Source organism: Ciconia boyciana, chromosome 4 (genome assembly GCF_034638445.1).
Source record: "Ciconia boyciana chromosome 4, ASM3463844v1, whole genome shotgun sequence".
In the NCBI taxonomy this organism is placed as follows: domain Eukaryota; kingdom Metazoa; phylum Chordata; class Aves; order Ciconiiformes; family Ciconiidae; genus Ciconia; species Ciconia boyciana.
In genome coordinates this window covers 59,381,052-59,525,230 of record NC_132937.1, presented here as the reverse complement: position 1 = coordinate 59,525,230, position 144,179 = coordinate 59,381,052, and the positions used below count along the sequence as shown (strand labels likewise).

Sequence of the window (144,179 nt, the reverse complement as noted above, 5' to 3'; positions counted from 1 at the left end):
ATAATTAATAGTATTAATCTATTCAGTTTCCCTCTCATCATGCCCTGTACTTTAGAGTTCTATTTAATGTTCTGAAATCCATAGCAATAGCGAAGTGTTTGAGCAGGAAAAAAAAAAATTGGGAGTTTAAACTGAAATGATGCCAGTATACAAGAAGGTTGTACAAAATACTAACAAATCATTGTAATTTCTTTATCCAGAGTACTGACACTGCAAACATCTTGCAGTACAAAATGTTCATTTTTAAAAGCAATGAGAATTATTTATTGGGACTTACTTCCAAACTCTTATTAGTCATAATAAACTGACCACAGAAACTGACTGTCTAAAAGAATGCAACTGTTTACATAATAATCTCTCACAATACTTGAAAAATAAGACCACAGTCTAATAAGTCCTACAACCACTTAGATTTCTCAGTTCCTTTATCTATATAGAATCATAGAATGCTTTGGATTGGAAGGTCATTTTTACAGGTCATCTAGTCCAACCCCCCTGCAAGAGCAGGGACATCTCTAACTAGATCAGGTTGCTCAGAGCCCCATCCAACCTGACCTTGAATGTTTCCAGGGACGGGGCATCTACCACCTCTCTGGGTAACGTGTTCCAGTGTTTCACCACACTCACTGTAAAAAATGTCTTTCTTAAATCCAATCTAAATCTGCCCTCCCTTAGTTTAAAACCATTACTCTTTGTCCTGTCACAACAGGCCTTGCTAAAAAGTCTGTCCCCCTCTTTCCTATAGGCCCCCTTTAAGTACTGGAAGGCTGCTATAAGGTCTCCCTGGAGCCTTCTCTTCTCCAGGCTGAACAACCCCAACTCTCTCAGCCTGTCCTCATAGGAGAGGTGCTCCAGCCCTCGGATCATTTTTGTGATCCTCCTCTGGACCTGCTCCAGCAAGTCCATGTCCTTCTTGTGCTGAGGGCTCCAGAGCTGGATGCAGTACTGCAGGTGGGGTCTCACCAGAGCAGGGTAGAGAGGCAGAATCACCTCCCTTGACCTGCTGGCCACGCTTCTTTTGATGCAGCCCAGGATACAGTTGGCCTTTTGGGCTGTGAGCACACATTGTTGGCTCATGTCCAGCTTTTCATCCATCAGTACCCCCAAGTACTTTTCTGCAGGGCTGTTCTCGATCACATCATCCCCCAGCCTGTATTGAAACAGAGGACTGCCCCAACCCAGGTGTAGGACCCTGCACTTGGCCTTGTTGAACCTCATGAGGTTCACACGGGCCCACTTCTTGAGCTTGTCCAGGTCCCTCTGGACGACATCCCATCCTTCTGGCGTGTCAACTGCACCACTCAGCTTGGTGTCGTCTGCAGACTTGCTGAGGGTGCATTTGATCTCGCTGTCAATGTCATTGATTAAAATATTGAACAGGACTGGTCCCAGTATGGACCCCTGAGGGACACCACTTGTCATTGATCTCCATCTGGACATTGAGCCGTTGACCGCTACTCTCTGGATGTGACCATCCAACCAATTCCTTACCCACTTCCAACCAACCTTATCCTTATCCACAAGTCTACCCATCAAATCCATATCTCTCCAATTTAGAGAGAAGAATGTTGTGGGGGACCATGTCAAAGGCTTTACAGAAGTCCAGATAGATGACATCCATTGCTTTTCCCTTGTCCACTGATGCGGTAACTCCCTCATTGAAAGCCACGAGGCTGGTCAGGCAGGACTTGCCCTTGGTGAAGCCATGCTGGCTGTCTCGAATCACCTCCCTGTCCCCCATGTGCTCTAGCATAGCTTCTAGGAGGATCTGTTCCATGATCTTCCCAGGCACAGAGGTGAGGCTGACAGGTTGGTAGTTCCCAGGGTCCTCCTTTCTACCCTTCTTAAAGATGGACACAATGTTTCCCTTCTTCCAGTCACCAGGGGCTTCACCTGACTGCCATAACTTTTCAAATATCACGGAGAGTGGCTTGGCAACTACGTCAGCCAATTCCCTCAGGACTCTGGGATGTATCTCGTCAGGTCTGATAGACTTATATATGTTATAGACTATATGTGTTATAGGAAAAGTTGCTGCTCATTCATTATTAATTAATATTCACCAGCTTTGATATTATATTTCTAAGGTAACAATTTGGCTTACATCAGTTTTGAGACATTTAATTTTTCCTTTTACATGAGTTGGAACATCTACCTTTTAGTTCCTCTATGATGACATTTTTTTGGTCTCCTGAGGACATGAAATAGAATTTTTATTCATATACTTCCTCTTTTGAAAGAATATACCTGTCTTCATGTTTCTTATCTGTGAACACTCTGTAAACTGTTCCTAATAAACTAGGCTCAGTTTCACATGTAACAATAGTCCATTGTGTTGTTCTTGACCTTGCCTACTGAAGTGTCCCTTAAAAGCGCAAATGAAATTTAACTAGTCAATGAACAAGGTGCTGTTCTGTCCTCCATAGCCTTTTTTAAGATTTTAATTCAGCACTTATTTCAGGACTCCTTTGACTGGTACATTCACACATTCTACTTGTTTAGTTGTCCATTTGTATTTGAGCAATAAAGAAAAGTTCTCTTATGGATTGTACCACTCATAGTCAAGTGGTCCTCTAACTCTCTGGAGGTCAGTAGGAATCCTTGCCTCTTACCAGTGTTTAGATGACCATTCTTTTTGGGGGGAAGGGGGAAAACCAAACCTAGCCAAAAAACCCCAAACCACTATGTAGGAAATTATGTGACAATTTCTAAGCTATGAAAAAATAAAACAATGGTCTGGATATTTTAGAATTAGACTCCTCCAAAGTAATGATATAGAGTGAAGTTCTTAGAAAGACTGAAATATATCCAGACATATCCATAGTTACTTTCTTATCCAAAAGTGTTTGAAAGTACCGTAAATGTTGCAATGTTCTCTTTTACCACCTATTTCATTTAACAAAATAAAAAGTATCCAATTGTGTTACTAGGCCTTCCAGTAGCTTGGTATTACGATTTCCTTCATAGGTGCAAAGATGAGATTCAGGGATATTATGCAATTGTAAAGATAGGGAACAGATCTATATTTCATTGGCAAGAAAGAGCTTGACATATAACCTCACCCTTAAATTCATCAGATTCCACCATACAACCAAAACCACTTGTGTACCATTACTCCAGCTGGGAAGCCTGTTCCAGAATCTAATTTCTCTGGTGAACAACTCGAATGAAGTAACCAGGGAGGGACATTTGGTTGACATGTTTGCTCAGCAGTATCTTATGCACTAAGGTCAATATTTTTAAACAAAACTTAGGCAAAAATTCCTTTAAATTTAATATGGGCACATTTTCACATAAAAGGACCACCTAACAAAACTCCTAATTCTTGCAATTGTTTATTTTATACCCAGACTCCACTTAAGTAATGGGAATAGGCTTTCACAATGTTTCTGAAACTGTCACATTTTTAATCATTTATACTTCAGCATCCAAAAGACTTGACTAGATTGAGATATAAATGTCCTAGACATCGTCCAAAGATATGTTAAATGAGAGTCCCTGCCAAAAAGAACTTAGCCTTGCACATCACAGTTATAAGAGAGCCTGCAACATTGAATATTCTGAGCTTTGTACAACCTTCAGCTAAAGATATCTGATTCTGTGTGGACTGTAGACCCAAGAGATTGGAGATGTCTGCCTTTGTCAAGATGGCAGGAATTAATTTATTCTGATAAATGCAAAATGTTAGCTTTTTAAGTCTTCAAGGTTATACCACTATCAGGGCATTTGCCTTTGATCCAATATAAATGAAGATATCTGCTCTGAGGAGTAGCATAATTTAATTATTTATTCATTCCATACTCTCCCCCTTTCCCACCAAAGGGCTGTTAACAAAATATGGGATTTTTAAAAAACTTTACATTAAATATAATGAGTCTTTTTGAAGGAGGACTTGCTTACTTTGAATAAAGTAAAATGTCATTGATGGTTCTTCTAAAAGCATGCAGCCTATGAGGGAGAGGCCATCACTGTGAGAAGGTTTGCACTGGCTGTCTACACCAATAGCAGCTGATAGACTACCCTGAATGACAGGAGATGCCTGATATCTTGCAGTGTCAGGACATAATGGGCAACATTTCAAAAAGGTATCTATACCAGACTAAGTTGTCTGTAGCTGTTGGCACAGCAGGAGGTCACGAAAGGTGGACCAGTTCCAGCTCTATGATTATGAGAAACAAATCTCCTCCACATTTCTGCACCTCCTTTCACATTCTGCTCTGCTGACAGACACCACTAAATTGTGCTGTTGGGAATGAAGACTTTCGTATTTACTAAACCATGAGTGCTTAAGAGTGAAGTTTTGCCTTTCCTCATGCAATATTCCCTATTACACAAATGAGGGTCAGAATCCAGGACCAAGGCCTTCAAATAAAAATTTTCTTATGCAGGAATTTGTCTAATAGGCACTTGTAGCCTGATTATTACCTCTTTCTGCCAAACTGATGAAAGGTTTTGACCTACTGGTTTTTCACCCCCTTCAAAACAAAAACGCTCCCACAGAAACAAAGGCACATTATCAGAATATGGAAGATTTGTATTGCTTGTTTTTACCATACCAGGTGTTTTTTTGAGTGGAAAGAAATACAAATTATTTGCAATCACAGTACACAAAAAAAAAAAAGTCTTAAAGAGAATAACAAACTTGCTCACAGCATGCAAAACAAACATGAAAATCACTGGGTTTATGGCTTATTACAAGCTTCTCAGATGTTTCACATACAAGAGCAGCTAAGATGACCTATGATTTCATGCTGACATCATACAGATATAACAGTTTTCCATGAATGGGAGAGCAGATAAAACTCAACACTAGCAGATCTGACATTCAACATGCAAGGTGTTGGAAAGTAAATCCATTTCTCCACAAATCAAAGAAAACGTTTGCACCAATTTTTGGGTCATGAAGCTTCTGAGTTACGCCCAGTCTGATTCAAAGTCCATTACTTCTTTCATGTCAACCCTACTTATGGTTTTGATTCATCACTGCTGTCACAGAGAATATGTCATTCACACATCTGTACTTTTCAGTCAGCTATTTAAAATAGCATGCAAAATGAGTTTTGAAAATGGAGGTTATATGCCAGTTCTAGCAGTAGTCCAAGGCCAGGTCACTTATTTTAACAAAATAAACAAACAAACAAAACAAAACAACAAACCTACCAACCTTGTGGTAGTAGATTTGGGAAAGGGCGTTTCCAGTAGATAAGTGAAAGTGAAATAGACTGAATGGCACTGGGGAATATAAGGCAGGTTGCTTTCCAGCCTCTCCTTGCCTTCAAGCTCTCCTGCCCTGTGAAGCAGGAACAGTCTTTCTTATTCCACCATCCCCTGGAAATCTCCCCAGTGATCCTACCACAAAATTCCTGGGGAGAAGTTTGCCTGCAGTGGCACAAGTTTTAGCTAGTGGTCTAGAGGGGCCCAAAAGATGAGAGTACCTCTCTGCCACCCCAGTTTTTCAACAGGAGGTTCTTCTCTCCACTGCTTATTTGCTGCCTGATGGATGATGCCTCACTCTCTGTGTGAGCTGCCTGTGGCATGGCAACTTTGTTGGGTTTGTTCTAGAAATGAGGCTGGTGAAACGAGTTGAAAATATAGGGACCAGGGCTGATCCACATCCATCAGCATTTCTCAGCTCTTTCTACACATGCAACTTAAAGACCCTCAGCTGTCCTATGGACTACACAACAAATAGTCAGCAGATGAGTCACCTTCTCACACATGCTTGGTGCAGACATAAATGATATTTTCATTATGAAGAAAAACTTAGTATCTGAGCTGAGCCAAACCAAGTCATAAAAGCTACTTAAGCAGTAATTTCAGCAAGCCAGACCCAAAAGTTCTATTCATGGTGAGACAATAAATTAAACTAAATACAATAATGACAGTCCTTTTCATTGATTAATTGCACTATTGTTTTGCTGCCTATGCAGAAATAGATTTTCAGCTCTGATTCATGTGTTTGACTATCTGGAGCGTGTAGAACGACCATCTACCCCCCAAAATCAGTGAAGAGTTTAACTTGCCTGCTTTTCAGAGACACATATGTCAACATATTGCAACCATATTTTCCAACTTAGTTTGATTCTTCAGTGTTATAACATGGATCTCACACTTCACCTGCTGCATTGGATGATTTTCTCATTTAGAAGTTTTTACTTTTATTTGCCTATTAAAACTGAAGACCTCGCGACACAAAAGATGTCTAAAATATAACTGATCAATTACATCTTGGACAATCCACAAAAATAAAGTAATATTTTCCTAATTTGGAAAGGCTATAATCCTGCTAAGATTCTGCCACAGATTTTTAACTCAGTTTTTGCCTGTAATGAAACAGAAGTAAAAAACCTGTAATTTTCAAAGCTCACATACATATTTTTATCATTAACAAAATGCAGGTTGTTCACATTAGTTTGTCAGACAGATATTTTCAGAGAACTTCTAAGATATTTTGAGAAGCTTAATTATCTAACAGATCAGTGGGGAAAGAAGGAAAAGAAACTGTTCATAGTTCATAGCTATGTTTTATTCCTTTTCGATTACAGTTACTGAGGAGCATAAGCCCAACCAGAAAACTATTTTGAACAGAAGAGTGAACAATGACTCACAGACCATAACTTGAGCTCTGCGACAGCTTCGATGTCACCTTGACCTAAAAAACTGACATAATTTTTACAAGTCGTTCCCCTTTGTTGTTACAGAATCTTGAATCTTCTCTTTGGACTACAATTCATGTTTCATGCCATTGTGCTGTATTTAAGTGCTTGGTTTAGAGAATGAGTTACTCACATAGTTAAAATAACAACTTTTTTCAAGTTTTTCTGGAACTTGTTTTTCTACTGAAGACAAACAATGAGTTCAGACTCCTATCGATTTAAAAAAAAATAGGTTTTTGTGACAATTAATATACCTTTTCTCTGTACAAAACACAAGTTTAGAAATAACTGTAACACATCTTGAAAGGGCAACAATGAATATTCTGTATTCAGTGATTAAAGTTGAACCCACGGCACAGATTGCCACTTATAAGGTTCATTTTTTAATTTTTTTAATTCAGTAATTTGCAGTTCATTCCCATTACTTACAGATCTGCTAGGCATTTGAAAATGAGGTATATTGGGAATGAACAAATTCATTGGTTGTTTGTAAGAATTTAAGCTGACTCCCCCTGTCTACAAGAGGACACCTGACTCCAGAGAAGATCAGTTCCCTCAGCGCAGCATGAGGTCTTTTTGCTTAATTATGGCCTTATTTGTATAAATAGACAATTTAGGGATTTTAATAAAAGAAAATATAGTTAAAATAAAAAAGTCACTAAGGATCAGACTTACTCTCAAATCTATATAAGGCACTAGCACTGAAATAAAATTGTGCACAAGGGGATTTTTTTACAAAAAGAACAGTAGTTCTTTCTACTCAGCTAAAACAGTTAAAATACATGCACCTGTGACAATAACAAATCTTACGTAACGCTGCTTTACAGTTTACAAAATAATGAAGAAACACAAATATAACAAATAATTCTCCTGAAATACAGAAAACATGAGTAGATTATTTCTCTAATATTTAGTCAGTCTTGACACATAAAAGTAAGGGAAAATGTTTCCATTTATACTAATAATAGCAAAAAGGAATTTTTAAATATTGTAACATTTTCTTCTCCTTAACTGTCTGCTCTGTTTTTATTTCATTTCTGAAAACTGGTATATCTTTAGCTTTCGTTCTATTTTTGCACCGTATTCTTACAATGCATTGTTGAGACAAATATATAAGACTAACATTACCAGAATATCTGAAACAATGTATTTTCTGCAGCTCACCTCCTACTTATTAAGAATTAGAAAGTGCAATATTTTCGTTTGTCTTAATGGTTCTTTTTCCATGAAGCTGGATCCTCAATACTGTAGTTTAAATGATAGATACAATTCTGTATCTCTTTCCCCAGTTATTGTACCTCATTTAGTGATTTCACTGAGGACTTAATATTTCCTGAGAGAGGAAGAGAACTCTGAATTTCATCTATTGGATTGCAAATCACTTATCTTACCAAAACTACCTGTATAGATTAATCCACATAACAAGGTTATACACCTGTCAGTCCTTTCTTCAAAGCTCTACAGTTTTGGATAGAAATGGTAATATTCTGCCATAACATTTACCAACAGGTCAAAGAATTCATCAAGTTCAAAAATTGCTTAGTCCATAGAACCAGATTCTGCTATGACAGGTAAGCTAAAACCACTGGTCCTTCAGATCCCAAGCTGTGAAGAACCACTCCCATCATGTAGGCAACCAACACTGTTGTCTTCGACTGATTCAGAAAATTCAAATTCCAAGGGTGCAAAGGTAAAGACAGTGCTCCAGGATACAGTGAGAAAGATTACTGTAGTGATAGCCATATTATGTTTCAGTACAAGGGCTTCCAACACAGTTCAGAAAAGCAGGAATTCCTGTTGTATTTAATAATAATGAAACAAGAATTGCAGTGAGGAGTGGAGTTTATTTACACTGCACATCAATGCAGTGGGATTTTTACACACTCCAGAATGGGGTCTTATTTTAAATCACATAATGATGTTTATTCACCAAACTGCTGAATTTATTTGGGATTATATAAAACTCCATATTCTAATTTTATTATGGTCTTAGACCCAAAGACATAGGTTAGGTGTCATCCTGCATGACTTGTATCTCTCATTTTTCAACACATATTTCAAAGAAGCGATAAATAAAATGGCAAGAGTGACAAATACCTTAACTACATTGGTATTAAAATGCCGTGCTGCAATACAGGATTTACAATCTGTGGCAATTAGTGTTTGACCAAAAAGATTAACAATAGGGATTTTTTCCAATGTATATTGGATGGAACTTAATATTAATATTGATTTTGAATAAGCATGGCAATGCAGTAACCGTAAAAATACTGCGAGGAAACTTATTAGACAGTGATTCAATGAAGTGACTACCTGTTTGCAAACATTTGTCTTCTAAGTATTTTTTTGAGAAGTTTATAAATTGGTCATAAGAAGTGTATTTCAAATGGAACTCAGAGTGCCAGAGTTTAGTCTAATAAATTGTAATGATACATCTGATAATGTATCACTTTCATTATTGTTAATGTTTTCCTTTATGTAAAGATGCAGTGTAAAAATAATCTTTATATGTAGACATACATCACACACAGACACACTGATGTTTCAAGATTGTTTTTGCACTTTTCATTAATGAATATTTACCTCCTAAAGAGAAACAGCACTTTTTGTAATATCTATTAATAAAAAGGAAATTATTTTTGTAGTATTGCTGTCAGGAAAGCTGGACTCTGTGTTTGTTTTTCTGGAAATATAGTTTTTATTTTATTTTGTGAGAAGCAATTATATGTCTATGTATTTTTTGAAATTTAACAGATGAATACAAGGCTTTCCTGTGTAGCACTAGCATTTACAGCAGAACTACACAAGCCAATGTTTTTCTTGATGTTTGGATTTTTTTACAGTCTGGCAGAGATTACCTGAAAGCTTACAAATAAAATAACTTTCTCATAAACATGTAGGAAGGTTAATGGAAGGCTAGGGGGCAAATAAAAGTAGTTTATATACACCTGGATTAAAATTAAGATTAATATTTTGATCTGGTGTGAAACAATAACCCAATTTTTTTTAAAAAGGAACTTTTTGCTAGAAAAAGAGGAAATCCAACCTTGTTGAAGCCATATGGAAAGTGGACAATGTTCTGTCTGTTCGAGAGGCTTTGGGGGATGTATGAACAGCAGTGGGATAAGCACCCAGCAGGGAAAAGCTGCAGAACATACTGCTCCAGGCACACAGCTGCATCGTCCACTGGTGGGCATTAGCTATGCTGTTGACTATGCATCTTTGAGGCCAGCTGCTATGGAGGCACCTGGCCTCTTTCTTGCCCACTTCCCTGCAGCCCTGATGGAGACCAGTGTCTTTGCACAACAGCGCCGTGGCTGCCCTCTCCCCTTCTGCACAATCCCACGTGCTGGTCAGATAGAGCTGGAGAGACAACAGTCAGCACGAGGGAATGTATGCCACATCCTGTTTACAGTCATATACTGCAAGTCTGTCCTGATTCTACAACCCATATAGCAATGGCGCTCCCACCCCTACCACCTACCCTCCCTCGACTGCACAAGACTGGAAAGGGGCCTGGGTCATATATCCCTATCAAGTCTGATGCCCACCACTTTTAGGACAGCCTCTAAGGATTTGTCTATAACAAGAATTTCTGTACAAATATTGTCATATTGGTGAACTACATATTCACATGGCTGATAAAGCATTGATAGCCTGATATAAAATGGTATACACTCATGTAATTTATTTCTGTTTAAAATTAGGATTATCAATTCCAAAACAAATTACTCTTTACCTTGCAGCAGTTTACCTACTGTGTACAAAGCAGTACAAACAGTCATGATGTTTATAATTACGATTTATCTTCTGCTTCAGGATCACCTTTATTTTATACCTAATTTACCTATAAAGCCAGCTTTTACTGGATGCAAGTTAGAATGATAAGACTGAAAATATGGCAGCTAACATTGCAAGCTCTCCAAAATTTTGCTGAGATGGAAACCAAATTCTCACAATCAAAAAGTCACAGTATGAGAAAAGGCCCTGTCTTTCCTGAAACAGAGCATTTGGGAAAAGGACAAATGTTTCATAAAGGGAACCAAAATGAATGAGGCTTTGTGAGCTACAGAAAAGGGAAACATGCATTAAAAAGGATTATTCATTAAATAAACATACTCATGGGTGTGTATCATGAACCAGATTCAATAAACACTAGAGCACATGTTTAAATTAATGCACTGACTGCAAAGTGTCTTAGGTGCATGCTGAAGTGCTATGCTGAACAGAGATTTCACAAGTGAAGTTGTTTGTCTGGTTCACTGACTCACAACCTGTTATATTTCCTGCAAAGAACAAGAATATCTTACTAATGTTTTACAGTCAGATACTTTTCTCATTGTTGTCATTCCTTTTTAACAGTGGAAATGAAAGATTATAAAGAAAACATCCTTGACATAGATAAAATATTTGGCCCATGCGTCCTTTAGAAGCATCCTGTCATGCTGCTTGGGAAAAAACTAAACGAGGACAGTAACAGTAGCACTATACAGCTCTGCAACGATTAACAAGGCTAAAAGGATTAACATTTAGTATTTATTTTATGAGGGACACAATGGTATTCTGGAAGACCACATAGAGAAATCACTTCCAAAAAACCCTGGATTTTTTGATGAATGAAGGTTTCCGTTAGCACTATTTGTAATTTCAGAGCATATGGCTGCTGGCAACCATTGAAAAATGACATCGTATTTGACCCCAGAAACAAGAGTGATAAATATAAGAGGATTAGAAACCATTTTCCATAGTGCTTTAATGCTACTTCCTAGCTTGTCAGAAATGATTGCCTTAGAAGCAAAGTAGTAAATATTTAAAAGTCTTCGTTGTTGGCAGATTTAGCTTGTTAACTGTGAAGGCAACATTAGCATAAAGATCTTCTAAATAGTACCATTATCACTCTCTGGCTCTTCATATGACCAGGCCAGAGCCAAGCTGAGCTCATCACCACCCACCACTGGGAAAGGGCTTGCTATATGTTTTGGAAATAATTTCTTTTCCGTGGCCATGGCTTACCCTCCCAGCTTCTTTTTTCTCTAAGCTACCATTCCCATCCCTGTGTGTCCAAAGCCTCACAGCTGTGATGCAGTTTATACTTGATGCCAACCAAACACGGACCCCCTTTCCTTTGAGGGCCGTACCTCGATTGCTCTGGGAGGCATGACTCCACCACGGAGCCATGCTTCACACACACCGGCTTGCCCATGAAAAGGGCTTCAGCTCCATGGATGACGAGCATTAAGGAAGAGCTGAATATCTCCATCATCTGTCTCAAAGCATTTTGAGGGGGTGGGCATTGGGTTTTATGCACTGTCCAGAATCCCTGGCCTTTTTTCTACCTTCTATGAGCTGTAGAGAGCAAACAGCAGCAGCGTTAGGAGACAGCAGTTGCCTGTCATAGTTCAATTTAGTAGTTTACAGCATTAATGTCATCCCATGAACTGTTATGCTGAACTGTCAGGTGCATAGAAACACCAAGATCATGAATAAAAAAACAGTATACTTACTTAATATATTTGTATAAAATATATAAAGTATATATAAACCTCTCATTTATTTTCCTTTTCATAAGGTGTTAGAATTAAAACCAGAGATATTTTAGAAATTTAGCAGCAGGGTATTTACGTTAAGACACATTTTCTCCTGGGGAAAGGAAGTGAAAGGTTAAGATACTACTTCTTTCTTGTGTAACCCTACTCTGTTTCTTTATTTCTTTATTTTATTTATTCCACATAGCTGATCAAGCAAGCTAGTGTCTGGAATACCACAGTGTCGAGGACGTAAAACTTCAAGCATGTAACATTTTGTGCTGCAGTCCTATATGCAGGAGAAGCGCTGTAGAATCAAACGTCCAGGCTTATTTACTGTACTTGGCTACTGTACTTTTCATTAGCTATATGCCTGATTGAAACCAGGGTATCTGTTACACACTTCAAGTGTGGAGTCCTGGAAACACTGACTTTTACAAGAAGTGCTTACTCATTTGGAGTTTAAAGAGAGCCTTATAACATTGGCACCACTCACATGAAAGTAACAGCAGGATGAAGCCTCCTATCGGGATCTGGAATCGCATGGGGTGGACTTGCTACGAACTAAAAACATCTGCCCTGTGTCTGTCCCTGTTTAAGGATAACTTGCATAAGTAAGGCTGCATAAGGTTGAACAGTTATTAATCCAAGACAACAAAGTATGTACCCGCACTCTCCAGGGGAAGCAGAGGGCTGATGGCTAAGCTTTGTATTCCTACCAAGTCAGTTCAAAATAAAGAAACTCACTAGCACTGAACGAAAGGAGCTTCCAAAAAGATTAATTTCAAATAGGAAACATACTGCTCAAAATTCAATTTCAGGTGAAAGCGATTCGAAATAATTAATTTTCTCACATTTCATGTTTGAAACTGATAAGGTATTGCAGTTTTCCACAGAATTATTTTAAATAATTGATTATTGTTTACCAGTGCCAACTTACCCTTTGATGTTTGTAATATTATTTCTCTTTTAGAAAGCATTTATAGCTGCATAGTAGGATTGTTTTATCATCAGTAAACTGACATATCATAGATTATTGCTTATACAGAGCTCCCGTCCTGATTTAACCAGATCAACAGGAAATATCACATTAAATTTAATAACACCAAGATGAACATTTTCAGCTTCTTTCAACTTTCTGGCCAGAAAGCATTACAGGATCCCCATAACCACATGCACACAGCCCTAAGAAAGTCAAACACTGCATCTGACTCATACAATTAACAATATGTCCTCCTACCTGTTAAGGGGAAGCGAAATCTCACACTGATGGAACCACCATTGCTATGCTATTAATTATACCTGTATCAAAAGAACTGGAGGCTCAGATGTCAAGATGTTATGTGATCAATTGCTCTGTGTTTTCACATTTTCTACCAAAGGAGTACAGACTAGAAACTGCTTTGATAATCAGGAGTTTTTTGTTTTGTTTTCTTTTGATTTGATTTTTTAAGTCAGCATACCTAAATACCATTTGCTGGATAAAAACTCATCTCACATTTAAGAGAAATAAAAATTTCTATTCAATTTGTACATGGGCCAAGAGTATCCTAAAAACAACAACAAAAAAAGAAACAAACAAAAAAAAGCCCAAACCCAAACTCCACAATGCAGAAACCAGAAAAGAAATAAAAAGAAGTCAGTATCAATTACTCAACATTTATCACAAGGTATTTTGGGGTCTAGCTTATTAATTTCTTTAATCTTTGAGACCTTCAGTGCACTATTTTTATCTAAAACATTCCTCAAGTCTTAAATTATTTTTTTCCTTTTTGGAACTTTAAGGGAATTTGTGGAAATGACAAAAATGACAAACAATAATTCTGCTTGGATTAGGCTGTCTTTTCTTAGAAGAGAGATTATTAAGTTACAGGGAGGCCCCAAGACCCACCCATGCTGAAGGGGACATTACTATGCTCAGCTTCCCCTGGCTGACCCTCACCTCTTCCTGCTGAAAGTTACTATCCTTTCAAATTTTCCAGCTGAGCTTCCTAACATGTAATTTCCAAAATGAATCAAATTAGCTCCTTTTGAGCTACACTTTCTACTGTTTTAGTTAACCTGATGCATTTGGACCCAAGCATTTTACAGAACATTCGTATAAACAGCTTTTCTAGCAATATGGGAGGTGCAAATCTCCAGATGGAGGGGAAAGAAAGACGCAAGGTTGAGTACAGGCACGGGGACAACGACGTCTCTCCCTATTAGAGCTGCTCATAGAAGCCTCACATTTGTCTTCCTCTGTCTTTCACTCTTATCCTGCTCTATGTACAGCCTCTCGGAAAAATAAAATTTCTTTTTTTTTATTTGGAATAACCAATTCTGTAGATAACAAACACAGTAAAACATTAAAGAAAACAACAAATATTTCATTTCAAGGGCCTGAAATAATATTTGAGGTGAAAATAAATTTCATTAATACCTGTCAGGTTAGTTTCTAATCTGAAAAATATATACGTATGTGATCCTTTAGATGACTGAAAATGATCCATTGGTATTGATATAACACTTTGAACTGGAGCAGATCCATCTTCAGGTCTATGTGCGATGTATACACTCTAGGTCACACACTTCAGTACATGTTTGCGTCTCCATAATTGCCATTGTGACATGGAGGAACTGAAGACTAGAGTAGATGGGAATCAACCAGATGAAGAGGAATAGCTAAAGGATCTGAAATTTGCATATGCTACATTGTGTAAAGGTTTGGAAACTTCACAAAGAACAACAGATGATGCAAAATATAGTACATGTTTGAAGGAATTAAAATAAAAAGTTATCCCCTCACAGCTAAGAAAAGTAGTGTGCATATATGTCTGTACATAAGTGGTAACTGTAAGAAAGCCAAAAATTGTAAACGGGAATAAGCTAAGAACAAGATCAACTGTCAAAAAAATCTAAACAAAGAATGCATTGACATCAGTGAGAAAGATCCGACGCAGCTGCCTGATCTAAACTAAAAACTAAACTGAAAACGTGCAACAGCAATGCCTTGTCAACACTAAAACAGAATATGGAGCAAAATGCACTGAGATAATTAGAGATTTTCAACACCTCTTGCGTAAAGATGATTTTTAGTTGGCAATACCAAAAAGGCTGTGGTGATAGCCAACCAGGCCTATGTATAGATCACCATCTGGAATGCTAAGGCTGGTGGAAAACTTGAGAGCAGATGACTACGCTCAGATCTTACATAGCAACTTTATAAGAGAGAAGCAAGAATGTTACGGACCTTGTCTATTATAAGCTCAAAAAACATCAGCAATCTTCAAACCAGTTCCTGCAAAGAGCTTCAGCTGGAGAATGAGATGAAGGGTCTGGCTCAAGACAGAATGAATGAATGAAAGAAACCAAGAGCAACCTATCTATTCCCCACACCTCCTAGAAATCTATCATTTAGTTTAATTTCCCATTTCAAAGGCTAATGATACAAATAAGAATGCAAATGGAGATCCACATGAAGAGCAGATACTAAATCTGAGTGTAACTACAGCAAGGTCTGTTTATGGGTTGAGGTCTCCTGCATGCTGCATTCAGCTTTCCTGACTTTTCAGAACATAATCATGCAACCTTACACTGCTCTTAAGTACCTTTTGTGTATGAATTACATTTTTAAATGGTAAAATAGAAAGCTAGTAAGACTGAAAATGTAATATTACTGTCTTGAAAGAGGGATTGGCAGTTTCAGTCATGAAAATAAAATTCTAGCATTTCTGACATTTTTATTTTGATTGACTGACAAATAACTTCTTATGGCTTTAAAGCAGAAAATTGTATGTATGTTTTTGAGATATAAAATACTCTGGCTAAGTGTTCAAAAATAACAAATATGTAACTCTGCCAAAATCTCATGTGTCCAAGTATAAGGCATACTGTAAACAAACAAACAAAAAACCCCCATTCAAATGTAAGAAAAAAATGAAGATTTCATAAATGCAACAAACAAAACTAAGAATAGTTCACTCGTCTAATGACAGACCAACCATTAGAAAAGAAAGCGTGACAGACTTTTCTATTGCTGTACTATTTGAGGATCTCTTTACAAAGAGCTGCATTGTGTTTATCTTGTCTACAAGAGAGCTCTGGACCCATAAAACACCATGGCTGTGCCAATAGAAGATGCAACCACTCCCCGCTTCTCAGTACTACATGCTGCCAGATGACATTGCTGCTCCTGGATGACCATCTCATCTGAGCCTAAATTACCCAAATTAGCTACAAAAAACAGGGTCAATATTAGGTCTTTCTGTCATTTGGCTGAAACAGGTTAGAGAATACTCACCCAAACAGCTATTGCAAGAAATTTCAGGGAAAAGTCACAACTGCTAGGGAGCCGGTGGTGACGGTTGATAGCATGAACCAATTCACCTGGCAGAGATGCATTACAAAGTGGGTGTATTTCTACAGAAAGAAAATACTTGTCTTGGAAAGCTGACAATGCAAGTGGACCACGCAGAAAAAGGGGAATAGAAAAGGGTTAGTATTTTTCAAGAAGTTAAGTAGCAGTGGGATTATTATCTCTGTTCCATGAAACATATGTCTTGCAATCACTGGGACATAAATCTGTGCTCAAGACATAAATCTGTGCTCAAGCCTTTTGCCAAAATGGTACCTGAGCAATCTGCTTGAGGTCATTCCTGGCACCAGTAAGAGCAAATGCGGTGTCCTGTGTCTGAGACCAGTGTCTTACTAGAAACACAGACTTCTTCTCGCCAAAGAAGTAGCTGAGCATGGTGCAAAATGTCTTAGTTTGACTATCTATACTCAAGCTCTTGTTAGCTACTAAAAAGGCAGTGCTGGGCTTTATCATTCTTTAGAAATGTTGGCATCCTTTAGACATGCTTTAGACTGATCTTCACTTGGAGAAAACTACAGGCCTCTCTATTTTGGGAAAAGCAGTGGAGTAGTTACTGCAGGACATCTCCCTCCCTCCCTCGGCATTCATTTCTGGAATGGCATGTTTATTTATCTTACTTTATTCTGGAAATACTACAATTTTCACAAAGTAGGGATACAGTGTCCACAGGGGGAGCTATTTTGCAAAAGCTACTCCAGTAGTATGCAGTATTTTGAGGGTATGTTAGGTGAGCATAGACTGAATAAGAAAAAGAAAATCCAGACTGTTCAAAGAATATGCCCATCTGAATCTATACTAAGAATTACAAAGTTCATTTATTTATCTAAATATTTAAAAGCCTTTTCTCAAGATCCAACCCACACCCTTTTCTTTCAGAAATACTACATTATCTGTGGGAACTAGACAGTTAGCCAATTCAGTGTTAGCCAATTCTTGGTCTGGCAGGCAAAAGTAACATCTGCTTCATGCCTGTATTTTTCATTCTTGTTTTAACAGTCATGAACACTTTCTCAAACTGAAAAAGAACAGGGCTGCAAATCAGTTAAATTAAGATTTCTGAACTCTGAAAACTGCACTTAGAGTTATTCACCAAATCAGAAGAAAATTTATTTAATTCCCAGAATGTCACATTCTGTACAAGTACTAGACAAGATTTCAGCAGCTTTGCTCATCCATTTGCTTTGGAGTTTTGCAATCCCAAGAACACCAGTGATGGTAAGCATTCAAGACCATACAGTTTAATCACCCCAGCCACCTATATTACATAAGCACTCCAAAGAGCTGTTGAAAACCACAAAGTCTTCATACTAAGAAGGTTAACAATAGTGAGTTGATCACTGATGTCTTGGGAGTAGAGGACCTTCAGGAATCTAATCAAATTCTGAATACATCTTCTCTTAATATTCACAATGTAGTATATTATAAATTGAGATATATTTCCCATTATAAGGGAGTAAAGTAAAATCTCTTTTCAGCTTCAGGAGATTTTTATTTATCTTGTTCTTTCACCCTGAGAAAGGAATTACATAAATATTTACATAGGGTATACAAGCACTGCAATACACTAACAAGGAGCAAATATAATTGCCAGGCAAATAGAATGTTATATAAAAGGACAAGTTCTGTAGAACATATAAAACCTTCCTTCACAGTAAGTACAGATTTTCCCTGGACAGAAAAGGATCAAAATACATGCTTGCATGATTTCCTGAAGCTGAGCCTTAGATAACTCTTATTAAAAAAAAAGAGTACAAACCCTCTTCTATTACAACAGATATAACACCAAAAATACATTTTTTTCCAATATAAAGAAATTTCCTCTCTCTTTTATCCAAGATAACACAAAAGTCCTGATACTTAAAAATTCTCATTAAGATTGGACTTTTGTTTAAGAACTGTAATCACTTCAGGCTCACCTGAACTTCAAGTGCCACCACATTACAGGACTTAGGTATCGAAGACACAATTCTTTGAAATGTTTCACTCGCTCTTTCATTTTGCAACAGATGGAGCAGAAAGATTGAACCAGAGAACCAGGCAAAAGTCCTAGGAAATCTAAAAATGTTCCACACAGTTGAAACACACATACACACACACACTCCCTTTCAGTCAACAATACTATAATGACTTGGTCTCATACAAATTATAGCAATGAAAGCAAGGGTGATTTAAAAAGGAAGAGTAATAACATTTGCTGAATAAAACTGATATAAATTAGATCTCAGCCAGTCTAGAAATGTATCCTGTAATCAACCCTTTTAAGCAACTGGAGGGTTCAGGTTGTAGCTAGTTTGGAAGCCCCAGTTTGAATGAGAGTGACAAACAGAAATCCCTCCCAGACCCATCTCCTTCTTCACACAGCTCCAGCTTACTTGCAGTAGGAAAGACTAACCTAAGTTTCAAGTTTTGAATCAGAGTTCTTCTGAACTAATATTTATGAACTTCACCTACCATCAGCATTCCTTCCTCTATCTAATTAATGTAACCAGCTTGATTATCAGGTTTTCTGAAGCATTAAAAAACAGTAATCTAGGAGCCAAGAGTAATCTGCATTTATTGTACTGCTAAATGAGAAGGCCCTGGAAGCTTCCAAAGATTCAAAGGGAGAAATGGGATGGAAAGACTAAAAAAAAAAAAGTAGTTTCATAAACATGGTGTAAGATTTGCATGGTATACAGATCTCACAAGACAACAAAATTACACCATTGCATACATGAACTGGATGAACAAGGACTAGGTGGTAGAGATTAATCATATCAGCAAGCTCATATCTTAAAAAACCTTTGATAACTTTTGCCAATAGCCAAAAGCAAAAAACAGCCATCAGAAAGGCTGAAAAACATGTATTACCTAATCAGTTAAAACTGACATCTAAAAAAAAAAAAATCAAAATCTTTTAGGCAATCACAGCAGACTGCTGACATGCCTGGCATGAGATGCCCCCAAAGCACACTCATCCTTCTATGGTGTGAGAAGTCCACGCTATCTAATCTATTCCTTTGAGATAGGAGTCAGAAGGAATATCACTGCCATCACGAATTGCACATGGATGCATTTATCTACATACAGCCTATATCTGTAATGCATCCTGCTTGACAGCTCTGTTAAACATTTAAAGACACACACTAACTTTTAATGAAAACATGATTTCAGACTACACAACTGGCCTTATGCAGTTCAGCTTTCCAAAGAAAGCAAAGTCAGTGTTCGTCAGCTTTATGCAAATTTCTAATAATTCTCTTCTAAACTGCAAGAAAAGTTCAACAATGCAACAGACCAATACAGCATACAGCACTGAAAAAAAAACCCAACCAAAACCAAACCAAAACCCAACCATATTCAGTAAAGGAATCTATTACCCTGAATAAAGTCAACACCTAAGGCATACTGGAAGCCTCTCCAGCCTAGGTTGTTTCAGTCCTTTAAGGTCCAAAAGTTTCGAAACGTTCAAGTGAAGCCATTCACCCTTTCACTTTTATCCTGGTATTGGAAAAGGAGTGAGGGAGAGAGTCTCAAAGCACAATTTAGTAAGGTACTCTAGCTGCCAAAGTTTCCATTGTAAGCTGATGGGACTGAGGTGGCTAGGTGCCTTTGAAAGTATCCCCTCTAATTGCTTTCTTTTAATTAAATCTTATAGTGAGTAATACTTCTTATGTCTTATAAGTGATTAATACTTGTTATAAAACTAGTAAGAATCTAAGCTCAGGTAAAGGACTGTTTTCTTTATTTCACTTCCAGAGTATATTGTAAATATTTTTACACAATGTGAACAGCATAAAATAGTGCATGACCTACAGTAAGTCTGAAGAATCTCATTATTTCATACTAGCAAAAATAAAGTTTTTACACTTTGAAATTTTGTTAATGTAAACCATGCAAATAAAATAAAATGAAATAAAATGAAATGAAATGAAATGAAATAAAATAAAATAAAATAAAATAAAATAAAGCAAAATAAAGCAAAATAAAGCAAAATACTAAAAGGATTCAGTGACTGTATGTAATTGTTTTTCCACAAACCAAGATATATTTCCAGGGGCAAGTGTTAGTCTTTCTTGTGGTAACAGACTTTCTTTTGTGAATCCTTCTCCTGAGCTACCAAAAACATTTGCCCCTTGGCAGGCAGCCAGCACTGATTTTAAGCCCATAGCAGGAGTTATTCTCTAACGTGGTTGCTTTCACTGAGAGGACCTTTCTCAGCGTTGTACTCGTGGTTTCTGCAACAGTCAGCACAATCTTGGAAACATGCTTTAGCTCTAAATTAGGGATGAGATGCTGTAATACATTGCTCTAAATTTTGCACACCTGTCAGCAGTAGCTTTTGAAGCTTTGAAAGTGCTGCAAGATGATTCTCCTTCTCTGTTGCCTTTCTGCAATTCAAGGTCTTCTTGAAAGTGGCAGCAAATGCCATCAGGGCCATGTACCCACTCACCCATGCCATCTTCCTGGTGGAACACCTCTTCTTGTTCTCACCTTGCATTTCCCCTAACAGTCTCTTCCAGCCAGCAATATTGGCTGAAAATCAAAACGCCAAGTGATTTTCACACCCACAGTGGATTAGTAAGGAATAGACTTCAGAATATTTTTATTTTTTTTTAATGCAGAAAAAAGTGTGAGGTGGTAGTAGGTTGACCTGGGGAAAAGAGATTCTTTCCCTGGTGATTAAGAGCAATTTGAGATAGAAAATACCTTTTACATTTGTTTATTTCTCTTCCAATGGGCAGATTACTGCTGCAACACATGACCCAGTGCTTGGTAGCATCTGGTGAGAGTCTTATATGCTCATAACTCTTGTGATTTTGAGAAGATAAGTTAACAGGATTTCAGTGTGACTTCTAAAGCACGTCTCCATATTTTGGGAAGATTGCTCAGCATTTCTTCACGACCACTCAAGCTCATCTAATCACGAATCCCTAGCAATTACTAGGTCCCTGTTGTCTCAATACAAGAAAAGGACAATAAATTTTCTGAAATACACTTTTGTTAATAAGCATAGTTACAGCCAAATTCAATTCTCTTAAGCTCCAGCCACTTGTACTGCAAGTGTGGTTTTGCATGGCTTAGCTCTTGATCTTCTGCTGTTTCTGTGAATTACTTTATTTGACCTAAAAGCATTTCAGGTTAAGTTTCTTGGTGAGTGCACGCAACAAAACACCGTATCATAATCAATAAGTAGATGTTTGAATGCTGAGAAAAACCTCAAACTACCTCTTTAAGACCTTTGGCAGGAATTCTCAGGGAACAAGATCAGATGAGTGGCATTTATGTGTTCTCCTGCTGAAGAGAAGAACACGTCTGCAAAATCTGTTAGAGAAGAGCTATTCACTTTCCTCTTTTTCTTCCTGTGCTTCCATCACCACAAAAAAACTCCATTAAAATAGCCTATTAAAAAATGACTGTTTACAATACTGCAGGGGGAATTCACCAAACGAGGCCTTCATCCACTTAAGCTTGTCTGCAGTATTTATTTTTTAAAATTAATGTTTAAGAAAGGAAGGCAGCTTCAAAACCACATTCATCTGACAGTTTTCTTTGGACATTAGAAAGAGAAGAGCAGATAAACAGAATAATCCTATTCCAGTCTTGTTTGGCTTAAACAAAGCACTCCTTCTTTAACTGTGAGTGTCCTTTTGTATTCTGTGTTTCAAGTATTTCATGGCAAGTAGTTATACAGATCAAACTATCTTGAAGATTGTTGGTCACCTTACAACTGGTCCAGTTATAATAAAAATTATTTTTAACATCATGAGTCTATCTTGCTGTTGATTGCAATTAAACATTCACCTATTTTCTGGAGAGTGCAGACCTAGCTTTTTGTATGTAGGTATTATCTCCATGTTTGTGTCTTTGCATTTCCAGATACATAGTCACATAACATAGAGATTATAATTTTGAGCACTCCTTTCAGCAACATATTGTTTATAAAAGAGAAAAGGGGTTTTATCATCATCTTTCCCACCTGCACTGTACTTCACATTTGACTTGTTTCTAAAGAAAATAAACCAAAGCTCAGAGCCAGTTTTCTACCATTTTTTGTTTTGTGAAGATGAAAACAGCTTGGGTTGTGGGGTTGGGGGGTTTTTTGACAGCTTATATTAGAATTCAAAGAAGGCACTTTTCAAAATCATTTTCATACCCAAGGTATTAGTTGCAGAGCTATATGAGCAAAACTGTTTAAAAGTGCAACTACAAAGCCTACCTGTATACGCTAATCTTGGCTGTAGACCTGAGGCTTTCTCCCTAAGCAAAAATACATGGAAGTAAAAGGTAATTTGCCCAAGCGAGACTAGATAAAAATCAAAGGACTGTCCCTTTAAGAAAAATATATCATCCTTTGTCACTCTGAATGGTTGCATTACAGCTCTGTTACTTTTGTGCTTCAGTTGAGCAAGTTACAGATATTAAACAGAATGGCACATCACAATAGGACATGAAATGAATTATAGCATAATGAGTGAACACATCTACTGTATTATTATACATAGTCACCTTTTATGTATTATGTAAAAGAACCCAACCTGAGAGATCTAGCTCATTTTTCATTTCAAAAGGATTTTGTAGAGAACACTTATAGTGTCAATTACTTCAGTACCAAATAGCAGATTTTTTGAAAGCTGTAAGGTGTAGGAGGGCCAAGCAGAGGTAAGTACATCACCAGTCACTTGGACAGCACTGATCTTCACACACAGCAATGAAAAGAAGCAACAACAAATTTCAACCCCGTTTTGCTATCCAGCTGCATAACTGCTCTGCTTGGGATAAATGACAATGCAATGTCAGGACTCTGACAGGCTATGCAGAGGTCTTACCAGTGTCTTGGGAGGATCTTCACAGTTGTACCCACCATCCTGTTTTACAGGTAGCTGCCTGCACTGATGAGGGGCTTTTATTCAGTAAAACTGATGTCCTGTGGAAAATAAGGCAAAGCAAAGTGGAACAAAACATTCCTTTCCAGGAGCAAATACCATTCCCAGCAGTAGCTTGCAAAAATAAGGTTGCCTGCAGCAAAGAGGGAGGCAGGTTAACACTGATTGCATCTTTAAAAAGAGACGACAATATTTTTGGGATTTTGTTACTTCTCAGAACAAAGCAGCATGAGATTCTTCGACTATCGGACACATGTTCAAGCTAATGCCTAGGCCACCCATAGACCATCCTGCACAAGCTCAAACCTACGTCCATCAAAATTTACAGGTGCTTATACAGAAAATAATATTTTACCTTAGCTTCTTGAATTATAATGGCTCACATGACCTTGTGATGTTTCTGTTATTAAAAAAAAGAATTCAGCTGTAAATAAGCCATCAAAAAACCATAACAAACAATGGAAACTGTACGTTATACATGGTGTCTCCAAATGAAAATGATAGCTTTTTTTTGTTCAAGATAAAATATTTGGTTTATACATGTCGTTCATTTGCAGCTTATCTGCATGCAACCAAAAGGACTATTGGATAGGTGAAACACTTAAATAGGCTAACCACTTTTATACAGCTGATAGTGGTTTAACAACTGCAAGAAATATAGTTCTCTTTAGAGGAATAACTTTATAATCTTTTATCTACTGAAAACCAAATACATTTTAAGGAAATTATAAATATTCCTTTTATTTTACCATGATAAAGAGATTTACTGCAAACATTAACGTACCTACTCACCACACATAATTTATAACAGAGGAAGAGTGAAATGCTTTTATGTAAACAATCATAGATTTCCCTATGGTTACTAAAAGGCTGTTTAAAACTCTTTAGTAGCAGAGGACCTTGAAAAACACTGTTTCTAGCAAATCTCAGTGTTTCTTTTAACTTTTGCACAATATTTACCCCTCTGACACCATTTTTGTCTCAAATCCTTAAATAAACAATATCTGTAATAAAAGCAAATATATTTTTACCAGTTTCACATAAAGCAGGCCTTAGAATAGAAATGCAAACAAAATACTGGTATAAATTAATGGAAGAATTTTCCAACTCCTAGAACTCATCAAGCACCTTCAACCATCTCCATTCACGGTAAATGCCACATTTACCCTGACAGAACAGAAAATATACAGGACTCCAAATATCATACAACAACCAGACTTCCGTAACTACCACTACGTGTTATTACAACTGATGAGCAAGGATGCACTCGAAATAAAAAAAAAAAGACGCAGTTGACACTTGCTCTATGCCCTCTATTCATATAACAATGTCTAGAGAAGGCTTTCAACTACAATGCAGTCTTTTGTCAAAGTTCACCCATCCAGAATCTGGGTTCAGAAAAGGAGAAAGGATACTCCAGTTGTGATAATCTATTTATTAGAAGGATGTTTAGAGACTCAGAATAAGCTTAATATTTTAAGTTTCTGGTCTGCCTGGGAAACTACTACAAGCTTCCCTGTTACATTAAGTCCTCCTAAGAGACTAGTACCTCCAAGAGTAACATCATAGTGCACAGCAAATACCAGACATTATGATATCCTTCAGGGAGGTACCTCACTTTATACATGATTCTGCACAATGAGACACAACATGCAACCATTCCGGGTTCTGGAATATCTACAGATGTGTCAGGTTTTCACACTAGCCTGTCTTTTGATCTTAAAGTTCCTGAAGCAGATATGTTAAAAATATGTTTCTGTCCTTTATGTAATCTTTCACAGAAATAATGTTATGTAGTTTATAAATGAATCCCTAAGTAAAAGATAATAGTTACACTTCCCACTTTTAATCCATAGATATCAAAGTGTCTCATAAAGAAGCATATTTATCAAATCTATTTTGATAAGGGATAAAAGCTGAGTTAAAGTAGCTTCATAGAAAAATTTCCATAGGTTTCAATGAAGGAATTATTGGAATATTTGATTAGGAGCTGCTGTGGAATAATTGATCTGTTATGGCCATTACAGAAAAAAGAAACATGATTTACATCAGAGTCTAATATCCCATACTCCAACTGAAGTCACAGTTGTAGGCATATGTAATGTAACAGAAAGCAACATCAAACATGCTTTTAAGATCTTCTAGCTTGGCCAGAATAGGATTGTAGGAGTTGATATTATGTCTCCTAACCCCCAAGACAGCAAAAAAGAGTCCCAGACCCATCATAACCAATTGATGTGAAAGTTTATTATAACAATCAACTGTAAAACAGATTAAAAATTGGTACCTGGTTCAGAGGGACCTTTAGGCCCATGGTTCACTCTAGATCTCTAGAACCAGCAACCAGGACACAACTTTATTTGTGTTCTGGTAAAGCACAAAGGTCTCAGGGAGGCCCAGGAACTGTACACACAGAAGAGGCGGCAATCCTCACATCCAAAGAGGCTGCAACCTAGGAAACAAAATAGGAAATAGACACAGACACACAGATATGTATCTGATGGCTAGGGTCAATAGCCTGCAATGTTGGCAATAGCCAGTGCACAAGCTTTTGCTCTGAGTTCAGCAGAGCAGGGGACTGAACATGAGCTGCCCACCTCACCTAGCGTCATGCCCAGGGTGCCCTCTTGCGGGAAGGGAGCTGGTCATTTCAGCAGAAACTGATCTCTGAGTCATGAGAAAGCTTCCAGATGAAAATTTGTCTAAAATATAAATTTCAATTTAAAAAGTGAATAACTATCAATTATCTGAGGTTTACCATGAAGGAAAAACATAACTTTTTTTTGTGAGGTACTTTTAGTTTCTTTGGATGCTTTTTTTTTTTTTTTTTTTTTTTAAACTGGCTGTAATTTAGAATCAGAGAATCATAGAATATACCAAGTTGGAGGGGACCCACTAGGATCATCAAGTCCAACTCTTGACTCCACACTGGGCAACCTAAAAGTTAAACCATGTAACTAAGATTGTTGTCCAAAAACTTCTTGAACACCCACAGGTTTGCATCCATGACCATTTCCCTGGGGAGCTTGTTCCAGTGCTTGACCACCCTCTCAGTGGAAAACCTTTCCCTAATATCCAATCTGAACTTCCCCTGATGCAGCTTTAAGCCATTCCCTCGCAATCCTATCATTGGATCAGTACCTCCCACTCCACTCCCACTCATCGGGAAGTTCTAGACAGCAACGAGGTCAACCCTCAGTTTCCTCTTCTCCAAGGTGAACCAACCTAGTATCCTCAGCCATTCCTCCTAAGTCATGCCCTCTAGTCCTTTTGCCATCTTTGTTGCCCTCCTTTGGACACAAAACCTTTCCTTTATTAAGGAAAGGTTGCAAAATGAAGCAAAAGACCAATAATAGAGGGACAAACATTCATCAAGTTGGGCTAGTAAATAGGACTATGCAGCATACACAGTGTGACTTAGTAGCTTGAACAGTTAATCTGTAACACAAACTCATTTTTTTCCCTAAAGAATATGTTGCCACAAACCAACATTGGACTAGGGTCATATAGAAATGTGGCATAAAAGGCAGAAAAATGAAATATTTTCCTTCACCTCCAACCCCATAGCTTTTGAACAAATTCAAGGAATTTTGAACAACTTAAAGGAATTAGGTGTTTTACACTCTGTTGTTCAATTATGCCAGTCCTTACAAAAAGAAAATAACGAAAAGATTTCTACATTTTGTTGAGCTGCAAGTACAGCAAACCCTGAAATTGCCAAGCTGCTGAGAGGCTTTGGTTAGACACAATAGAGAGCTGTCCCGAGAAACTGAAGGGCCTATGTCAAACTTCTTTTTTTTTTTAACAGAAAAATATTATCAATAAGTTATATAAAAGACAAAATTCCTTTCTTGAAAGACTCACTGAGACTATAGCTCAGAGAAAGAGCATACCTCAGATGAGGTGGTGATGGCCGAGAGAAAAGCCCTTGTAAGGACTCAAAATGCTCCCATTTTACAACTAGTCCAAGCCACAACTGTTTTAGATGCTTTAGGGCAAAGGCAGACTTCCTTGCCTCTCATGCCATTACCACAGGAATGGGAATGCCCCTACAGCTGGAAGTCATAGAGCTGCAGGTGAGACACAGTGGGAGGAGATCACCAGATCATGTGAGGGTTAAAGCCATACAGTATGCCCATGAAGTCAGAGTCCCTCTGTACCCAGACAGCTAGGACCACCAGGCAGAAAAGAGGGATGGTATGTTCCTTAAGTCTCAAATACTTCAGTGCCACCAAGGTGGGTCAATATTTCAGGAAGAGATAACAAGAGAAACCTAAATGCTCCACGAACTTTCCATGTCTTGCCTTCTCAAGAAGTCTTACTGTCACAGTGTGAACAACTGGGTTGGGAAACAGATGATAATCACGAGAGATTATCAAAACCTGCTCACATGAGCAAATACATCATGGAACACACCCCTACTAACAAGAAGTAGCTATCCTGTATTTTCAAAAGAATATGGAGTTACTTATCCCTTAGCATGTACGCTTCCTCTGCTAAGTAGCTGCCACCCACCAGTCCAGCAATGGCTGGAATTCAGCAACAAATAAAGTTTTCCCTGGACTGTGCCTGGGGTTTGTCAAGTGCACTGGACGAAGGTGCTATATAAATGTCACTAGTTATTTTTGGTGATCCCCTAAGGGAAAGCTGCTATAAAGGATGTCAGGAATAAGTGTTACCACATAGCTAGCAGTAGTCACACTATCCTTTCAGGTCCCCAGAAGAGTATTCAGCAGTTTCCTCTCATAATGCAATTGCAACAGAGTGATGAAAAGTTACACAGGAGCAATAAGCAGAGGTGCCTGTGCTCTATTATGTACATTCAAGGTACAGGAAAACAGAGGGTTGTTCTTGTCTTTTGATTAATTGTTTTGTTTTGTTTTGTTATGTTTTTTAATATGGTAAGTACAGTCAGCCTCATGACTATTTTCTGCATAAGAAAATTCAGCCATCCATTTGTTTCATTTCTTCTGGGTGTTCCCCTACTGACCTGCTGCATTCCAGTTGGGTACGATTCCAGGTACCTAACTTCAATTACATCAGACTTTTTTTTTTCATACCTAGAACTGGTGTGAGGCCACACAAAACTCAGTTCACAATTTTCTTGTGTTGTAATCATTGCACATTGGTACATTAAACAAGGTCTTTGAAAAGCTAGCGGGATGGCCGACAGATTTCTCTGGTGGACTGATGTTCAGTTTCAGAAAATACTAAATTTGAAAAGCAAAAAAAAAAAAAAACCAAACAAAAAAAGGGAAAAGAAGTTAGTTGATATGAAACACCACTAACGGTGATCCATCAAGCCTGTACATGCATGTTACATTCTTCTAGCTGCAGACTTGCCCAGCCCAAAGCATACAAATACTTGTGGCAGGATCAGAAATTTTCCTTTTGCTAGGCGTTAAGAAAATAAATGCGTGGTCTAGAAGACAAGGCTGGTAACATTTAGTCTGGTGTGAAAAGGCTGCCTGTGTTTCCCATGGAACAATTTGGCTTTTAATACCATTTTCTCCTACTCTTCCTGAGATGGTAAGTGATGGGATCCTCAGCAATCCTTCTCCTCAAGCCACATCTCTCACAGCAGTGCACCATAGCAGCCAGTACAACTGACTACACTGAGCTGTAATCATCTTGCCTCCCTCCTGTGCAGCCAAAATCATCTTCCCCCTCCTCCCTTGCTGTTATTCTGAGCAGTCTACAGCTATCAGTCTGCGTAGCTGCAGCCTGGGATACTCCACAGAACCCAAGGGCTATGGACACAACCATCAACAGACGTGGAGGAGAAGCATCTGCCATATCTCCAAGCCCCTCAAAATCCAAACACTTTGACTTATAAAAGAAACCAGATCACCTGTCTGGGCTGATGGAGTACAAACCCAGCAAGTCTAAGTAGGCTGGAACACACTGCATTAGAGCTTGAATAATGTGCGGTTTTCTTTTTAACTATTGTTTTTAGATAAGCAATGTCATAATAAGTAGACCTAGGGAGAAGTACTCATTTTTCAGCTCCAGAGAAACACTTCAAATGAGTGTTTTCTGTTTGACAGCCCTTCTCTCCCACTCTCTTCACCTGCCTTCCTCCTCTCCCTCCCTCACACCAAACTTACTTTCAAAATAAACATTCCTTCGTTCCATTACCATTATACATCCTTTATATATGCAGGTCAAGCACGCAGGAAGGACTGGAAGAGACCTATGGGCTATGGACACCAATGCCCTGCTATTACACGCACCTCTTCATAAATGTATTGTGCTCCATCTTAAAAGCAGTCTACTTTTTTCTTGGTGGTCTCTGGATTGGAAACCTGCTCCAAGGGCCTCCCTGCTCTAAAGGGAGCCTCTTTAATTCCAGGCTACACTGTTTTCCTCACTTGTTTTTCATGCTAGCATTATCTTTCAGTTGTAATACCTTCTCACCCTTGGTGAATAGACACTTGAACCATTTTTAGATGACATTTGTATCTGCTCTCAGTCTGCCACTTTGCTAGATTAAAAGGACGTAGGCTTTTCTTACTTGGCACGTTCTCCATCCCCTTGATTTTCCAGTCTGCCCGGTAGGCCCTTCTCCCTATCAGTCCCATTTTCAATTAAGTTTTTTGAACACGGGTGACCAGGTTTGTACTCACTATTCCAGGTGAGGTCTTGCCAGTGCCTTGTATAATGGCAGCAATACTTCCCTATCTCTGCTGCAAATGCCTCTCCTGACACATCCTAGATCACATTTGTCTTTTTCATGGCTGTCTCCCACTGGCATGCTGAGCCCAGCTAGGACTCCCAGCTCTTTCTCCTCCTCCGTCATTTCCAGCTGATGAGCACCTGTGAAACTTGGAAAGCAGAACCTTGAAAGCAGAAAGGTCAGCTAGACAGAGGACTGCTCCTGCTGCATCTCTTTATTTAAGACCGCTCAGAGGAAGAAAGAGGCATAAATGAGTCTGTAACAGCTGTCACAGCAGTTGTTACAGCCAGCCAAATCCTGTGAACGCTTTCCATTCCCATTCGCTGAGCAACACCCAAGATCAAGACCAAGCCACAAGCAACAGCATCTCTTGAGCGCTGAACACCAGCTTCAGGAATATTCTCAGTGGGGGAGGAAGGAGTGAGAAAACAGGAGCAAAGTCGCACACAACCCCAGAAAATCCTAAAATTGGTATGACGTAGAGAAGCTGTTCTGATTGTTTCTTAAAAGCCTGAATGAAATAAGCTAATTTGCAATGGAGGTGGGAATTTTTTTAATCAGGGAAAGACATGTGCATAGGTAAATGGGAGGATGACATTAACGCTGCTTTGGAAAAAATATTTTCATTGAAATATTAACATCACTGTCCACACTTAGGAGATCATACCGTAAAATGAGTAGATTTTTTTGTATAATATTGATTCATGTGTTGGAGAGGAGAAAGCCTGGTAACTATCCTCATTCTTTCAACGTCACTATTTTTTGTGAGATGGCTAGCCGTGCCATCATTAATATCAACAGAGGTTTCATGTTTGTTTATTCTAAAATGAATGTAAATTGGACTTCATACCTAATACCTTAAAGCTATGCTGAAACACAAGGAAGTCTATTATCTTTATACCATGTATTTTAGGATTTTTTTTTCTCTACACTCCAGCAGAAGACTGACAGTTTATAACGCAGTGGTGCAACTGCCTCATTTGCACGTTTACAGAGCTTGACAAGGGGTTGAAATGCTTGATTCCACAGAGGTCCTCCTTGTTTTTTCCCCAATAAAACATGTCTCCCTATATTTCAATACAGCTGTGACAAATTTTTCTAAGTAATGGATATCTACCCTTTAGATAATGCCTTTAATGCAGAAGAATGTAAAAACACTTTACACAGGGCTCATGCAAATCATTTCACTACACACCAGGCAGCACAGAGTGGAGCCTGGAATCAGAAGTGGAGCAGCCCGTTCCCCATGGTACCTCCTGCCCATGGCCCTGGGACCCGACGCATCCCTATGCACCATTTCTTGCATCAAATGCATCCTAAATTACAGTAAAAAAATCAAGACAGAACTGTTGAAACCCTTCAAGTTTCCCTGAGCCATACTGGACAGACATCCAAATGCATTCAAATATACTGCCAAAAATCCATATTGCTTTTGCTCAGGAAATGAGGGAACACCTTCGACCACCAAGTCACGCTGACTTTTTTTTTGCGTCAATAGCACTTTTAACAGCAGCCATATCACCTATCCCCATTTATAGCATTACTGTGGATTGTGCCACAGCACATTTTCTATAAAATTCTTCAGGAATAATGACAAAATAAACTCAAGACAATTACTCCTCCAAGCACTAGCGCTGGGGTATTTTTTAAAGAACAGATTTGATTGAAAGGTAAAGATTAGCTTTAAATTTCTCCACCCCTTCTTTTATTTGAATATGAAAAGAAGGTGTAATACAGATGCTTACCTTGATATGACATTAAAAGACAGTTTGGGTCAATATAATTACTGTAGAACAGCAGAATTTTTAAAAAAATCCTTAAATATTTGTACTTACTGATTTTACCCTTCAGATGCATTTTAGCATTCTGGGGTAATCAGTGAAGTCCAAACCACAGATGCAGAAACAACTACTAGACAGTCCCTCCCTTAATGTGCATATTATACATACAATATCATAGGTTACTCCCCCCCAAAACAAGAAAAAATGTCTTTGTGCAACAACATTTTAGAATGTAACCATGTGAGTCCAGTGACCCCCAGAAGAGCTTCTTCGCACTTGACGGTAGGTTTATGGACATGTTGTAAATGTCAGACTACACCATTTTTAATAATAAAAAAAGACACTATAATACTTTTTCCTTGTAACCAGGACACAAAATCATTTGGTAAGAGTAAGAACATTTATTGGTTTTGACATAAAAATTTCTTGCTGTGAGGTGGAAACGCTGTACTCCAAATACCAGGAGAAACATGAAATCTCAAGGGTTATGTTCAGTAACTCTTGGTTCAAAAGCAGATGCGGCAGGTACATTATTTAAGAACTTGTCAGAGATTATCTTCTACAGCACACTACTCCAGGATTCATCCCCTGCTATGACTGGGAAGGGGATTCTCATGTAAATAAATGGCAGAACTGGCTGGCTGCACATCAAGCCCATACCACCCAACCCTCTTCAATACCACTGTGGTCACTACAAAATGTTAATATCAGAAAAGATCTCCAGTACTGAATGCAACTACTCCTCCCACATACCCCACATAAGAGCAGTTCTTTAGCTGAGCTCTTCAGAGTGCATTTGCTCTGAAAAATTCAAAGTGATATTTTTCTCAGTAGCCTTACTTGATGTTCTAAAGTGTATTTTGTATTGTTATATTCAGTGCTAATTTGGTGCTACAAAGATGTAGTATATTCAATGCAAACGAGAAACAGTTGCAGCCCAAGCTACTGCTTTGAATTTCCTTACTCCTGCACATACAAAAACTTGAGCATATTTTATTTACAATTTTTTTTTGCCTTTCATTCTTTCAGAGCATAAATCCTTGAGTAGAAGCTAGTCACATCAGGATTTCAGTAGGGATGATCACAAATAAACATGCTAGGAGAAAAACAGAAAAGGCTCAAAGGACCAAACTGTTAAAAACAAAACAAAAAAACCCCCAATCCAAATGGGCTGATTGGGTCCTCTATGCCTATAGCAGTGAGCTAGATTTTCAGCTGTGTGAGCCATGGGAGCATTGTTGCCTTCAGCACAGATGAGTTCACTTGTGCAAAGGATCTGATCTGTGCTTCTGTAGAAGATACTCCAGACATATGTAGACCTGCATAGCTACCTTTCTGTTTCTTTCATACACCCAGCAACATTTCAGGAAGAAGGAACTTCCTATGTGTTTTGGGTGCCAGAGTAAAAACAAAAACAAAATCCCATTTGAACTATACCAGTACGGACTTAAAAATTCCTCATACAGGAAAATCTCAGCCGGTAAAATGTATCTTTTTTTTTTTTTTTCTAAGTAACTGGGTAGCTTAAAAAGGAACAGGAGAGAAAAATCACTTTCGCTAAGAACAAGCAGTAGAAATATAATTTAAAATCACATATTTTTAGAAAATACTATTTTGATGGAAAGTGTTCCCCTTAAGCATGTCTATACTGGCCAGTGAGAAAGGATACAAAGATTAGAAAGAAATGGCTTTCCTAATGTATCACTGCACTAAACAACATTTGAGAGGGGAAGAACAGAGAAAGCAATGGTTGTACCTTGAATATGGAGTATGCTGGCCACATGTTTGTGGCACAAAAAAACCATCTGTAACAAAACATTTTGCACAAAATCGTGCTCTGCAGTGGCGAGAAAGTAAAGAATGAAAAGGAAGGTGACCCTATATATGCTTAACTGAAAAACAGAAAGTAGCTCTGTACCGTCTCTCACTTGCACTGAACCCTGAAGGGGAAAAAAATTAGGATGATTACACATTTAACTGCAGTAATCCTGGATTAAAGCATTTAATTCCTAGACTGTTTACAAGCCATCAATACAAACATTAATAAGCAGATATATGGCAGGCTGCTTTAAAAGTATATTACTTCGCTGTCAAAACTAGCTCTGGTACAAATTCAGGAGTATGCAATGTTTTATTCTTTTTAAAGGAAAGCTTTATATTAGGGGTTTTAAGTAATCTCTTATGCCTGAACTACTACATAAAAATATAACATCCTCTCCAAACATTAAGTAGGCGGTTTCTCTTTTGTTAGCAAATGGAGTACACCCTAGCCTTTTAAATTTTTGAATGCCTTTGAAAATAAAAGGTGTCTCCAATATAATATTTATAACAGGTAAATTATATCTCTTCAGACAAGAGTAACAATTAACAGAAAGCATCTGTACCATGTTTACCTTTATGAAGCATTATTGTACTAAGTAACACAGAACCTCAATACAAGTGAAAACTTACATTATTCTGGGGGACATCTGGAAAACTCTTCACCATTAACTCTAAGGAAACTGATAGCTCTGGGGGAAACTTGCCTCTACGCTCTCCTCCATCAACAAGTATTACCCAGTCACTCACAGTACAGGTAAATGACCTCATCAGCTTAAGCCTTCCTTTAACATTTCAAAAAAACCCAAAAAATTTCTCAGCCTGGGTTCACGTAACTGCAGTCACCACAGGCTGGTATGTCACAGCAAGACAGGCCTACATGCCAGGGAATTTCCAGTATGCACAAAGTCGCTTTTCAGAAATGGGTTACGGGAGACACATTTAATTTCACTTCCCCCTTGGATTTTTTCCATTTCCATTTCTCCTGTTACAAATAGCACAACTCCTCGTCCCCGTCCCCCCCCCCAACAGTGTATAAATTAATTTTCCCTAGTTCACTTTAACCTCTGTCTTAACTCAATGGAAGCTGGGTTAACTTCTTGATCTAAACCCAACTGTAGTCAAGAGAAGTCTTTCCATGGGCATGGACAGGTTTTAGCTCTGGATGGGGAAACCCAGGTGAGACACTGCACTGCAACACCACTCCCCACGTCCTGCTGAGTTCCGCATACTTCAGCAGGCGCAGGAGCAGGAATTGTCCCCAGTTTCACTCCCTCCAAAGTATGGGATAATGTAAAGCTTTGTATTGCACGGGAAACTACACAAATGGGAGGTGGCAAACTCATAGGTGATACAGTCAAAGTCTTGTGGCTGATTCCTCCAAGAGTTCAAAATCACTGCAGTCAGGTAACTTGGGAAACTATAAATTCATTGATTTTGCTAGGTCAGAGAAATTTTGTGAAACTCTACATTATCTCTCAGCTACAAAAACACAAAGTATCTGTAGTGGCATGCTCTGCGACTGAATGCCTGTTGTCCTTACAGACAGCATTCTGCACACATAACTGAGACTATCACACGCAAAAATAATGAGGGAGGGGGGAAAAAAAAAGAAAAATGCATCTTAGAAGTTACTTATGTTTAATGCTTAAAAGTCTGAATGCACAAACAATAATCTACCATTATAGAAGTACTGGTGGTCAATACAATGCATTAGAACTATGTACAATGACACAGTTTAGTATCAAAATCTTTCTACAATGTAGAGTATTACGAAACTGTTAATGACATCAAACACTAAGCACTTAAGACACCATTTTTTTGCTACCACATTTGGAACTTCAATGAACAGTCCATTTTAACTTGCAGCATCAATCCATTTCTAGTATGAAATTAAGTAATTTTCTACTTATACAATAAGATTTATCTACACGGGTCTTTTGATTTTGATCCATAGCAGCAAAGGCACTGTACATCAGCAGATCCACAGACTTAAAGATTTTTTTTAAAGCATTCAAAAAAAAAGTCACAGATCATAGGTTAACAGCAACAACAACAACATAAAAAGATAACACGTTGTCTCTGGCACAATGGCTCAGTCTGCGTCTGTTTTAGGGACATCCAATCAAGACTTGGATTGAACTGCTGGCGAACAAAGCAAGTCCTTATCCCAATGAGAATCCATTCCTTTTTGTATGTCGGAATGAGTACTCTTGTAAATCCTACCTCGGAGGTCATTGCTTTTGTAGTTTGTATATTGGTAGGCATCCATTCTTATTTCAGTGCAGTTTCCAAAGAACATATCAAATATTTTTCATAATCTCTTGTAATTGAAAAATTGCCCAAAGACACATATCCCCATTTTCAAGGAAACATTGCAAAAGTTTCCAGAAGTAACAAAGGTGATTCTTTGAGGCAACTTATTGTACTCTCTACAATATAACAAAGAGAGGTGTTTACATTAAAAAACCTAGCTTGACACCAAAATGCTTTATGTTTATCAACAGAAAAGCATTGAGAACAAATCTGTACACAAGATGCTATATTAACATTGCAAATATATAAATTAGCACATTCTTACTTAAAGTGAATTTAATTTAGATGTGAACTGAATTTGCCATTCATCACAGGCATGTAGATTACTGGCTACAGTTTGCAATTTCCTAAGTTTCCAAGACTGTCTAAAATAGTTAAGATACAGCATCTTCCCACCAAATAATTATACTGTAATAACACTTAGAGGTCTCATCCAAGAACAGGACTAAAAAATATAACAAAGTTTATTTTTTTTAAATAGAAACTACAAGTCTATTTAGTGTAACTTTAACTATCTCCTGAACATCCTTCTCCAAGATCCCCAATTCATCCACCTGCAAAAACACAAAGTATACAATGCACCTTTCAAACTAAAGCCGGGCCAGACAGCTTTATTTAGTCAGTTCATTGTTAGAAAGCCTTCTTTAAACAAAATAAATACATTACAGCTATAATACATAATTAAAGAGTCAAGTTCACTGTTAAGTATGCTTATTCCATCTTCTTCCAAGTAGATATCTGACAATTTGGTATCACAAGTTCTTAATGAGCATTCACAAATCAATAGCAAGTTAAGAAGGTAAAAATAAATTCCACAACTGTGATGAGCATTTAAGTTCTCAGTTTAGAAAGAAAAAAAAAAGGAATATACAGCAAAGTGCTAGGAGAAGGAGTTCTGTCTGCATTCAGATTTGTCTCTAATAAATAACTTCATAGACTGTAGCTTTCTTGTCCCCAGAGCCAGTGACAATGTATTTGTCATCCACAGAGATATCACAGCTAAGCACAGATGAGGATTCTTTGGACTACGAGAAAGATAAAAAAAAGAAGAAAATTACGTCTTTCCAATCCTTCAATCCAGAAGGGCTTGAAGATTAATTGGAAGAGTTTATAGAGAGGGAATACACTGAAAGCTCATTTAAATATCAGTACCGCAGTGGCAGCTTTTGTTACAAGACTGTTTCTCCAAACTTGTTCCACCTAAAGCTCTATGGCAACAAAAAACAGCAGCGGAAAGGGAAGTGAATGTTATGGACCTAGAGATAATCCATCAATCAAACAAAAAGAAGCAGTCCTTTCTATACACTTTACAAGCAATGAGCATCTATTAATATTTTATATGTTAGCTTTTGCATAAAAATGAATGAAAAGACATCTTCTTTCCTCCCTTTTTTGTTGTGAATCAGAAATCTGTATGGAGAAGCACTACAAAGCCCTACCCACCCACAGGTATGAAACAAAGAGACTCCACAGAAGTAACTGTATCTCCTCTCACTATTTCCCCAACACAGAAGACAAAAGCCTTGCACAAAGGAATTTACATTATCAGGGAAGATGCAAATATGAAAAGATACTGTGGTGGAATAGGGTGCTCAACAGTGTACAGCAGGTGAATGGGAGACAGGATACACCAGGATGCAGTAGCTCTGTCTCTCCCAGCTTGTTTGTCTTTTCTGAGATCATGTGGACATATTGTCACATTTTACTTGCTGTTTCAGTGCATGTTTTCTTTACGTAACGTATGTCCACATTCTTTTCTGCCTGTCACTGCAAGAGCTAAACATTTCCCAATCATGCTATGTTTTTGCCACGAAACCTCTGCTGCACTACACAGGAAGTTTATTTCTCTACCCCTCATTAAGAAACCTGAACTGGGGTTTTAACATCACTGTCAAGGGAGATGTGTTCCTGTTAGGACGATTCGGGCTTTCTGTGGGAGGTGGTTCTGGAGCTGAATAGCCTCCACTAAGAAAACTCAGACCTCAGCTTCCTCATGTCAAGGCAAGCTGCGCTGTCCCCAGAGGCGGAGACACGGCAGGTAACAGTACAGGTGACACCTGACCATTTAAACCGGAACACCAGTTAACTTAATTAAAAAAATTCCCAGCCTAGAGGTATCTGTAGGTGAAAGAAGAGAAGGACATGCCAAAAATCCCACTTTTCTTTACTGGTACTGAAGTGCATTAAAATTGGGCACAGAGGGATTAAAGACTATAGAAAGGTTACAACTTCCCATTACACTACATCAGGCTCCTCCACAAGGATACAGTCTTCAGCTCAGGCGTCTGCCTGTCCAACCCACTGACTTTACGCATCTCACTCAAGAAAAACACACGTGTTGAATATGACTTTCACTGTTTTAGCTACATTTTGGACCTTCAGTGAATTCTCACGTAATGACATGACTTGGGTACTGCATTACAGCAATACACACAAGAAGGTGAGAAAGAGGGGCATTAAAAACAATTTTAGATTAAAGGGCTACTTTATTGTAAGAGCTAAATTACCCAAATGTTAGAAAGGACAAAAGTGTATCTCTCTTCAATTACAGACAAAGTCTTAAAGGAATACAGTAAATAGCCAAGAATTTCCATTTAAAAACTCCTTAAGCTAATGACAGACCCTGAGATGTGCAGCTCTACTGCACTGTAATGTATGTGGAAAATAGCTTTTAGGAGATTATTACCTGGAATATGCTGGCTCCATAAGGTGTTCTCCAGGCATTAAGAAGATTATCTTTTCCAGTGCTTACAAACCATTTGCCTGCAACAGATTGTTTAAATGTTATTGTTGCATTTTGTTTCCAAGGAATGCACCCCAAGAAGCAGATTCATCATAAAAACAATGCATTCACACATTAATGGAAAACATATCCAAAGAAGAGTCACATTTTCACCTGGCTGCACTATGATGTTCGATCACAACATATGCAGTTCACACAAAAAAGCAGTCAATTTCTTAAATAATTTTAATACTCAAATTTAACATCTAATTTTCAACTATACCCCTCCTTTAATTTAAAGGTAATCTTGAACAAATTTCTCAGGAGGGAAAACACTGGCATAGAAAGATTTGCTTACCACAGTGAGCAAATTTGAGTGACAACACACAGCTCTCATGAAGATGCAGCTGATACTTGTCTGGCTTAGTAACGTGCAGCACCTCGACATTACTGTTCTCCATTCCTACTGCCAACCACTCACCAGTTGGGCAATAACCCAGTGAGAAGATCTGGAATTAGCACAGCGCATGCTTCAATCAGTAAAGGAATGAGCTTGAGATACTCAAAACTGACTCTTGCTACACTGTTAACACTATAAAAAGAAACACATTTTGGTCTACTACAGTTTTAAAAATATGATAATCCAATTACTATAGTAATCAAGATAAATTAGTGCATGTAAACAAAGCTCAATTAAAACTGCAATAGTAAAGCACTGAATCAAGCTATAAAAGTTAATGTCCTAGCTTATCTGACAGCATTTAAAAATATTTTCTTATGATATTTTTGAACGAGAATATACAGAAACATAAACAGATTGCACACAGGAACACCTTAATCTGGCAACTCTTTTATAAAAAGGATTCTCCACTACTCTCATGGGAGAAATACTAATCTGTCAAACAGTCATAATCCAGAAAGATGTTTAGCTGCCACATAAAAAAAAAAAAACAGTGTGACACTAAGTGAAAAATTCTTCAGAGTTGTCTTTGAGCCTGCTTTTTTTGCTTAACCCCCCCCCCCCCCCAAACCAAAACTGCTTGTTTTAGAAAACCATGACAGATTTCTCTTAACATGCCAAAGCTTCTGAGATTGAACCTGTGATGTGAAGTCATGTTGCTGTAGCTGTCTCCCTTCTCTGAGATCCCAGGATCTGACTGTATTGTCCAAGCCTCCCGTCCATAGTTTGGTGCCATCATTAGAAATGTCAATACAGCTCGCCCCATCTGTGTGGCCCTGAAATTGCCTGAAAATATTGAAAGAAGATACGCACATTCTCACACTGGAAAGAGTCGGTTCTGAGCGTGTATACAAAATACCTCAATTTTCTTTTAGTCCCTGAGATGCAGCCATTGAAGACTACAGTAACATAGATTCCAATAGCAATCTGAGATAACTCTGGGACGATCACGTGAGTTTTGTGATGAACTGATGAAGCAATCATCCAAGCACTAATTTGATTTCAAAAAGCACACTTTACGAGTCAGATACTCTAAGGATCTTTGCTGCTGACTGTGTGACACCCACTATTCAACCTAAAATACCCCACTCCCCCCAAAGGAATGTAGCATGATTGTCAAAATTCACTTAGTTTAAGAAGAATCTGCAAGTCACCAACAAAGCTGGAAAAAAAAAAAGCAGTCTAAATGGGAACATCAGGGAGTAAAAGCCTGCCTTTACATGCAATACTGATATATTACATATAACAACATACCCACAGTGCAGTGCACAGAGAAGCTCTGTACGACTGGCTCCTGCCTCAGCATACGTTAGTGTTGAGCAGCAACCCATACTCCTAAGATGCTCAGTTTGCAACACAGTAATTTACATGCATCTTTACCCAAGACATACTTGCTGGAGCACTCATTAAAGAGATTGGAGTGTGAGCAGTGTATTGCATAGAAACAAAGAAAACCATCTGCTCAAAGAACCTACAGCAGTGTCAACACCAGCTCATCTTAGAAAATTATAGTTATGGGCTGCTCAACAGTCCTGGAATTATGAAACTCTCAAAACCTATAAACAATTTATAGACCTTTGTCAAGGTATTACCATGACTATTACCTAGCAATGAAATACTGGAAGCAGCTATGCAGATACCACAGAGAAAATAGCATATGTACGCAAAAGGACACGTAAGGCTGTGTCTAATTAATTCTTCACAACCTGATGATCCAGTTCTGTCAACCTACCTTACTAAAGTTTGGTTATGCAGATCCCACACTGCAATGTTCCCATCGCTACAGCAAGAGAAGCAGACCTTGGAATCGGGGCTGATAGCTAGGGCATAGCAAGCCGGAGCAGAAGATGTCAGCTCTGCTTTGATGCGAGGAGTTGGAGCTGCCAGGTCCCAAATGGATAACGTGCTGGCTTCCCCACCAACAATCAGGGTGCGGCCATCGGGGAGCAATCTGCAGGAACGGATGTAGTTATCTCTGTTCTGTGGAGACAGAAGCCATCACGAGATTACTCATGAGGAAAGGAAAACAGCATTAACATGAGAGCAGAAATCCATAAAAGTATTGTATTCCCTCCTGGTTTTAACGAGCCATTTATACTTATGACAATGATAAAGTATATTAATGCCAGAAAATTACATGACATTAGGGAAGTACTTAAACTTGATCTACAAAATTCAGTAGTGAGAGATATTTAATCTTAATTAGCATCAAAATGCAAAGACCTGAACCCAGCCCAAAACAATTCAAGATAGCTGTATTTGACAGCTTGTGTAGAAAGTTACATTTTCATACTGTTTATTTCAGCACATTAACCTCTCGGCATGGGGGAGTACCAAATTCCCTGCATGCTCCCCCCGCCTCTGTTCCAGTGAGACTTGCTGCCACCTTCTAGGAGATGTCAGAGGAAAATATTTGGGCAATTTTCTTCATTTGTGTAGCAACTTGTGTAGCAATTCATTATGTGTACATGTGCTGCACAGTTCTCATTTTACTGCCTCTGTAACGAGAAGCAACATCTTACCAAGAACTGGTAAATGACACGAGAAAAGCTGCTAACAATGGTTCATCTTGTTAGCACATTCCAATAATTTGTGAATAACACTCAGGGATATTTTTAATTGTCATATTAAGACAGGGCAATGCATTCACACACATACACAGACACAAAATATGTGACACAATCTTTAAATATTCTCAGAGAATACAGCTGCAAGACAGCAATTTTTAGCATTATAGGATATCAAGCTTTAAGATTGCCAACAAATGTCAAAGTTTATAAACAATATTTGCTGTGCTGTCTTTGATCTTTCCCCCTACCAAAACAATTTTAGGATATTAAAGATATTTTGATTCATTGGGGGGAAAAAACCACAAGTACGTCAAGGAACATACTTCAAACTCAGTTCTAAAAGAAACAACAAAATTACAAATGAAATATCAAGCTTCAATACCAATGACAGCACTCAAATAGCCACTGGTTTTTGCACCTTAACAGTATCATTTCAATCTTAACACAACCTGCTATCTTCTTCCACTGTTGTATGCTGCTGTTCACCTACCAGACAGTCCAGCTGGGAGACAGGGCTCTTGTTGCCAGGGTGGCTGATGTCCCAGACTTTGACGCACCCCTTCCCACCCGTGTACACATGTCTCGTGGGGTTGCTGATGGTAACTGCACACACAACTTCCCCGTGGTTCAGAGTGTTGATCTGACGGGCATGGCGAGGGATTCCTGGACCGATGAGGGCATCAGGAGGGAAAGGAACCGGCTGCATCTGACCATCTGCACTTACATGAAATGAGTATGCTCTGAGGGCAAAAAAAAGGATAGGGGGTGATTTAAGAAGTTTTTCTTCAAGTCTACTTAAGAAAACAGAATTAAAGGTGTGTTTCCACTGTGGGCATTCAGATTGTGCACTCGGCTCCTTTTGCAATCTTCTTAATCATGTGAAGAAGAAATTATTTATAGCATGGCCCTCAAAGCATAAACTTAGGTACTCTTCTTTTAACATGGAAAGTCAAGCACCACCTACCAATCAAATGAGCTTTTACAACTCATGCAATGATGATTTCTGGCATGAGTGAAGATACACGACGCTACTCTTAAACTTGGGGCACGGGGAGACCACCGCATGCAGAGAAGGGAAGGAAGGTCGGGTCAGGGCCCCTCGGAAGACAGAAAGAGTTGGCTGGCTGCTGCAGAGCATGGTGGGTAGCTAAGTGCCAGGGGACATTTGCTTGCTCCCTTACTGACTGTAATGTGCAAACTTCAGCTAGACTGCTGCCAAGCTGCCCCAAACGCACTGGGGGTCCCATGCCCCTCAAGCGAAACTGCCCAGGCACTATACCTAAGGGTGCAGTGAAACCTCCACTGTCAAGTCCTCAAGGCACAGTTGCTGACATCTGACATGACAGACCAGCAAAAATGCACTGGAATTTTTTCCCTTCTTTTGGGCTTGCTGTCTTTTTTCTTTTTTTTTTCCCTTTCTTTTTTTTTTTCTTTTTTTTTTTTTGTGTGGACCTGGCACAACAACTACAAATCCCAATTTCTCTTGCCAGAATCAGGGCTCTCACTGAGAAAAAATGTGTTGTGTGACTGCCAGTTATGCCACCTGTGAATAACCTATCAACAGCTTCCTCTCAAAATATTTTCCAGGGAGAACAGTTAGGTCGTGAAATTGTCTTGTTCTGAGATGCTACCTGACACATCACATCTATTACAAGAGCACAAACTTTATAAGAGGGGTCACCTACACATACGAGGCATTTAATTTCCTTAGACCTAAAAAATCATCATAGTGCTGATGAAAAATCCATTGTCACAATGGTGGGATGAGAAGAGCTCACAAAAAAAATCATTTTGTGAGAACACTTAGGGAGATCACTTCCTTAATTGTTGCTTCAAAGTCACCAAAGAAGGCAGTCTTCAGAATTCAACTACTGAATTTGTTATTTAAGATTCACAGTGCATTAACACTAGAACAATAATTTTCAGCGGGACAAAATGCAACTGCATATTCACCTTTCTGCCCTATTCCCAGAGCTTGACACATTCTTCTCATCCTGTGCTCTGTTTCTTGTTCTGGCAGGTCTGAGTGACAGATCACATCATTCTCCATTTTTTGACATTAAACACATTCAGGAAAGGATAGGACAGATTTCTGTGGTTGTCAGAAGCAGCAAACTGCCTATATGAGTAGAATTAGGGTTCGATTATCACCACAGGAATCTGAAATATCTGCCTCATTATGTGCCTAATTCCTGTTTGCCGCAGGAAGGTACTGAAAAAAGCAGCTGATGGTCACCTGAAATCTCTAACAAAACAAGCGGAACTTCATTACCGTCTTTTCTGATTTCTGTATGCAGTCACTCTCTGAAGAGCCATGTTCAGCACTGAATGTGTGATACTTCTGTCAGCCAAAGTGATTTTTAGCATGCTTATAAAGTACACAGGGAACATATTTAACAATTACAGAAATAAAGCTTAGATCTGGAGTGATCTGTGACTCCATTATTCTCACTCTATTCATTACTCCATACCAGCACGTGTGATTAAACTGTTGCTTTGTTGCTTGGTCTGGTTTTGTGGTGGTTGAGTGTTATTTTTTCCCCCACTCTGAGAACTAACACCGCATGTTGCTTATTTGAAGTACTCTAAATATCTTACAAATATCTGACACTATAAACACCTGGCGAGCACTTTTTTCTTCTTTTCACATTAGCTATCTTTTCTATTTATATATTGTACAATCCTCAGCATTTTGATATATTTCCAAAGTGAAAAGAGAGTTATTAGGGGCCAGATCCCTGATGTGCCACATGCTGCCCGCTCCATTTCAACAGACACTCAACAGTGCAGAGAATTTTTACAACTTTTGCTCTAAGGGAAAGGAAGAGTAAATGAGAAAGCAACAATCCTGAACCATAGCTGTGAAAAGTACTGCACTTAAGATGAAGAAAAATCAATGCAATCATGCTAAAACAACCACAGATTTCAAAGTTTTCAGGTGCTACAGCAGACAAATGACAGTTACATTTAAATGTTTAAAACAGTCATTAATATGTCAACAACATTCAAAAACCTTGGAGATGCACCAGAATTCAACCGGTTTGATTTCAGTTTGTCTCATGTTTTATTCCCCCCATCTCTAACACGAGTGAGATGTGAGCAGGGAGGTCGCTGCACCCCTGGTATTGCCATTTCTCAGACCACAGCAAGCAAAGCCTGGTAGAGCCGGTCACCCTTCCTTCCAGGCAACCGACTCCACCAAGGATGAACTTGAACCCAGTGAACATTTGAACATTACGTCAAGACATTTCTAAGTATCTGCTGCATGTGTACGATGAAGATCTGTGCCCTGCAGAATTTTTAATGCAGGCAGCTGATCCGGAAGCTGCTGCACACCAATTTCCAAACTCGCCTTACGCAGCCACCTACCAGGGCAGCACAACTAGCAGAAAAGTCAACTTAAGGTGGTAACTAGTGTGTGACGTCTGAGAGAGCTGGACATGGTTTATGATTTGTGTGACACATTATGTACAAGAGCAGTTACAGGCACTAGGACTGATTACTTGTCACCATGATATGTTATTAATCCTGCATGTCCACAAGCTCACTGGCACGTAGGTGTACGCATTTACTAACATGCATGCAAGTGTGTGACTACCCCCCAACCACTCCTCCACAAACATGTTTATATGTAAGAGAGTGAGAGAAAGAATGGCACAGACATCCCCTCCCCTTCAAACTCTCCAGTATTAGCTGGTCACAGTTTCCCACAAGTGTTAAGCAAGAAGTGGGACCTGAGGACCCTTACATAAAATCTGGATCAATATGGTTTGCATCACTGTTTTATTTTTTCCCTTCTCTTACTCAAGAGGGATGTGAGAAGAGAGTTCTTCCTATCTGTGTAATTCTTTTTCTGAGGCTCACAACAAGCGAAGCCTGGTAGAGCATGTCACCTTCTATGGTCAGTTTCATCAAGGAAGAATTTGAACATTGTGATACAATAATTCTTTCCAGTATTTTCAATCAAACAAAACATTTTGGTGTTCCTTTCTCTGCACACTGCTGTTCATAGCAGCTGATAAGTTTGCAAATAATTGCAAGACTTTTGTGAAAAAAGAAATCACTTTTTTAAACTGAGCAGCAGCGTACAGTGGAGATGGAAAGCTGAGATCCCATTCTAGTTTGCATTTCCATATAAACCAACCAGTCAGATTCAGCATGTAACACCTCGAAGTTCAGCTCCTTTTTCCATTTATTTCTGTCTCCTTTACTCTATACCACCCAGTCCTTGTTGGCTGCTATTAGTCTTCAAAACAAATTTCCAAATGCACCTTTAAGATGAAACAGTGTTTCTCCTGCCCTTGCCAAATAGCTATACTTATTCCTATTCGCACAATAGTTTTCAGTAGCTAAGGGGAATTCCAACCAGCAAAGGAACACAACTTCAACAGATGATTGACTTTTAAAGTTGAATGTTTGATACTCACGGTTTTCCTCCTGGGATGCCTGTGAGATTGGGAGGGATGCCTGGGACTCGCATGTGATGATGTGGATCAAAACCAACCTATAGTTTTCCCCAGTCAAAACAAAAAGGTGTATTAAAGACGGAGTTAGGCAAAGGAAGACTGTTTAATTCATGTTCTCCATAGCACACTCCCCAAATTACAAAGAGACTGAACTAGATTTAACCCCGCAGGTCTTACATTTAATATAAACTGCTTTCAACACCACATGCACTAGCGGCAAACACTTACCACTGGAGATCTCCCATAAGCTGCTGCTGCTGCTGCTGCTGCAGCTGCTGCACTCATTTGAGGGGAAATATTGTGTAGACCGGCGTAGGCAGCTCCAGGGCTGGTCAGCTCCCCGTTCATACCAGCATGTGGCACGATCCCAAATGGAGTAGGATAAGGACACGGCACTGCCATAGGTGTCCTTAAACCTGAAGCTATTGAGGGGAAAAAAAGAAAGAAGTCACACAGCCAGCCCAGACCCATCAGATGAAATGTGAGTTTGGCAAACAGTAAAATAAATAAATAAATAATAAAATATATATATCTACACACACACACACATGCTCTATTAAAGTGCTGAAGAACCAGCTCAGCATCCAGTTTAAGCAGCTGTAATATACTGCCCTGTCACTGCAGACTTAAAGGGAGCCTGGTTAGCGACAAATGGCCACCTTTTCACACCATCAAAATATATGGACACTAACCTAGCGGATCCACACCTGGGGGTTTGCCAGGCACTGGCCTCAGTCCCGGAGTGGAGTTGCTGCCTGGAGTTGGGGCATCAGTCCGTGGAGTTGGGGTATTTGATTTAGACACAGGAGTGGTAGATTTCTCATTCTAAACACCGAAAAGGAAAACGGAAGACAGTTTGTTAGTTATTTTACTTTTTTAGCTAGCGGTTGGAAAGAGAGCCAATGACAACCAGACTGTGCATGATTAGTGAGATTTAGCTTTTAGGTTTGGGTTTCAACAGTCCCTGACAATGAAGAGAAGCTGCAGAGACACTGAAAAAGACGGAATGGCTTTGGAAATTAACTACAGCCTTCACAGCTTTCCTTGTCGGGGGCATCCTTATGATTCAGAATGAGGTCCATGACTGAAATCATCGCTGTCTGACAATTACATTGGTGGCATATGTGAAATCTGTCAGTGGTCTCACTCTCCTCATGGTGGACCTGCTCCCATTACAATTATGAGTTTCTGTGAAAGGCAACTGCTGGCTGGACAAGAAGAGCAGAAAAAAAACCTACAACTGACCAACAACTCATGCCCAAATGTGGTGCTGGAAACACAGGACAGAGACAGTGATGGGTATAAAGTCAGGCACTGTGCAATGCTGCTCTTGTGACAAGCTTGTTCATCAGACAAATCACTGACTCCTGGGCCTGAACCTGTCATTCCATCACCCTTCCAGAGAACTACATTCACTTTAAGCTTTCTTTTATTTATTTTATTTCTTTAAATAATCACGTACCTGACCTGTGAAGAACTGAGAGGGGAGTTACTGTGCAGCTCAGGAAGGTGATTAACTGTGGTCACAAACAGGAAAGGAAAGAACACCCCCGACTTGCAGGCAGCTCTTGGTTTTTTTTGCATTGTGATTTGCAATGCAAGTCAAGGAAGGCTCTTGTAAATGACAGATTACTTTTTAGATAGAAAATAAAAATTATTGTTGTTGTATATGGCCTGGTAATTCAAACAAAGCTAACAACCAAATCACATCCAAGCAGGGAACTGAATTTGCTATAAACCACAGTACAGGAAAACAGCTCAAGAAACCCCTGTGTACTCTTATTTATTCTCAGAATGACAGTTTTTCATATGGGGGAGGAGAAAAACGTCTCTCAGCACAACACATCTATCATCTACCCACAGCACCAGTGAAAATAACCTCTTCCTATCCCAAAAAAAGGCTGTGGATGTTCTCATTATTTTATTAAATTCCCTTGAAGAGATAAATTAAACACATTTTAAATTGATGCTTCATAGTGCTTTACTGATAGCTGTGGAAATCCAAATTGTGTCCAGACAGAAATCTGGTAAGCATGTGCTTCAGCATATGATCATGGGTCAGGAGCATTTTGAAGCACTTACAAGGCTAAGTTCTTTGGATTTGGAGGAAGGAGTACTGCTGGAGGATGCAATAGATGCCGGACTAATTGGCGCATCTTTCTTCAGTAGTCGAGTCTTGTCCAAGCCATTCTCCCGTGGAGAGTGTGCTGGGCTCCCCCGGGGAGAGGAAGGATCCTAAACATCAGTAACGTGGGTTAGTATAAAAACTTTATACTAGCCAGTAGTGCTTGTCTTGAGCAATTCTCACTTTGGAATCAAGTTCTGTCATAAAAAGTGACATCTTCCTTCAGTCCTTAATTGATTTAGCTGATAAAATTGTAAAATCGAGATGGATTAAAGACAACTTTTTTTTTTTTAAAGTAAGTCTTAAAATTTGATGACATTAACCATGAAAAATAATGTTAAAAATCTATGGATATTGAAATAGGCAAGTAAATCTCATTCGTCAGGTGACAGACTGAAAAAGTCTGAGGCACTTGGCAGACCTGACAAAGTTCACAAATGAAGTCATAGCCAGAGTGAAAGAAAATACAGACACCATTACAAGATACATCCTATCTGCTGTGCTGTGCTGGCTTCAAATATCTCAAGCAGACTTTTGGTTCATACAAGAAACAAAAAGGTCCTTTGTAGAAATAAACATTACAGATCTGGACTTGAGCTGACAATCCTGAACATAAGCTGACAACGTGCGCTCGCAGTCCAGAAGGCCAATCGCATACCAAAAGAAGCGTGGCCAGCAGGTCGAGGGAGGTGATTCTGCCCCTCTACTCTGCTCTGGTGAGACCCCACCTGCAGTACTGCATCCAGCTCTGGAGCCCTCAGCACAGGAAAGACATGGACCTGTTGGGGCAGGTCCACAGGAGGGCCACAAAAATGATCAGAGGGTTGGAGCACCTCTCCTGTGAAGAAAGGCTGAGAGAGTTGGGGTTATTCAGCCTGCAGAAGAGAAGGCTCCAGGGAAACCTTACTGTGGCCTTACAAAGGGGGCTTATAAGAAAGATGGGGACAGACTTTTTAGTAGGGCCTGTTGTGATCGGACAAGGGGTAATGGTTTTAAAGTAAAAGAGGGTAGATTTAGATTAGATATAAGGAAGAAAGTTTTTACGATGAGGGTGGTGAGACACCAGAACAGGTTGCCCAGAGAGGTGGTAGATGCCCTGTGCCTGGAAACATTCAAGGTCAAGTTGGACGGGGCTCTGAGCAACCTGATCTAGTTGAAGATGTCCCTGCTCATTGCAGGGGGGTTGGACTAGATGACCTTTATAGGTCCCTTCCAACCAAAACTGTTCTATGATTCTACGATTCTATCTGATTTGCATTCTAAAGAAAGACAACCTGACTGGATTCCCTCAGGCATTTCAAGCTCCTTTATGAAGGCAAAGGCTGTAATCTTATTCATATACCCAATACGCACAGAAACCACTGAACACACCCCCACCACCACCACTGTAAGGTACAAAAACCACCATTGTGTATACCTCATTGGAAACATCAACTACCAAGTTGTCATCACTCTTTTCACCATCGCTGTCCTACAATGACAAATCACAATGTGTTAAAAACATTTATTTAATATCCCAACGTCTCTTAAGCACTAAGAAAAAATAAACCAATGAAATGCAAGGCTGCTCACAACTATGCAACATAGCATTTACTTTTACCAAGCTTTATGTGATAATAAAATTGTAATATTTAGGTCACCTATAGGGCTTCTCCTTAACAGGCTGCCACAGCTACAGCATTCTTCCCTGTTTTCACACTGGTGAACAAGGACGCAGGATGAAAACTCTCAACCAAAGTTGCACTGCACTGAGAAACTGAGCCAAGCTAAAGTCCAGATCTACCAAGTCCCAGCCTAACTCATGCTCAGTCCTCTTGTCACACACTTTCCAGGTGCTCTGTATTTATAGTTAAAAACACTATCAATCCTACACACTGAAACCTTCCACCTAGCATAGATTTTAAAGGCAGGCAGTAAGAATCTGTTAAAATTTTGACCCTCAATTTTAAAATTAGTTATGCATCAGAAATCAGGTGAAGTTACAGAGGAACACTTAAGTTCGACAACATAGACAATTTACTCACGTAACGAGCTGCTATTTCCTTCTCTTCTGTTTTCTGTTTTTTACTATCTGAAGAATAATCTGTTGAATTTCTGTGCTTTTCTGCTGTTCTGAAACTGGCTGAGGGAGATACAGAAGAGCTCTGCAGTCAGAAAAGAGATGGAGAAAACATCACCAGATGCTCATTCAAAACAGTAGTTCATTTGTCACTATCCCTCAATACAACTTAACCTGATAATATGATTTGGAGTTGTTCTCACAGATAGCACTTTGGTTTTAATCAGTGATAGCTACCCAGCAAGTGTCTTGTATTAAAAGTGTACAATGCATTGCAAGAGACAGATAAAGGTGATCAGCAGATGGATCATAGTTGCTGTCTGCAGTGTCAATGGAATGAATGTAGAGCTACTTTAGACCATTTTATGAATACTGTGCATTGGCCTGGTTTTGGCTTGTTTCCTCTACAATATGTAGGGTTAAATCAATACTCCCAGAAGAGGGGGGGGGAGGGGTGTGTGTGTATGTTTGCCTGTGTAAATCAAGAAGAACAAATTGGCTCAAGGTAAGTTACACGTCAGCAAACATTTGAATGAAGATTTCTAGCAAAGAAAGAAGCACGCTTCTGAACAGTCTTGCAGCAGTAAAGAACAGGGGAAAACACCTAAACTCATTTTCTCTTGGTGCCTTTTACAATTACAAGCCGTGCCTGCAGTAGATGGAAACACAATGCAGTGGCTCAGGGAGTCTCTTGCCATTCTGCAGTCCTTGCTTAGTAATGATCCTTAAAGAGCACACATATGGGACAGGAGAGAAAGGAAGATAATGTGTACTTTATGTGCTGTCATCCAACAATTCTGCTCTAGTCCTTTAAACAAGGCAAGCGACATTTATCAACTCCTACCATATTTCCAGAGCTTGGTGGAGCCTGTGTCTTGGTATACAAAAAAGGAAGTAATGAAAGATGCAAAGTTCCCTCTAGGATTGCTTTTAGCAGCAGCAGCAGCTTTTGGCCTTCGTTCAAGAAAGCATTTAAGCATGCGCTAAACTTTATCTCTCACTGAAGTCAACCGTTGAACGTACATAAGTAAGGATGTGTTCAGGCATTTTGCAGAATTGGAGCTGACAGGAATGAAGATGAAAGTAATTGTCAGTTGAAACCCTGCTGACTGTTTCCATCTCTCTGTCCTCCTTATATAAGGGGGTGGGAGGAACAACAACCAAGGAAGTCCTTACAGCTGGATTTTAGATCCTCCCATTCATGCAGAAACACTGGTTTTGGATTAATGGGAACTTCCTCCACGCACTATGGACAGCCGTAGTTCTGCATAAAACTGTACAACACAGCAATTTGATTTTGGGGTTTTCAGTGCACACCCCCCTAGGTTTATTTTATAGCTACTACCAGGAACGCAAACCAAGAAATTAGCATTTTCATTGTGCAACTTCTGTTCCATCACTATTAATGAATTTATTCTTTTCCTTAACTTATTACACCACAAACTTCTTGTAAGGATTAAGAACCCTTAACCATAGAGGTTAAGCTGTGGTTGTTGCCCACGTCACATGAGAGAACATTTCTCCCTGCTGGGACACTCAGGTCCTCCTTTCCACTTCTCTAAAATTTTGAATTCTTGTCAACAGCAGCTCAGATTAATGAGTGGTGGAATTTGCAAAAATCTTCCATCTTTTTGATTGGTAATTGTTAATTACCCTCTAAGCACACTGAGTGGAAATAAAAATTTTAGAACAAAGCTAGAGCTGAACACAGCCTGTGCCTTTCCCATTTGCCTGCCTGCCTGCATCTCTCTCTCTCCCTGACAGTATAAAATAGGTAGAAAAGGATTTCCTATCCTGAGCAAATACATCTTAAAATACATTCACTGATCTAGCTTTAAAGCAGATCATTAATCAATTATTATAGTAAATGACACAAATTAAAAATGTTATTTTTTGCTCTGAAGAGACAACACATGTTAAGACATTTGGAGACAGTAGTGGCAGTAGGCACAGAAGCTCTTAAAATAAAGGCCAAGTAGAAATGCAACATTAAATGAACTGACGGCTTGCTTACTGCAACGGTACAGCATAGTCTTTTGCAAAAGATTTTAATAGTATGCTCCTATTACATTTATATTCATTTACAATTTGGGAGGCAGTAGCTTGTAATGTGAATTCAATTCATTATTCCTCAACTTCACCCTACAGAAAGCAATTTGCTTTAAAACGAAGAAAAATAATCACCAGTAAACTACAAATTAGAGTGGTGTCTAAAGAATTAAACTACTGCACTTATTTAAATAGAAATATTTATTTTCATAAATTTGAAACCATATAGTTTCATTTTTCACAATCTAGTTAGCTATGTGCTATAGATACCATTTTAATCTTTGATTTCACTGCTTAATAAAGTTATAAATTAAAGCTCCCTACTAGAATGATAAAGTAGCTAATTATCACTAGCCCATAAAGGATGAGCACCACATTGGGCATTGGGGCAATGCACACTGTTTAATGGTTTCATTGCTTCAAAGATGGATCAGACCTGATACCAATATGAAAAGATCTTGTTGTGGTATCTCACCTGACATTAGCAGAAAACCAGAGACAACTCACCTATTGCCAGCAGGCAGAATCTCATTTCCTAAACTGAAATTTGGCCCGTGTACTAGGACTAACATTATTTTGCCTCAAGAATCAATTACTACAGTACAAATCTAAACATTCTCACTTTTAATTGTCTTACCCCTGTCCTTTCATGGAGCCACTCAATCAATATCCCTGCAGTACTAGCTTCTTTTCCCTTCAACATGCAATGCACCTGCAACATAAAGATCTCTGACTCATGGGATCTCTAGTACTGGTACCGACAGATCTAAATTTATCTCTTATGCTAAGTAATAAAGATATGTCATGTAGTCAATGAGCTATGGTCTAGATCTTCCTATGGACCTAATGCCTACCATTTTCAGTGTGCAAGGGACAACATTATTACCCGTACTGAGTTCCCACTATTGCTTGCAATAGCTTTTCAGCCTGTAAGGATCTGATAGAACCTGTAAGGATCTATCTTCAGCAAGAGATACTGGGATGTATGTGAGATACTGAAAGAGTTAATGTCTCAAGCATTGTGGTAAAGCAAGTCACAGTTTGCGTTGCGACGGCAGGGGTCGGCTAGCACGGGACATGGAGAGCATGTCGGAGGATGCGCCGTTCCGTGTTCTGATGGACCTTACACGACGACTTACCGTATATGGTCAGAGGTCACACAGGGTTTATCTGAGGAAGGGGCTTACGACTACCCGAGAGACTCCTCGCGACCGCCCCCCACACTGGTGCCTGTGCAGAAGATTGAGAACCTTCTAGAACAAGAACCATACAAGCCCTCAAGGGGCGTAACCAGCAGCAGGGGCTAGAGTATAGAAGGCACACCCTCAAGGAGTCAGATGCGCGCCCATCACCGGAGGATAGCCATGTCAGTCATCGTCATCGCAGGATCCAAGGGTGGGGATATCTCTCTTTCTCTCTTTCCTCTTCCTCCCTTTCCTTCTTATAAATGTTCCAATAAGATCCCACCATTGCCAACCCCCTTATGCTTTCCAAGTTTTTCAAGTTGACGCGTTCCACAGTCAAGTTGTTTAAATAAAGCACCTAATTGATCGTTTGGTGTCGTTTCACCTTAATTTAGTCCGTGGGAATTCGCCAATCTGAGTCACTCCCAAGTGGGGTGGAGAGGGACATGGCAGGCAAATGCTGACTCTGCCATGTGGCTACTCTCATCGTCCCCATAACCCTTAGACATAAACTGTTGACCGAGTCTGAGACTAAGACTGGATGCAGCCGCACCTAGACTCCTCTCTGAGAAGGAGTTTAGAAGGCAAGGGAGTCCTTTCTAAACCTCGTGACTCAACAGGAGGGCCACCTCTTTTCCCTTAGACACACGCCAGACTCATGTCCTTAATGTGACACATTTGGTGTCACGATTTGACTTCCCCCACACCACCCCCAGTGGAACGTGACAACGTGACAATATCCTCATGGTTTCCATGGACATCAGATTCCTACACATCATCCTGTACCCACCCATGCTTTGGTTCCTCAGTGTGCAAGTCTACATACTCCAAGAGAGGTCCTTACATTTGCAGACCATGGAAGAAGACCTCCATTGGAGCACACTGTTTAGGTGTCAGACTCTGCCCTGTTCCTTGATTAAAACATTGGTGCTCTCCTAACAGCTGCCTTTAAGAAGCTGGAATAGGATAGCTACTTAGAGAAATTAAGTGATTCAGCACTATGACTTGGCAGGCTGTAACTTAATGGGCCGGAGTCTTCATTTTAGTAACTATTAAAATTTATAGAGAAATAAAGTCTTTTCACACTGCTGTTTTCTTCAGTAAAACGCGTTAATCTACTAAAGAGTAGCATTTTCCTACTAACGAACACTGAGTTTGCTCACATATAATAATTAGATCAGACGTAGGGAAAAAATACTATTTCGTGAAAGTAGGCTATATTTAGCTTCTGTTTTAGCAAATCGTACCGGTTTTTCATATTCTGCTTAGGTAGAACATTTTTATTCATGTTAAATACACCACAAAATGCTGACAAAAAACAACTGAACATATACATTTATAGAAAGGCTGAGCACGTTGCCTTGTTCACATAATTTGCTTAAGAAGTGAAGTGTGTTTCCAGGGCTGGACACACAGCATCTTTTGCACTAGGCTGTAAAGCATGGCATGCTCTGCTTCAGCTGCTGTTTTGGGCAGTGCTAAGTGAAAAGATCTCCCACCACAAGGACCACTCTCTTTTCTCCCCAACATTGGCAGGGCACTGCTCCTGGTGGAATACCGGTGCCACAAAGGTGAAAATTAAACAAACATCAAGAGGGCCATATAAGCCTCTTACGCAGCCATAAAATTCTCACCAGGAACAGGGCAAACATCAGCGTGCTTGCTATCTATTTGGGATAATTAATACTTCAAATTGGTCGGAAAAGAAAAAAACACATTTCACCATTTTACCTCCAGCTTCCACTGGAAGTTACTTGCATTAACACAGATGACTCACACTGTAACATGGCAGAAAAGAAATCAGTATGTTCAGATTGCGCAGCCATCCAACTGCTCTCGAATCCTGCAAGCCCCAACTCCCATATGCTAGCTTCTGCAGATGAAGACCTGGCCTGAGCAGACTAAATGATAATTAAATGAAATCAGTGTTAAAAGAAATGACTAGAGATGACAGGATGAAAAGCCCTCCCACATGATAAAGCTGGTGACTCTTTAAAGCATTCACGAACATGACCATTCCCCAGCGTACCCTTACTACTATGCCAAAATGATGTATTTGGAGTATAATAATTAAAACAATAATTCCCAACAAAGTGGGAATTACAAGATAATTGACCATCCTGAAGTATTAAGCAAACTGCAGTAAAAGCCAAGGATGCTCAACGCTAAGGTCAATTACGGTATAATTACCTGAATGACATTATTGCTGTTATAAAGTCTGTTGAAAGTATAAAAGAAACTATAAAATTGGATACAATATGCATCACAGGGAAATGACGAGGCAGTTATGCTGCTTGGTTGGCTGGTGCCAATGTTATAGATGGATGTACCAGCGCCGGAGCTTGGACTCAAGCTTGGGCTTGGAGCACTTAGCTCTCTAAGATAAAACTGTATGCTTGAATCAGAAACAGGGAAAAAAACCAACCAAACAAAAAAAGAGTGCTGCGACTTTGCGACTTCTGACATACCAGGGATGAGATGGAGACTGCTCTGGTGAGTAACAAGAGGTGGGAGAGGTCCCACCAGAGAGGTAACAGGACAGGGCATAAGAAACACCTGGGTGAGAGGAAGGGGCAGGCCAGCGCAGCCCACCGAGACCATGAGCCCAGGGAGAAAAACTGTAACCAAGAGCTCCCACACAGCAAACCTTCTGCATGGCTCTAACTATAAGGCAACACTCATCTGTCTAAAATAATGCATCCACTTACATACACCTGTAGGCACAGGTATATTACTTTTATTAAACTGAGGGAGATGGCTGTGAAACTCTGTGGTCTGCTCTATAGACACCATATGGAATGCCTGCATATGTTGTGCTCCTGAGGTCACCCACAGCTACACTGCTACTATGGCTTTTTGTTGTATTATTATTACTATTACACATTACTAGTATTGCTATTACTACATCTCAGCATCCACTCCTGCCTCATGGATTTTGTGTTCTTTGATTCAATTTTCCAACATCTCCCATGTGCTGTCCTTACTTAGGCAAGCAGGTTTTCCTTACCATGCCTTTCCCTGTAGGTATATGCAGTGGGTCATGATCAGGCTGGCACAGTCAGGCAGTACAGCCTGGAGCGCATCTCTTCCAAAATGGCTCACCAAAGGAGGGGAGGCTGGTAGCCAAGTATTGTTCCCACACATACCACCAGTCATGGAAAACTTTTTAAATATTTTCACCTCCCCCTTTTCCAACTTGTTTCTCTACTTACCTGAACTGAAACGCAACTTCCACTCAACCATACCATGACCAATTTTTTTTTTTTTTTGGTCTCATTCACTGCCTTTTCCCTGTAGCTGCATTTTCAGATACCAGACAAAGTCTTGGTAATTGTTAGTGAAAAATGCTACTAACTAGCTAGGAAAGATACAGAACAAAGCTGGTTTTAATATCACATGACCCTGTCTGTGCTAACTGGATTGAGTTTAGTAATCAAGCGTGAGATAATTATTTTTAATACAAACTATGATTAAAATGCAAACTTTGAAGTTTTATATAGCATTTTTACCCACTAATTAACTTCACTAATTGCAAAATTAATGAAGTTAATTAGTGCGTAAGAGTGTCATAAAAAACATCAAAGTCTAGATGTGCAGTGCTGCTGCAAGAGCAATGAGACAGCCGTAAAGAAGTCCAGAATAAAGAGAATGTGTAGGCTCAGCAGTTAGCCTTCGAAACACAAGTGTTCTCAAAAGTTTTATGTGAATAGAAGTATAGATGTGCACATACATTATGTATATGTGCATGTAATTTCTTTACAAATATCCATGTAACTGTTTACACTGGTGATCTGCTTGCCCTGGTGGTACCACTGCGATATTTAATCTAAGCTAATTAAAAGCATCAAATTCTAGATGTTATAAAATGGGTGATAAAATGAACAATAAACCACTACAGTTGTACACATTAATTCCAGTCATGTACTTCAACATACACTTATCAATTTGCTGGAAAAGCTAAGCGGGCCACACAGCAGAAGTTGGAGATACCTAGCAATTTTCACGTCTAATCCTATCAGCATGTGCTGTTGTTTCTCTGGCCCCTCCTGGTGTACAGGTGCATGGTGGTGGCAAGAAAAGTAGGTGTTTAAAGCAACGGTGAGGGCTGCTGGCTAGCCTTTCACAGATGGATTTTTGCAATAAATCCTTTAAAATACAGCTTCTCCAGTAATCACTGGCTGAGGGACGTAACACACATAAGGCCTAATCACTACTGACACTGTGAGGGTCAAAGGATGGAGAGAAGAACCGATGCAGCTTAAGTACAAGCAGTGAAGCAGTAGAGGAGTACAGCTGTGAGGCAAAAAGGAAAGACAGGTTTAGGTTAAAGTATATCTTAGCACAGGCACATGAAGGTAGTGAAATCAAGGAGTGCAGCAAGAATAACAAGCACCCTTTGGTAAGCAAGACAGTTTGAACAAAGGACCTGGTTTCAGCAGGGAACAAAAGAAAAAGAAACAGATGGGCAGGAAAAGGAGTTAAACATTTCTGATAGGTTTACAGAAGCTTCAAAGTTCACAGATTACATTTACCATCAAGTCTGCTCTTGTCCACATCTGCCAACTCGTAAATATTGAATTTAATTGATAGTAACACAACCCAGGCATTGTCAAACATCCTCCCCTTTAATCCACAGAGCAATTCACCTGATCTGTTCTCCATTCACCACCCTGCGCTTCAATCTCCTCCTCTTTGAACAGACCCCAAACTAAGACCACATGCTTCAGCACACAGCAGAGCAGGTAATTTGGAGGGAGTGAAAAGATTTGCAAGAAGGTGTTAAGGCACAAATTGCAACTGGCGTAGGCAATACAGCGGGTGAGCCTCGGGGCATATGCAAGCTGCAAAGGAATTCTGTCCCTAACGATTCCAGAAAAGATAAGTGCCCCTAGATAACAACAGCATAAGTGTGGAAACGCTACCTGACAGAGAAAATCGTGCTGCTGGCATTTTAGAAAATAAATGCCAAAATCTGGGACAAACCCACATGTTGGTCATCACAGCATACAAGCCCCTAAATGTTACTTTAGCCAAAATCAGACACACTGAAACAGAGGGGTCAAAGGCCACCGAGTTACAGCGATTCAGAAGGACTGAGTGTAAACATAATCCTCTTCGCGAATCTGAGGAACAGAGCAGAGCCAAGGAAACACAGAACCACAGCCCTCCTCTCCTCAAATATTTATTTGGGGTTCAAATTACTGATCTTTCATGCTATTTCCTTCAGCAGAGACCTGAAACAACTTGAGCAGCTCTAGCAAAACAGAAACAGAGAGGAGAGCATTGGGAGTTAACTAGGGAGAAAGAGTGAGGGAGAGCACGCAATCACAGGATAAGAGAAAAAGCTCAACCAGCTGGAGCATTCAATGCAGCAATTTAATTGTGGGCTCACCACCATGAAAAGGAGAGAGCAGGCTAACCACCAGCCTGCATTACGGGCTTTGATTCAGCGGCATGCCACGACACAAGGAAAAGCAGCAGCGCCCCGTGAGCGTTCTTCAAAGGGCGATGATGGACACACACAGAAAATTCCCAACATATCTCCAGAATATTAACACTAATTACGTTTTCATAGCGACCGAATTTAAACAGAACACACAGAAGGTAATTCGGTTAGTTTTTAGAATAGTAAGAAAACACTAAAGAGGGAATGTTTTATGATAGCCATTAAAGGCCTGTGTCAGTATGCTTTACACTCTGCTAAAAAAATATCTGCAAGAATCACAAAATCCCTCTGAAGAATAACCGGCTTTTGCTTAGAGCCCTCTTTTCAGACTGAGCACCACAGTAAAACTGTTATCCTTTCACTTTGCACAGTGATTGAAATGGACTGTACGGCACTGAGCCAAGCTGAACGCAAACACTTTCCTGCAGCGGCTCAAGCCACAGGGGTTATAAAAATCTCATCAATACCAGCAACAGAGGTTAGGAGGTAAAAAATACACACACCTATGCCCCCCAGATTTTCCATGTTAAAGCAGTAATGATCAGGCTTTAAGCGCTGCCTTGTCTGGGGATAGTTAGGTGGATTCAGTTTTCATGTGACAGGTCCCAACAACTTTGTCCTGGGATTTACATGCCCTATCTAATTCTTCATTTTGACCAGAAGCATATAACCTAGCACTAATTAGTCTTTTTTTGTTGCTTTAAAACCACAGAGATCATGTCTGAAGACAGTCCCACAAGACACTCCATTTAGCTGCTTTCAATCAGGTACTGTGCCCCAGTGCCCCACATTTTTAGTTTTGGTTACATCTAATGTAGGCTATATTCATAGCAAAGGCATCAGTTTTGCTTTTTCACATTTCTGTTCCCTTCCAATCTATCCATATGTATCAACCCTTCAGGGAAAAACACTTTCATTTTCTTTCCTTCTGCCTGTTTGTCTCTAAAGGATTTTATAGTTGTTTTGCTGCAGAGATGACCTAGGAGATGATAAGAAAACAAAGCAAATTATTGTTTGAACTGAATACTTCAGATAGAGCTGATGATCTCTTTCCACACTTACTGACTTGTTCCCTCTCTTCCCCCCATTTTTAATCCTATTTGTTCCTGGCTTGATCAGTAGGAAAGTGATGGGAAAAGAGGTAGCCTTCAAGAGGCTACCATGATTACAAAACGCACCCTAAAATTCAACAGAAACATTCACTTCACATCCTGATGTTCACATGTTTTTCTCAAGTATTAACTAAGAGACTAGCAATTCACTCATCTCTTCCCCTTTCAGATCTTGTGTGGCTTCTGAAGACCCAATATACTTTATGCTTTTCTAGTACCTTACATGATTTAGGAAGCCAGAGCCACTGCTAAGCGCCCAGTCAAAACAGAATTCATTATCCAGACAGTCTCTTAATTGGGCAGGTGGATAACACATGGCCAGGTGCTATTAAATATTTGCAAATTCCAGTTCATGCCTGATTCTGAAGCAAAACATTCTCTCAGCCGTCTATAAAAATATCTTCAAGAAAGAAATCTTTGAGCACCACTGTTTGCGTCTGCCCAAATAACATCCAAGGCCATTATATCTGCTTCACTTCATCTTCACTCACTTACTTGTGTTCCCAAGACCCTTGTTCAGGAAATTATCCTATTTCCTATTCAGGAAAGCACTCAAGCAGATGCCAGATTTGAGGCACACACTTTGATCTCAGGGAAGTCACAAGGCAGATAAAGAAATCAGAGGAATGTACATATGTGCTGAACTTCAGATGCCTACTGCATGCTACTCTGAATCTGGACCTCAGCCTGCTTCAAAAATAATTGTCCCCAGTCTCATTCTTCAAATCAAGAACTCTGGTAAGTGGAATGGATGGAAGAGTGGTGGGAACACAGATTCTGCAGTCAGCCTTAAAGCCGTTACATCAGAGTGTAATAGCACATTATATGTATGACACCTACTTTGAAGCCTGAAAAAACAAAACACACAGTCCCTTCTGCCAGACTTTTAGATGCACTACAATCCTGAACATCCTAGAGCTTTGCCAAGAGAAGCAGCAGTAGCTTTTATTTTTCTGTGCCTTTCATAATTTATATTAGACAGGTCATGCTGTTAATTTTTTAAATGTTAAAAGCACAATCAAATACTAACTTCAGGCTAGCTGGAAATGTTTTGATGTCAGCAATGAGCAGCCAATACATTTTTAATTCAGGCTACAGGAGAGGAAAAGGAAAAATCTCCCTGTTGTACTCCCCCTACACTCTGCCAAGTAGTTAAGTGTGATAACTGGCATACACACACATGACCTTCTGTTCTATTCAAATGAGTTATCTTAGATAATTTGTGAAAACTGTTCTCTCTCATTTAAGTACTTCATAATACGATCCATCTTTCCCTTTGCTTTTGTTAAGGGAAGACTACAGTAATCCCCCTAAAACAGCATTCTGGCAAACGCTCCTAAATTATGTAATTCACTAGGTTCAACTCTACTGTTACAATAATTTTCAAGGAAGACGGGTATAATACATTATCATTATAGCTATACAATCCTGAGTTGAATTTTCCTTGGCTGAGTTCCTAACACTTTAATGCTGAAATTGATCTGTTTTAAAAACATCATGTGAAAGGTTTTTTCAATACCATACATGCTCAAGCTCTTTATTTTAAATGGTTCAGAAATGAGCTGGTAAAAACAGGAGACAAAAAAAAAAAAAAAAAGTCTTACGTTGTCTAATCTAGCATTAAGTACATTTTAAAGAACAACAGGCATGTTTCCAAACAAACTATTGCAGTGTACAAATTACACAGCAGGGATGGAGATAACAATACCTATGGTGTCGGTTTAGATCTGAGAAGAACTTGACATTCCATCAAGGTTGTCTAGGAAACCATTTTTAAAATTTATTTATAAAACAAAATGAAAGATGCTTATTTCCATTTGGGATGCCTCTAGAGAAGCTGGCAAGTAACAAGTTTATTAAAATGACAAGTTCAAGGTACTTTTCTTTTCGACTGTAAATAACCTCCCTGTGAGCCAATTAAGAGTGTGGAGATCAAAGGCCCAAGCAGCACTATAAAACCAGGAGTTACAGAGTTAAGGAAAAGTCTCCCCAAGCTTCCTCAATATGGAAAATTTCCTCTAGCAACCATTCACTTTGGTAGCACAACAGCAAAGACAAGCATTTTTGGACTTGCTTTGGAGTACGTTAAAAACCAACACCCATATTTTAATGGACACCTAACCAAGCAGCTTGATTTTATGCACAGTCAGGAATTATTTTACTTGTAAAAACTGATCCAGATGAGACTGAAGCAGCTAAACAGTGAGAAGGCAAAAAAGGAGCTGGGAAGGATGCACAGGATAACTTGTAAAATTGACTTCTCAGTTGGGAAAGGTTATTACATCCCAGATTGCAGCAGTTGGTCAGTGCATTTCTTCTCCTTAGTACCTGCAAGACCATGACTTTCAAGGCAGAAGTCAGAATAGATAGCAACATATTTCCTAATGCAAGGCTTGACTACTATGATGATCTCTGCACACACCATCTTCAAATTTGACATCAACATAGGGCACACTTGTCCTGATGAGTGAGTGGGGACAGCCAGCACTGCCAGCAAGTTTCTAGCTATAGTTTAAGAGGCTGAGTTTTAAGTCACACCGCTGTTTACTAACCAACATCTGGGCTGTTTGAGCAACAGCAGACTCTGTTTCCTTGCAATGCCACCTTGCTTGCTCTCAGTAATGAGCTAAATCTTGTCCTAAAACAGATAAAATCTTGAATTTTAAAGTGGGTCTTCATTACAGCTGCATACTATGATGGGGACAGATTCTGAACCTGCCCGGTCCATCCCTCTCCATTTCACTGTCCTTCCCTGCCCCTTATATTACAGGGTGGGGAGGTGAAGGAAAAGCTTTCAGCATTTGTTATGACTGTTGAGACCATCAGACTACTCATTGTGAGTAGACTTTAGTTCTGACAGTAAACGTAAATTTCCATTTAAAGACACCTAGAGCACCAGATGGAGCCCTTACAGTGAGAAAGTGTAACAAGCTCTTTCACAGCAGGCACAATTGTATCCGGAGCTCTAGCCCGCAGATGGAAATCCTTCTTCCCTGCCTACACGCTCTCCCCACAGGGCGCTTTCACTACTGACAAAAATCACATTGCCATATCCACCTCTGGGGCTGCTCCCTCTGCAGCAGCACCAGAAGAAGCCTGGGAGAGTCCTCCAGCTGTGCAGCAGCCCGCACTGGGCCCCTTGCTAGCTGGCAGCGGAACACTGTGCCAACCATCCTGATCTGTGGCTGAACCATCTTGCTCCACGTATGGAAAGCGGCAGAGCCCTGCTAGCGTGGCCCCAGGCCAGAGGTAACACGCTGGGGAACAGCTCAGGCACAGTGCTGGGCTGTCAGAATCACACTGCTGGTGGGTGGTGTGCTACCAAGACAGGCTAGCATTCGCTCCGGGGTCTCCGTGGCATGCTTCGTGGCATGCTGTATACATGCTGCCTGACGGCTGGTTACATGCTGCGTGACGGCTGGTTAGCCCGGGGGGGACATGGCACGCATGCTCCCCTGCTGTGACCCTCCCAACAGTGCAGTGGGCTCCCGCCAATTCTGCTACATCCACAACCCCGTGAGGTATTGAAGGATCCATACCACACACAAGAGCAATGTAATTGAACCCCAAGGAAAGACAAAAATTCAACCAAAGCTCTTCTGAAAAAATATATAGAGATTAGGTAGTCAACTGAAATAGGAAATAGCCCAAAAGGATTGAGCTAGCAAACTAGCCCACACAAGCTACCACCAGAAAGGAACATGCATGCACTTGCCGTGAATGGGACTCAAATCTACTGAGAGGTTTTAAAAGGAAGAATTAGGTAAAAATGTATCACAAGATAACGCTGATGCTTGAGCAAAAAACTAAAACTGGGAAGGATGGAAAACTCTGTATTTGAGAAATCTAGGTTCAGTATTCTGCTCTTTTGTCTGATCATGTGAAGTCAATTAAGCCTCTTCATGCCTCAGTTCATTATCTATAAAATAGGGATAATTTCAGAAGCCTAACGAGCGTTTCTTTCCCTTACAGGGTTGTTGTGAGGATTAATGTATTGAAGATTTGGAGGTACTCCAGTATCACAGGGATGGATCCATTAAAAATCCTAGACTGAAATGGAAAAATAAGGGGGGCCGGAGGGGGGGAATCAGTCTTCCTTGTATCAGCAAAAACACAACTAGACAACTAGAGCAATCTAACTACTATAACAGAGGGCCTATACTAAACTCCAGAAATTAATATGTCTACAAATAATAACTTTAGCCTATTCTTAGCTTGCATAAATCTGTACCACACAGACATAGGAAATGTAAGAGGAAACACTTCTGCATCATATGTAAAACTGTCATCAGCTAAACTCACGAGAACCTAAAGCTATTACATCTGAGATGTAACTAACGTAATACTCTGAACAAAATTTCAGGAAGAAAATGCTGCTGGTGGTGGTTGTTGTTGTTTTTTAAATTACCCATGGGTAACAGAATTAACCAGGAAATGTACTATCTGCAAGCTTGTCTTTGAAATTATTTTTCTCAAATTAACCTTACGTATTTGAAATGTGAACAGAGCCAAACCTGCTGCTGCCTAATAAACTCAAACCTGTACTTCAGAATGCGTAAGGCCTTCTCAAAGACAGACAGATGTCAGATAAACCTCCCTGATTTCAAAAATGCAGAGCCAGTCTTGCCATCATCATTCCTTTTACTATAACCCACCAAGTACACAATCTTTTATTGCTTTGTGCTATGCAGTGTTTGCACTTACAGTGCTCCATAAATAAGAAAAACAAACAGGGTGTGTGCTTATCTGATTAAAAGCCAATGTAAATTATATGCAAAATAGGTGCAGCCCACTGGCTTATGGCAAGTTGCCAGTAAAGACCTTCTGTGCTGCAGGTTGTGCACCACTGATTTAGGGCATCATCTCTCTATCATACTTCTACTTCTGTTTCATCATTTTACAGTTTCCTATGCTACATTATTGAATACACTTTCCTGTCTCCATTCTTATTCCTACCTGGTCAGTTTAGCACTCCATTTTCTTACTATCTGACACCAGACTATGCAAAACAATCTTGCACCATGATGCACAATCACTTTGAGGTTTGGGTCAGTCCAATCCAATCTCAGCCTATGTAGTATGCCACTTCTCTCTCTCTTTCTTGCTCCTGTAATCATTCAAAACTATTGTTGCTCCAATGCAAATTCTTTCCAGAACCATCTTCCTGCTTCCAGGTCTCAGCTTCCTGAAACTCATGCCTTCTCCTGCTAAAGCACAGCTTGGGGCCCTTCTTACAGGTCTGCAAGCAAAGCAGATTAGCCTAAAGAGCTAAGTCTGTGTGACCGAGTACAGGGGAAAGTGCATTTCACATGAAATCATAAAACTATCCAAGCTTGATTAAAAAGCATCCAGGCAATGCCACAGAACATTCATGAGTTATTTTTTTCTGAATTCTAGCACAATTTAGATGATCCAAAACTGGATTTCCCAAATGTTGTGCAGACATGATTATGGAATATATTTTTTTGATTGGGCTTTAAGTCCCTACCTTTCAGAGATTTCTTATTTTGCCTTCATTCAGGGTTGAAATTTGCTATGAGAATTTCTTTAGCCCCCTGTAGAATTGTTCAGGGTATTCCCCAAAGAGAGAGACAAAAAGAACTGGGGATTCATCATGCACAAGCTGATATTTACAGTAACACCACTCCCAGTACATGTTTGCTGGAAATAGCTTGATATTTCTTCACTTTCTTTTAATATTTGTAGGATTAATAACAAATTCAGGCCCTGATCCCACAGTATTTAACATCTGGGCAAAACGCTTCTTGCTGACGTCCACAGGGCTGTGGTTTGGCACAACAAACACGCTGCATGTTACAAGAAACCTTAGCAATAGCAGCAGTAAAAGGCAATTTCTTCCTTATCTCTTTTTGTGCTTCCCTTCTTTTCTTATTGTGAAGAGACTTGGAACAATATGGTGACCATAACAAAGAGGAATAAAGAAAACACTCACGGATGATTGCTCAAAGTGGGTCCATAAACATCACGATTACCTTGCTACTATGGCCTTTGGTTTTAGGACAACTTGAAGCTGCATGAAGGCAGGCAACAAAAAACACCTGCATATGACAACTTTGGTGCTCCAAAACGCTGTGAGCACCTCAGATACCACCAGGCGCACACACTACAGCAGAGGCAAGGAATACCTTCGCATGCCTTCAGACAGAAATACAAAATGGTGTTTTCTCCTTTCATCGCAGCAGTGTCTTCACCCCTGTGAACTCTATTTGCCACTTTTCAGTTGACCTGCACAACACTCTGAGGTTGATTGCTACAAGAAAACTATGGCCGGAATAACAAATGTGAAGCATCTCTCCTGCCAAGTGGTAAGACCTTGCAGATCATACACTAACTTCCTCCATGATCAGCTAAGGTAACCATATTTCACAGCACATTAAATCCATTAAGGGTCCCAAGCAAACAATGCTCAGACACAAAACTCAAGAGCCAGAGATGGCTAGAACAAACCTGCAGCTCCTCCAGGGCCAAAACTGCCCTTTCAGCAAAGATATCCTAATGCAACTCTGCCTCTATTCTCTGCCATCCCTCAAGACAGACTTGAGAAGAAAGGACAGCTGGCAAAAAAGAAGCAGTGACAAAACTGTGAGTCAGACAGAGGTAAAAAGGTTAGTCTCCGGGAGCCAGAAACCACAAGGATAGACATCTTAGACACATATTTTTAAATGCTTCCTTTCTGTCTCCTTCTTCTCTTCCTGAAAGACTAAACACAAAATGAAATCATCTTACAGAAGGACAGCCGCTTCCCCCCTGTGCCCAATCATTCCAGTCACACTATGTTGTCCAGTAACCCGCATTGATAATTCCTCATGAATAAAATGCCAACATTATCATCCACAGCTATGTTGTTGACATGCTTTTGCTATTTCACTAAAAATACCATTAATTTTCTGGCTTCACAACAGCTGAGCTACTCCCCATTTGAATATACAAAAGAGTATTTTGTTTAAAGCAAATTAAAAGCGTTCCAGTAAATGACTTCAATTTTGCTGGCTATACTACTTAGTGTATACTGTTCTATTTAATCCTCTTTTTCTCAACTCTACCCCTTCTACCTCCCCCTCCTTTCCTTTCTTTCTTTTTTTTTCTCCCCTTCCCTTTTTGTACTTAATCCTTTCATGCCAGGAACTGGATTTGCCCAGCAAGACATCCACAGTCAGAAACAGCTTCAAAAACATGGTGCCAAAGAGTTAAGGCAATGGTGAAATTGCCTCTGCTCTGTTTTTATTCACCTGTGTTTGCCAAAACATATTTAGCAGTAAGGAAAGGAAGGGAAAGAGGAGGGGGAAGCACACAAATGCTGAACACACCTTCCATTTCCCATCCAGATAAGTGTCGACATTCCCCATTTAAGTCGGAATGAAAACCACCATTACTGCCAAGCCCTCCTGGCATCTCACCACTTTATTTGTTCCCATTTGTATCTAATGCTTTTGTCAACAGTTCAACAAAAGTCAAAGCAAACAACCCACTATAAACACTGGGGGTAACAGCAACAAGCATGAATCCTTCACAATTATCCAGCCCAGCTGCTCAGTGCCTGTCCAGGCTGCTTTCATTTACAACAGTGTCAACAAAAGGCTGAAACCCAATAACTAGGTGGGTCAATACTACCACTGTAAACCCTCCGGAGAAGGAAATGCTGTTCTCCTGCTTTACTGCTTCAGCAAACATGCAGAATAATTCAGTTAGATAGACAAGTGCTTGCCTAATCATTTGTTGTGTGAATTATTCAAGGCTTCCCCCGTAAACTACTAAACGATGGCTCTTCAAATATTTCCGAGGAACCACCAGATGTCCGACAGGAGAAAAGGAAACATTAGGCAAATTCTGACATAACAGAGGACCATGGTAACCTATGATCTTGGAAAGCGTTAATGTTCAGAGGATTAACGCCTTCCTATACCTTGCTTCTGGTGTCACTGTATAGAGAGCAAACAGCGTTTAACATAAAAGCACTGGGCACGCATCGGTCTACTAGCTGCCTGATCTTTATACAGCATAATCAAGGCTGCTGCCTCCGATTTTTCTTCCTCTTTTTTTCATGTGAGTTGTAAAAGAGTTCTCTCCAGAGAATATGTAAAATGTGGATAAAAATAAGCACAGTAGTTAGTCAGGTGGATGCAGAGAGGAAACATGCATTTATTCCCACATCCTTCTCCCCCTCCGCCCCCCCCCCATCCTCATTTGATCTCTTCCTAATCACCCACCTTAGCGTTTCTTTCTCTGCAGCCACAAGTCGAATGTTCATGTGCTTCTCTCCAGAGGTTTCACGAAGGTTCATGTTTACACTTTCAAAGAGCAGCGCAAACTAGTCATACAGCATAGAACCAAGTGCTAAGCATTACATCTTTTACTTCAATTGCCTCTTTAGTGTGGGGAACAGCCACCTCCAGACGTCTGCTTCCTTGTTTTTGTTGGCTTTCGTCACAATCATGTCATTACATTAACATATTCTTTTTAAACTTTAAGTAAACTTTAAGAAAATGGGCAAATTAGATAAGTGGTGCTTGTTTTGATTTAATCTCACTATTGGCAAGAACAACCCTGGATATGAACAAACGTTTTTCCTAAGACCACTTTACATATATATCACAGTGTAGTGTTGGACGGCTACCTATCTTGAGCCACAATATCAAATACACTTATAAATATTTTATTTTTGACATCTACAGTAGCAGTTGTGCATGCAGAATGACTAGTATTCCAGAGAGAATCCCTGGTAGTTTTAAGACTTCGCAAAATAGTAAGAGAAATTCTGACTGTATGTCAAATTAAAGCACATATTTTTCTTTTTATAGTTAGAATCTATAATATATTTTGTTTGTAAAACAAGCAGTTTTACAGTGCTTGCACTGAAGCAATCTCTGGAGTTGTGTGTTGTCAACATAAAGAGCCTTCTTCAATCAAATGAAGTTTTCTTCTTCTTTCTGTCCAAAACAATTACAAAACACTCATCTACTAAGTAGCCATAGCTCCGTCACTTTGTGACCACCGCAGCTGCTAGTATTCATTCCAGCCCTACTCCACTTGGTGGGAAACTTCAGTTAAATTTACTACTATAAATCAAGTTATTGCTATTTGCAACGCTAAGTTTTTTTATCAGTATTAGCAGGACCGGTGCCTTCACTGTTACAGTCATTAGCAGTATTCGCAAAATGGTTTAGGATCCATGGAAATCAAAGGCACAACAGAGAGGTACTATAGCACAGAAAACATTTGGTATCAGAAGGGCTGCAACTTGCACAGGTTAACTGGGAAAAACCTGCACAGTCTGATACGAGATACTCTAAAAAGAGCAAGGAAGAGAGACAATACCACACAAAAATGTCTCCTCTTCCTCATCCCCTGGAGCAGGAAGAAGGTTCCAAAAATGGCATCTCCAGTCTTTGCCATGGCTGGAGGCAATGCAGTTACCAGAAAACCTTCATGAAGCACGCAAGAGTCCTACAGAAGGTCTGCTAAATACTTAATTGCTTTCAAATACCCCACGGTGTGATATAAAGCTTTTAGGCTACCTAGGTGGTGAGCATACAGTGCTTTTTATAAAGGCACTAAACTGACCCTGGACAGGCTGCCTTTATGCTGAAAGCAGGGTGCCTTTGCTACTCTAAACCAATTATGCATCCTGACAGGGCACTTGGAAAGATACTGTACTTCAAGGGAATGGCAGAAAAAGGGTTTCTCTCACCCCACAAGGTTGACTGTAATTGATTTTAAAGGGATTATTTTAAAATTATTCAGACATTGAATTCCCCTCATATTTTGCAGTATGGGACAGCAAAGCTCATTACAAAATAATATTTGCAGGTCATGGCAAGAAACTCTTTTCTCAAAGCAGGGGAGGAAAAGCAAAACATTCCCTTCCTCGAGGGCTAAAATAAATTGCAGTTTGGTATTTTTAAAACAAATAGAGGTGAGACAGAAATACAGCATCAACAGGTATGGTTTCAGCAAACATATCAGGGAGAGACAAGAAATATAAACACACAGCTATAATTACTGCAAGCCATATACAATGATTTCCTAATGCCTGGTGCTATAACATCACAAGGCAAAGCTTCGTGTTATTGAGGTCAGCATTGGCTTTTCAACTCAATGCAAGCAATGATTTCTATATAGTCTGGCCACTTTGTTATTAAAACAAGATGAGCAAAGGACTCAGAAATACGTTGCTGCAGCTGCCAAGTTTTGTGTTGTGTGTGGTCGGTGCCAAACGCTTACCACACGCCCCTGCAGACAACCCTTCTTATGGGGTTAGCTGCAACTGGGGGACACCTCTCCTGGCCCTTCTTCCACACACCTGCACCGCACCTCCACAGCACACACCAGTCTGACAAACCAGGACACCACCAGCAAAATCAGTGTTATTACTTATTTTGACCTGGCAAGATTAATATAGCAAAGAAAATACTGTATGTCCTCTTTCAAAAAATATAGTGGCTTGGAATATGCCAGCTTCAGTGCACGGATTAGCTACGATAGACTGCTCACCCTGTGAACGAAAAAAGGAACAAACTGTGTCGAAATTTTCCCTTCTCCCTCCCCTCCGCCCCACTTATTCATAAGTAGGCATTAAGGGAACTCCCACAGCTGCATTCACCGCCTCTGGAGAGGCAGAAAAGCAGAGGTACAGCTGTGCCTGCTAATATTCGTATGCAAACAAGTAGCGTCCGACTGGCTGCAATACCTCACTTAAAAGCACCTCGGTACTCTTTGATAAGCTCGCAGCTCAAAAAGAAGTGATACAGAGCAATCTGCCATCCTCTTAATGCAATTAGCAGATTAAAGGGGCATTTCACTTCCAATACTTCATTAAAACACTGACTGCATCCAGCATTAGCTGACGATACGACATACACAGTGTTCCCCCTACAGTCCTCCCGGAGACTCGGTGGAGAGTGGCGGGGCAAGCCCTGCGCTCGCAGCCAGCGGCCGGCACAGTGCCCGGAGCTGGACACGAACCCTGCACCCAGGTGTGCCCCAGCGGGGCGAGGGGAAGAAAACCCGCGCACCTGCAAGGGCACTGGCGGGACGCGCTGACACGCTCGGTAATTGCTCTGGGAGGCAGTGGAAACTGCCTCACCCCAGGTTTTCCATCTCTCAAGGGCAGGCGCGGACGGGCCTCTTGCCGGGTCAGCTCTCACTCTGCTGATTTTTGTTACGCGTCTCCATTTTGCAGTTTGCATGAGACCAGCTACCCCTCGGCTTCTGTTGCCGCTACAATCCAGTGAGAGCGAAGCACGGGAGTGCTGAAGTCCAGTAAGCTGCGGTGCGGACACCAGCACTTATTTCAATTTTCCCCTCAGATTACTTTTTTCACGGCAGACCGACATGCCCGCTAACACCTGGACTTAGGAGAAAATTTTTTCATCCGTTCCCTCGTGAAGCCAAAAGCAAGCTAGCAGCATCCCAGCGAGAGTGCCGTCAGGCCGCGTCCCTCCAGCACAGGCAGCGCTGCCGGGAGGGCCCCGGCCTCGCCCCCTCTGCCAGGCGCTGGGGGCATCCCCTGGAGACCTTCCAGCTCAGCCCCCACCACTGCCAGTCAGCGCGGCTCCGCCGGTGCCAAGGAAAGAACAAACTAAAAAAGATTAATTCGCAGATGTTCATGCATTTCACACACAGGGTGCCCTGTGGTCCGTTGCCAGGGCAACGGGAGACCACCGGCGCGCGCTTTATTGGCTTTATGAAGTGCGTCTCGGGGGCTATAGTCCGAGAAATGCTGCATGATAATCGTCAGGCTTTTCAGAAGCCTTGTTTTGTGTTTATCCACATTTAACCCTCTGAGTGTTATTAAGAGCATCACTATGCATGTCTGGCACACTGAGGGAAGCAGAGACGGGGAGGGGGGACACGCACACGGTCTCCGCTTCCAGCCTAGAAACCTGGAAAACGCATCCTTGGCGCCTGCTGCCGCCTGCCCGGCGTTGAAGTTTTCGCCCACAGGCCGCAGGCAAGCCGGTGCCCGGGCTGTGGTAGTGCTGGGCTCAGCACAGTGGGGTCTGGGGACAAAACTGACACCAGCAAGGGCAAAGGCAGCTCAAATGTCGCATTAGACTAACCGGACTACTGATTAGACAGGACTGATGGCAGGCACAACATGTTTCCTCAGTAACTTTGAAAGAAGAGAAAAAAAAAAAAAAAAGGCCCACCAACTTCCTAGACACATTACGAGAAAAACCACACTCTCATTTTGAATCTCAACATGTGACACCATCAAGCCAGACACGCCGAAACCTTTACCACAGCCGCTCCAAAGCTGCAGCCCCTGTGCAAAAGGACAACGAAAATCCCGTGTCCAGACGATGCTGGGTGTCGCAGTGCCAAGGGCTCCACCATCATCTATAAATTCACACAAACGAGCCGGAGCAATAAGCCGCCCAGGACTCGGCTGCTCCGCCTCCCTCATCGCCCGCTCCCCATCCTCTCCTCGCGCCAGGCCAGCGTGGCTGTCCTCTCACCGGCTGAGGCAGGGCTGGGGATGGCAGGACGGGGGTTAAAATCACCCATGCCACAACGCCCGCAGCAGCAGCAGCAGCAGCCGCCGCTGCCGCCATCAAGCGCTAATCCAGCAGGAGAGGAGAGGAAGAAAGCGAGGGTGGCAGAGGGGATCAATAGAAGAAACCGCTTACATTCAGGCTCGCAGGAGAAAGAGCACGCAGAGACAATCATTTCCTGGGAAAAGCTAAAGCCTAACGAGAATTTACTCTGCCTCCTTTATTCAGACAACCAACCCTTTTGTGGCAGGGGCTTCCTGAGTGACAGGAACCCAGGGCCCCTTAATAGGATTTCCATATTATTTCCAACACCTGCCTATAAGTTATTTGTTTACATTGAAGGAGGCGAGATTCTCAAATCAGACATCTGCTTCTAGTTCAGGCATATCTTAGGAAACCATCTAGAAAGAAGCTTTGTTGCTATGGAGACATTTTTATTTTCTTCCCTTAGTTGGCTGAAAAACATTAGCATTTCCAATTTTTTGTTCTTCAAAAGGCCAAATGTCGCTCAAGAAAACACAGAACTTTTCAAATTGCTATGCAGAATAGGCTAATCGAGCTTTAGATATTTAATTAATTATTCGACTCAATTAGAGCTGTACCAGAGTGAGGCGGGAGACACGGTGTAACTTTCCTGCAAATTCCCCTCAATGGCCCATTCCTGCTGGCTGGCCTAATTGCTTCTTCCCTCAAAGCACAGCTAAAACTTTGTAATTCATAATGCACTCAACAATCTTGCATAATAATTTGGGAATCAGTCAGACTACTCATTTCCTTCAACAACTTCTAAAATCAGCCTAAGAGACTGACAACGCTTTGACTAGGAATATGCTTCTTTCCCAGTGCCAGGGAAGAGACAGGAAAAGCAATGCAAATATCAATACAAATCTTAACCTACTACTAGCATTCAGTGACTTTAGCCAGAGGAGAGAATCTTCCAACGCATGTCATCCATGTCACTGATTCCAGAAGGTAATCTGTCCTTCCCTCCCTTTAGCACATAATCAGCATGCCCAAGGAATCCATTGATTTGCATAAAAACAAGGGATGTTTCAAGTTATTTTGGATCTAGCGGTTTTAAAGACAACTCAAAATCAAAACTCTAACTGCCTAATACAACAACAACAAAAAAAGAAGTATCACTGCACCAACATAAATCTATAAGGCAAAAAGCAGCCATCTAGTTTGTGTCTCGCTTTGACAAAAATTTATAAGTATTGTTTATCTTCTCCCGTTACATTGACTAACACCTATTTAACCCGACCTGCAAACATGTTCTTCATTCCAGACACGATCACCATGAGTAAAGACTGGTGTAAGCTATGAATGCCAGCATCCAAAGTATGATTTTAATTGCACAGTTACAATGAGGAGAACTTCAAAAGAGATAATAAACAAATTCATTCCCTCCCTTTACTAGTTTTCTCCCAGCTATTACATTGTCAAAGCCTTTGCGCTTTGACAAAGGAGAAGACCTTTCCACCCACCTCCTCACCCCAGCAAACTTCCTCTTCCTACTCTACAACGTGAAGTCATAATCCTGTGTTATCAACATCACAGTCTGTTGCCATGGAAATAATTAGACATGACTGCTCAGGTTAGAAATTACGGCCCCTGTAAGTGTTTGCCTCCTGGGTGAAGAGAGCATCTGGAGAGAGAACATTTGAGTTATCCTAAATCACCAAGTGGCAAAATAAAGTTTGATAGTGAGAAGCACTGCAGGATTTTGTCCAAACGTGGGCACACTGCCGAGTAAGAGTCACCCTGTGGCAACTGGCAAAAGGGTACAACATAAGAGGCCAGTGTACGGTTTAATGCACAGAAGAGGGAAAAAAAAGCTATTGGGTAAAGGAGGTGAAGCCATCAAAAATGGCAGAAGCAGCTTACTCTTTGATATCAGAGTACGTGCTGGTACTTTCATACGAATACTCTACACTAAATTAAAATTCCCAGACGACCTCATTAAAAAGGCAAATGATGTGACACTGAATGAAAGAAAGAAATGTAAAACTCAGGCGGGGGGTGCCGGGGACAAGAAAAAAACGCACCAGGGAGATATATACCTGAGGTTCAGTTTCGTGTTCTAAAAATCTGTTAAAAACCACAGGGCTTGAATGACACGCTACAAGTCTAGCCATGAAAAGGTTATTAAGAAAAAAAAGCAGTGCCAAAAAATCAGCTCCATAAGATAGACCGAGACAACAAACAGGACCCTGCTAATTAATATTTGTTCTGCTTCAGCAGACAGTTACTGGACGAGACTGCAACAAACAAGCATGTCTCACCCAATCACATCATTAATCCATTCACGTTCACCACCTGAGGACCAGCTATGCCCCACAGATATTTATTCATCTGTTCCACAAACAAACAATTACAACACATTTTCTGGAATTAGGGCACCTGTTACATTCGGCACAGCTTACATGCCCAGAGGCAGATATCAATTAATACTGAAAAAATTACTGTATCGCAAGGCAACAGAAGTTACTCATTGTATTTTGATAATGCTACCCCCAAAACACCCACGAAGATCAAAAACATAACTCTTGCGGAGCAAAGTTTAGTTCAAATATGCTCAGCTTAAAACTACCACTTCATCATTACAGAAATACAAAATACAGAAAGCAAAACACACGCAACACCTCGTTTCCAAACGGAGAAAGGCAGGAGCAGGATCCATGACATGACTGCGAAATGTTTGGATTTTAACAAGCCTGTGAAGTGCTTTTCAGCTCAATGGTATTAAAGTGGCAAAACAACAAAATGATCGGGAAATAAATTCTGTAAATTTCTTTAGGTGTGTAACATATAACTACCTTTCTTCGATTTGTTAAATACATACTGAATGCAAAGACATTTGGCTGGACACTCATGCCACTAGAGGAAGTCTCATTTAAAAGAAGTCTGACAATTAAGACAAAGTCCACAGCAGTACATCAAAGCAGTTTATGTGGTGTTCCTCTACCAGCAGAAGAACAAAATCCACGCAATGTAATTACATTCGGTAATACCCAAAAGTCTTATAATATATGTTGCGCATTTTGATTTTAAACTACGTTCCTTCCAGAAGCATTACACTCATACAACTATTTTTAAGTATCAAATTACAGCTGCAGGAGAAAGCAGCTTACTCTTACATACTAGATGAACAGAGGTCTAAAAAGGTAGTAGTGGCTAACAGCTCGAGAAGCTAAATTGAGGAGCACTGGAGCACCTGCCACCACAAATGTAAATGGAACGTGGGAATCGCACCCATCCACTAACCCTGTATCTGCCACATGGAATTATTAGCCTTCACATAGATTAAGGCAAAAGTAATCTTACTGCTAAACCCACTTGAATTTGCCCTGACAGACTTCTAGTTCACTAGCATGTTGGACAGAAATTCACCCCAAACCTGCATTTGATGCATTATTTCAGATCCTTTCATTTAAAACTCTTTTTTTCCAGAGGAATCTCAAACAGGCTATTTTATTCTTGCCACAAGACTACAGCTTTTAATTACTGGCACTTGTTGCTGCGGAAGCGGTAGCCTCTGGCATCAAAATGAACAGTCTCCACCACATTGGCAAGTCTTAGTATGGGCATGGTCTCTGCCCCAAATAATTTACAATTCAAATAAAAAAAAAAGAAACGCAATGTACCACATGAGTATAAAGAACCGCAGATCAGGATTAGCAATGGATGCGGTAAAAAGTTACACGAGTTGAAACCTGGGCACGAGGCAGCGATTCAGAAGACTCAGATTCTGGAATAACCTGCTCAGGGACACCCTGGCTACCTCTGGCAGGCCCATACCCCAGCCAGCATCTGGGGGCTCCTTCACTCCAGCTGCTGCAGTGAGATCCACAGGAAGAGACTGCTAGCACTGGACTACTTTCTGCCAGGTGGTGCTTCTGCCCACAAAATGATTCCTTAGCTTCTTCACAGGGGATGTTTTACAGAAGGGACTTTGTTAGGGACCAGAGAAACTTTTGCCATATTTGTCCCAGAGAGGGTAGGTGAGGACCAGGGCTGGGAAGAACAACATGCCTCCCCCATCAGCAGTTCTCGCAGGAGGTGGAAAAATCCTTGCGGGGTGCAATTAGCAACCAAGAATCCACTGCAGAATGATCCTTTTTTTTTTTTTTATAGAAGTTTTACTGCTTTGAAAAGGAGACACACCGAGTCCTCTGTGAAAAGCTGCTCAGTTAACTACAGAGCTGTTTGTTTGTCTTTCTGTCTAAACACATTATATTCCCTGAGAGCCCTTAAGCCACAGCTGCACTTTGAGCACAGCCCTGGCGCTTGCCACCCTTCCCCTCCCTTTGTCCGCTCCGCAGCCTCGCCACTGCACAAAGACCGCTCCCGTGACCCAGTTTACCGTGTCTAGAGTTTTCCCACACTTCGAACTTTGCAAAGGATTCGGACGACTGAATCCAACACGAAATCAAAGACCTCCCAAAGACGCCCTTCTCCACGGAGCTTGCTGTGCCAATGCTGATCTATTATTTAGGAATAGCTCCTGGACAGTCTCGTGTTATCTGGAAGGTGAACTGCTCGCTCCAGGGAGGGGCTGGGAAGGATGCGAGCCCGGTCTGGCTCACCAGGCAGAAAATGTCGTGTTTAGAAGAGTGATGCAAACTGCCTTTTCCTTGGACTGAACGAGGAGGAGGGTCAGGACCAGCATAGCTAGAGACAGAAAGTTTCACAAAGACAACTATCCAGCAAATCCAAAGCGTTGGAAGCGGTGGCAAAAAACAGGACACTTCAGCCAAAATCCTTTCTTTGTAGAAATGAGTAGGGTACCTTTGTTATCTGAATCGTACACTAAGGCGTAAATTTACACTTTATGAGCTATTCCAAAATCTGCCCTGATTAATAATCTGTATCAGCAAGAAAACACTTTAAAGTGTCTCTCACAATTAAACCCAGGCACAACCTTGTATAAATCAAAATTTTGCTACCATATCAAAACGTTACACTGGGGCTGTATAACATCGCCCATATCCTCATTACATGCTACACTAATTACTACCAGCAGATTCAGAATTTTCTGCACATTAGAGGCTTTTAGAGGAGCCATAAAAAATTTCAGGCACCATTAATTTAAATTTGTATTGAAATTTCCTTTTGACAGATGGCCAAAAATTACTTACTATTTAGAGTACCAGAGCTGCCTGTTTGCACATTAGAAGAGGAAAGGGAAAAATTAAAAGCAAGAAGGAAATTTATGCCACGTTCATTACCTGTTAAATGTTAAGGAGCATTATCCTGCATGAATAAATTATTTCATACAAGCACACAGACTCCAGCTGCTGGCAACTGGCACGTTCTGGCTGACAAAAACCATCTCAAGTCACACAGCAGACAATCATAAAAAGCCTCTCTTAACCAGGAGCCACTTAGGGGAGGACAGATCGATCGAACAAGCGACTAACTGCTACTCTGGGCATCACTGAAAACATTTAAGGAAATTAGCAAACTATTTCACCTTGCAAAGCTGGCAGCAAGCCCCACAATGCTGACACACAAGCCAGCTCACAACCTGAACACTGTGCAAGACAAACATCTACTTATCATTTCAAAGTAAATTGGCACAAAGTAGCAACGCCCTCCTCTCCCTCTTGAAGCTGTATGAATAACAGTGTCTTTGAATCGTTCCCAGACAAAATCAGCCTTTTTGGTATAAACACTCCCTGTAACACCCATGCCAGCATAAACAACCCAACATCCCACAGACATTACAGAAACACGACTAGCGTATTTTGTTTAAAAACAGGCGGTTAGCATATACTAGCAGTTCTCCTCATTCACTTTCTTGAGTGAAACACTCCTGGTTCCAACTGTACAGGTATGCAAACTCACTAAAGAAACCAGGTGGGTTTGTATTCCCACATTTAGATATCTGCCCTACTTGTTTGTTTGGGTGCAGGAAAAAAGAAAATGGACTACAACTATCTGTTCACAGCAAGCAGGCGGTGTTCTAGGGAAATCATCATTAATCTGCGCCCAGCCTCGATGCATAAAGCAATAATCCCAGCCTCTAGCCATCGTGACAAGGAAGCTGAAGTGAAATCCGACACGCTGTTGTCCTATGTCGGCAGATAGACAGCTTCAGTGCCTTGGCTGCTCACAGTAAAATCTGACAGTTCCTGTCAGCTCCTGGTTGTTATGCAGGGCCATGTGGGTAACAGCAAAACTGACAACCATCGGCTCAGTTGCACTCGGCTGGGACGTGGCATAGATGCCAGTGGCAGAATGGGCGCACTGGGGAAGGCTGTGGGACACGTCCCCACCTGGAGCTGCCAGAGAAGCAAAGGCAGAGCCCCTCACAGGGCAGCCCCGGCCAGACAGCTGTCTGCTGGGGGCAAAGCCTGTGCCTGGCACCTTGCTTCCCCCGACGCCATCTAGGGCACACCAGTCACATCTGCCTGGCAAGCTCCTGCTAATCTTGCCTAGTGCACCCCAAGATTCGTGCCGTGAACACCTCTTCTCCCATTTGGCCAACCCCAAGAATAAATTACATCTTCCTTAAAAAAGCACCACTAAAAACTTGACAAATGGGTTGCAAGTGCTCAATAAGGTTGGCATAGGTCTTGCCCTTTGTAAGGGAAGCGTATCTTTCTTTCCACACTCACCATCACCTATAAAAAGGCTTAATCTTATGCTCCTGAAAATTGTGCAGGCCACTCAGGCTCTGCTCTGTAACTACATCCAGCCACCCGGAGCTGGGTAGGTAACTGCGTAGCTGGCAACAACCGGGTCTGCTGAGAGTTGGTAAACCGCCAGCAGCAAGCAGCGAGGACAGCAGACTGATCCAGGAGAGGGCAGGGCCACGATGCACCTCCCCACTTGCAGCTTTAAAACCTCTGGAGCCTCTGAGAGACTCTGGTGGGTATCCAGTATGGACAAGCATCCAGGCACATACACTCAATCATAGTCGTATGCATCACTGAATGCTCAGAATTACACGAGCCGCAAGGTGTGTATTACACCTACTTATAAATGCTACCATGCACATGATGGTGCACACACGTATGCTGCGGAGTCATTCAGAGCCTGAAAATTAACTTCTCGAAAAGGAAGGCAGGATCCTCACTGTGAGTACCGCCTTTGTCGGGGTAGGGAATGGCAGCTCACTCCTCTCCAACTGCTTCAGCAAGGACAGCGGGCAGCACCCCAACTCTCCCGTGCAAGCAACGGAGCTCTCCTTCCTAACTGCATTATTAGGACATATCAGAATTCCAGTTTACAGCCTCCAAATGACTTAAAACTACTGCCTAATTCTTTCTGTCTCATAAGCTTGGGCAGAGACCCCAGGCAGCCCTTTCCTTTTATCCAGAAACAGCCTCAATGCTGTTCCATGAAACCCACTGGACGGCACGTCGCCTGCAATCCTAGCTGCCCTGCCACCAGCCACTTTCTAAGTGTGATACACAGTCTATGCAGGGCTCTGCTAATCAACACGAGCGTCACAACTTGGTTTCGTTTTGTGACTTTTTCCGCCACTTTGGGCTATACTTTGGTTTCAGAAAAACGCAGAAAAGCTCTTTTGAGCCACCCTTTACACCTACGAAATGGAGTCCTACCTTGATGGAGTCTCTGTCTGCAGAGCAGCCCCCGGGTGCAAGGAGGGGAGGAGGCAGTGGCAGGGGATGAGGAGGTGGGGGGAGAGAGAAAGAGAAAAGTACTAGTTAGTTTACATAAAATTATACATTTATCATACTTGGAAGAAAGAATCCTGATGTCTGTTAAATAATAAATTGCACAAATGTTAACTTTTCCGTATAGTTAATTATTAATACTGTACAGCCAGATGTGTAAAACCGGATTTCTAGCATTTGAACACAATTTCTGGCTACTGCTAAGTAATAAACACTGAAGCAATTAAGCAATTAGCTAGGAATTCTTGTGAAAATTTTTTTTTTTTTTTTTTTTTTAAGAGGAGAGCTTGAAAAACGAAGAAAAAAGAAAAGAGAAACAAATGAAGCCACACACTCATCTGGCACCACCTACCTCTTTGGTGATCGCTATCATGGTGCTTCTTCTCGTCTTTAATTGGGAGGTGGGACTGCCCCCCCAGCGCACTGGACAGTGCCAGGAGACCAGCACTGCTGCCAATGGGTGGGATGGCTGGAGGCTGCAAGCCCGAGGGGTGCGGAGTGAGCGGCACGGGAAGACCATGTCCATGTGACAAATGCTGGGCCTGGAGTTGTTGCTGCTGTGAAAAACGAAACACAGATATTGAATTTGTTCAAGGAGCCAGGGGTTGACCGATTGATCCTGTACATCAAACGTGATTGATCAGATCAACCAATGCATCTGATCGATCCAGAGATCAACTCTCACAAACATCCTGGCATTTCAAAAACGTCCATATGTTTGGATACAACACAATCTGTAAACTTTAGGCTGAATTAAAAGAACAACAAAAAAAATAAAAAAAGGAATAAAGGAAAGGAATTTTACAGTTTTGGTGAAATTTTTATTTCTCTGACAGAGGTATTACATTTTACTCTTTCTAGCAGAAACACACCACGTACACATCTAATCAAAATATATGTAACTATAAAAGCAGTTATATAATGCAAAAAAAAAAGGGCTGAAAATTGAGAAAATTAGTGTTAAACAGTTCTCCCAGTGCTGCTGCACAGCATGCAGTGAGAGCTAATTTGAAAGAGAAAACCTGAATTAACAATCCAGAAAAGGAAACTGGTTGCAGCCACCGTTTTAAGCCCTTTAAGTGTCCTCAGCGGTACTTGAGCAAATTACTAAGGAAAATCTAATGTAGCAAGGCTTGGGTCCTCCTGTAGGCTTGCTCAATAATGCTGAAATAATTGGGCACTCTGTGCACGTTTAGTGATGCTCGAATGAAAAGCTAGAGGCCTGCCCTTGTACTCTTCTCTATCTGCTGACTCTGTGTTGTGACAGGTTTATTTGAGTGGGACTGTGATGCATGCACCAGTAACTGCGCTGACAAGAGTTTAAAGTCATTTTTACCAGTACACTGGCAACACATAGAGAAAGCCCTTGAGAGGTTCGAATTGGAGTGCTTGACCTCAACCAGGGCTGCATCAAGCTCTGTGCTATACTAACCATTGTGGGGTGGATAGTTTGTTTGTTGCTACTGAATGGGAAGGCAGGGGGGAAAAAAAACAACAACCAAACCAAACAGGTGAAAAAGTTATGTTGAATATATCCCAAGAGAGATCTGTTCAGCTCTAAGGCTTGCTCACTAACCGTCCAACTAACTTCTGTTCACACAGTAACTAGATTAGCTCTGAAATTTTCTTTTCGTTTTCAAGGATTCACTGCTCAGGACTTAGGTAAATAAAACCAGAAGTCTCTAGGATTGCTCTCTCCCCCCTGCACGTCTGTACAAAGGACTTTGAAGAAGAAGAAATAAAAACTTAACTTGCTTTCCATAAAAACATTCCATTTTAAATTCCTAATTGCAAAGATTCAAGTCCTACTTTTATTTGTTTTTCAATTGAATCTAAATTCACTTCCCATCTCTAAACCCAGCTCTTTAATCAATGAAGAGACGGTATGCTGTTCACTTGATTTTTCCCTCCCCTCCCCAGGATGAATCTTTACATAAGGGTGAGCTGAAAGTAAAAGACTGCGAGTCACATTCAGCGCGCTACGTAACTCATGCGGCACACTGCACGCACACCTCCCTCAACACCCCCCTGTGAAAGTACAGATCCTTCTCTTATTCTTGGAATTACAACCCAGGCGGTGGAATCAGACTGGCACATGTCACCCGACCCAGATCAGTGCCACGGAAAGGAGGGGAACTATCCAAAAGGAAAGTGAGGGGAAAAAAAAAATTAAAAAATACAAAAAAAGTGTGGGGGGGTGGAGCACAAAAAAAAGAAAACCATAAAGAAGATTCTTCCAGGTGGAAGAGGGAAGGCTCAATCCTTTCCCTGCTTCCCATGTCATTGCAGCAGGTGCTCCGTCTTGTGGAAAGTATCAAACACATTTGGCTTGCTTGATGCTCTTATGGAAGGATGCTTCATTTCTCCGAATTTTAAATTAACTACAACAAAATGAAGCAAGAGCCAACAGCGTATTGTTTAGCTTCAGGGTTTGAATGGGGCTGCTTACAGCAGGGGAACAATCTGGCATGCCGGATTTGGTGAGGGAGGAGGAGAGCGAGAGAAAGAAAAGGAATGGACAAAATAATCTGTGTTCTGGAGTCTCATTTTAAACAAGGAATTTCACGTTCCTGTTCAAGAATGTGCTATAAACCAGTGCAAGAAGGTATCTGCCTGAATCTGCCAGTGGCTTGAAGCAAAGGCTTTGAGAAGAGCCTGACAATATTAACAGTGACAGAGTTTTCCCCTGTTAACTATTTCACTGTTGACCAAAGTGTAACAGGTAAGGGAACTTCATTGCACAGTACTTCATTGCACAATCCATAACAGATCTGGCTACTGACCTACTCAATTTGCATTATATGAACTCCTCTGTGGATACAGGATGGTTTCCGAAGAGCTTGAAGAAAACTGCACTAAATCCCCTTTTTTACTGCTCTTTGTTGGGAACTTCTCTACATAGCTCAGCAAGACAGCAGCACAGACTGCACCTTGGATGTACCAAATGGCGTTAATGCCTCCCAGACATAGTATGGGCGTTAAGAGTAGTATGGGTAATGACACCTCAGTGCCTAGTGGCTTGAGATCACCCAGAACAGGACGGCTGGCCCAGTCCCTCTTGGCCAAGAACCGACACGTTTTCACTGGAAATTGAATTGCAGAGAGCTCTGAAAATAACTGAAGAGAGCAGGAAAAAAAACCCAAACCCACCGCCTTCCTGCTGTGGAGAGCTTTTCTGAAGAGACCAAGCTCTACCATGGAAAACAACAGGAACATGAAATCTGGAAAGAACATGGCCCCCTCAGTCACAAAAGTGTCATTCACTGATACAGCAGAAATTTGGTGCAATTTAGTCACATTGTAATGGCACAAAGAAATCACTTTGGTATGAAAACCAGACTGTTAAGTAAATCTAAGCTAACACCCAAAACTCCAGTATAGCCCCGCATGCCCGTGCCACACAGTCACAGATACAGATAACATTGTGCTTGTCGGTAGACTGGGGTGGGACTAAAAGCTCAACAACGGGAGGAGGATTGTGGATTAGGATTGCATTGGTACAGGAAAGGACTATGAGCTCCTCCAACACGATAAGCAACACTGTATGGCAAAAGCGAGGCACTGGTCAAAAACAGAAATTACAAGAATTCAGGTGAAACACTGGGCAGGCTTTTGATCTCAGAATATAAAAGAGAAAAAGGACAAGAAGTATATGATCGCATAATTAAGCGCTGTTTGCTAATAGGCATACTCAAGAAAGTAAAGCCAAAGTGACAGCGCATCTCTAACTGCCATTTCCAGACCTTTGAAATCTATTACGACATTCCAATGCCCACAACATTCACAGCTTGGTTTTGCCTTTCCGCTGCCCATGGGTGTCACTGGTGAGCATCATCAGCTTCCCAGGTGGCCTGTACACAGCTGCTGGGTTACAGGGAAAGTTATAAAAACATGGACAATTCCTTAACCCACTGGGCATCAGGCTAGTGCTACAAAGTGGTAAAAAAAGGTGGTCTCCTCTAGTCATCAAAATGCCAAAGATATGAAGGAGTAAGACAACTGACAGATATTCTCCCCACACAGACATATTCCACTATGGAAGAAAGTTTACATTCGTTTCAGCCTATACCATGAATTTAGATCATAAAACCTGACACAATTTAAAAACTGGCAAGGAAAGCCTGAAAATGAGCCAGCTGAGCAACCACATAATTTTTTTGATGTTGCTGTAATGCTTTCTCTTCCCACTCCTCCATCATCTCTTTAATTTGTTATCCTTAGTCATGTTATTTATGAACTCTTAGCATGTGGTTAACTTTAGACAATCCCATCACAGTTGACTACAGTATGCATAAAGTCAAGCATACATTTCAGCATCAATGCATAATAGGTGAAAACTTGCAAAGGCAGTACACCAGGCTTTATTATGCTGTAAATTTTCCAGAACTATTTAAAAATAAAAACAGCAACAGTTAGCTACCAAGAAATATGCCCTACAGAATTGCAAAATAGATTGCAATGTTTTTAAGAAACATCCAACACACAAAAATATAAGAGCAAGGGTAAACCTGGCAGAAAGAAGCCAAAAAAAGAAGACTGCATTCTTTTTGGTAATAAGTTTAGGAAGATGATCATTTAAATCAGCTCAGTAGTAAAAACTAAAGTAAAACTTTCAAGACATATTAACACATGTCAAATAAAGATAACATCTGGTTGCTACTAATCTGTTGGTTTGGCTTTTTTTTTAATTTTCTGTATATTCTTCCAGGCAGTCTACAGTACGGAGTAAAATAACTCCAAAGCCACAGCTAAACAAATGGGTAAAAAGGCTTTGCAAAAGGTTCTTAGCTGAGTATCACTAATTTTTACAACTGCAATTCTAAATATTGATGCTTAGCTTAATTCTTTTCCCAACACATCTTAAGAGATCAAATTTAAAGTAAAATGTGATAATAAACCCACTAACAAATTAGCTTCTAATGCTCTCTTGTTATAGTCAGCACATTCAAAGCCTGTTTTCCTGGAAAAGTTTCAAGTTTTTACTGGATACTTTCCAAGAAGCTCTGTGTCACAGTAATCTACCACTTTTCCTCTCACAGACCCTGAAAGCTCACAGCCATTATCCAAACCACCTGAACATACTCCTCTAACCGGAAGACATTTCTAACATTAACAAACTAATGTCCCAAAAAGATATTTCATATCTATACATGAGTGCACTACCCATACCTGCAATACTACTGGGAGGAGACCTCAAAAAATCTGGATAAAATAGCTTCACTGTTTGTCTGAAATGCGTTAGATGAAGTGATTGATTGCTCAGAGTGAATCATTAGTAAGTTAGCATACAGGTAAAACAGTAACCAAGATGAAGAGGAAATAAAGTCATAAAAACAATGGGTCGAGAGTACACAAGATCCATGTCAATGGTTTAAAGACCAGTAAGAAAAGGAAGTCCTTTTGCACACACAGTTATGAGCATGCTTAGATATGAATTTTTATCTATCATGCCTGTTCGCACTCCTGACATGATGTGCACTGTTTGTACTTCCTTTGTACAGTTCTCTCTCTGCTGGCAAACCATTACAAAAAAGGTTTTTCTGATGTTAAGATACAACATGGCAAAACAGCCTACAAAGAGTCATTCAGCAGTTCCTCCAGTGGAATGGTCCTGGAGCTATAAGCATGTATACTATATGATTGGTTTGCCATAAAGAGACTGTGGTACAGATGTAGGGTAGAGCAACCTACTACCCTTACTCTTTTAAGGGAGAGTGATCGTTTTGCAAATGAATATGCCCAGTGTGAAAGAAAGGTATCAGAGATTGGTGGGAACTCTAAACACTCACATGCAGCTGATCCACCGGAAAAACACAGATGTTGTTTCTGTTCACAGAGGAATGAAAGCATAGGTTAGACAAAACCCAGGAAAAAGAATGAAAAGCAATGGAAAAGGAGAGAGAATAAGGAGGATACAAATAATAATAAAAACCTAAAAAAAAAAAAAGGCAAATGCCAAGCTTCTTACTCTCTGAGAATCAGAATTTTCTGCCTTTGAGGATGCTGATTCTACAGGAGGAAAGCAAGCTCCACTGAGAAAACTATGGGGGGAAGGAAAAAAAATCAATAGCTGTCATTAATCAGAAGGGGAGCATTTAGAACTCCTACATAAATAACAAAGAAACTATCAGAATCATGTATCTACAAATTCCCTCAAAGATTTTCTAGGTGATCTAGGAACAAAAAGTCAACTCCCAAATCATATTGTGGGATGAAAGGCAATATATGCAGAGCACATATCCGTTCTTAATCATATATATAGGAACATCTGTCAGGATACATGTTTCACCATTTGTCCTCCCTTCCCACCTTACAACTATTTTTCACTCAGTGAAAACAGCATAGACAGAGCACAAAAGTACAAAAAAATTAATACAAACCACTACCAAATAAAAGATTTGTGGTAAAAAAGGCCAGCATTTTACTAAGGAAAAACCTAGTCGCCTGCAAAAGGCCAAGTGCACCTTCCCCCAGAATCCTGGAGTTCAGCAGTTCCTTCTTCTGCTTGCAGGACTCCTCTCCATCTCAATTTCACACTGAGGGCGGAGGGAGGAAGAATTAGGCTCTTTAGAATCACTTTCTATTATCATTTAATAAAGGGCAGAAATTCTTGCATAAATCATGCCACTTAAGCTCTCTCCTCCTTCCTTCTCCCCCATCAATTGCTAGCTAAGGAAAAGAAAATCCACACCTCCTGCAAGAGAAGGCAGAAAGCACCAAATACAGGCAAGCTCAAGGTCTTCCTATATGGAGTACCACTGGCATGAGACGTGCCACACATACCAAACCTCCACTTCAAAACCTTTTCACAAAGACCAATGCAGAGAAAAGAGTAATGGTGGCAGCAACTGGGTGTCTTCTGTTACAGATGAACAGATGGCAAAAATCAGCTCTGGACAGGCAGGTGCACACTGGTTGAAGTGTGCACCTTATTTACCCAAGTGCTCCATTCATGTCCTAGCCATGGACACTGAGAGAAGATTTTCCCTCCTCTAGACTGACAGGAGGAAAACTGTGTCCCCGTTATGACCTTGTGAATATTGGTCCTTTTCTTTAGAACTAGCAAATGAGAGCAATGCCTATGGTTTTCCCAGCAGAGTCCTAAATAACCTTCTTCTAGTGTCCTCACATGAAAAAGTTTCTGAAACCCTGGGCTTCATAAACATGACTGAAAAGTGAAAAAAATACCATCTGAGATGTACAATGAATCAAACAATAAAAGCTAGAAGAAAAGTTAAGTAATGCCACTGGTCACAGAGAGACCTGAGTTGCTAAATCTATAAGCAATTCTATCACCAGACCTTTTAATGTGGCAACTATAATTCACTTCTAAGCTTCCTCACAAGGTATAGTCTGAGAGCCATGTAGTCTTAGCATAAAAGAGATGCATCTTATGCATCTCACACATGCATTTGTTTAATGCATCTTTTAAAGTCAATCCTTAGCAAGTCAAATTTCTGGATAGCAATTACTGAGAAGCACAGGCTCCATAACTCTGTAAGTGCTAACACTATGTTTCATCTTGCTTACAACACACAAGCACACAGTGCTGGATTTCAGCAAATTGTCTTTGCTTGGGATAAAAACCTGGGTTGCTTGGATTGATCCGTTCTTTCAACACATTCTGCATCTTTAAAGACAGCAATTTCTGGTGCAGCTCTGGTCCTGTGCAGAGCACCGTAATGCCTGCTCTCCTCAGTGGTGAGCAGCCTCTTCCCACAGGTCAACCTTAGGTGTTAGAACACGTGGATACCATTATCACTCTCCAAGCAGATTTCATTGAGAGATGTAGTGTTCCGTCTTCTCTTTAATGTAGTGCCCATTAGTCAAATAACTGAAATTTAAAGTGATTTCTTTTGCTTCAGTGCAGTTTCACAGTTACAGCACCTTTGATAAAGGAAGGTCTTGTCAAGGATCACATCACCTGGATTTAAGTCGCAGCTCTGAGACTGTGGAAGGATCACTTGTTCTCTTTGCCTCAGCCCCTTCCAAAGGGAGAACAAGGAAAGCAGTACTCCCTTGTTTCAGAAACATTACTGGAGTAAGTTTATCAATGCTTGTGATGCATTCATATACTAAGGAAGTGTCTGTGAGAAGTTCACCAAACCATAAGCAAGGAACTGTCTCACTAACAAAAGCCAAACATTCTGAAATATCAGACAACTTAAAGATTTAAGACCTCTTAAGTTCCTTCTTCATGGATGAACTTAACATCTGAAAATACTTTCCTTACGCAGTCCTTTAGTGTCCATCCCACTTAAGCACTAAAGCCCTCACTTTAGCCTACGTGTCAGACTGAAAACACCAAAAGAGCTACCCACATACCTGAAAAAAAAATGCTTAACTGACCCACTGTATGGAGTCCTGGTCCTCATTCATAGCTGCAGGCAACAGCCTACAAAGTGTGGCTCTGAGGAAGTCTATGACAAATACACAACCCTGCTTAGGGGTGATATCAGAACTCTGTGGTATGAAACCATGACACAATAATAACTGTCTTTAGGCTACACTGTACCGTCAGTATACATAAAGGAGGCTGAGGGGAGACCGTATCGCTCTCTACAGCTACCGGAAAGGAGGTTGTAGAGAGGTGGGGGTCGGTCTCTTCTCCCAGGTAACAAGTGACAGGACAAGAGGAAATGGCCTCAAGTTGCTCCAGGGGAGGTTTAGATTGGATGTGAGGAAAAATTTCTTCACTGAAAGGGTTGTCAAGCATTGGAACAGGCTGCCCAGGGAAGTGGTTGAGTCACCATCCCTGGAGGTATTTAAAAGCCGTGTAGATGTGGTGCTTAGGGACATGGTTTAGTGGTGGACTTGGCAGTGCTAGGTTAATGGTTGGACTTGATGATCTTAAAGGTCTTTTCCAACCTAAACGATTCTATGATTCTATATTTAAATGGGCTGCATCTCCACTGACTACATAAACATGGTTGATTTTGCAATGAAGCATTTTTGGGAAACCCCTGCCTTCACAATACTTCAAAACCAAACAGATCCTTTACATACTTTTTCTTCTTTTCCAAAGCACCGGTATAAGACCGTCACTGAAGGTAATATACAGCACATAATGGATCAAGAGTCTGATGGAGTATGGCAAATCTGTATTTGGCTGGAGACAGCTTCCATACACTGGAGGACAGACCACCCTTGGCAACAGTGTTTTCTCCCTTCTACTGTGTGTGAATTGAGAGCATACAAAAATAAGTCATAAATAAAATACTGCATACGTTCATGCTGTAGAACATGAAGAAAATTCTCCATAGGACTCCTCATATCTGCACTGATTAATCTTAATTCAAAAAAAAGATATGGTGGTCACATAGCTTTGATGCCAGGATTTGGAAAACCTTGAGAAACATGGAGGCAGAAATCAGCTCTCCTGCCTGACCAGATACAGTATGTGAGCCGTAACACTCATGTCATATGCACTTGCTTAAGCATAACGAGCAGGGCCTCTGGCATCAGCATATTGTCAGTGAGATGTAATAAGTGGTCTGCACTTCACACTGCAACGTTACTGACTGCTCCTATAGGGACAGACCAATATAAATTCAGCAGCTACCACAGCTACTGAAAGTAAGAGAAAAATAGGAAAACAGTGGCAGCCCATTCCAAGTTTAGCAACAGCATTTAAAAACCATCCTTGGAGCAATTTTTCAGTAAATATGGAACCTGGAATTATTTACATTCTAATTAATTCCCTCAAAAATCCCTAAAAAGGTTGCGTGCCTCATTTTCAGCTTCTTTAAATCAGGATAATGCTGCATATGGAAGAGATTTATTTAAACTAGGCCTCACCTGCAAGGCTGTCTCCGAAGCTGGCACCTGGGAATAAGGGGAGAAGAAGAAAAACCCCTACAAAACACCTCTTTCCCCCAAAAACACATGGTGTCTTTGACCTAGCCAGACTTCAGATGAATAATTCAAAACAAAAAGTGCTCATCCAAAAGCCTTCTGTATCTACAATTTCTTCTACAATTCAATTGCAGGCACTAGGCAGTGTCAAAAATGTGCAGGACCACATCATCACACATCCTCAATATACAAACAGCACACAAGAGTAATTAAACGGGGGGGGGGGGGAATGAATTTCAACATTTCTTTAGTGTACACAAATAAACACAACTCAAAGCACGTACCCATTATGTCAACCTCCTCTGCCACCTTCCCACTGTAACAACCTGTGCACAACATACAGCAGGTGGCCAACTTGTTCTACAGCATTTAAGCTTCAACAACTGCTTAATATGCCTTTGAACAAGCAATACAGAAGGGCCAGAGAGACAAGTGACTGTTGCCCTCATGCTACAACACACTGGCTTGTTCTACTGCCCTTCCCCATCCTCCCTGAAGCTCCCGCTTCTGAATGCATGCGCTTGGCACGAACAACTTTGCCATACAGACGGGAATTAAAACATTCCCCCTCAGCAGCATCGGTTCAATCAAAAACCCCTTGCTCTTCTTCACTGTGCAAGCACACACGAGAGGCAGAAACAACCTGCCCTCCGCGAGGAGTGGGAGATGCCTCTGTACATTAAGCACCAACACAAAAAAGCACCTTGGCATTTGGCGGCAGGAGCCCTGGACCACTGGCACCATGGCAACGATAGCATGCACTGATGCCAAGTTTTTATTACAGCTTGTGTGCACTTATATGCACCGCTTTCAAAGGTTTCCGCGCCTGCAATGGCATACTGTTATTTTTTAAACAGGCGTTGTTCTCCACAGCTGTAAAATGGACTACTCGCTTGAAAGCAACCAAAAATTACACACCTTTCGAGATGGGTCAAACAAGCGCTTCAGTCTCAAACACAGGGTAGAAGTTGTGACAAGCAGTGTATTAAAGAAGGAACTTTATAGCTTGATGATTATATGTGACAATACAGAAGGAGTCCTTTCTTCCAGTAACTGCCATTTGCTTATTTTTAAAGAAGATAATAAAAGTGACATAATAAAATAAAATGCTTAAAAATTAAACCAAAGCCATTTTTTTTCCACTCAGATGTATAGAATGGTAAAGGAAAAATAATTTAAATCATTTCCTTAGTAATACAAGTAATATTTAAATAGATTTAATAGTGCTGCTCCAAACCAATGAATTATGAGTTTAAAACCTATTAAAATGTAATGTTTTTTTCCTGAGCTGAGGGGAGAGAGATTTAAATCCACTGAATTTTAATATTTCAGCTTGAGCTGCAGGAGGTAGAGAAAGTCCAAATGAACTATTCCATCAGCACCATTCAAGCATGAACATTTTAATCAGTTTTACTTCCTTGGAGTTCTCCAACACAGTTTACGCTGTCATTCTGAAAGCACTTAACACAGAGGGTGTAAAAAACCACCAAGGCTTGTTATTGCCTTCACAATTGATGGCAAATAATTTTGCAGACTTCCTATCATTAAAATGTCACTGCTAAAAATTGAGGTTCAGCATTTCTTGTGCTAAACTGCAATTTCTTTGAACACCATCACATACCTGTTCTTAAGTTTTAGGTAAATGTATCTCTCTCCGTGTGATAAACAGGCACACGAGCAGTAGCCTCCATTTCTGCCTTACTACCCAACTGCAGTTGAAGACTGACTATTTTAAACAGGGGCGGGGGTGGAAAGACTCTGATAAAATTCCTATAAAGTTACAAGTTAATTCCCTGGTTCCCTTATTAAAACGTAACCACATTCACACAGCATGTTCCGATTATATAGTAGAATGGATTAAAACAAACAAACAAACAGACAAAAAAAACCCCCCAACCCCCCCCCACATTTTAGGAGAGTTAGACGACTCAATTTAATAATACAGGAAATGAAAACATCATTCCTAATTAGATCATATTACTGATTTAAGGCTACAATTTGTGTGTTGTTCCAACAGTGTGATCTTGCAGATTCTAATTTAAAAACACGGCAGCTGTGACACATGACAAGATCAACTGGATACATCACACTGTTCATCCCAATATACCCAACCTGGAAAGGAGCTCTGGATGTGCACTACAAATTGCTCTGAGCAAGAATGCTGTACCATACCATCCATGGCAAACACCAGATGCAGAGTCTGGATGCCTGAAGATTTATAGTCCTCCTGCAGCATGCTTATGACACCTAGTTTTGGTTTAGTTTTTCTCCCTGCATCTCTCCAGAAGAAGACAGACGGTATTTAACTTGTTTCAGCCCATCAACAGTTTTAAACTGAACATGACCTGTGAAAGAAGTCATTATAACTGTGTTTCATTCCATTAAACACAACTAGTTTATTGTCAGGAGAACAAGCAGTCTCTCCAGGTTCCAGGCTCACTTCAGTATTTTGCATTTAAACTGCATGGATCAGTGACTTGGTTCATTTACCAATGAAGATAGAATAATATTGCAAAGTTAAAAGGTGCTTCATCAGATTCCATTAAATCAGAGCACATTCATACAAAAATATATACATGTGAAACACAGAGAGAGACATGATTTGTGCACATTCGATTCTTTTCTTGTGCCATCCTCCATTCTGGTGAAATCCATTTTAAACTCTAACCCAGGGTTCCTCCGTTCGAACCAAAAAGGTTTAGCATGAGTGAGGTGAACTGAATAGGGCCCCCCACAGCACAGAGAAACTTAAGCTACAGTTGTATTTCAGAGAGTCAAATACTGCTTCTGTCTTCATCTGATACACAGCTCAATGGGTAACTAAAAGAAGTATTTTTAAAAACTGTAAAGAGCAAATGAACTTCGGAAGCTTTTAAAATATCACAGGGTTAAAAGAACACAAAATCTGTCAGACTTATCAAATGGCAAAATAATATAAGACAACATAGTTAGAGAAACAGAAAAGCCATGATTTCTAATTACATTCTTTGTTTTATTTTTATTGGTATTCACTTTACAAAGTATGACAAGCCTTTTTTAGTCCCATGCTACATTTTCAGACTCTAAGTGCAGACATAACATTACCGTGGGTATTCATGCAACTAGAACTTAAGCTTTTTTGATAACCTGCTATCCTATTTATTCCATTTTTTAAACGAATCTCTTAAAGATTGGATTAGTTTACTTCTCTTTAAACCTGATGAACACAACATTTTCAGTCCGTATTGCTCCTGCTTCTCTAAAACTAAAGAGAGGGACACACAGCATTTCCTAAGTCAACATAAAATAAGAGAGTGAAAAAAGGCAGTACAGCAAGGTAAAAATTAGTCTTATGAGGGAGGTGAGAGCTGTCCCATTTTAATGCACAAAACAAAAATTCAGATATTATGAAAATTTGAGGCAACAGAATTTCAACTGACTTGAAGATATAAATTCAGACAGCAACAAACAAAACAGAAGATTTACTTCCATCTGGTGGGGGAAGACCAACAAAAGTTACTGCCAGGCTCCCAGACAAGTGTCTAGTCTGTTTATATTTATTCTGTGTGGTTTAGTGGTTCGTGAAAGCAGGATAAACTTAAATAATGAGTGCAATAGCCAGTATCTACAACATCACATGTTCTACATCAATCAACGTATTCTTTACTAGAAAGCAAATCGCTTTTTGCAGTCTCCCTAATTCATACAAAGGTGAATGGCAAAAATGTACACAAATAGACCGTGAAGTATTCATACGCATGCGTGTGCACATACACACACACAAAACAGTACGTGCACATATACACACTCGCTAAGTATGCACACGCAGCACTGACATATAAAAACTTCTTTAACAAAGAAGCCAACCTTTAGCTACTTACTTTATGCAAAGAATGTTAATATAAGGCAATATTTTTGGTTAGGTAATGGTTAGGTAATGAAAACTAATTGGGAAATTATTCATCTCCCACTCTCCCTACTGGAGCGTAAAAGACATACAACAAATGTTATTCATGATTCTACATGACTCGCTCCGATTCACCTCCTTCTTTCTAACGGGCACTTCACAGGAAATAAAGGTTACTCTTTTCCATTTATATCTTCTAATTGACTACCAGTGTTTTCTTGTGGTCAGAGGGATACGAAATAGAGTTAGAAACAGCTTATTAAAAACAAGCTACAATCAGACTGCTGCTCTACACTACCGTCAGCAATGATCAGAGAGTCCTGATTTCCTTGTTAAAAGACAGAGGCATAATTGAAGCAATATCTTCACTTCAGATTGATTATTCGGCGACCCTTATCCACATCTTCACTCAGCAATTTGAATTTTAATGAAAGTAAATGGAATAATTAGCATTTCAAAGTGTGTTTGATACACTGAATAAAAAAAAGGAAAAGACTTTTATGTATAATCTATACACAAAAGAAAAAGCATTTGGGAGGGCGCAGAAGATGGGAAGTACAGTTGTAGTGTCTTCATTAGAATAACTTAAACAACTGCTTGCACCAACTGCATAATTATACATGTGAATAATGTGCTATTAAGCTATGACTTCTCACCTTTATTTTACGTAGTGTGAACAGCCACGGCTTTCATTGTTATGCCTTTCCTCTTCAGTTGTAAAATGTAAACACTGTGGCTGCCCACACCCATAAAACCTCACAGGACTGCTATACCAGGCTAATATCACTGGCAGTAAAGCTTTTACAAGAGGGGCTCCACACACCCGTATTTTTAGATGACTGGGAGCAGGGTGCCTACGAGCGCACTGGTGACAAGTTGTTTTGCTGTTAATTTTGGTTGTGGTGTTTTATGTTTTTTTGGTTTTTTGGTTTTTTTTTTTAAGAAAAGTAACAGCTATTTTTAATGTAAAAATAAAAAGTGTGGTGAATATTCAGAGTCTTCGTCCATCACCCAGAAAAAGATGTGGGCAGCAAGGATGGGAAAAGCCCTCCTAAAGCGCAGTGCAATATATGAAAGCTACCGGTTACGGTGGCTGCAGAAGCAGACTGGCAGGTGGTCTGCAAAGGAAGCAATGTTACTTAAAAAGGACAACAAAAAAACCCATATACCGACCCAGCTTCGGGCAATGGATACAACACAGACGTTAATTACCCTGTTAGTCTTCTTGGCACAGTGCAAGCAAAAGTTTTCAGGTGGTAACCAGCTTTTATGAAGATCAAGCTACTGAACTTCACCACTGCCCACAACTTTTGCCCACCTGATGGAAATGAGTTCATAGAAGAGAGAAAGAAAAAGAAAAGCTATTTACAAACACTATTAGAGCTAAAACGGAAAGACCACATACCCCAATGATTGCGTTCAGTTCTGCCATGGTCACTTGCTTGGCACGCTCCACAGCCTGCACCACTTGTTGCTGGTGCTATAAATGAAGATCAGAAACAGAATAAAATTATGTTTTCTAAATTATTAAGCACAGATTCTTCCTTTTATCTTTTTTATTTGCTTTTCAAACACATGCAAGGCTTGAAATAACTGTTCTCTACAGACAGTAACATTCTGTGTTGATCTGCAAGAGTATCGGGTAAGGGGAGGATTTTATTTATGCCATTACTTGCCAGGAATTACACTGTTGCTCCCCAAAAGAGCCATTTTACAACCTGGTTAAATGGGGAACTGTCTTCCTTTTGCTCATCAGCACAGCGTGCTCTTGAATTTACATGCCAACTTAAAATTCAAGCCACTTTCCTTACAGCCACAGAAACTTTTTGATTTAAAAAAAACCCAAAACAACAGCATACTGAAAAAGAAAGGTATTTATTTTCAGCAAGCACATGGCACCAACATCACTGAAGGATATACAGATTCTCCTTCCTGGTACATTTCAAAGCAGCTCAACCGTAAGAAAGAAATTTAAAAAGCCATTCACAATTCTGTCAAACACGTGAAAGAGAACTAATTATTTCAATCCCCAACATGTAAATTTTAATAGCTTTAAGAAGTCCATCAAAAACACATGGTCTAATTAACAACACAGTTTACAAGCTTCAGTGGTTATGTTATCTCAGTTTGAGTGATACTGTATTCCTGCAGTAAATTCAAAATTGCTGTATGCTGAAAACTGATTGATATTTATTTGAAAACATCAACTACAAATAAAATAAGGTCCTCCTCTTGCAACCACATCTGTGCCTGTTCGGAACTCTACCAGGAGCAAATTAATCTGCACAGGCAGCCTTGCAGGATCAGGATTACACACAACAAATTGGTGCAAGAGGGGGTCAGGAAGAACTGCAAGTAGGTTGTGTGATCTGCACTGGGAGTGAGTCATCTTTGATTTACGGCCACAGGTTGAATGCGGAGAGGAGCGAGCTCTTGCCTATCTTGCGAGGTGCTGAAAGCGTAATGATGAAACATCAGGTCTGTATCAAAACCAACATCTAGATGTTCTTTGGTGCAAAGTTTAAGGGCTGAGAGGGTCTCTTTAAAGACTCTCATTTTCCCCCCATGGCTGTGTATATGGGCAGAGCGGAGCCAAGGTACAAGCCCATGCAGCAACACCTCTCATTCGTCCTTACCAGGGGCAGAAAGTTGCATAAAATAAGGTGGGGACCCAAATCCCCGAGACTTTCTCCAACACAAAAGTAGGTGAAGAGCATCAGAAAGACTCCCCAGGCAGCACCCTGAGCCCCGCTGGAGGAGGGGGCCATCAGGAAGGGCTCTGCTACCTCAGGGGCTTGGCAGTCTCAGATTTGCTGGTTCTCGGTGCAACGCACAAACAAAAGTGGCATTTTCACTTATAAACTCTCTCCCATAAAAGCCCTCAGGGTGAGGAGAAGCAAGCCTAAAAATCCACCTGTAACTGTAAGAAATGCTGACCTCAACTACGAAAAATGGATAAATGCAAATAATGAAGGAGGTAATTTAGAAACAACCCTGGAAGGAAAAAAATGGTTTTAAGGTTTGTTTGTTTTTAAGCAAAGAAAAATTAAATGAAGGAAATGCCAGGAGAGCAAATAACATACTGCTGCAAACAGAATCACAGCAGTCCCATTTAGAGTTTTGTAAAGCTACAGTGCTAATGTAAACCAAATCTGTCACTTGTAAGTATACAATTTAAAGAACAAAAAGCAGGCTGAACATGAGCAAATGTGTTATTGGCATTCAGGAAAAAAAGAAAATGCAGTGACATATCACCATCACAGATAACCAGTAAAAATGAATTTACAACACTCAAACCCTCAAGTTCCTGACGATGTGTTACCATCTCCAGGTCATCACATGTTAAGGACAGGTACAGCTTTCATCGATTATGTAGCTGAAAGCCCAGTGACACATGGCTCTATATGACAACGGGGTGATCATAAAAATTACACCATCATTTTCTGGTGGAGGTCAGTCACACCAAAATGGGTCACAGCATTTTTGATCAAGTCATCAAAAAAAAAAAAAAAATCAAAAGTGGGTTTTAAAAATCTTTAAAATTATAAAAAAAAAAAACAAACACATTTACCAAGAGGTTTACAGTCACCTTTTCTTTCCTACCATTTCCTAGGCAATGCTTTTTGCACTGAGGTAAAGAAAGGGACCCAACCCTTGATTTGCATATATGAGTGTTCAATTCCAACATGCATGCACTTAAATCCTGTTCCTAGGGCCACGGGCAGAAGAGAAAACTTTTGAGGGACCTACAGAAAGCTGGCCTGAAAACATCAAAGTTATTGTAGAAATTACTGCAATTTTCATCCAGGTTTTGGAAAAGTAAGTCAAGTCCCCAAGAGTTTGAATGGTTTCCTTTCCTTTACAGCAAACACATGAAGAACGGCCCTGAGGAGTATTTGGGAAAAACATTATTTCATTCCAGGTGAGGGGAAGAGAAGGCGGAGGGGTAGAGTACCAAACTCTCACTTTAAGATTTCTGCTGGAAAGCACTGTAAGACAGAAATTCCCCAAGCAGCCACACAAGGCATATTTCATTGATTCTAATAGGTTTGGGATCAAGCCTTCATAGAGAGGAGAAAACCCATGGGCCTTGTAACACTGAACCTAAATTAGGTATGGTAGAGACAATTAAAACTCTCCTATTGCTAGCTGCTTTAACATTGATTTCATCTTCAGTGGCATAGTATGCAAAAAAACCAAAATAGATGGTCTGTAATTAGCCTCTCCATCACTTCCACCTCATCACAGCAACCGAGCAGACTCCTGCTCAGCTGCCCAAAACCCCGTGGGGGGCCTGCCCCAAGTGACCCCGGGGCTACGTCGAGTCACAGGCACAAACCGCACACCTCAGTGGATGAAGACAGAGGAAAGCAGAGTCACCCCGTGGCATGGCAGAGCACTGCGCGGGGCTGGAAGAGCCCACCGGCTGCCCCCAGCGTTCTGAACCCGGGCAGGCGGGGGGCTCCGCATTACCAACCACGGCTCCCGTAACAGCTGGAGATCTCTACATGCAGAGAAGGAGCTTCACCAGGCTCCGGGGACCCACTGCAACCCAAAACCACGGTGACGGGCAGGGAACTGAGGGGCTCCCAGAGCTGGACAGCAGCTGGCTGGCCCAGCCCATACAGGTACCCAGGGATGGATGGCTCCCGTGCTTTCCACGTGCTTGAAGACCTTTCCCGGACAGCGTGCCAGTAGCAAGCAGCATTATGTTAAAACCAAGCAGTACACATTAGCCTGCCCATCAAGTGATCACATAGCGATTTACAGCCAAGTAAAAACAGCAACAACAAAAAAAGGGTTACTTTTTCCCCAACCGAATACAGACACAGGGTTGCAGCTTTCATACACATTTAATGCTAGCCTTCCTGTGTGCACACAAGCAAATGACAGACCCGTTTTCTTCAGTTATAGGAAAACAGTATTTTGCATCGCATTTAACGGGCCAGAGCAATGAACTCAATACCCTGTCCCGCCTGTCACGCAGACTAGTATCATTTCCCCTTTTTAACTTCTTCACCCGTTTTTGCTTTCTGTAATGAGCGGTGTGTCTGCACTTGTCTTGTGTTGGAAAATCACCTCCTTTCAGTCTCACGGTGGGTAGCAACAACAGACACCACAAGAAGGATGTAGGCTTTTTCACCATCACATTGTCTCACCACACTGTCTTGTCACCTAGCCCTGGCTCCTGCACAGGCATTGCAGCATGATGGAAAATACCTGGGCTTTTTATACCATGTCAGAGCTCCCTGCAGCTCCCAATGACAGGGGAGCCGTGCTGACAGCAACCAAGCGGCCAAAATTCCCCCCGGCGCGCACACACAGACGCTGGTGTTAAAAACACCAAATTCCAGCCTGCCTCCAGCACCACCACCAACATCCAAAGCAAAACTCACTAAACAATTAACTTTGCAGAAGCAAGCGGGCTCTGCTACGTTTTATTAACATTATTTCGTTGTTGTATTATCTGTTTAGAGGGAGTACAGACCAGGTCTTGCTTAAGAACTGCAGCAGTGCCATTCTGAAAAGCGCGATCTAGAGACAGCATAATGAGACGATGCCGCACCAACAACACTAGTGAGAACCGGAGAACAAACACAAATTTACCATGGAGTACACGGACACACTTAGAAAACTAAAAGGGACCAGCAGGGTCACTGCATCCAGGCACCGTAACTCAGACAAGATACAATAACCACTTCATAAAAACGTAAGAACATTATTAGCTATATATGTATAAATTGCTAATAAGATGCCTTCCTTGGTAGAAGGTTTACAGATATCTGACAGATTCCTTGTACTTACTGTTTCAGCTCTAGTCTGGGGCAAATCTAAGATGGAGGAAAACAATTTTGTCTTCTCAGCCTCTCACACCTCAGACCAACAACTACTTCCTTTTGAACAGCATATAAGGACTCCTGCTCTGCTTCTACATAATGGATCTCACACTCTTCATCCAAATTTACTGAACTTTAGAAGCACCTCTAGGGAATGTATGTACAGAGAAAAGCAAGCACATTATGGTCTGTATCTATCTTCTAAAAGGAAAACCATCAACTAATATTAAAGTGTTTGAAAGGAAAAGACTGCATGCGGCATTTCTTTCTTGTATGTTTGTCTGCATGTATGCATGCCAGTGCTTGGCATTTTACCGTACTTCTAAGTATATTTGACCACCTTATTGTGCACAGGGAACTGAAGATCCCTATTAAAGAGCAATCCTTCTAGTTTGTTATTAGCTAGTTCACTGGCAGTTGGAACGGAAAGGGCACCTTCCAAAAAAGTTTATTACAGCCTCCTCCAGCCTACATAATGCTTCCATGGAAGCTGACAGGGGACAATACCATGAACATTTGTCTGGCTTCTCAAGCAGCTTTTGCAGGTTTTGCTGAGCTCTAGGTTGCCACAACTACATCATTAGCTGTAAATCAGCCAGCTTGCGGGTGTCTCATGAATATAAACACAGTTAATATTTACTCAAAAGAAGGTAACAGTGATACATGAGTATCTCCAGCCACACTGAATAAATACCACTATCCAGCATACGAGGTCATTCAGCACTCAGTAGCCCACAGAGTCCCACAATGACAGCCACAGGCTGCAGCCAGCCACACACACCACCTTGACCACACAGGAACCAGCCCGAACTTGAAAGCCACAGGGTTGTGCAAGTGTCTCACTGTGCTGCAGCTGGTAAATTCAGTTGAGAAGAAGCGTAAATTAGCAGAAGCATGATCTACAGCTTTAGATCCAAAATGAATTGCATCTTAGTGGCTAGATCATTCAATGAAGTGAACATCAAACTATCTATACCAGCTGCAGCAGATCAAAGCTGAGTTAACTGAGCACGCTAACAACCTCCAACTATTTACCTACAACCCTGCAGGCAGCCCCTTCACCTTATGCAATAGGAACTACTTTGAGCACACTGGTATCTCACAATATCACAAGGAGGTGGAAAATCACTGTTGCAACACAGGAAGCCTGCAACCGCAGCAGAAACTGAACACGCGTGATCTCTGAGGTCCATCTCATGCCTCGACCACAAAGTCACTCTTTCCTATCAAAATGGGAAGCTCATATTTCTTGGTGCTGTTTTTTAGCCTGCCTAAGTTGGAGTCAATGTAAAAACAAGGTACGACTTGACTGTATGTTTAGGCAGGTTAGGAACTTTATTTTCAATATATGCTTAGATGATGCACAGCACAGTAAAACTGACTGAAGCCTGGAGAACTTCCTGAATACTTTATTGGATTGCCCCCTGAAACAAAGCATGCACTAGTACACAGTACGGTGATGTATTATTATTGCATCCTTTTCACGAGATCTCTAGTGATTTTGGCCACGATTTCTTACTTCTAAGTGAGTTATCACAAGCCATTGATTCCTTACAAAGTTAACAAGCAATAAGACAAGTTAACCTGGTGCTATTATGAGGCAATAATGTTGCCATCAGTGCATGTAACCACTGTATTTTGTTCATTTTTCCCTCAGGCACAATACAAAGGAGACTGATCACATTTTTCAGCCACTATTCCACAATTAGACTGTATGCAAAATGCATAAACAGCAAAAGCATGCCGCAATTCAATTCTCTATTCATCTAGATGATGAAATAAAGAGGCTTCCATTAAGACACTCACTTTTTAAAGATACAAATTAGATAGAAACCAAGACTAGCAGAATACTCAAATCTAGAAATAAGTTCTCTTTTGCCTTATCAGCATATGCCAATATAAACTGATTTAAATAAGTGTTTCTACTAACAGAGGTGAAAAAATTACCAAGATTTTCCTAACCCCAATATGAAAATTATCACAATCAGTGGCACTGTAAGGACAGGTGAAAAGGCTTTTTATCCTTCCCCTTTCAATCCCCCTCTGCTGTCTAGTCCCCCTCCCCTCTTGCTGGGTGAACTAAAAAGCACACTTGGCTCCATGCAAGACGAATGTGTACACCGGCTTTTTGGAAGTGCTCCCTTTTGTCTTTGTCAATGCATGTAAAAACGCTGAAATTGTGAACTTTTTTTGACCTCTCCTTCTCCTCTGTAGCCCAAGGAGCTTTGACACTGTGCAACACGCACAGAGGAGGAGCTGTAAGACTTGGTAAATGAGACGTGCAAACAGGTGAAGGAAACTTTATGGGCCACGGATTTAAAAAGCAGAGGCTCGCTAGCACAGAAGCCATACAAGAGCCTGTTTTCAGATCTAAAACTGCTTAACTCAAAGCTCTGATCTAAAGCCTAACAAAGTAAACAGCAGTCATTAAGCACACTGACACTGGTACGCTTAAGCCCTCACTGGGTAGTACTGTACCCATGACAGAAGTGGGACAACATCATTTTCTAAATGTACAATCTGGATCATCTCAGTTGTCTACTTACATAGTTCTTACAACTAGCATATTAATGACAAACTACTGCAATGGCTAAGTCCAGAATTACTTCAAAATTGCTCTCCATGCCTAGCTTGATGGCTAGGCGGTTGTTAAACAGTGATCAGGGCCCTTCGCTCACAGCTCCCAAGTTACTGCATGTGAGCACCACATGGCAGATCCTCCTCGATGGAAGAGAAGAAGGAAGTACAATGTGCAGCCTTCACACTGCCTCCTCCCTCTAAGGCAAGGACTTAAAATGTACCAATACCAACTTTCAGAAGAATGACTCCAGGGCGATTTAGCTCCAGGGACAGGACAGCAGGAGGCATATGGAGCAGAGAAAAAGGAGAGAGCCCATGCTCACCTGAGTGGGACGCCACTAACATCAAAGCTCAAAAACCTACAGCCTTTTTTTTTTTTTGCCTTTTTTTTTTTCTCAATTCCACATGAGCATATAGAGGGGGTGGAGGCTAGGATTTCCAAAATCAAAGGCCAAAATCTATCAGTCACTGTGAATCGAACACATCTTTCTTCAAATGCATTCTAAGCCCATGCAATCCCTTTGCTTGTCTAATTGGCAAGAAACACCTGCTCCAGAAAGTACATGGGCTGGGTTTGTGGAGCAGAGCAAGCAGAGCACTGTGACTTACTTGTGTATGGTAATAAAGTTTTGTTTAGCATTTCAGCTGAAAATAGCAGTACCAGTACCAGCAGTAGTATACTGGTACAAAGTTTCTAAACGTGGTATCACATACTCTACAGATGTCTCTGTCATGGAAACGCTAATCCCATGTCTTTGCCAAGATCACAGCTTTGCCTGCCAAGTACTCACCCCTGCCTTTGTTTCAAAATCGTGTCATTTTAGTGCTCACTTTAGCATGAGTAAGAATCAGCTTTACACCTCTTTTCTATACGTTGTGCTATTCCTGCACAGCAAATAAAACCCCGTAACTAGATGTACAGAGATAGTGTAGCAGTCAAAGTACAAAATCAACAGCTACTCATTTTAGATCCATGCAGGACTGGAATTCTGGTTGCTCAGCGATGTAACTAGATCACTACACATCATTTAGTTTCCACAAATCCGACTTTATAAGCAGAGAGTACAGCGGCACTCATGAACATTGTCAGGTTCTAGTTTTGAGAGTGTTATTCTAATTTGAAACACACACAGATGCACACACATGTGCACACACGCAGCACATTAGCTGAATGCTAACATTGAGCACACAGCCTCTCCTTTGCAGCAGGATGAGCAGCTCTCTTGAAGAGCAATGGCACCTTACGGAACAACTGAAAAGGTGGGAGAAAGAGTTGCAGTGTGTTCTCAGGCATGACGTTTTATGGATGCAATGCACAGAAATACACCTTCCAGCTTTGACTTCTCAGCTACCCATTCTACTGAAATGAAACCATGCATTAAATAGATGCATGCCAACCTACGCCAGCAGACCCCAGCCTCCAGCCCCTTTCCTCCAGCAGGGTGGGCAGGGGAAGCTGTTATACACCCGAGAAATGCTGTTCATGAACCACACTTTCATTTTACTTCACACATGCCTGTGGCTCCAAGGCTCCCTCGCTAGCTCCCACCAACTCCCCCAAATCCCAGTGCCCCTCAGAGTATCTACAATGCACTCAAGATAATACCAGCAAATCATAATTTGGAGAAAATTAGTGCTTAGAGAAATTAGCTCACAGCGAGTTTCAATCTTCTGTCTATATTCCCCAAATACACAGAAAACATAAAAGGATTTAAGGTAATAAGTAATCTGGGATGCAGAGAGTAAAAAGGCAGAAAAAAGCTGCATTTGTATTCCTACTGTGTTGAACATCACTAGTTGGTATACCAAAATAGAAGTCTCTGCCGAACTTTAATGCCTGCTGCCAAGAATGTAGCACAAATCATGCCCTTCTAGCATTTTTGCAAGCTATCCTCTGATTTCAGACCGACAAAGTCATAATTGTGAGAAAAACTGCATTGTACATGAGAGCAAAATATTTAAACAACTAAAATTTTGCTTAGCCCATTACAACACGTTCCATTTCATAAATATATTTAAATGATATTATAATGGACTTGGAGAAGATAATGAAGTTACAGTGATAACAGCACTGTGGAAAGTCATCTACAAGCACCAAGAGATTCATAAAGAAACAGTCTCAACACAAAGTCCCACTTTTGTTATAGGCACGATGAGGCAATCGTTTAGATCAGCACCAGTACAAACGACTACTTACCTCTTGGGACAGGAAGGGAATGACTTGTGCACATATAGCGTTCAGCCTCTTGACAATTTCTGCCTGCAAGTGACAAGAAGAAAGAAGTTCAATTATATAAATCCTCAGATGCGATGGTCACCCATGAACACAGAAGACACATTCATCTCTAGTCATCCTCTGGCCAGGACAGATTATCAAAATAACAAAAGTATTTGGACACCTGTACAATACCTAAGAAGCTAATCATTTCTGGCTAAAAAGCTTTCCTCAAAAAACACAGATTAGAATTGACACAAAGAAAAGTTAATTATGATTATGCAATCAAAGGCATTTAAAGAAAAAAATCTTCAGGAGATGTAACAAAAAAGATAAACAAAACACTGTGTATCAAATGAAACTCTCTCCTAAGAGGCAAAAAGAAGGATCATTTCAAATTACAACAATGTCACTGTAAGCAAAGGGAACAAATAAACCAATTGCTCCTACACTAACACTGCATATTATAAGCACATTAGCAACACAATATACAACTTCACTGATAATCATTCTACGACGTATTTTAGAAAGGGATACTGCAGTCTTGTATCATATTTATGCTGTTATCAAACCCGAGGTTAATACTAGTTACTTTCATGTTGCAATTATGATCAGAAATGAATAATATACAATGTTTTATTTCCATACTGGAGACCAATTCTTATTCTGTTATTTAATCTGCAAATCTCAAGAGAGACAGAGGACATTTGGAGAGATAACACAAGAATTACAGCTCCACAAGCAGAATATTTAAAGCCACATATACTTTCTTACAATAAATCATAACTTTCTTATAATAAATTGCAACCAGGGTCAGTTCCTCATACGGCAGGGCAGAATGCTCTTCCTCTTGCAAAGTCACTAACCGTATGACGAAGACATACAAACTTGTGCAATTTAGGCTTCCTTCTTTTAACAGCAACCCTTCCAGCTTTTTTGCTATGCTGTCTTTTAAATTGCAAACGCTTAGAAAAGAACCTATAGAACAGAAAGGCTCAGAACTAGCAGTAAAAAAAGTCAGAACCACATAAACAATACGGGTTCAAGGAATATCACAGTTACACAGCTATGTAACCAGAAGACATGGCACGCTAGAGGTAAGGGTACACGTGAAACTAACTCTGCCCCCTTGTGCACACTGCGATGTGCTCGAGTTAACACGCGCGACTTTGCAATGCAATTTCTTCATTTCTCTGAAATCCGTCTAGGCTCCTGCAGGTTATTTATACAGCAATTTCTATCTTACACTGTCCCAGTATCTTCCTGCTCATCTTCACTGTTTATGCAAGTCCTCATCTTGTTATTAAAGTTATGCATTTTAATACACTTTTTACATTCATCTACTACACCTTTTCTGTTTATTCAGTAGCACAGGTACCTTAAAAGACACTTGAGAATATGTTCTGTTCACCACAAAGCTAAATTACCTGCTAATTTCAAAGGTCTGTATGTGCCTATAATATCAGATATCCCACAATGTAAAACTTCAATACCCCTTTAAATAGGCAGCGTTCACTACACTAGTTGACACAGAGATTTACAAACTGCTTGTTACACAGAGCAGTGCTGGGAGCGACAAGATGTGTACATCTAAGCTTCAGTCAGAGAGGCTGTACGGTCCAATACAGCACTACTTGAGAAACAACATTTGATTAAGGAATTGTAGACCATAATATAACACACAGCTCCAAAGTACCTGTGCTGTAGTGGTTCAAGCACCATTAATTTAGTAATTTCCAAATTTTGGGTCCCAGCCACACTGCTGGTTTTTTTTAAAGGAATCTCCTGAGTGCTTTAAAATCAAAGAGAAAAACACACATCCTGCTCTTCAAGGCTTTTCCGTATGAAGAAAACTCCAAAGCACCACCATCCTGACTTGAGCTGAAGCCCCTCTGACCTGCCATTTAACACACACATGTGCCTTAGTAAAAAAAGGCATGTGATGCTTTCCTCTCTGCAAAACAACAACTCCTACCCGTCTTCAAAATGCCTGTCGCAACCTTACCCACCTCCTGCGCAGAACCTTTGCCTTGGCTGTGCTCGGCAGACCGCCCACTCTTCCACCACAGCTAGGTTAGCTGGATGCCTCTACTGCACTGCTTAGGAACCGAGAATAAAACTGGCTCAAAGTGCTATGCAAGAGCTCAGCGTGTAATTTTAAAAGGCTTGTAGATTCATAGATTTTAAGGCCAGAAGGGACTGTTACAATTGTCTTATCTGACCTCCTGAGTAACACAGGCTGTAAAACTTCACCGACTTCTCCATCAAACACGTAAATTCTAGTTCAGCCAGAATATAGCTTAGTCAACAAAAATAATTTTATTCAACTCACTTTGAGGCATTTCTTCTAAATTAAGGTACTCAACCCCAGCTATTTCAAGCTATTTCAGCTATGATGTTTTTCTTTTGATCATTTCCCTCCCTGCCCCCCAACAGAAGAATTATGTCTCTCTTCTACCGCTCTTCTGGCCAAAAAGGGATTGAAACATATTTGCTCAGTATTTATACAAAAATTCACCTCTGGCAGATTCTGACCCTGGGAAAAGTTAAGCTAAAAAGTGTCTTCCAAAAAGCTGTAACTGAAAACAGGTGACTGAATATGAATGGCTACACAACCATAATAAACCTCTTGATATCAATCCCACTGGAGTGCAGAACAGTGAGCCTTTTCATGCTGTATGCAGGGAAGTGGGCTAATGGAGACAGCACCCAGCTCAACCTACGGAGAAGAGAAAGAGCTCGCCAAGAGCTTCAAGAGATGCCCAGACATTCCCCAGCAGCATTTCTCAGCTAGGCAAAGGGCCTGGCAAGGCCAGTCACAACAAAGCCGGGAAGCCCTTGCTATGCTGAAGCAGGTGTTTACACTATTTCCTTATTAAAACGGTCTTCACTTCCCCTAACAATGAGTGTCCCCAGTTGCACGGTTGTGCATACAGCTATGTTTTATCACCTTCAACCCTGGGCGGCAAGGAAACAGCCCAACCGAGCAGCAGCGGACCATAGAGGCATGGCACGATGGAGACATGGACTGCCTACCTTTGGAGACCACTGGCAGCAAGAAGGCATGAAGGAAAACACTGTGTACCGTGCACAAATGACAGGAAGGACATTACACGTTCTGTACCAAAAAAAAATCTTAAACCAGACATTTTCATGTAGTAAATACAAATTACGCTTTGCCTTGACTCTGCAACTGTTTCTGCAATTAGCTGTATGGGATAATACCACAGCAATAAGCTTGATTGTTTACTACAAAACATGCAAGAGAAGGAGTTAGCCGCTTGAAGCTAGCTAGAGTGGGTTTCTTGCCATGCCGCCCTAAAACTTGAAGGTGTAGGTACTGATGACATAGATTCGCACCTCGGTAGACCTATTCCTACTGCCATTGGAGGCAGCCTGGAAACTCGTTCTTCTTTGCCTAAGGTACAAAGTCAGACACAAAATAAAACATGAGTCCACTTCACATTTCTACGCTCATACAGATTTTTAAAATGCGACATTTAAAAACCAGTTTAGGATCTTCTCTTTTGTCTTAGACGTCAGGCCAATGGGTTTTCATGATCAACCTAACTGGCAGGAGAGGGAAAAAGTATGATTTCATAAAATCAGGCAGCCAATTCCTGACATGGAAAGCCAAAGTTGCCCCGGAAACATGGCTGCTTCCGCAGTCATCTAATTTTGCCTCTTTTGTCCCATGGGACCAGGCTTTAGAGAGGCATCATTTATTTACAGGCCCTTCCACTGGGCTTCAGTTATCGGACAGTAATACTGTGGACACACACACTTCTAATGGCCTATGTTTTGAAACCAAGTCTAATCTGATGGCGCAGCGCCCACACTCCTTTTCCAGCATAGCCATTAAAGGATGTAGGTTATTGCTGTTGTCACCATTGATATTTGTCATTGTAATGTAATTAGGGCCCTAAAATGATGCATTACAGCCCTTGGCACAGCTTCTATTAAAATCTTTTCTTCTGCTCACTGAACTGCGACCTGCTTTCTGATGAATAACAGACAGATAGCTTTAGGGTGAGGAGCAGATTCATCAAAGAAGTATTTTTCAGCTCTGGAAATAAAATAAATAAATAAATAACAGAGGGCAACCTAAGAAGAAAAGCATGGGGGGGGGGGGTGCGGGGGGGGAGGGGAAAAGCACACATCGCATTTGAATTTCATCTGACCACTTGAAATTCTGATTGCATCTGATGAATCTTTCTTAGGACAATATATTCCCAGCCTGTGAATCACATGGTTAATCAGTGCTCTAATCTGCTATCCATCAGCCTATGCCAGCACTGTAACTTCCAATCAAATTTATAGGTTATGTGGGTCACGCATCCCTGAACAACTACATTCACGGATATCCCATTTAAACCGGCACAGACTCTGAAATGCTGTTGTTAGAGTTACTGAATGTTATAATACTATTCAAAGCTTTATGAAAGCTCCTGATAAACAGCTGCTAAATTATTGCCTATGGATACAGCGGGATGCTCTGAAATAGCATTAATGGCCCAATAAAAGGGCGATTGTTCATGCCAAAATATAAAAAGGATAGCCTTCGCTGCCATAGTTTGTCAAATATGTTAACAAACACCGACACTTCTATTACTCCTTTCCCTAAACACAAAAGATGTTTGGTTTTGCGTAAAAACACACCAGCATAGAACCAGAAAAGATGAGGAAGAGGCAGGCAAGGAAGGCTGGGGCTGGAACCGTCTTTTTACTTATCTAATGCAAGCTTGTATTGATTGCATCCTTTGCGAGACACCTACAAAAGACATGATTTTAACAGTTTTGAGTTCTTTTCATAGCCACATACGTGGCACCTTTTTGAAAAAGAGAAACATTAAATATTTATTAACTACAATGTTAATAACTTTTTCATTTTGTTATGCATATAAAGAGATGATAATAAAAGCACTGTGCCAGAACCTGACCCACATAAAGGAACAAAGACCCGTATCAGTTAACAGTCCCTCAGCATTATTGCAGGGCTATCACACCGGAGCAACAGCTTAGGTCCGCGATGCAGCCAACAAAAACTTTTTTACCAAAGACGATGGTTAAACGGTACTTAATTGCCTAACTATGCCGAAAAACCAGACCTTTAAGTTCTTAAGTGCCTATAAAGCATTCTGAAAAATGTCCAGGAGATAAGCCTGTGGGCAAGGCTACAGCCCAGGTCTCGCGAGACGACCCAGCCCCAAAGGGGGCTCAGCAAAGCTGGTCCTTGGGGTACCACCACAGCCCCGCAGCTCCCGGCTGTAGGCAGAGGGGGCACGTGACGGACCATTAGACTCCTACATCCCTTGGAGGGTGGCAACGTAGGGGTTAATTCAATTCACCCTTGCCACACACCGCTAAAATAGGACATAAGGACACTGTAAAATATGGGTACGTGTTCAAGTGCCTTGATAAGTGTTTTGGCTTATGTCCGAATTCTTAGCACAGATGGGGACTAAAAGAGAAGCAAGAGTCATATAAACTCCAGATATTAAAACACTCAGAAATGTTCTAATACATAGGGAGTTCAGAATCAATTTGTTGCTTAAAAATCTCCATTTGCATTCTTTTTTTGCAGAGGGAAAAAAGAGAATTGGGATTTTATTTATAGTATATAAACTTAAGGAAAATATTTCCACTATATTTCACAAAGTTCCATAGTTATTACAATTATAAAAAATTGCTGGTAAAGAATTACCACTGGAGGCTGTAGGTCTGTCAGTGGAATGGAAACAAAACTACTATATATGTATTGTTGAAATAAAACAGAATAATAAAACCCTATTGGGAAACCCATTTCAGCAGCCAGTAGGAAAAAGAATATATGCAATTACATTTTCAGAAAAATAATCTGAAACAACTGTTATTTCAGGTTTAATTTGTTCTACACAATGCAGCCTTTGCCAAAAAGATCAATCTAGTTTATTAAGTGCTTACCAAGAACACATGCACACACCCATAATATCTAAACAAGCATTTCACAAATTAGTGAGAACAAAAAACATTATTACACTGTATGAGACATATCACGATTCTGAATAAAGCAAGCAAAAAAGCTAATCTTAGTATTTCACAGAAAATTAACTCTTCTTTCATAAAGAAGAATGTGTTTTGTTTTAATCACAGACTGTTGTCTGGAAGTGCTTACTCCGGTTCTACAGAACTGGAGGAAATACTGCAAGCCCTGAATATAAAATTTCTCCTCAGCCCTAAAGGAACGGTGTTGGAAACTGAGCCACAAAGAGTCTAGTCTACTAGTCAAAGAGAGTGGAGGGACAAGTTCTCTGGTGAGAAGGATGCTAAACAGAAAACAACTTCTTCACTAAGCCAATTTGTCAAATTTAGGAGATATAATTTGAGCAACGCATGTACAAGTTGAATGCAAGCGGAACCATGAGACTGCTGAATAATCATAGGTACATTCCCCACCTCACTCTCCTATCAACCTTCTTTACAAACATCCCAGCTAAGCTCATGAAGTACTGTAAACTTGATATACCCTTTGTAAGTTAATTTAGGTGCTTATTTTGCACAAAATACTGCAGACAGCAACATAAGCAATAAATCGGAGTGGCAGAATTTTCAAAATCAATTTTCTAATGTACATCCCCATCCGTGGGCTGCTCAAGTGAACTGATAAGACATGGCTTTTATTTAATGTCTCAGGAACCACGTGGAGCTCAACTGAGCAAGAAAAGATACATATTGAATCATTCATGATTAAGACAATAAAAAGCAAGTCAAGTAAGGTGACATATAAACATGCTTCAGGCCTGTCACATCAAGGAAGTCGATGTTTTTTGTTAATACTGACTTCTACAAGCAAGTAGGGGAACAGAAATGCACAGCCTGGAGATCCCCATAGTCCTTCAGTTGTTCAGGCTGCCACCAGGTAGCAAGCTGCATCCTGCCCTGCCCTGCCACAAGCACCTGCAAGAGCATCCAGAAAAAAGGCTGCAAGTGGAACTTGAAATGGCAGAGACCGGCTTCAAGTTCCCTTCCTCAAAGGCAGCAGGAAACACTTGCTGAAAAGGCAGACCGAAACGAGTAAGGAGGAGACACTGCCACGGGAGGTGCTGTTTCCACCAGCAGAGCTTTGAAGTCGTCTGTAAGGTACTATCCCTTCACCTACCAGCAATCCTCAGCATTTCACAGCAAAATGTGTCTTGTGAAGTACGGCCTCATAACGTAGAGATGAGAAGTTTCCACCACCCTCCACAAACTGAAGGAACCTGACTTCATAGTTTAAAAAAAAAAACAACAAAACTTTTTTTAAAGCTTATAAACCTGTGGCATCACACTAAGGCAGCTTCAGCTCCTCAGCTCCGAGTTCAGCCTTTTGCATCTGTCTACGAGCTACAATTAGGTCAGAATTTCCCATTTTAATCTTTTCCATAACAGCTGGAACACAGCAGCACATGCACAATCACCACTCCCTTACTACTCAATTCCTCCCCTCACACATCCCTCCAAAGAGTCTGACCACAGTTCTTCTGCGCCTGCTGGAAACAGCACAAGCCGGTCTGAGCCTGTCCTTGCAACTATATGCATACAGTGGTTTTAGCGTGCAGTTTTAATTTAATTGGAAACAGAAAGTCCCCTATTTATTTACATCACAAGTTCATACTCTGTTTCTCAGGGGTAGCAGGAAAAGTAGTCAGAAATACTGCAAATCAGTAGTTGCAATGTGTATATCATTAAAAACTTAAAAAAAAAAAAAAAGTGAGAGACAGTCAAAACCTGTTCTCAGTAGGCTTATGTTTAACTTGAGGTGTCCCTAACTGCCCTGGAAAAATATTAAGGAGGCAGCATTTCAGGAAACAGCTGCAAACCTCTAGCAGGTCAATCTAGAAGGAACCATGTTTTTAAAATTTACATGTATAGTGCTTAGGAAAGGGGGGTTCTCATGCCCTTTTTAAATGTTACCGCAAAATAAACACGAAAATCGTTTTCCCTCTACAACACAGAGCTGTCCGTGTCCACTTCCGATCCCCACTAGCACTTACTTTTCACTTGCAAATACACACAAAGGAAGCCTCAGAAGTAGCTATAGACACCTATTGTCCTGCCTCTGTATTATGTCTACAGTGCTTACTCTGGAGCAGTATGCTCCAAATATTGATCACCGAGAAGCTGATACGCTATCACGGTTGAGAACTGTAAAGCTTGTGCCAGACTCCCAGTTACATCTACAAGGTTGTACTGTTCAGTCTCAAAGCTTGCAGAAAACACTGCAACCAATGGTAATACGTAATAGTCTGACAAAAAAGAAAGAAGAACATTTAGTTTCTCCAGCAAGTGTTGAGTTGTTCCAGGTTTTAATGAACTACATAAAGCTGATCAATAAACTTATAAAAGTGGCAATCAGAGAAGTCCCCCATAAAAAACAGGAAAAGCAACGTGACTGCTGAACTCAATTTATTTTCTTCCAGATTCGTCTGGAGGCCAGGAATCAGCCCTTCTGCATCAGGAACAAGGTTACTTGTTCTCTTCCACCTCTGGTTTTCTTCACTTACCCACCTCAGCCCTGCAGGTCATGAAAGGTGGAGCCCATAACCTGTTTGATTCATTGACAATCACATTTGATTATGTTTGCTTCCAGAAAAGATATATACTAGGAATCAGCATACTGATCTATTCAGTGGATTTGTTAGGTCTGGTTACAAGAATTCTTACAGTGTTTGAAAACTTTGTCATGTTTCGTTCGCCTTCAATCCCTCATCTCTTCTTCCTACCCAGCAATTTCACACCACGTGGTGAATAGCTATCAATTAGCTTAAGAAAACCAGAAAAAAAAAAAAAAAAAAAAGGTATTTATTTCAAGGAAAAGTAGTCTACACAAAGGAAACAACATTTTAACTCCTTTTCCATTGTGATTTCCTGTTGTACTATGAAAATGAGCAATACTGAGATGCAGTTTCCATAGATTAAGGTAACAGATTTTTGTATTTCACATAACAGATAAAAATCCTGCCCCATTTAAGCCAGTACACAAAAGTGTGACTTCAACAACACCCCGAAAGAGATGAAAGAATAGTGCAGTTAATTTTATAGCAATGCTATAATCAAGCTTCAATTTTGGATCTTTGCAATGACACAACTTCAAATAAGGCATGTTACTATCTCAATTTTTAAACCAAGTGGAAGTATGATACTTGTTAATTCTTTCTGAAGATAAATAAATGTTTCATACTCGTTGGTGGTATTTTATCAAGTCTCAGTTTCTGGAATAAAGTGACCATCTGAGAATCAGATTACATTTCAGACACCTTTCTCCCTTTCCCACCTAGACAGCTCTTTTTTTCTTTTTCTTTTTTTTTTTTTTTTAAATCAACACTCAACAAGTGAAAGTTATCTAAAATACTAAGGGTGTATAAGTAGGCCACATTTCCTTTTACTCTGAATTTAAATGCAAGTTTCAACCTCAGATGCTGACTCCTGATTTCTTCATGCTTTGAGACGGCAATGCCACATTTCTACTGAAGCACCGGCTGTGAACTTTCATACTGCAGCACCCTATGGATGGGCAAGCTAGGATGAACCGTCGCCAGCCTTGTCACTCGGGGCTTACACCGTACTGCATACAACGACACAGCCAGTCAGTATTCCAATTCCTTTTCTCTGGAGCAGGTTGCCCTGAGAGTGAGAGGGACAGTACTGATGAGCTGGCGAACCGAGCGCGTTCATCCAACAAGGAAAGACTAGAAGTTCCAGCATTTCACACATCTCTGCCGCCACTCAGATGATACTGATTCATATTCATATTTTTTAAGTAAAACACTTGCTGCGACGACTAGCTCAACAGGAAGGGATTCTTGATGCAGCAGAATGCTGCCTTCCTGACAGCAACAACAAAACAACAGTCTGTAGCTCTGACTCCTATTGAGGAGAAACTACTGATACGAATTGTCATGGCTCATAATTTCAATCACAGTGGATCATAACTACCTCTGCTGAAAATAACTCTATTTGGATTTCAGCATTTCTGCAACTGGGGTTTCTTGCTGTTTTTCCCCTAAGTGAGGGAGGACAAGGAAAGAACACGTAATTTTATCCTTCAATATGTGAATATCTAGGAAGTGGTAGTTTCACTAGTGAAGTACATCTAAAATAATCAGACAGTTTACAATTCCCTTTCTAATCTTCCTAAGAAGAGAGATTTGCAAAGCAAATGCTAAGATATTTGTAAAACATGTATGCTTAATATGTTCAGGAAATTCACTTGTCCCAGGCAGCTGGATACAGTAAGTACATCTTGATGTTCAATTCATTTGAATGGCATCTCCCCAGTAAAACTCCTGCCAGGACAGACTCTGAGTCAAGCCACACTAAATGTCATTTATCTTTAAATTACAACAGCATTACTGAAGTTTTCAAATACTCTTCATCCAAAAGGGATTTCAACTTAAAATAACTTTTTAAAAGAACACAAAGTTTAAGAAAATGCCATAAAAAAACAGAACAGGAGGCATGGAGCAAAGGAGAACTCTCTGGTTGGAAAACGTAGATTTCATTAAACCTTTTCCATGGCTGTAATTCCCTGTGAGATCACACTTTGTGTGGAGAGCTACTATGAACTGCATTAATTTCAGACAAATGCTCAAGATGCACCATATGTTAAGTGCGCTCTTCATCATACTGCACCTACAGACTTTAATAAAAACATCTAGAACATGGAAAGTAGGTCAAATGTAAGCAAATGAAAGGGGTAAATAATCAACTCTATAAACAGATTAACCATGTGATAATAATATCAACACATTTCTCTTGAAACATGTTATTATCAGAAAAGGCATCAGTCAAGCAGGATTCCTTCATAAAGCTAGTCCAATTTCACACCCATGGCCCCACTATAAAGGTGTCTGGGCCAGAAACACAGATTACGCACCCACCAGCTATACCGTATCTGCTCTTGAGACAGAGAGAAGGCTTTTGCTGTAGCTTCACATGCACTTTAAATTGGCATAAAAACAGGCACTGAAGAGGCTCTCCCCTAATCCGGCTAGTCCTGCTCACCCCACCCTTGTGCTGCTAGCATTTTTGTGCGTTTGCAGTGAACCGAGCAAGGAACTCACCCAAGTTAAAACCCAGCCCCTCGCCCCCCCCCCCCTTTTTTTTTTTAAATACAAACCCCATGCCAGACCCAGTTTACCATGGGGTTAACCCAAATGCGATATCACCCCTTTCTTATCAGTGCCACCTTCTGCCCGCCTGAAGTGCACAGAAAACTTCAGTCTCAGACACACAAAACCTCTAAGTTGAGACTTTTTGTAAACACTCCTTTGAGTCAGAAAAGAGAGCAAACCACACAGCAGCACTCCTGGCAAGCTGCTCATCTCGTTACAGATAGCAATACCTCTCTGGGCATGGGAAGGCACTCCGTTTCACTTCCCCCACTACTGCAACCAAGACGTGTTGTTATCAACCACATCCTAAACATTTCACCTCTCGGGTTAGCATCACAATCTGGTTTAGCTGCAAGTTTTGACTAGTCTTTACAGCCACCTGTTAGATCATCTGGTAAACCAAATCACCAATACCCAATTGCACAGTGAATTCAAAACAATAAATAAATATGAACTAGTGTACATTATAAATATGAACCAGTGTACATTAGTGGTGGACATACTAGCTCGGTAGTGGTCAGATGAAGAAATTAAATGATGTGGTCAAAACTGTGAAAAAAACACACTCAAAAAACAATGTATGTTTTTTTTGTTATAGCAGACAGCATGACAGACAGCAAAACCGCATTTCCGTGCCTGTTTTTTTTTTTTTTTTTTAAATGGATCTCTGGAGTAAATGGAGTAATTCTATGGTTTACCAAAATGCAGTCTCTGGGCTTGTTAATTTCATATTTAGTTTGCTAGGTCTGTAATCTTGCCACCCTTTTAATCAAAAAGGTTTCAGGCAAGCATTTATATGAAAAATACTCATTCAAATCCCAACATTTTTACCCACAAAAATACACAAAGATTGCACCTATTTTGGTTTATGAGAATCTGTTTTGCACAAACTATTATAATTATTCCTTTTTGTAACAGCAGCTTCCCATGACAATTACAGACTTAGTTGTGCTATTCTGTTTGCATTAGAAATTTGCCAGAATACAAGAAAGGAAACCTTAAAATCACTGAACTACCTACTGACAGTTTGCAAACCTGTTTGTCTATAATGACTATCTGTTTTTCACAAAGACAAAAGAAAAGGCTGAGGGGAGGAGGAACGGAAATAGGTTTGATGACTAGTGGATAGCTCAGACTGTGTTTCCTTTGTGTGAGCTTCAGTGAAGATAAAAGAATAAGTCGAAAAATATTAACCTTTAATATAAAGGGAAGGCAGTTCAAAATGACTGATTTCTCTATTGAAATAAGTCAGTTTTCACTACTGTAATATACCATGTTGCATAGGCGAAAGCAAAGGAAAGAGAAGTGAGAAAAGTTTATTTTTTAACAGTCAGCAACAAGGCATACAGGGACTTTACCATCACAAGTATAACTTCGGCTCATGAGCACAAAACTGAAGTTGCCTTAATGTAGCTGCAGAACTGCCCAAGAAGCTGGAGAAATACTCAGCACAGTAAAACGCTGCTGACTCCTCAGTTAGCAGGACCTGAGTGAATCTGTTCAACAGTGGTTAAAGCACACCTCTGAGTACTTCAGTCATACTCTTGAACGCCATCCACATCCACCAAAAAGCACTTTATCTTAACTCTGTACCTGTAAACAAAGTTTTAAAAATAGATGCCATTTTCCGCCAATGCAGCCGAAAGCAATATAAAATTACTCTCAATATCCACCACAGAACCTGTGTAGAGCTCATTTGATACGGTTGTAAATTAGGCTTTCTCCAGCTCTACTGACTAAGCTAGACTGTACACTGAGAGATATTATAGTCTTGCTAAATCCACAGCTGTTCTGCCTCCAAAATTAGCACCCTTCTGAGGAAGGGGAACCAAGAAAGGTAGCAGCAAAGTGATGCTCGGATAGGGAAAGTGACCTACTTTACCGTCTAAATCCCACGGCTTCTCCAAAGCTGAAAAGCACAGCAGTGTTTCAGTGGAGAGCACCAGATATCAAACCTTCCTTCTGTATTACACTGAAGACAGCCCTCAGACTAGTATTTCTCCAAAGTTCAACTTGCATTTATGCTCAAAATTGCATTTACAGCTTCTCACACGTGTGGGGTATTCACATGCTGAGGAGTGAAGACTCAACCAAAGCTGTGATCTTCACTGCTGAATACTAAGCTGGTTTGCCTAATCTTTTGACAACTCACATTGGCATTATCTTCCTTCAACCTCTGCAACAAATATATCAAGAAAGAACCTTGTACAGATTCATTGTCTAATGGGCAGGTAGAAATTCAAATGAGGTTAAAAAGAGACTGGGAAACTAGCTACTTGAGATCTACATCAAGAGCCTACCTCAGACTAACTCTGCATAGAACCAGGAGACATGGAAAGGTTTAACAAGCCTGTATTTTCCCTAATGTTACAATATAATTGCTTGCATCAGAGAATCAAGATCCCACTGTGCTGCAACCACTGCACATATAGCAACAAGCCCCACCTCTGGCATTTGCCAAGGTTTGGGCACACAGGAAGAAGGTAGGGACACGCTACCACAATGTAAGAAAGTTTGTTTCGGTTTTTCCCCCAAAAATCCCCCCCAGGTAAAAAAGCAGTATTATCCCATTTTCCAGATGGAGAACAGAGGCTGAGAAGATAGATTACCGAGGTTCTTTAATACAAATCAAAGCGTTGACTGCATTATCGCTGAAAGGTACATCACTGGAGCATGCTAATTGCAGCTGGGATGGAAAAGACAGCAGAATTCACATGGGAGCCAAAACGAGGACAAAACTGTCTTGGGAAAGAGTACCCTGCCCCAAGCATCTTACAATCTAGCAAGAAAAACACAGCCACTTCTAAGCGACTCCCATGTAATAGTACCTCACCTCCCACTTCTTAACACATTGCTCTCCAAAAACTCCTCTGTGGTAAGGGTAATGCTTCAGGAAATAGTATTACTTCTGCTTCCCAGACAGAACTGAAGCAGCGAAAGCCAGAGGTGAAGACTCCAGAAGGTATATAATGGAATTTTTTAAAATGCCTAAGCAGACTAGACATGTAATTCAGGCAGAAAGTCAGCAACAGACAGATGCTCAAGAAGATTTTCAAGAATCCTTAAGCACAAGGGGACACCTACCCATACATATAGATACATAAATGTACCTTTGCATCTTAAAAAAAAAGGCACATCAAATATAAAGGCTGGAGCACCACAAGAATTTAGGCACTAAAATCCCAAACTACAATCTTCACCCTTGCCTCCCCACTCAGAAATGACGCAGTGCTGAAGTCACCAGAAGTGCGTAGGAGTCTCCACCTCCAGCACTGAAGCTCCCCATTAACCCTGCTGAGTCCCCTTTCCAGCCATGTTCAAAAAAGTCTTTGGTTCAACAAGACCAAGCTCTTTGGCATCCCACAACTAAGCCCTGCTCACAACTAAGCCCTGCAAACACCCTCCCCCTGCAACTCCCCCAACTCAATGCTTCTCCACCCATGTCCCCCAGGGAGCTGAATACCACTGCCAGAATTATTCCCACATAAAATACAGCAGCAGCACATTAAAAAAAAAAAAAAAAAAAGGTGGAGAACAGATAAGACTTCTATGTAACAACTTTGTGGTTAAAGAGTTTAATCAGAGCATTATATACATTACTTTAATTCTTTCTTTACTTCTCCTTCCCACCTCCTAGGAGAACACCCTATCTAATAGGCTTCTGTGAACTCTGGGAAGGAAATACTCCCAATTCTTCCACTGGAGAAGGGAAGTCCCTTTTCTAGTTCCTGCTCAGAATCATTGTACATGAAAAACCACCACGGGCTAAAATACGTTAGATGGGTTTGGGGCAGGGACTGGAACCCAGCACAACTCCTCCCAGCTGGCCAGAGTCTTTCCAGGGTGACAGCACAGCATGCATCTCTCCTCTTTCAGCTCTACTGAACCATTAAGGATCTCCTGCAAAACAGACAGCTTTCTGCTGGGTAACCCAGTCATTCTCCTGGGAGAGAAGAAACAGGGGTCTCACTAGTAGATGAAAAGTAGCTGAACTAAGATGAACCAAGAGTGTTGTCTTCTCCACCTTTTTTGTTCGTTTTTTGTTTAAGAAAAATCCGCACTGCGCTTACACTTTAAAATTAAGTTTAGGTGCCACTCTTCAGAAAGTGATTCTGAGACTACCAAGCCAAGGCAGCACGTCCTGGTCGCACCAGCTTTGGCGTCTCAGCCTCCAAGCAGTGAGAGATTTAAGACACACCCGTGACCTCAACATTTCCCTATGAGTTACCCTCCATGCATGCCGGATTTCTTTGGCTCCATGCTGAATCCTTTAACTTGCCCCACACGCTGCAAGCATCGCTCTGCCCTTGCTCAGCCGGCCCTGCAGCCCAGTGGTGCAAAAGCGCCCATGGCATGGCTCCCGTCTCACTGCAGACGGTGGTCAAAGCAGCTTGGACGAGGTCTCACAGGAAGCCCTTTACAGCATAGTCCAGAAACTTGCACCCGGATCCCCCCAAGCCCCAGACCCTGGCGGCTGCATCTCATCCACCTGGGAGCTTTCTGCTTTGCTTTACGTTAATACAGAGAGGTATTTCCTGTGTCTACAGATTTTCAGGTCCTCCAAGTTCTGTCTAAGGCTTAAACAAACCTCATGACCCTTAATACAGTGCATACTTACAGCGGCATTTTCTTCGAAAATGTGTAAACTAAGATTATCCCAGGATTCTTCCCACCCACACAAAAAGACTTGTTAAAAATCAATGCTTTAGAAGAAATACACAGCTGAGTTCCAGGCAGAAAACATAGCTAACTAAATAGCAACTAAACAAAGAACAAAATATCATCATTTTGTACATGCACAAGGCCTATATGTCCATTTGTCTGAAGGCATATTTGAAAAAAAATATTGCATATGCAAAAGAAGCTGGATGTTTGTATCTACAAAGGGAAGTCTTATGTCTTTCTACAGAGGTACATTTTGGAAGTGTGTAATAACAAGGCTGCTAATGTTAGTTTGAAAAGCATCTTGTATACATGTTTGAAAACTCATCTTCAAGTGGAAACCTACAACCTCAAAAAAAACCCACCCCATACGTATGCTTCTGGGTGCTCTCTTCTTGTACAATCTTGTGGTGCTGTTGCTCTTTACATCTCTATCTACCTGATCAAACCTAAGAACAATTGTCATCCTCCATCAAATGCGATTTTAGAAAAAATGTCAGAAACAAACCATTCCCCAGAAATTTCCCAGATGCCACAGGCACAAAATTTTAAGACTTCTTCTTATGCTGCCAACAAGTGAAACGGGATGAATGTTTTGGTGTCACCAGTCTGTAGAGATAAACCAGGGAAAGCTATGAGGGAAAAAAGAACTAAGTGTCTTGTAGAGATGCATGGAAAATCTCTTTCTCCTCATGTTGTCCACGTAAAAGACACATTATTAGCTTTGTTTTCCTTAACAGCCGTCTCTAGAAGACATGGAAGCGGAAAGATGCAAAGGAAGCAGGACATCACTCTTGAATGAATTAAACCAAGAGCTTATACACAATTTACTTTTCAAGAGTAACACCTCCATATTTACATGTGGACAAATACATAACAAGTAACTCTGACATAAAAACTCCTTTGATGTTTGGAGAAGTCGGTGTCTCTTCCACCGATAATGTTTTAGAGCAACAAATAAGCAAGACACTCTCATCAATGCCTGGATTTTGTTGTTGTTGCAGTTGTTACTGTTCAGGAAAAGACTGACAAAGAAAACATACAGTTCGTCCCCAGAAATTAAGAAGTACTGATAAAAATTGTAAATAAGCAACGTGCTCAGACTGCAACAGCTTTCTGCAATTAGGACAGAAAGCCTACTGGTTAAATTGAGTATAAGAATAAACAATCTATCCTTTGTTAACAGGCTGACACAAACGTATGAGTGTATTTTATGTACAAAGTCTTTCCAACCTTCTTGTGTTATTCAAACACTATGGACTGATATTTTAAGAAGAGGAACCTACTTTGTATCTAGTCACATGCTTTATAAAATTACAGAAAGCAGACACTAGTGGTGTTGTAGCTGACTTTTACACATCAGCACAGTGCCATCTTTCAAAGGGGGCACTGTGAAAGTGGATGGTTGTCATACAGAGTGAATGGTACTGCAGGGAAATAGGAGACGTGAGAAGAAAACCAATTAACGAGCTTCCTCCAATCGTTCCTTGTTCTCTGCCTCCTCCCTCAAACCAAAAATCCAGCAGAAGCGTTTTGGCCAGCTTCGGCCTTATTCTCTTTGCGCTCCTTCTCCAAATGTTATCACAAGACCAGCCCCCCCCCCCCCCCCCCATTTCCAACTTTTATCTCCAAATACAATTAACAGAGTGGCAGGCAGGAGGACAACTCAACTATCTTTAGTGTTATCTCCTCGTAACCTCTGGGGCATAAGGACAAAGAAACCCTACAGCAGTTAAGGCACTGCTGGGCTTTGTTACACAGAGGACAGGGGTTTGGAAGGAGTCCTCTTCCCGCCACAGCAAATACATATTCATTCAATATTCCGTGATCCTCTAGAGCCTCTCATCTAATAATGGACATTAACAAATTAAATCTTACATTGCTCCCCGTCATGTAAATATCATCCCCATTTCAGAGAGGAAGACAGAGGCACAGAAACGTTAAGAGACTTTCAAAGTGCTGCAGAGCGCGAGCTCACAGTCCAAGAAGCCAAAACTGCTAATTTGTCACATACTTTAAATTAAAAATGGCCCCTTCCCCAGATCCGAGGCAGTCAAGCCCCTCGGTAGGCATCTGCAAGTATCCAGAGCAGGAAACGGAACAGATACCCAGGCTGACTTTTCTCTGCAGACCCACGGTGCTTCACGAAGGATGAGTACTGAACTCACACCCCTTCATCCTGCAGCCGCCTTAAAAATCCAGCAGAGCCCCACATCGCTCTCAAAGCCAAAACCACAACATAGCTTGGCTCAGCTGCTGGGTTCAGATGACCCCGTGGAGTCCACGCTGGCACTGGCTATTTGGCTGTCAAGCAGTGAGATGGTGGCTTGTCCACCTCAAACCCAACGCAGGACCTCCCAAGGCAGACAGGAAGGCAGTCAGAGACACCGTCAGAGCTATTGACAGAAACCCGGCCCTGCACAGCCCTCGGTGAAGTGGCTTTCATGAACACACGTGGACAAGCATTGCCAGATCCAAGTGTGCCCCTTCCCCAACCCTTAGCTGGGCTGCGGTACAGTTATTTTGTCTCCCTTGCATTTATTAATAGGAAAGCTTAATAGGAAAACACCACTGTGTTTTCAAAACGAAGTCCACAAGCGTTTCAGCTATGAGGCATGGCTGAAAACTCACATCCCTGTGAAAGGTTAGAAATGGGAAAAAGTGGTTGTCCAAGATAAAAACTTTCCTCCATGATTGCTCCACTTTCCCCATGGTTTTAAAAGGTAAAATTTGAATCAAATGCTAAATAGGAGTAATTGGTTGACCATCAAACAGAAGTTACTGAGGTAGACAGGTTAACTGGATATCCAAATACATTAACCTAGAAGCCCTCAGTTAGCTACCTGCATTATAAAGAATGAGCAAAAATGAAGTTCCACCTCTCCTGCCAAGAAGCAGAGAGACACAGGAAAGAAAATGAGTGAGCAAAATGCCACCTTCTCCCTCGACCCCCAGCTAAAAATTCACTCCAATTTGCCTTACGATTAATTTTAAATAATGTGGTCACGTTAACGTGGTAAATGACGGCTTCAGCCATTGAGCGACTGTCAAGGACATCCTGCAACCCAGACCTTCCAAACACTGAGGTCGGTGCACCATCATGCAAGCCTCCTCCCAGCCGCTGCAAGGGGGGACCTGAGGATCACATCACTGTGCCAGCTCAGTGGGCTTCAGGTTACCTGCTCTTCCCTCATCCCCTGCTGCGTCTGTCCTTGTAACCCCATGGACACTCCATCATGAGTTCTGAGGAAGCTCTCTGCCTTCAGGACACAACAGACCCAGGCTAGATCTACTTGCTGTTGTTCTTGGGCTTAAAACTGTCAGAGTTAAATTTCAATAGCATTGCTGTCACTCCCTACAAGTATCACAATGCTTTATTATGCATTTGCAGAGAGAGTGTGTTGGCGCTGCTGTGTTTTCATTTGTTGGTTTTGGCTTCAAAGTCAGAAAAAGGCAAGGGGAAAGGGGCCCCTTTGCTTTCCGAAGTACACTTCTGCCATAGCAAATCTGCATCACTGGCTACACCTGTAATTGAAACCCAGGTGATGTGTTAGCAGCAGCCTCACCATGCCCTCTGTATGGTGCCACTCCATCTCCGGCTACCCAGGACAGGGTCAAAGGGAGTTTTCTGCATTTGCAAATTCTCCAAACAACTGAGACACTAAGAGAACCCAGGCACATAAGCAGACAGAGTAAATACAAGAGAAGTTTAGTGTATTTAAGATGGAGGAAAGAGCAGCTTTTTAAAAAATTAAATGCTTTCAGTGATCATACACAAAACGTGCACAGTACACAACACATGCCAAACAAAACCTAGTGACAGGACCTATTGTTATGCAGATTCTTTATAGCATGAAGGGGACAGATATTGACTTCTGCTCAACTGTGAGATGCTCTGCTGAGGTTTTTAAGCAAACACAAGAAAAAAGAAAAACACACTTTCTCATTGCCAGTCTTCCACATCCCAAACAGAACAGTGAAAGGTTTTTCTCCTTTGAAGAAGTTGAAACTCATACAACAAATCCAAGCATAAGATCCTGCAGAGAAACCATTTAAGTAGACCAAAAGAGAGAGGCCAAGTTAGAAGACCTCCACTCAAAACTATGTCATGTGTTCCTTCACCTTCTAACACAGAAAGGGGAACTGCCACCAGCATATCTGTGCCATCTTATGAAATATAATCCACAAAAACTTAACAAGCTATGACATATAACCCACAAAAACTTAACAAGCAACTCCAGAGAGAATATGTCTGTATTTCTAACTTGGTATTATTTTTTCTTAGGAGAGTACACCTCACACTTTTTCTGAGAATAGGAAATTACGACAAAAGTTGCCAGCTGTATCTCATACCCAGCTCCCTTGACTTTACTGTGAATCTTGGGACGTTTCACTCCTTACTTGCGAAAAACAATTATGGAAGAATACTGGAGGAAAAACTAAGAAGCATGAGCCCAGCGCAGTTTGACAGCTTAAAATTAAAAAGAAAATAAAAAGAACCCCAAATTTATTATTTTTATCTCATGATTAATTTTAAGCCAATCTCATTATTTTCTTGGGACTGGCATGATTTAACATTTGGAGGTGGCAATACAGCATACCTTACAAATACATAACCATAAAGAGACCAATTCAAGTTTACTGTGGGGACCATAACTTTGACTTGCCTGACATCTGCACATTTAAACGCCTTAGCCATAACACCACAGTGTTCAATACCAGAGCATTACGTACCTGTCCTGGGCTATGAAAGATGATTCCTTATGTCTAAATCCTATCCACATAGACAAGAAAGCACTATTTAGAGTTCTGTTTACTATTTGTGACATATTTCAGCTATATTTAAAAAACATTATTGAAAAAAAAGAAAGTTACGGACACCTGCTTTTGATATCGTGCCCAAATGCTTCCTGCTACGCTGAACTACAGAGTTTGTGACACCACTAAGATAAACGATATCAAGGGAAAAAATTTACAGAAGTAGTACTTCAAGGTACCAGTAGAACTAGAAGAATATCATCTTGAAGCAAGACAAAACCTGTAAAAACATACAGATAAACAGAGAGACAAATAGGTATTCTTAAAACCATTTCTTATTTCTGTATTGTAAAATAAAGATTAATTTTTAATTCAAACATCCAATTTTTTTCATAGAATAGCATGTCTTGAGTATAGATAGGTTCAGCTTCAAGTATACTGTCATCTGTTAGTTAATGCAAGTATAGGTTTATACATCCTGTGTATCACATTATCATCTTTGTTCTGCTCCTGCTGTGCCTTGTGGCTAAATAGGTTTTCTGAAAGTCAGTGGCAACAGATGTGCTCAATCTGCAGACAGCAAAAGAAGTGACTTCTGTAACAATTAAAATTGCACTGTTCACAAACTGGCCCATGTCTGCGATAAACCCAGTTCTCTAACAAACAGTCCACAAACAGTACATCATATCTTCTCATTAAAAAAAAAAAAAAGTAAGACCAAATTGATAACTCTGAATTCTCCATGTTTGACAGCCTTGGTGTTAAGAGTCATAAAATCTGTCTCCCAGCTTTAATGCACCGAGCCCATGGTATACACCGTGACTGACCTGTGTGAGCACCCCCTTCACTTTTAGTAACATAAACTGAAATCAAAATCCCTGCCTCGAGGAGCTTACAATCGCAATTATTTCACACGCCTGAATCCTTATGTTTAAAGTTATTTCAGTTGCCGAGCCAAGCAGCCAAACATTTTCAAGCCAGATTTACAATTGCCTCTGCAGCCCTAATTCTACTTTCCTAATGTCTATCTTGTGCACTGAAAGAGGTCCTTTAGGAAAAGTGGTAACGAGATCAGCGAGTGTATAACTAAAAACTGCACCGCGATGCACGTACACAATGGGGCCGGATCAAGCTTACACAAACGCTGTAAAGCTTCGGGATCCCAGCATCCCAATACCTCGCTTTGAAACCTATCTCCTAATTAGTGTTTTTTCCTGCGCTGAACGACCCTGGCACTTCTTTTTTGCCCCCACAAGGAAGGCAAATTTCACAGCACAAAATGGTGCAAAAATTTTTATATACAAAATGGTGACAAAGCTTCCCTCTCCTGGCGAGTAGTAAGTTCTGACCGTTCAGCGGGAGCCTTATGCCGGAGCCGTATTCCCAGCCATGCCGGCTGACCCAAAACGCCAGCAGCGGTGCCGGGCAGGAGGGGGGCACCTCCCGCTGCCGACGAGGTCCCCATCACCTCTCCCTCTGCCTTCCCTCTCCCCCACGGCTGCCCAAAAGGGGCTGGGGATTCTCGCCAGAACGGTGTCCCTTACTACAAACAGCAAAGGTGATGGAGTTTCTTGCGTTTAAAAAAAAAAAAAAAAAAAAAGGCAAGAATTTTTTTATAGGGGAAGGCATTCGGCAACCCTAACCACAAGGTCACCGCTGGCCCCCTGTGTAACTACAAGTGGGCCCACAAACTAACACAGTCAGTGAGGCAGCACCACGGCAATTAGCATCTTTCAAAGACAGAAAAAAGCTTTTATGTTTAAGCACTGTAGAGCACAGCCTTTTGCCAGTAAAAACAGAGCGTACGTCTTAATTTAAAAGTTTGCTCAGCATGTTTTGTGCTACTTCCTGCGTCTTAAGCATCTGTCTGAACTGCCAAAACAAGTGGGGGGAAAACAACACTTTCCTTTGCTTATGAACGGCAAAACCAGGGTGAAATGGAAGTTCTTGTCCTCATGCATGTTATTCTGCAGTTGCAGGGGGAAAGGTTATTTCAACAGTAACTTGCAGAGAAGTGGCAACAGCAAACTTCCCAGTAATTAGCAGTACCTATCCACAGAAAGGCTGTCTAACATATATATCATGAGGAAAAGAAAGGCAGAATTTCATTTCAGAACTTAGCAGTTATTACCAAGTAAAAGGTTTCTGGTTTAACTGAAGAATAACACATTTTCTAACTTTTCATAAGCTTCTAAGCTTTTCTGCTGGCTTCAGAGGCTAAATAACCTAAAACTGGGACAAACAAGCCTCAGTTGTCAAACTGATTTGACAACCTATTTTTTAAATTTTGCAACTTTGATGGAAAAGCCACTTGTTTTTCTCTTCCTCCTTAATAGTCCTGTCTGAGCTGCAGTCTTCAAAATTTCACTTCTAATCTCTCTCATTTTGAAGTTTTCCAGTTCAGTTCTGACTACCCATTGCCTGTATCTCTATTAAATCTTTCCTACTGTTTATAATGGAGAACAAATACCGCTGGTATAATTTTAGCTGGCTCTCCAGCTATTCTTCAAACAGAAGACAATATACACTCAACTACTGACTGCGTTAAAAAATAAAACGTGCACACATGCATGCACACATATTCACACTAAGCCCAGACCGTTGCCAAGAGGAAAAAAAAAAAAAACAAAAAAAAGAGTAGTTTTCCATTACACAGGTAGCGCATATACAAACCAATTCTCTGTGATATACGTGTTTTATGGCCGTGAAGATGAAAAACGGTCAAAACTCTGCCCTAAATTAAACAAATTGATTCCCATCTTTACCCCTTTACCAAAATAATTTACTAAGGCTTAAGAAGCAACCAGACTCAGGGCTGGGATGTCGTACAGCCCATATATTAACTCAGTCAGCAATAAATCTCCCCTTACTCTCCATACTACTTTCTTAAATAGCTCAGTATAAAGCCCCAACCTAATTAAAAACAGCTTTCTCGGCAACAGTGGCCTTGATTTCACTTATTTACACATTAACTGCAGCCTCCGTTTGGCCAATCCAGTCTATTCCCTGTACCACGCAGGGCCTTTTATCTGCCCTGGACAGCATTTTCTCCAGCAGATGAAGTAGATGCCGATTGATTTGCTGTCGAGCATGGTAAATTAATAGCAACAAATTGCTGAGGGCCCCATCTCGCTGCTCCACCATGCTTCGGCAGTTTTGCTTTATTTGCTCCATGATGGGCAGCAGTCAGGCCTCTTCAAGTCAATTTCTTCTTAACAACCTGCAATACTTTTCAATGGTGAAAATAGAGCCGTTCCTTGTAAGTCAGAAATCAATATCCTATTGCCCTTAGAAAATGCTAAACAAGCAGTATTGGCAATCCACTTGGTACTAGAGGGTATCAGATATAATGCAAATCCATACTGCTTCCCTCCTCGTAGTTATTACAGTTTGCTAAAAGGTTCCTAATGCCATTTATCATCATTTACCATCGACTACTGCAGCTATGATTATGATATCCTATCAGCTAGCAGAGCCCTTTCATTTCTATCCAATTAATATTTTAGCAGCACTCAAATGGTTGTTGCCCAAGTCTTGTAATAAAATTTACATGGATTGGACTGAATTTTTTTTTTTTTTACTGTGATCTTAAAAAGTCATTTCATTTATTTTTTAATACCCAGCTTCTTAAAAGATCTGAATTTTCTTTCAAAAATGCTGAAATCCAATGTTCTAGCACGTGAATTAGTTCAAAGACGGAGGTCTAGCCAAAAAGAGCGACTCAGAATTTATGTATTGCCACCCCCAAAAAACATAATCGAAGTAAAAAGTGAATGCTGTATCCTATTTATGCTTTCCATCAGTCCCATTCACAAATACGTTGTTTGTAGCCAAATACAGACACTTATTTTAAGCGATAATTACAATTCTGAATTAAAATCTTCAGCAAGCATTTTTGATTACAGCAATTTAAATAAACTGTTTACCGTAACATTAAAATAGCCTAATTTCAGAAATTAAACCAAATGACCACCACCACCAAGTAGCAACAGTATATTAGAAACACAGAGCAGCACGTCAACTATTCATTCATAAACTGTCCGCTGAGCCTCCTAAAAACGACTGTTGAAAAAGCAACTTAGTAAGAAATGGGCATCTTCAGACCACACTCAAACATTCATATTTATGCTAATATTGAAATTTAAAACTGTAGGGAAGTATCTGCTCATACTGCAACGCAAAACCCCTCAACTCAAAGCCTTTTTTTTTGGAATGTGTCTATTTTGAAGCTCTATTGATCCTAGAAGAGAATATCAAAAATTAGCTTACTATTTTAGGCTATAACACCACATGTCACAACATACCCCACACTTGTCTTTAAAAAAAAATACAAATGACTAATTCTACCAGTCTAATGCTATTTACTCAGTTACCAAAATTTAAATTAATTATGTTCTCAAACATAATTGTTAAAAATTGGCAACATTATGCAGGCTTAATTAAGATTAAATCCAATTTACTAAATGTACTTTAATTGGTACTAATTACATTAGCTTTCCTTTCAGAATGACAAATTCCCCATAGGTTTCACTTTAATAGTCTTCTATCAAAATCAACACAGGATGACTGATGATGAGCATCACACGAGGGGTGGGAAAAGAGATGCTCTTCCCCCCTCTCCCCCCCCAGACACACAGGCACACACACTACCGCTGCTCTCTGCACGTTTATCCTTTTATCAATTTGCTAAGTCACAGAGTCATGACTCCATCACAGCCATCATTTTCTGTTCCAGTGAAAAATTTCTCTAAAAATAAATACTCTGTGGCTGGGAGCAGCCAAGAAGAACAGAAGCTTTAACAGAAAAATACACAAAGGTTTCAAATATCAGGGCCACCAATTACTAGGGTACTTCCAAGGACTCCAGGGAGTCCTGCTCTTGAACCCTTTGAGACGCAAATCTAATAAGTGAATAAGCCTAACCTGATCTTGAGAACTAGGCCCAATTACGCCGAAGGGCAACTTCACTGCATTATTGCCTGCTTTCCATTACAAGGGCATCCAGCGAGTACATCTGGAAAAGAACCTGAGGAACCAAGGCTGTCTGCCCAGAAAAACAAATAAAGACAGATATGCCTCTGTGCTAAAGTGAAAAAAAGAAAGAAAATATAATAAGTAGGTGGTTTGCAGGGCTGTCTGTATTTCATAATGTGATAAACTGCCCTCAGGATTTTTGATATGATTGAATTTAGAAAGCTGGGGGGGGAGAGGGGGGGAAAAGGGTGAATCACTCAATTTCAGCCGAGTAAAATTCAAAGATGGGAGAGGAAGAGAAGGGAATTTAAGGTGGAAGACTTAAAAAGCTTTGCACACATCAAATGAAGCAATCAACGCTATCTATATAATATACCAAATTGGACCCTCACGCTGTGATCATAAAGCAAGATGGGAAATATTTTGCAGTTGCTGAAGCATGAGGAGAAAGAAAAAGAAAAAACGCTATAGCAATAGAAGGGGAGACATGAGAGATATGAAATTGATATCAGATTTAAGAATGATAGCGAACAAGTTTCTTAGCCACAGCTAATTTGAATCAACATCTGACAAAATATTTAAGTGTTTTGCATGAGAGTACGATACTTAAACTACTAATTTGAACAGACGGAACAGTAATGGAAAAAGGTGTTTAATTAAAATCCAGTCCTTTGTAATTCCCACACTTAGTTGTAACTAAGTATTTAATTTCTCCAGAATATCACCGATGACTCCATCGCCATAACTGCATACAACTTCTGAAGTAAAGCATTTAGAAACTAAAAGTTAAAAGGGGTTTCGCTGTGCGTTTTGTTTCCCTACGCTTAAAGCAATTTAATTCCACATTGCACTTGCAAGCCGATTTTGTCCCACAGAGTTTTGTGCAGTCAGTGTAAGTCTACATACAACTAATTGCTGTAAAAACAGGGTACCTAGAAATATAAACAAGTTTGACTGCAATGCTTGCTTTCAAACGCCTGTAAGAATGTGCTACGTAGGTGGTCTGTAAGGACTCTGGTCTCTGTGAATTGTTTCCATATCTACGACTTTACTGATTGGGGGGGGGGGGGGGGGGGGTGGGTTTTATTTTGTTGGTTTTTGGTCTTTTTAAATGGGACCTGAAACAATCTGGCTATTCATTTGAGAACAGGCCCAACACCTCTGAGAGTCAGTGAGTGGGTCTTTCCACCAGCACCCACAACCTGAATCAGGTCCAGAGAGTCACCACGTACGTACGATCTGATCAGCTGCAATCATAGCCTCTTCCTCTCAAACGTTTGTTAAACACACTTCTTGAGTCTTCACGGTACCTCTGAGGACATCTGAATTCAACAGGTCTACATACATGTCTGTAAAATAATGTGTATGTACAAGGCCCCATAACTTTGGAGCTGCAGATGCAAAATGCTTTGAAGCAGGAAATCCCACTGTCTTCGTATTTGTATGCCATCTAAGTGCCAATGGCCCTAATCAGTACTGTGGCATTGGGATGCTAATGGAATACAAAATATAATAAATAATAAATAACATGAAAAAACATCTGACTTGTATGTCTGCTCTCAACAAGATAAAGAAATCCTATTTCCACAACCCAGAGAAGTTCCAAATCCCTAACTTTGAACAGAAATGCGTACAAACCAATTTTCAGATGGTCTTTCTTCTCCCATCCAACCATTTCTTTATTTCTGCAGTTTACACTCCCCAGCAATGCTGGCAAATTGCTCAACCGTTTGCTAAAATGAGTTGTCAGTATTAAACTCCACCATATAAAAAGTTCCCTCAATGGAAAAGAGGTCAGATGTTTAATTCATTCTCCTCTAGAGAAGGTTAAGAACACACATTACCGAATAAGAAACTCTGATTTACACTACCATGCTCCATCTGACTAATCTCCTGCTAATCTTGGCCTAAGTGCTAGACTTCAAGGTACAAAACCGAGCATGCTAACACCCTCACAGAAAGCTCATTTACTCTTTCGTGTTTGAGATGCTAAGACACTGGTTTTGGACAAAGGTCCAAGTAAGCAGCCTGAGGGAAACAGGGACATGGCTGTGCATCAATTGCTTTTGCAGCTCCAGCTTAAATCAGTCGAGGTTAACTGAAGAGAACAGTCTTTTCCACACGCAAATACAAATCTCTCAACACCTAATACGCATTCATGATGTAGCTATCATCCCAAAAAGTAAACCCCAAAGGTTTGAGGTCAGACAGATCTGAAGGTACAACCCACATACCCATCCCTACTCACGTACACCCTCCCCGTGCAGTACAGCACCGCTTACATGTGCGGAGATTGCATATGGAAAGTCAACCGAATAATGCACAACCGGTAGCCAAGACCATAACCTATGCAGAGCCCATATACCATATACAAGATGGAAGTTTCAGGGCAGGTTAAGTACAAAAAAATTTCCCATGCACTCAAGCATGCAATTAAAGCAAGTCACACAGAATACACATCTGTTTTAAGACTGATGGGAGAAATTACACAGAGCATTCTTACACAAAACAAATTATCTACCTACCTGTTTATGCATCTCTATATTCAGCCCATAGGACATCTCGTAATACTAAGAAAGAAGAAGACGACTCTATTAGACCTTGCAATTGTGAAAACCATTCCAAAATTCACTTTGACTCAAACATCATCTGTACAAAGACATACAGACCTAAAAACATTTATTGGTCTTGAAGAGCTCCTGGAATTCAAAAGAGCATTTCACAGCAACCTTTTTTTTTTTTTTCTTTATCTACATTGCTTTGTGTCAAATTTACAAACAGCAGCCATAAAACAGGGAAAAAAACAGACAACAAAAAATTCACAAAAAGTAATCACAACCAGAGTTAAAGATTAGAAGCAGAAAAAAAGCCACACAGAAAATGCTTAAGATGTTATTCCCTAGCACACATAAAAGATGCAAAGAAACCCGCCCGAAGTGCTTGAAGCCAGACACACATATAAATCAGCACTGTCTAACAGACCGGTTATTCAATATTTTAAATTAAAAACACAAAAAAGCTGCAATTAAATTGCAGGGATACAAAAAATGAAAGAGCACAGAAATTCAGAGCCAAGGCAGATACACCAATCTAAGTATGTCCTGTTGTACCCGAGTATTGCGGGGAACTCGGTTCAGTGTGTAATGTTAGTACCAAACAATCTCCAAGACTTAGGTGTATCAGGCATGAAAAAGACAACTGCAAGCCTTAACATTCGCTTGTGCTCTTGGTTAAGAATTTTTCAAGGTTATTTACTCTTTTTGTAAATACAAGAGTGTTATTTGTCACGTACATATGGAAAACGGCTAATCCTTCATAGATGTACAAGAGAGCAGATAACAAGAGCTCCTCTGGAGTTATCATGATCCATCACACAATTATGTAGTCAGAGGTGTCTTCCTATGCACGTTATTTAACCAGACAGATCACAACCATTGAGGAAATCCCTTTCACAGCCGAGATCCCTGCCATTCTGAATTTAGTGAAACAACGACCCCACTGCCCACGTGCAACAGTTCTTCTAGGAAGTAGGCTTCAGGTTTGCATGTACAATTCTGGCTTACTCCCACCACAGAAAAAAAGATTATCCCGAACCATTTTACAGAGATGTGATCGTTGGGAGAAGTCAGCAAAAGCACGAACATTGTTCCCAGGTACACTACGAAAGTTGTACGCAGCTTTAAAGGGCTGACAAGTAATCTGCTAGCATTTGGAAGAAATATCCCCAATTGCTTAAAAGGTTAAAAAGCAGGTTTCGCGCAGAAACTAACCGCTGCAAACAAGTTATAAACCCCTGAAACTAAGGATTTATAATGGAAGCACTGATGCAACCTCAACAACAGCAGCACTACCATAATCTTTCTGTTCGCCTCCAGCAATCCGAATGTATTTCGGTCTCAGTATACCAAGCTAATAGACATTTTGAATTTGTTATGCAGCTTGCTTACCATGACATAATGTCGCTGCATCTCTGTCTTCTCACTGGCCAGTTTTTCACATTCTAGCTTTAAGCTGTTCAAGACATAAAAAGGAAAAAGCATGGGTACTTTATAACACCAAACTGGCATTCTTCTGAGCACAGGTTACTCCCCTTTTCAAGCATTTCTCCAACACACAAATAGAAATGTGCATTCCAGCTCTTGTTTGGGAGTTCAGGGTGGGGTTTGTAGTTTTCCTCTTTCAAGAGATATTGTGCAACATCCTCATCTCCTAAGCCAACTGCATACAGTACAGAAGAGAGTATTTTTCTCCGACAAAAAAACCCCAACAGTGGTTCACAGAAGAAGCACGCAGGGGTTCATACCTATAACCACCACTTACAAACCCATAATTTGGGTTTCGGAGTTTTTATTTAAATGAGTTTTAGAAACAGCTCTCACTTTCACTCAGCCCACAGAGGAATCAAACACGTATCACCACTTCAAGGAGCAAAAAGTTGCTGGGGTGGTTTTTTTTTTGTTTTTTTTTTTTGGGGGGGGGGTTTGCTGTTACTGATGACAGAACTGCAAGGAAAATACTGCAGGTAATTTAAGGAATACCGTGGTAAACATGAACACCCCCGCTGGTTTTTTTGTTTGTTTTCGGAAGCCCGGTAAGCAATCCTGCTAGAAGTCACTTGTCACTTTGAGGACACGGCGCTCTTCCACCTAAGGATAATGAAACAGCTCGCCGCCCCACTTCCAGGTTATCAGCACTTGACATGTCAATGAAAGGCGCGAGGGGGCCGAGCCAAGACAAGATGCGTGTCCTGAGCGGCATTTTGAAGAAAAGCAGAGAAGGAGCCCAGCCAGCCAGATATTTGTCCATCAACCCCCACCCGCCCCCAAAAAAACCGAAAAACAACCACCACGAACCGGAGCGCGGGGGAAACCAAGAAAATCCGCTCGCACCGTTCGGCTCGGGGCCCCCGTGAGCCCCCGCCCCGCGGGCCGGGAGCGGCGGCGGGATGCGGAGGGGCCGGCGGAGGAGCGCCCGGCTGGGGGGGTCCCGCGCTCCGGCCCCGCCGCCCCCCCGGGCAGCGGCGGCGGCAAGCGGCGAGGGGCGAGCCCGCGCGGGGCTCGGGGGAAGTAGGCAGCGTTACCTGTGGTACTGAGCCTGCAAAAACTGAAACTCCTCCTTAATCCGATCGCAGGACTCGGAAATGGTGAATTTAAAGGGCTGCGCTGGCTGGTGAGGAGCCTGCAAGCAAGCAACAGCGGGTCTTTTACTCGCCCCCTCTCGCCCGCCCGCTGCTCCCCCCGCCCGGCCGCCCCCCCCCGCCGCGGCCCTCGCACCCGGGCTCCCGGAGGCGCAGCCCCCCGGGCCCCCGCCCGCCCGAGGCGCCCCGGGCTGCTGCCCCGACGGGGCCGCCGGCGGCGCGGGGCCGCCGCGGGGGGAGGCGTCGCCCGCTCGGACCCCCCGCACCGGCCGCAGCCGCAGCCGCGGGACGAGCGCCGGGACCGCCGCGCACCGGGCGGGGGCAACTCGGAGGAGCCAACCCCGGCCCGGGGCGGCGGCGGCGGCGCGGCGGACAACAATAAGAAAATGGCTACAACTCCGCGGTGCCCGCGCCGGAGCGCTGCCCGCGGGGCCGCCGCCGTCACTCACCGGGTGCCGGGTCTGCGGGTACATCTTGCTCAGGTCGCGGATCATCCACGCCGCTTCGGGGGGCGCTGACGGCCGGAGCGGCGGGGATCAGGGCTGCAGGCGCGGCGGCGGCGGGCAGGGACGCCCCGGCCCCGCCGCCCCGGGGCTGGCGGGGCACCGCCGGCAGCAGCGAGGCGCGGCGGCGACGGCGGCGTCCGCGGCGCGCGGGGGCCGCTGCCACATCCCCCGGGGGCGGTCAGCGGGCGGCGCCGACCGGCTCTCCCGAGCGCCGCCGCTCCGCGGGCTCCGGCGGGTTGCGAGCCCCGTGCGGCGGCGGGCGAGGAGGAGCAGGAGGAGGGCGGGGAAAGCCCCTCCGCCGGCGCCGGTGCGCGCTCCGCCAGAGATCCCCGCCGGCAGTTTCCTCCCCTCCTGCAAACTTTTACTGCTGCCGGCGGCTCTCCCGCCCCCGGCGCCGAGCGGAGCGGAGCGCGGCGCCCCGGCGGGAGGGCGGCTGCGGCGGGCGGGCGGGCGGGCGGCTGCCCCGCTTGGCGCTGCGGCCGCGGAGGTGCGGTGCGATGCCCTTTTGTGTGGCGGGCTGGTCCTCGCTGCTACCGGCCGGACCGCATCTCCCCCGCTAGCGCTGCTGGGCCGCTCTTTTTTCGTTCTTTTTGGTTTTTTTTTTTAATTAAAAAAAAATTAAAAAGAGAGCGAGAAAGATGAAAAAGAAGATACGGTCCGGGCTGCTTTATTTATGTCTTTTTTTTTTTTCTCTTTTTTCGCTCCTCGCCTTTCGAAACTCCGAGAAGTGGCGGCGGCAGCAGCGGCGGCGCCGCGCGGAGCGCAGCCCCGCGCCCGGCCCGGCGGCGCGGCTCGGCTCGGCTCGGCCCGGCCCGGCCCGGTCCAGCCCTGCCCTGCCCTGCCCGGCCCGGCCCTGCCCGGCCCGGCCCGCCGCCGCCGCTCCGCGCCGCTCCCACAGCACGCTCTGGCGAGGTGACTCCTTTGACCAAATTTAGCAGCGGCGGGTCATTAACATTCTGATACATATTCACGCCGCCGGAAGGCCGCCGCCCGCGGGGCACCCTGGGAGCCGCAGTCCTCCCGGCGCCCCCTCTCCCCGCCCTGCCCGCCCGCCGCCGCGCCCGGGACTTCTCCTCCCGTCGGGCAGCGCGGCTCCGCCCGCGCCCCCCTCCCGCTCCCCCTCCGCCGCTCCGCCCACGGAGGGCGTCGCCGGCGACCAATCGGCGGCGGCCGCACATTAATCGCCGTTCTGTATTAATGCCCATCATTTCGCCGCTGACAAATGGGCGTACGGGCCCGAGGAGAGGGGGAGGGAGGGAGGGGGGGCGGCCCCGGGCTCGGCCCCCACGTGGGGGCCTGACGCCGCGCGAGCCCGCAGCCAATCGGGCGGCTCCTCGGCCTCTCCGCTGCTGTCCGCCCGCCGCCCGAGGTGGAGCCTGCAGATCGCTGGCGTTCCGCGGCGCCGGCGTTCGAACAGGGGAAACATTTGTTCAGCCGTCAATCAAAGTAACGTGGGCCGGTGTCGGCTGTCGCTGCCGCCGCTGCTGCTCCCGCCGCCTCCTGCGCGCGGGGCGGTGGCGCGGTGGCGCGGCGGGAGCGGGGGGCGGCGGGGGGCGGGGGGGGGGGGCGGGGGGCGCCCGCCCCCGCCTCCCGCCCCGCCCGCGGCCACCGCCGGCCGCCCGCCCCGCCAGGGACGCGCGCTAATTAGGGGGCAACGTCTCCTTAAAGAGACAGGCGCGGCGTGCCGCTCCCCCCCGCGGGCCGCGGCGGGCGGGCCGCCGTCTGCCGGCTGGTGTTCCCCGGCCCGTCGTGGGGTTCGTCGGAAGGAGCGGCGCTGCCGGCTGGGCAGGCGGCGGAGCTGCCCCCCGCCTTGCGTTCCGTGAGGGACGGTCCGTCCCCGAGAACCGCTGGCGGGGCGGGCGGGCGCCCTCCTGCCCTCGCCTCCCCGGGCTGCGCGGGGCCGGGGCAGGCCTCCCGTCGCTGCCGCCCGCTTCGGGCCGTTGACGCCCGGAAGGCGCCGAGGCCCAGGCGGTGGGGCCGAGGCGGGCGCCGGCGCGGCAGCCCCCGGCCGTTCGACGTCTCCTGCGCCGCCGTCTCCCCCCGCGCCCGTTGCCGCTGGGCCCCGCGGCGCGGCCTGGCCCGGCGGAGCGGTGCCGCGTTACGGCGGCTGAATGCGACGTGGTTTAAGGCGTTTTCCCTGCTGGCTTTGCTTAAGGGACTCGATCTTTACCCTGGGAAGCGGTTGCAGTGAGAGGGTGTTCGCTACTCGCGGGAGCAAGGCGTAAAGCCTTGACCTTTACGCGTATGTTGTAACCGTACGTCGGCCTTCGACGGGTCATCTGCTGCCGGCGCCAGATGGGGGAGGGCGGCGGGGTCCCAAGGGCCCCGTTTCTGACGGCGCAATAAGCGCACCCGGAGATCACCCGTGGAACGGAAGGGACAGGTAACTACAGCCGCGTCTCGCCAGCCGCTCGGCTGCGGCTGCCGCCGCTGCTGTGGCCTGCAGGCTGGGGAGCAGGCTCCGGGAAGTGTCTTCCCCGGCCTGCCTTCACGTCGCATGCCGGCTGCGCTGCTGCCGCTGGCAAGCTGTGAGACGAACGCCTGATTTCCCCCAAAAAACCGATTCTGCACCTAGTGGTGCTGTGTCCTGAAAAGGCCCCAGAACAATTTTTCTGCCGAGCCCCCCTGCAGACAGCGCCGTGTGGTGACGCACACGTGAGGGATAGGCTCAGACTTCTTTTTTATTTTTTCCTCTTTGTGCCTGTCATGCTTAGATTTGCCTTCAAGCAGTTTGTATTCCTGATGAGCTGCAGTTTAAACCTGCATACAAAATAGATGTGGTTTAGTCACGTAATTTTTGATGCCTGTATTCCAAATCTCAATACTTGCACTCAGCAATTAGTGCCCGAACGATGGTAGCTATTTAGATTTTTGTAATTGTGAAGTAGAGTTTGTAACCAAAATCTGCTTCCTCCATGGTGAGTGCTATAACTGCTAGCATCTGGAGTGGTTTGTGGCAACTGATCCCGAATCCTTTTGAAGCAATTTTTTGCCTAAAATGGCAAGTGGTCCAGTGGGAAACGGACCAAAACTTGTACTTCTCACCTTCTGTTTTTATACCACCAAAAACGTCTACATGTTAGGTATTGCAATACTCAGCCTTCAGCCTACTTGCGTATTTTTTGTTTCTGCTGGAATTTTCATATTTACCAAGTTCATAATCAGTGTTTGAGTGGGATTTAGACCTCTAAATATTGTTTAAAGATTTGGAGATAAAACACCTGCCTAATTATGAAAACACCACTTCTCATGTGTATGAGTCTTCCAGCACCAAAAATGTTTTTAAAAGATTGGTCATGAGCACCCTTCACTAGGCTGCAGAGCACTTCCAACTCCTCTGATATAGAGGACATTCACCATGTGCCAGGATCAAGTCTTGACATTCAGAAGTATGGCTGCCAAATCTGCAAATGCTTAAATGCCTGTCACCCAAGCTCTTGAAAGCTGTGCAAGAACAGAACAGAACAACTCACTCTGCAGAGCTGCAAACATCTCTGGAAACATGATGGGCGAGCTCAGTGGATTTTACCATCAAATCCGCAACCTGGAGAACAACGAGTCCAGTTATAAAATAAACACTATATCTGAAGAAATTGAATTCTGAAAATAACAGCAGGATTCTTTGTTCCTTGTCACCCCGCATGAGTTTGGCATGAGATACGGAGCTCCAAGTGGAAAGATATTCAACACCTTAGAAGACAAACGCGTACAGCTTTTTGGTCAAAGCAGTCCCTCTTCTTCTTTCGGAGGGCAATTTAGCAGCGACATTCATTGAAGCTTCAGCACTGTTCACTCTTGCTTGCCCATTAGTCTTCAGTGAATTTGTGTGGCTAGAAGTAGGGCAGAGTTTGGCTTGCTAAGCTTTAGCAAAATGTATATACCTATATACTTAACTCTTTATGTGACTAATCACTGTGTATTTTTGCACAGTTTTGCAGCATTCTGGCAAGATCCATGAAACCCAGAAGTTTAAGAGAAAGTGCATTATAACTTGCCACTTTTAAAGGATGTGAATTAAGATCAGAATGTCAATGTCATTCTATTTTCCTATCTTTTGTCACTTCTGACACAGCCTTGATGGGTCTTTAAATATAGGCTGTTTTGTATTTAATATTCCTTGTTTTTTCCTTCTTTTATGGAAAATCTTTTATGGTAGGTTATATAACCTGTACTATTATCTAGCAAGTGGAGAAGGTAGCTTTTAAATGTTTTACACATCTTGCTAAAGATTTCTTATAAGTGAATCGACTGCAAGAAATATTTAGGCAGTTTTATATGCACAGTAAGTGTGCTGAGTTTTGACTGGTGTAGAAAAACCCTTATGAAATATCACAGAGGAGCTAGGGGTTGCAAAACGTCGTATCCATTCTTTTTCTCCTGTTATCAAGAAAAGCAACTGGTTACTTCAGTCCTATTAATTCAGAACTAGGCTGCTTTTGTTTACATTCAAAGTCTAAGGTCTGAAATGAACAGAACAATTTGTGCTTATATATGTATTTTACAGGATAGGTGAAAAAGAAACTCTGCTTTCCAGCTAACATTTTTCTAACCCACTTTCAGACTCTGGTGATTTTTTTATAGTCGAGTCATAACCTTAATACAGAGATTTATCAGTGCCAGAGGACCTTTAATAAAGGGTCCAATCCTGAGGCCATTTTGTATGTAACCCCACAGATTTCCTGTCTGGAATGACTGTAGCTGGAGACCAAGAGAGTTGTGCCTAGCACTGCAACTTATTACGGTTTATTTTGGGACCAAGTTACTGGGTCACCATGCTTTGTCAGCTGTGTACTCACACACACACACACACACACACACAAATAAAGGTGTTAAACTGATAAATTAATCAGTTCAAAATGCCTCAGAGTAAATCTTACATCAGTACACATATTTAAGTGCACTGCGTAACAAGTGCTCTTCTTATCTTTCAAAAAGATAAACTCAGTGAGGTTTTCAGTTTAATTGGCACCAAGTTCTCCCTGCTTAAAACTTTTAATTATGGTGTTAAGCCAGGTTTTACTGGTAGAAGAATGTAACAGCATGACATGCAGTTTATGTTCTTGTGTTTTACAAGTGCTATCAAGTGACCCTGTCTCAGTACCTTTTTAAAACACTCCCTACCTACAACTTTCTAAATTAGTCATTAATGACCTTAGGGATATGTTGTAGCTAGTATGCACATTAAGAGAATTTATGATACTATGTATAGTACAATGATTTATGTGTCAATTTATATGTCACTCTCTCACAAAACAAGAGTTTTGAGTGTTCCAAAGTATTTTTCAATTAAGTCTTTACCTATTCTTCAACATTGCCAAAGTCCCATTTTATTTAGTTCTTTTATAGGCATTGGTGTTTGGATTTGTGGTCTTACTTTGTTTATTTCTGCAAACTTCTTGCAATGACACAATTCCACTTGTAAGAAATTCAGTTGGGATGTGGCAGGAAAACCTCTGTTTAAAGTCCACAGAAATTTTTTCTACAGGAAGGGTAGCAGTTTAGGGCCTATCATATACTGGAAGCTGTATTTGCAAACTTAGGCAGTACAGAATGGCTTAGGCAGATATTTGAAATTAATTTTTCCTAGGCAATGCTCCCTTTCTCATTGAAATCTATGAACTAGCAGTGAGGAATATTTTTTTTCCATGGTAAATGCATGACAGATTCTTTGGGAAGAAAACTTAACTCCCTCGGAGAAGTCTCTTAAAGTCCTATTCCATTATTAAGTTGCATTTACACCTTTTTATCAGGTTTGAGATGTGAGTGCTAGCTAGTCACTCCTCACTTTCTGCAATGGCCTGACTTAGTCTGGAGGCCCAGCTGCAACATTTGCTAAATGGATATAGCCATAAGGCTGTTTATCCCACATTTTGTGGCAACATTTGTCTAGCTTGCAATAAACATGGAATGAGTGCAGTACGGCTTGAACTGACAAAGCTGGACCTGAACAAAGCATTTTCACACAATTATACCTTATAGTCACATTGCAACTAGACAACAAGTTATACCCGTGATGAGAATACAACAATATTTCTTCGTGCACTTTATTCATGGGAACCACGTTAATCTCAGTAATTTAAAGTCCACCAGTTCATTTGCAGCTTTAGATCCAAATCTTTCTTAGCTTTGAAAAAATTAATCGGGTGGTTTCACAAGAAAATGTATAGGCTGGTCTAAGTGCTGAAAGCCAGAGTTATAATGAGGAAGAAGTCACCCACTCAAAGACCCAGCCTCCCTTGTGTTCACCCCCAATATGAGAAGAAAAAGGATTTCCCTGTCAGGAGCAATGACTGTATGAAAACATATGGTTCACCATTTTACCCAGCCTTTCAACTTCTCTAACCAGGTTTCAGTGCTTACTGCAATGTTAGGCATCTGCTAGCAATATTAGAAGACAAGGGGAATGGATTTCGCACGCCTTCTTGCTACCCAGTGTGCAGTTCATGCCCCTGAAAGTGAAGAAAGTTCTCTCAGCCCTCGCAACACCATTAATGACAGTCACTATTTAGTCTCTGGCAATATTAATTACTGAATAATTCCAATTCTTTGAGTTAAGTCTTTGACTCAAGATTTCTTAGGTGCAATAAGTACTATTCCACATTTTTCAAAACTTTAGCTTTTAGTAAGTAAATATTAAGTTGAAAAGAGGATTTTTGTCAGATAATATTGATAAAAGAAAGTATCACTCTTTGGAAATTAACATTGTAGAATGATATATATTTTGTCATGCAAGAAAACTATATAAACCAATTTAATTTTACAAGTTCAAGGTGCATTAAGTGGGATGAGGAAAGCTATACTGAAAGGTAAGAAGTCAAAAGAAAGAAGAATAATTTAAAATGCATGTAATGTATCTTAGTTTAATGTTCTTTATATCAACCCTATTAACGTTTCTGTACTTTGGCATAAGTGAGTAAACTGAGCAGCACAGAAATATTATCTAGGGCAAAAATTCAAAAAATATTTTTAAATTATTTTCAGAGTGTAAATAAGATTTTGAACTTCTCTTTTTCACATCATATACTGCAAATTTCCTGGTTGCTCTGAAAGGGTAAAGACACAATTTCTCTTTTAATCTTCAATTATATATTGGAAGTTGACTTACGTGCTGTCATTGTACTGCAGACTCAGCAAGTACAGGGAATTGAAGTTGAGATACTGCTTGTTGTGAAACAGTTTTCTTTACACCTTCCTTAGGAGCAACAATCATGAGTAAGATGTACACACCTCTTTTAGGAGCTATGGAATTACCATATAAAAAGACTAATGTGTTTAGCAGAGCTGGTTTCAACAAATAGCTGCCATATATATGTTTATTCTTCTAAAGCAATGGAAAACTGTAACACGACAGTAGTGTGTTTGCATCTGATGAACAACCAGGATTGTTCTCTAAATACACTTTTCCTTCCTAAGGAATGGGAGGAATAATTCCTCTCCAGTTATTATTCAGAATGGAAATAGTCAATATGATGTGCTTCAAGTAGATTTATTAGTTGCAATGTAAACTTCCTGCTGTCTTACAGGAGTCCAGGCAGTTTTGAACTTTTAGTGTATCTCAGCATTGAAACTTTTAAACAGTAAATGGATCTTGAGAACCACTGAATGCATTCTGCTTCTATTTCTGTGTTTAATGGATTAACGTACAGTGACCCTATATATGGACACGGACATATCCATGGAGTCAGCAATCCTTCAGAAAATGGTCAACGTTAGGCTTTTGTGAGTTATATGCATATTTTGGGGTGATGTGAAAAATATTGCCAAAGTCATCAGATTATGTCAAAGCAGCATGTGAGGTTAGCTTTCTGTTATCCCTGTTCACTTGGATCTGGAGAGCTGAGAGTTCATGCTCTCCTACCATGAATTACATCATCATGTCGCAATCTTGCCTTTCTTGTCCTTGACACATTTTTCTTTCCTGCCCCCAATACCAGAGAGGAGTTCAATGGGGAGTCTGGAGTATCTTCCATGGGATGGAAAGCTGCCATCAGTCTTTTGGAGTAGAGCAAAATGATTTCTGGAAGTGGTGAGACTCTGTCCTGTGTTCTAGGTATGATTTATAGTAGGGGTCACAGTCTGGTCTCCATAAAAACTGAGTGCAGACAATGCAGTTCACTGGGTGCTGATGAATGGACCTTCACAATCCACAGTTAAAGAAAGTAAAGAGGAAATTATTGTTATTTGAAGGACTGTTTCTATCTGTAACTGGCTATACATGCAGTGATCCTTACTCCAGATACTCCACGTATTAGCTGGTCCTTTAACCCACACCTGTCTCAAAGGTA

At 41.3% G+C, this 144,179-nt stretch overlaps 1 protein-coding gene across 5 annotated transcripts; it reads right to left on the bottom strand.

Annotated features, from left to right (window-relative positions):
- Nucleotides 1-35,319: 35,319 nt before the first annotated feature.
- Nucleotides 35,320-136,806, bottom strand: LOC140650765 (transducin-like enhancer protein 4). Of its 5 annotated transcripts, none has more exons than XM_072859497.1 (20): nucleotides 135,838-136,806; nucleotides 135,332-135,429; nucleotides 134,199-134,262; nucleotides 132,777-132,821; nucleotides 104,708-104,770; nucleotides 95,499-95,573; nucleotides 80,705-80,909; nucleotides 80,278-80,294; nucleotides 50,363-50,482; nucleotides 49,756-49,809; nucleotides 48,296-48,448; nucleotides 46,906-47,038; nucleotides 46,442-46,635; nucleotides 46,175-46,251; nucleotides 42,238-42,487; nucleotides 40,910-41,157; nucleotides 39,816-39,963; nucleotides 39,076-39,226; nucleotides 38,682-38,758; nucleotides 35,320-37,020 (listed from the first exon to the last, which is right to left on the bottom strand). In XM_072859497.1, the coding sequence occupies exons 1-20, from the start codon at nucleotides 135,880-135,882 to the stop codon at nucleotides 36,913-36,915; spliced, it is 2,325 nt and encodes a 774-aa protein (XP_072715598.1). In that variant the 5' UTR covers nucleotides 135,883-136,806; the 3' UTR covers nucleotides 35,320-36,912. The 5 variants fall into 5 exon arrangements, 4 of the variants coding, with proteins under 4 accessions (XP_072715598.1, XP_072715599.1, XP_072715602.1 ...); XM_072859498.1 differs by having other exon boundaries at nucleotides 80,705-80,906; XR_012042163.1 differs by lacking the exon at nucleotides 39,076-39,226.
- Nucleotides 136,807-144,179: the final 7,373 nt, after the last annotated feature.

Bases quoted from the DNA above. Each gene is read 5' to 3' on its own strand.
- LOC140650765 (XM_072859497.1), bottom strand. From the start codon at position 135,882: ATGATCCGCGACCTGAGCAAGATGTACCCGCAGACCCGGCACCCG. The intron at 95,574-104,707 runs GTAAGTAGTCGT...CTTCATTTATAG, and splicing joins TTCCCTTCCTGTCCCAAGAG to CACCAGCAACAAGTGGTGCA. The intron at 47,039-48,295 runs GTAAGTGCTTCA...TTCGGTGTTTAG, and splicing joins AATCCAAAGAACTTAGCCTT to AATGAGAAATCTACCACTCC.